This window comes from Podarcis pityusensis (genome assembly GCF_964106645.2).
Source record: "Podarcis pityusensis genome assembly, chromosome: 3".
NCBI classification, from domain to species: domain Eukaryota; kingdom Metazoa; phylum Chordata; class Lepidosauria; order Squamata; family Lacertidae; genus Podarcis; species Podarcis pityusensis.
The window spans coordinates 107,785,177-107,890,167 of NC_138026.1; the positions used below are offsets into that span (position 1 = coordinate 107,785,177).

Here is a 104,991-nt window from a genome sequence, read left to right on the forward strand (position 1 = left end):
ACCAGGTTGGCAGAGAGGCTGATCCACACCAGGAGACCTGATGACATATTTGTGCATCAAAGAGCCTCATGTCCTTGGTTTTAGGGCCTACCGTTTATTTCAAGATGACTTTTTGTGAATAGAAATTACATGTGCAACTCTCTATGAAGATTCATTTCCTCTAGTCCGCGATGATCATAGTAACCTTGACACTGAATATGTTTTGTCGTTCTCATCTGTAATATTGTTCAAGCCCCTTGTGGTCATTGCTCTTCAGAAGGGAACCTGGGTTAGATGTGGATCCTTAATTATTTAATATTGATTTTTTAAAAATGCAAATATATTGAAGAAAAAAGGGGGAAGGGAGAAAAGGGGGAAACAAGGGTAAAAAGACCAATAGTCACCTTCTTAGCAGATGCCGTAACTCTCCAACAGTTTGATTTCCTCCCCAAAGGGTGCAATCTTCAATTGCCTCCCAAGACAGATGGATGCCAAACCTAAATCCATCTTATTATACACACACAGATCAACATATGCTGTCCTAATAGGTACCCAGGCAAAGTTTAAAAAGTACATACAAATACAACAAGGGCATTAAGGTCCTCTTCTAAATTACATTCTTGGTGACTTCAAGGGTGCTGATTTTTGCTTCCTCCTCTCCCAGACCCTGAGAGCAGTATTGGCAAATGGATTTTTGATTCTCCTCTAAGCCAAAGGTGTCAGTCTGCAGAATGGCAAAACTCTCAACTGCAAGGGACTTTGCCCTAGTTCCGTAGATGTTCCAAATGACTTCTAAACTACAGTACCTCTTAGGCTCTGCGTCAACTGCTTGATCTGGCAAGAGTTGTCAGACAACTGAAGATTTGGAGCCTCCAAGCCCTCCTCTGCCTTATTCCCGGACAGCATGTCTCTGTGAATTTCCCTCCTTATATAAAACTATTTAAGAACTTCTGCCAGCTGGCAGCGGGCTCTTTTCCCACCCAAATCGGTAGTGCTTGATGCTTTTATGACTACTGCTCCAACAAGCAGTTAGATGTGCCTTGCAGGGAGATTTTAATTCCCATAGATTTTTAATTTCCAGTTTCCTATTTTCCATCAGAACTGTTGCATAAGAAGAAGAAGAGGGTTTTGCCTCCCCCAAGCGGACTTTCTAGTCAATTGCATCTAGGAGCTGAACTGTAGTGTTTTGATTCATTGTAAGCTGTTTTATCTTCTTTGTTTGAAATAATGAAAAAACTTTAAAGGCAAATAAAACCCCAATCTCTATTTTTAAAAAACGACATGTTTCCCCCACAGACGGTTTTTATAATTAAATTTTTTTAGTTAAGCACTGGTGTTTAGAAAAAGATAATGGAAAAGCTTATTATGTCAAAGAAGATAAAGGAAAAGCTTATTAAATATATGTGTATATATATTCAATCTTTTATTAGGAAGTTAAAATAACAATCTAGTAAGGAATATGAAGTAAAATAAATTTAAAAAGAAAGAAAGGAAAAGGGGGGAGGACCAAACAAACCAGGTTTCAAAGCCATTAACTCATAAAATGTTTGTTTGATAAATATGTATACCACTTGATGGGGGGTGGGGGAACCCTCAAAGGGATTTACAAAAAGGTAAACCAGAAAATCAGAAACAAACAATGCAATACATAAAGTACATTCTCAACAGGCCCACAATGAATTAGACGTTACAACAGGAAACGTTACTCGATGCAGAAAGAGTACAAAACCAATGTTATTAATAACAAATAAAGCCATATTTCATCAGGATTGCCTTTCCTGTGATTGGCCTGTCATACAAGCAACAAATGGCTGCCAGATGGGGAGGTGATGCTCCTTCAAAGACTAGTATCCCATGCCTTGCTCAACTGGTATATTATCATATCATAACATATATTTATTTTTATTTATGAATCGCTTTACACAAGGCATCCCAAAATGGTTTACAATACAACAAAAACCATACAAGTAACAACTGCACATAGACATAAGATAGATTTCTCAACACCACCTACATAAAATCAATTCAGATTTAGCACAAATACCAACTAGGATAAAGGTCTCCACTTGGAAGATTGTGCAAATAAATATATTATGAAAGGCACACAAAAACCTCTGATCGTCTTTTCTCACAAGAGAACTGGTCTAGCAAGGCCTGCTTCTGGAACTCTGTTACTGGAAAAAATGGGCAGCTTGAAACCCTGATATCTGTTTGCTTTTCTTTTGTATTATTATTATTATTTTCTATCATCTATCTATTAGGTGTGCCAACGTGAATAAAATAGGGGGGCAGGTAAGCCCCACCCCACATAATCATAAGACACAGCACATACACACCATTTGAATGGCAATGTCCATTAACTTGGGGGGGCTGCCCCCCCATATTTTATTGGGATAGCCGAAGGGACCTTGTCCCCTAGGAATTGGCTCCTATGCTATCTATCTACATCTGCTCCATATGAGGAGATCTCTAGGCAGCTCACAAATACATTGTTTATATTTAGTTTATTATAGTTTTGATATTTACAAATGAGAAACTGTTGGAAAATCCATTGCAGAAGATCCCAGGTCTGACCATAGACATGTAAAAGCAAACTAGGCAATTGTGGCCTTTCTTCTCCAGATATCCAAAAGGAAAATAAACGCACTGAGGAGCTGCTCCGTAGATGGCTCTAGATGAGGCACATCAAGGACAATAACATGACGGTTAGGAACAGGAGCTACATTCGTTCTCCCCTATCAGAGGCAGTGTGCCTCCAAACACCAGTCGCTTGGAATCAGTAGGGAAAGTTCTGCCACACATGGTTCCTGCTCAAGGGGTTTGCAGTGGCATCTAGTTGGTGACCATGAGAACATGATTCTGGACTAGATGAACCTTTGGGGTGGTCCAGCAGAGCTCGACTTGTTCTTCTTTTTCCAGACCAAGTGTCCTTTGTTCATCTTTCCGCTAGATGGCAACCTCTTATTTAAGATGATTCAGAGTGTGTGGTTCTCTTTTTTTACTCCAGCCTTACGTCAGGGATAAGTGAATGTCCTCAGCCATTGTGCAGTGCATCGTACTGTCCGGCCTGCCAGCCACCAAGTACAGACTTTTGCCCCTGCTCAACCAGGCTGGTAGTCAACCCAGGGAGTGGAGAGTCAGTTGAGTAATTTTGGAAGAAGTCCATGAGTGACAAGTTGCTGAGATGTGAAAGACAAAGCCCAGGGTCAGGTGCTTTGCTGGGGCAGGTAGTAGGTACCCCTGTGGCATCTTGAGGTCATTTGAGCCCTACTGAACCGGTGGCTGCAATACCACCTTCTGTTGAGTCTGAGCAATGGTTCATCTAGTTCAGCCTTGTCTACACTGGCAACAACTCCTCATGGTTTCAGTTGTAGGACATTCCCAGTCCTACCTAAGACTCCTTCCACATTACACAGGTCTCTCTTCAAAGGCAGAAATGTGATTATTCAGTCCTAAGTTACATTGACTGGTTGAACACAGAGGAATAGAGGGAGGAACCAGCTGGGGAACCACCAAGGGAAGAAGGCTCGGAGCCAGGGAGTGGTGGTGGGAGAACAATGAGTGTTCAGAGGGAGAAGACTGGGAGGAGAAGGTATCGGAAGCTAAAGAAGCAACAGGACTTAGAGAGCTGGGAGAGTCTGTGGCAGAAGGAAGTCCAGAATCAGAGGCAGAAGCTGAAGCAGGGGAGGGAGGAGAGGAAGATCAAGAGGCAGAGATGAGACAGGCTGGTGAAGACTCGTGGGTTTCTCCCCCTCCTGCTGCGACAGGATCCCCTCCCCCTCAGGCTCCCAGAACCAGGAGAGGAGCAAAGACAGGTTGCATGGAGGCTCAGGCTCCAATTGTTTGGGGAAAGCCCTAGAGAGGAGGAGACACAGATGGCTGCGGGGAGGCAGGGACCTTTAGTCTCGACAACTGCTTTCATGGTGTAAGACCTATGGGGAATGAGCCGCTGTCCTCATTAGGCCTGACCCTCAGCCAAGTCTGTGTAGATAGTGCTTTTGACAATAAATAGTTAACTCCAGTTTTGAACTGCGTGTGGTTTACTGGCTGGCTCACTCTGACACTAAAGGCCTTTGCTCACCCAACGCTTCAAGCAGCTCATTTGTTGAATGGTTGTATTTGTTTCTCAGTTAAGACAAGAGGGGGGAACTTTTTCCAGGCCAATGGCTGCATTCCCTCCTACAGGGTCTGCATGCCAGTGGTGGGTGAGACCAGAAGCAAAAGTGGATGGAGTCATTTCCAGCACACAGCCCCCCCCGCTGTACCTTTGTCTCTTAGCATCTGCCTAGGTAATCTCACCTCCCACCTGCCACCCCAAAGCAGGCAGTGCCACCCACTTTGGGAGCCACTAAAGCAATGATGGTGAACGTGCACCTCCTGGCAAATAGAAGAGGAAGAAATGGAGGCAATGAGAGATTTTACTTTCTTGGGCTCCATGATCACTGCAGATGGTGACAGCAGCCACGAAATTAAAAGACACCTGCTTCTTGGGAGAAAAGCAATGACAAACCTAGGCAGCATCTTAAAAAGCAGAGACATCACCCTGCCAACAAAGGTCCGTATAGTTAAAGCTATGGTTTTTCCAGTAGTGATGTATGGAAGTGAGAGCTGGACCATAAAGAAGGCTGATCGCTGAAGAATTGATGCTTTTGAATTATGGTGCTGGAGGAGACTCTTGAGAGTCCCATGGAATGCAAGAAGATCAAACCTATCCATTCTTAAGGAAATCAGCCCTGAGTGCTCACTGGAAGGACCGATCCTGAAGCTGAAGCTCCAATACTTTGGCCACCTCATGAGAAGGAAGAGAAGACTCCCTGGAAAAGACCCTGATGTTGGGAAAGATGGAGGGCACAAGGAGAAGAGGACGACAGAGGACAAGATGGTTGGACAGTGTTCTTGAAGCTACCAGCATGAGTTTGACCAAACTGCGGGAGGCAGTGGAAGACAGAAGTGCCTGGTGTGCTCTGGTCCATGGGGTCACGAAGAGTCGGACATGACTAAATGACTAAACAACAACAACATGTTGCTGGACTTCCATCAACCGCAGCCTGTATGTCTGATGGTGAGGGATGATGAGAGTTTGAGTCCAACAGTTGGAGAGCCACTGGTTCCCCATCCCTGATCTAAAACTCCCTCAGAAGGATGCTGTGTTGTGCCAAAGCAGCGTCAGCGTCACAGCGATTTCAAAGGTTCTGTGACTTAGTACTGTATTCCTAAAGCTCGTGTCAACACCGAAATACACATTTTTTCCCAGCTAATGTTCAGAAGGGAGTTGTATAATTTCCTTTTTCCCGCCCCACTTTTTTTTTTTTTTTTTTTTTTGAGTGAGGCAGCAATTCTCATTCATAAAAAGAGCAATTTGCCTTTGATGATACTCTTCCAGCGTTCTCTACAGGTTAATTACATGCTGATCAGGGGGAAATGTTTTGCTTACATCCTGCGTCTTCCATGCTCTTCATTCCCGGCTACAAATCATAGGGCCACGATTACTGTCTGAATCAGAATCCACAGCACAGAGTTCTGCATTGCCTCCATGCACACAGTATGCACAGCCAGTGGAGTAGTGTGAGGAGGGCCACATGGGCAGTTGCCTTGGCACAAAATCCATCGCTTCCATCGCTGGGCTCCATTAAAACAGCTTTGCCATGTGAACCAGGAACTGACCTCTTCGGACAACAGATCAACTCTTCTTCTTTTCTTATCTCGGTGGCTGCAATCTCCTGGGTGATGCGGAATCCATTAGGCAGTTGAATGCACATGCGTACTCCGTCCATTTCCCTCCCTCCCACACACATGGCTCCGGACACTGGCAACCCACGCTACGCCACTGTGTATAGTGACGCCAGGCAAGGCGTAAGTGTAAGTGTAAGTGGTCAGAGGACATTGCCTGCATGCGGCCATATGAGACTGAGTGTCTCCCCTGAGTGTGGTATAGACAACGATGGCTCTGCTCTGCCTCCACGGTCGAAGGTAGCTATGCTTCTGAATACCTGTTGCTGGAAACCACAGCAGGGGGGAAAGCTGTTGTGCTTGGGTCTTGCTTATGGGTTTCATAGAGGCATCTGGTTGGCCACTGTAAGAACAGGATGCTGGACTAGACGGGCCATTAGAGTAATCCAGCAGGCCCTTCTTATGTTCTTAGATGGATTCTGGAAGTGTAATGTTGGAATTGCCTGGCTGATACATACGGTGTGGGCATATTTGGCCGGATTCAGCAGGTTTGTCTTACATTATAATGCTCTTAGCAGCTGCTGCTTCTTGCTGCTGTTACTGGGAGATCCAGAGTGTTAGAGCAACACAGGGCAGACAAAAGCGCAACAGCCAGGGGTGAGGGGCCAGTGGCATCCCACGTACTGTTGTACTTCAACCCCAGCATGGCCAATGATCAGAGAGGGTGGGCATTGTCATTCAGTGTGTTGTCCAAAGGGCACCAGGTGTCCCCTCCCTGACATAGGGGAAGGCTGAAGACATGGAAGACAACTGCAGTTACTTCCCCTTACTGCAGGTTTCCTCCAGGTGTTTTAGACTAGCGCTGTCACCAGCCCCAGACAGCATGGGTGGCCAATGGCCAGGGATGATGGGAGAGAGAATCCAAAACTCTGGAGAGCACCACGTTGCGGGGGAGGGGGTGTATTAAAGCATATGTCGCCCCTCCTCTTCTTCATGGAGTGTTCTGTTCTGACATTCCCAAGTGGCCTAACCTGTGCAGCCACACCTTGCCTCTCCAGAACAAACTTCGGAAGGCCCTAGTCCTGCGAAGCTCTACTGGTCCCAGGGCCTGGCTCCTGCACAGACCATGACACCTAACTAGAATAGGAGAATGCAGAGCTGGTGCAAAAACAACTTGGAAACGACTCTGCAGACTGCCCATTGTCAGTTCTCCTTCACCAGAGCTCCCCTTGGCAACCTGAGACCAGAGAGATATAGCCCTATGCTCTGTGCTCCCCCATCTACCTGTCTCCCTGTGCAGGGCTTCTATACTGCCAGCAGTTTGCAACTCAGCCAGGATGAGACTCCCTCCCAGCCAGCCACCGTATTAATTTGATCAGACGAAGTAAGAAAGGTACTCGAAAGAAGAGCAAAAAATGTTTTTGTTTTTTAAAGGTGGGGAAGGCGGGAGAACTGGCAAAAATCCCGCAAAAAACCCACAGCACAAAAGACCTGGATTTCAGACCACCCCCTGAAGTCCATGTCTTTGTCATAATTTCCTCTGATGTCATAAATTCCTCTGTCCAGATTATTTGAGGCTCTATATGATGTGAACCATTTTTCACCGTCAAAAAAGGCCACCTTGTAATTCCCTATTTGCATTGACAATGCAACAAAAGGCCAAGAAGTCTAGTCGGGGAACTCCTGGTAACCTAAGAACCTACCCCCCCCAAAACCCTCATTGATATCCTAGCACATCTAGGCATAAATCTAGAACCTAGACCTTTTCGTTTCTGTGCCGTTAGCTTGGATTGCAGCTCATTAGCTATCTTGGTGGCAATGTTTGCAAACTTCCGCAAGCTTATTTAAGCATCTATGCATCCATATGTTTTTTAATACATTTTTAAAAATGCATTGAGGGGGGTTGAGGGATTGGGTGGGGGGAGAGAATGCGTTCCTAACAATATGTTTCTAAATCTATTTGTATCAAGGTTCAGCAGCAAAACAAAACCCATACATAAATAGTAGCAAACCTTCAGCATCTTGTTGTCATGACAATGGCCTACTTATAGTGCATTAAGCTGATTCAGGTCTTTTACCACCTCGCTGTTCACAAATTATGGTCGCTGATGTGAACGAAACCAGCTGGAAGACAACAGCAAGTCACAAATTATTTTGCCACCTGACATGGGCACCCTCGCTGGAGAAAGCTCCCCCTGTAGAAAATACTGCAATGCACTTTGTTTCCTGTTGATGTTGTGGTTTTAAATCGGCAGCAGTGGCATAAAGTACAAAGCAGTAATAGACAAGAGTCCTCAATCTGCTGCTTCTTGGGAAGCCAACTTGGATGGAGGATAGAACTGACCACTGGGATTAAAAACATATATTTTTCCCCCTAAATGGAATACAAGTTAGTGCAGCTCTGGGAATTTTTCAGAGCAGGGGTGATCCTTGTCATCTGCTGAAGCACCAGATTAGTTGATGGATGGACCCTCCTGGCTCTGGCAAGTGAATGAGGAGATAACAAGGCTTTCAAGTTTTACGATTGCGCATGATGTATATCTTTTATATTCCTGTTGTCTTTGTCCATGGAGTTTTCTTGGCAGGGATACTGGAGTGGATTGCTGGTTCCTGCTCCAGGTGGATCACATTTGGTCAAAACTCTCCACTATGACCTGTCCATCTTGGGTGGCCCTGCATGGCATAGCTCATAGCTTCTCTGAGTTATTCAAGCCCCTTCGCCACAGCAAGGCAGTGATCCATGAAGGGGATTAAAAATTAAAAGATGCCTGCTTCTTGGGAGGAAAGCAATGACAAACCTTGACAGCATCTTAAAAAGCAGAGACATCACCTGTCCGTATAGTTAAAGCTATGGTTTTCCTAGTAGTGATGTATGGGAGTGAGAGCTGGACCATAAAGAAGGCTGGTCACCGAAGAATTGATGCTTTTGAATTATGGTGCTGGAGGAGACTCTTGAGAGTCCCATGGACTGCAAGAAGATCAAACCTATCCATTCTGAAGGAAATCAGCCCTGAGTGCTCACTGGAAGGACAGATCCTGAAGCTGAGGCTCCAATATTTTGGCCACCTCATGAGAAGAGAAGACTCCCTGGAAAAGACCCTGATGTTGGAAAAGATGGAGGGCACAAGGAGAAGGGGACGACAGAGGACGAGATGGTTGGACAGTGTTCTCGAAGCTACCAGCATGAGTTTGACCGAACTGCGGGAGGCAGTGGAAGACAGGAGTGACTGGCGTGCTCTGGTCCATGGGGTCACAAAGCGTCGGACACAACTAAACAACTAAACAACAACAACAAATGATGTACATTCTGGGGCTGTCAGCTGATCCTAATAACTTGCGTGTTGTGCTAAGCACTTCTATTTTTTGATGCACGCCTTGCAGTGTTGGAGAAGCAAAGCTCATCAGCAAAGATAGAACAGGAAATGGAGGTCGCACTCTTGGGGTGGGGGCAACGGGACTAGAGCAGGAGCAGTCAACATGGCTCCTGTTTATGTATGTATGTGTGTGTGTATGTATGTATGTATGTATGCAGTGCCCTTCAGATGTTGGACTACAACTCCCATCAGCCCCAGTCAGCATGGGGATTGGTCGGAGATGATGGTAGCTTAGAGCATTTTAAATATAAGCAGAAAGTGCTACGGGCTCTTGCTAGTGATGACACTAAAGTCCATATTTAATTTACTAGAAATATAAATTTGTCCAGCTCGTAGTACTTGGCTGCATTGTGAATTGAGCACCAATACAAAACGCCTCCCTATTTTGGAGTTTCCAGCTTTCTCTCATCCAGCGCCCCCCCCCCCAGCTGGAACTTGTCAGGTGGGCACCATCGCCATTCCAAGAGAATAAGGGAGGTGTTCATGGTGAGTTTCTTTTTTCTAGAAAAATAGCCACTCTGGTTCGCCAGAAGTGGCTTAGTCATGCTGGCCACATGACCCGGAAGCTGTATGCCGGCTCCCTCGGCCAATAAAGTAAGATGAGCGCTGCAATCCCAGAGACGTCCGCGACTGGACCTAATGGTCAGGGGTCCCTTTACCTTTACCATCAACAGCAGAGTTCTCACTGAAGGCCTCTCTGTTCCTCTTTGACCGGCACCATAAAAACTGCAATGGCTGCACTCTGGGTACCAATGACTGTGGGAAATACTGTTAGCTATTTGTGATAAAATAGATGCCTTACACAAGACTTGAAGAGAAATCTTTACTTGGCAGGTTGCAAGAGTTGAAGAACAAGTATTATTCACACACACACACACACACACACACACACACTCTTTGTTTCTCTCCCTTGAGCCCAAGAGAGGGTTTAGTCCTTTTTTCTTTTCAAAACTCCTTCATAGCAGTGCCTAAGTTATTAATCTGTCTGCTTGAAGTCACCACACTCTCACATTCTCAGTCAAACAATCAACTAACAGAATACCCTGCCAACAGCCACCTCCTTTCCTCAATACCATTTATTCTTTGTGAAATAAATTTACACTGCAAATACAATACAAATGCTAACAAATCTAGTTTCTCAGGAACCCTGGATGTGGCTGTCGGGCACCTCAGAAACTTCACATTGCAGGACCACTGGTGGACCCCATCATGTTGTGGGAATGCAACAGAATTTCAGAAGTGGACTTTAAAAGAGAGGGATTGAGAATGATGTTTTGATCTGATCTTTTTAATTAGCTGCAGTGCCTCTCCCTACTCTTCCTAGCTTGGCCTAGCAGAATGGTGAAGGCATGAAGGAAGGAGGCAGAGGTGTTTAGAATCAGGCGGAGGAAGTCGATGCATCCGGAGAAGCCGTATTAGATTGCTGGCTGCTTCCCGGAATGCAGTTTTCCCCTCCCACCCCTTAGAGACCCCTTCCTTGGGCTTTCCTGTGCCTGATCATCTCTGCTATACTCTCTGCTTTCTTTCAGTAAATAGTAAATGGAAGCCATTAAAGGCAAGGCAAGGCGAGGAGGGAGGGGAGGGGGGAAAATCAATGCACTCAGCTGAATGGCACTTAACTCAATGATTTCGGGCTTACCAGTAAAAGCTCATTTTATGGAAAGCATTTTGAAGTTCTTGTCTCCGATTGCAGGAATATTGAATTACTGTAGTTTCTGTATTATCTCAGCAATGCCATAGTATGTTGTTGCTTTGGGTTGCTCATATTGATTTTCAATTGTAGTTTTGTCTTGTTTTTTGTTTTTTTAAAAATAAGAATGTAAAAAGAGTCTCCTTGATCAGGCCAGTGGCCCATCTAGCCCAGTGTCCTCTTCCCATAGATGACATCCAGATGCCTGTGGGAAACCTTCAAGGAGGACCCAGGCACAATATCCCTCTCCCCTCTTGTGGTTCTATGTTGTGAACTGCCCTGAGATCTACCAGTGTAGGGAGGTATACAGATTTTAACAACAATGAAATATACTCTGAGTCGAGAGTGGATTTCATGCTCTTTATTCAGCTCACAGTGGTGAGGAGGAATGGAAGTTCCCCCAGAATGTCTGCTTTATATACAATGGGCCCACGTGATTGGCTAATTCCGGGATTCACCTTTAGGCCAATCTGGTTGCGGATTCACTTCCACCTGGAGCTGGATTGGGTGGCTCCTGTGGACCAATCAGACTGCTGCATTCTGGACCCTATTGTTCTAGGACCAATCAGACTGCTGCATTCTGAATCCTATTGTTCTAGGACCAATCAGACTGCTGCCTTTTGGATCCTATTCAACTCAGTACATAACAAACAGCAACAACAATTTATTATTTATACCCCACCCATCTGGCTGGGTTTCCCCAGCCACTCTGGGCAGCTTCCAACAAAATATTAAAATACAATAGTTGGTCAAACATTAAAGGCTTCCCTAAACATGGCTGCCTTCAAATGTCTTCTAAAAGTCTGGTAGTTGTTTTTCTCTTTGACACCTGGTGGGAGGGCGTTCCACAGGGCGGGTCCCACTACTGAGAAGGCCCTCTGCCTGGTTCCCTGTAACCTGACCTCGCAGCGAGGGAACTGCCAGAAGGCCCTCAGAGCTGGACCTCAGTGTCCGGGCAGAACGATGGGGGTGGAGACGCTCCTTCAGATATACTGGACTGAGGCTGTTTAGGGCTTTAAAGGTCAGCACCAACACTTTGAATAGTGTAGGTCTTTCAAGACTGGTGTTATGTGGTCTCGGCAGCCGCTCCCAGTCACCAGTCTAGCTGCCGCATTCTGGATTAGTTGTAGTTTCCAGGTCACCTTCAAAGGTAGCCCCACAGAGAGCGCATTGCAGTAGTCCAAGCAAGAGATAACTAGAGCATGCACCACTCTGGCAAGGCAGCTGGGGTCTCAGCCTGCATCCCAGATGGAGCTGGTAAACAGCTGCCCTGGACACAGAATTGACCTGTGCCTCCATGGACAGCTGCGAGTTCAAAATGACTCGCAGGCTGCGCACCTGCTCCTTCAGGGGCACAGTTACTCCATCCAGGACCAGGGAGTCCTCCACACCTGCCCACCTCCTGTCCCCCAAAAACAGTACTTCTGTCTTGTCAGGATTCAACCTCAATCTGTTAGCTGCCATCCATCCATCTATCCATCCTCCAACAACAACAACAACGGCAACTGGTATTCAGAAGCATTACTGCCTCCAACCACTGCAGTTGGTCACAAAAAGAAGAAACTTCTGTGGCATTCAAATTCTGTGGCAGAGCTTCCCAAACTTTTCATGTTGGTGACACACTTTTTAGACCGGCATCATTTTGCAACGCAGTAATTCAGTTTTACTAACAAACTGGAAGTTAAACGAACCCCTTTCCAGCCCCAGGGGGAGTGGGGGGGGGGAGCGTTCGCAAGACACAACCCACACACTGCAGCCAACACACGAACGTTTCGTGACACACAGTCTGGAAAGCTCTGGTCTATGGAATTTGAATTATAGCACCAGAAAATACAATAAGAAATAAAAGAAGCAATAAAATGCAATGAAAAACTACACATAATCTAGCACTGGGCATCACGATGGCTGCAACAGGATAAATATGAATGAATGAATGAATGAATGAATGAAATGTTCCGTCAAGACCCTCCACAATTTTCACGGGGCCCATGGAAGCGGAGAAGAAAGTTTGGGTACCCATGCTATACAGTCATACCTCGAGTTGAATGTGCTTCGGGTTGAGCGCGTTCGAGTTGTGCTCCACGGCAACCCGGAAGTAACAGAGTGTGTTACTTCTGGGTTTCGCCGCTCGCGCATGCGCAGACGCTCAAAATAACATCACACGCATGCGCGGAAGTGGCAAAACGCGACCTGCACACACGCAGACGTGCCGTCACAGCTTATGTTGCATTCGGGATGCGAACGGGGCTCCAGAACGGATCCCGTTCGCATCCCGAGGTACCACTGTAATTTATTTTATTTCATGAAATGTATAGACCACTTGACTGTAAAAAAAAGAGAGAAAAGGAAAAAAGAGAAAACCCTCTCCAAGCAGTTTAGAGTAAGTCCCACTGAGTTCAAGTAATTGTAGCGATGTCATAGTTCCTCTGCCACAGATCTGCTTTAGCAGTTTTGAACTGCTGGGTGCCCCCCCTCCAGTGAATGGGGTTGCTTCTCACTTGCCAGAGTCGAGTTCTGGGTTCTACAGTGGTCACCCTCCCCATGGATTTTGCCAGGCTGGCAGATGGCAAATTACCATAAATGGGATAGGGACTGCGGGGAAGGCTGAGAGCATAGCCAGGCATAACTAAACAGCAGCATCTGCAACTGAGCAAGCAGGGTCTTTTATCGCTTCGCCCGATTCTGACACTTTTGACGGTGCTGTTGCTTGGAGCAGATGGTCAGCGCGGCATCGTTACAAGGAAGTGTGTTTGGCCCTTATGCCCTTGGTCTAGGTGGAATTTCCTAGGCCCGTGACTTTCAGTGGCTCTTCTAAGCAAACTTGCTGAGCACTGCTTGCTGCCTTGAACCAAGGATACCAACTGATCACAGCGGAAGAAGGAAACAAGCAATGTCTCTGGCCACTGGCCAAACAGCAAGAGGCAAACCTATTCCCCCCTTCTCTGTTGTTGTTGTTTTAAGCAGGACACTTTAGCTCAACCTTCTCCACTCTGGTCTCCCTTCAGATGTTGTTGGATTCCTCAGCCCCAGCCACGATGGCCGATGGGGAATGGGTGATGGGAGCTGTAGACCACAATACCTGGTTGCCCCCAGATGGTAGAAGGCTGCTTTAGATTAATAGGCAGCTTTTGCTCCTGGCTCTGTGCCCCGGACCACAAACCAAACAATTCCAGACCTTCCAGGTATCCCTATTTTCCAGGGACAGTCCCAGATTTACAGAAGCCATTCTGGTTTCTGATCTGATCCTGGAATGTCCCACTTTCCCTTAGGACGTCCCTATTTTCATCAGAGAAATGTTGAAGGCTATGGAGTTATGTGACCCTCGAGCCAAGGAGATAAGTAACTCTACAACGTTCAGAAGACATCTGAAGGCAGCCCTATAGAGGGAATTTTTTTAAAAAAACTTAATGTTTTATTATGTTTTTATATACAGTGGTACCTCTGGATACGAAGGGGATCTGTTCCGGAGCCCCGTTTGCATCTAGAAGCAAACGTAACTAGTGACGGCACGTCTGCGCACGCACGCGTCACTTTTTGCCACTTCTGCGCATGTGCGTGATGTCATTTTGAGCATCTGCACATGCGCAAGCGGTAAAACCCAGAAGTAACGCGCTCCGTTACTTCCGGGTTGCCGCGGAGCGCAACTCGAACACGCTCAACCCAAAGCACATTCAACTCAAGGTATGACTGTATGTTGGAAGCTGCCCAGAGTGGCTGTGGCAACCAAGTCATATGGGTGGGGTATAAATAAAATAGGACATTTTTTATTGGAGAAATGTTGGAGGGTATGCAATTCCATTCCAGGCCTGTTTGCTGACAGTCCTTCATAATAGAGCACTGTCTTCTGCAAGTAGGACAGACTATCACACTAACTGAATGTATGGACAAGCTAAGAAGTCGCTAAAGACTCCTCCAAAATCTCAGCAGTCATGGAATAATAAGGGAATGGGATAGTTCTCATAGTGGGTGGGTGGAAGATCCACAGTGATCTGTACTGGGACTGGTGCCTTTTAATGTATTCATATTTGACCTGGAAGCATGCAGCTGGTCAAATTCACCAAATTATTGTGAGGCACTCCAGAAGGATCTCTCTAAACTGGGTGAAAGGGCATTGAAAGTTTAAAGTCACTGGGGCAAAGAATATATACACCAATAAAATATGTGAGGGAGTTAAAGGTAAAGGACCCCTGACAGTAAGTCCAGTCGCGAATGACTCGGGTTGCGGTGCTCATCTCGCTTTACTGGCCAAGGGAGCTGACGTTTGTCCGCAGAGTTTTTCTGGGTCATGTGGCCAGCATGACTAAGCCGTTCTGGCGAAACCAGAGCAACGCACAGAAATGCCGTTTACCTTCCTGCTGGAGCTGTACCTATTTATCTACTTGCACTTTGATGTGCTTTCAAACTGCTAGGTTGGCAGGAGCTGGGACCGAGCAACGGGAGCTCACCCCGTCGCGGGGATTCGAACTGCCAACCTTCCGATTGGCAGGCCCTAGGCTCAGTGGTTTAGACCACAGCGCCATCCACGTTAGGCCCCTGCAAAGTTGATGGGAATTGCCATTCAAATCATGTCCATGCCCTGCATCATGTGATTGATTGTGGAGGGGGTTTCCTTGGGTCCCCACCCCCAATATTCTATTCAATTTGGTACCCATGGTGCTGGCTGAATGGGCGGCAGCTGTAAACAAGGCAAAATCCACTGATAGAGTATAAGACTCTTGATCTCAGAGTTGCGGGTTCAAGTCCCACGTTGGGCAAAAGATTGGACTAGATGGTCCTCGTGTACAGTTCTATGATTCTACGTACGAGGAAACTGACTTTACTGCAGTGCCCCAGTTAGACCTGCAGCAATCCCTCGTCACAGGAATCAGGATGGGCTTACCACACCCCTCAACGTGGACGCAAACATTCTCTGCATCATTGCAGTGGTGCACATCTTGCAGAATTAGGCAGCGTTTCATCTCCATTTGGCCCTTGCAGAGATGCTTACACTAAGCAGTAAAGAAAGCCAAGGCTGGATCTGATGAAACTGCCAGTAAAGCTGTGCGTGCTCAAAACTTCGTAATAATAGGCCAAAAAAATTGTATCACACACACACACACACACACACACACACACACACAGACATATACAGTACAGTGGTACCTCGGGTTACATACGCTTCAGGTTACAGACTCCGCCAACCCAGAAATATTACCTTGGGTTAAGAACTTTGCTTCAGGATGAGAACAGAAATTGTGCTCCAGCGGCGCAGCGGCAGCAGGAGGCCCCATTAGCTAAAGTGGTGTTTCAGGTTAAGAACAGTTTCAGTTTAAGAACAGACCTCCGGAACGAATTAAGTACTTAACCCGAGGTACCACTGTACATACATTTATACACACACTTCCAGCTCATTACAATTCCGTCTCACTTTTGTGCTTTAAAATCAAATCCCGCTGTGCTACTCCTTCCTTTCTGCCTCCCTCTCCACCCAAACTTGCTGTGATTTATTTATTTATTTAAAGCAAACAATGGGAAGGGACGAGGCCAAATGGCTGTCCTGGGCACAAAAAGCGAATTGTCTCAAAACAACGGATCTTTCAGTCCCCCCTGGGAGGCGAAGCACCATGACAGCAGCATGAATGTACAAAAGAGCTTCCTGTTAAGGCCGTGCCGCTGAAGTGCTCAAATTCGAACGACTTTCGCTGGTTGGGGGTGCGTGTTTGCAGAAAGAACATCTACAAAAGACTTCCAGTGTCTTTATGTAAATTTGCACAGGCTCTTGACTTCTGGAAAGTTGTTGGGGTTGCACCATAGAACTTGACGGAGTGTGCAGCAACAAGAACAAAGTTTTTCTCTTGTGTGTGCGTTGAATTTTGGACCTTGGAAAGCAGTTGCCATGTATTGTCTTCCACTTTCTGATTGTGAGCTCGGCCTTCGACTGGGGACTTCGGTTATTTTTGGATTTTTGCCTTGGCTTAGAGAGGCCGCAACCATGGGGGAAGGAGCATGGTCGGCGAGCTAAAAATAAATGCGGGATGGAATACTGCTGAATTGCAATAGCAGCTGTAAGATGCTGGGAGCAATTGTGCCCTTGGACAATGCAGGCAGAAGGAGAAGAGACACTTTCCACCTGTGCTGTGTGATCCTGGCGTTCTGCAGAGAAACTGGTACAAGGTGTGAAATGCAGAACAACTCAGGATGTCAGATTGCACAGAGAGGGGGGGGGGAGAGGGAGGCCTTATCTCTTAAAGATCTGAGATGGGAGGATGGGTGGCAATAGCCTTGCCACTTCCATCCCCTCCAAAAGGACATCTGTCTCTCCCAGAGCAAACGTGCTCAAGGAGCAAACAGGGCACAGGATTGTGCCTAAATCTGACACACTACCCCAGAGATGTCTTGGACTAGAAAACAGCCTGGGGTGGGGGGAACAGCCTCATTTCCTTATGCCCAAATCACCACCCTCTATCACTTCCTGCTAATTTGGTTTGGTTCCCCGTGTAGACAGTATAATAAATCAATTTCCCTTACACCTTTGCTCTTTCTCTTTGCTGGAATGCCTTCCTTGTTTTGTGTTATACAATGGCAGGGATGGGATTTCCCCTGCGTGCAAAGACGAGCTAGGGGTGGTGGGGGGTGGGACAAGACCAATAGTGGGTCCAACATGTGCTGTAGAGGGAAGTGAGGAGCTGATGGGGCTCATCAACCTGGGAAGGAAAACTCTGATCCTAAACCTCTGCTGCCTTGGGGGGTATTTTCAGGAGACAGAAAAGGCTAAGGAGTAAACCCTAAACAAATTTTGAGCGGAGTCTCTATGACAGTTGGACAGTGCCTTGCAACTCCTAAAGCCAAGCTGGTGCCAAATGTATTCCTCTGCTTTCCCTTGATCCACATTAGTGAGGCCGAGAGGGCAGCCCAGTGCCAGATTTACGTATAAGCTAAACAAGCTATAGCTTAGGGCCCCACTTTTTTGGGGCCCCCAAAAAACTTTAAAGGGAAAAAACTGGATGTACATTTCCAAAATACAGTCATACCTCAGGTTAAAGTAGTTTCAGGTTGAGCATTTTCAGGTTGCATTCCGCAGCGACCTGGAAGTAACGGAATGGGTTACTTCCAGGTTTTGCTGCTCGTGCATGCGCTCAAAATGACACCACATGCATGTGCAGAAGCGGTGAATCGCGACCCACGCACATTCGCAGACGTGGGTTGCGTTCTGCTCAGGATGCGAACGGGGCTCCAGAACGGATCCCGTTCACATCCAGAGGTACCGCTGTATAAGATAAAAAACAAATAAAATAAAACCTACATACAGCAACAGTGTTTTGTGTTGTATAGTCTCCTATGGTGTAAGTAATGCTAGCCTACTCCATAAACTATCACTGGTTAGATACCTATTAGTTCCATAAATTACCATATAGCATATATTCAACACAAAAAACAGCGACAATTTGTTGTTGACAAAGGACAGTTGAACATATAAAGGGCCCCATTACCTTCAGCAGCTTAGGGCCTCATCAAACCTAAATCCGGCCCGGGGGGGGGGGGTCATGTCATCTGGGCAGCCCAGGACCTCCATATGCACCGCACTGCCCAGGCTTGCACCCCGGGGAAGTCACTTTGGTGCTGCTCACACAGCGGTTTGATTTCACCCCCAGAGGCATCCTTGAGACAGAAGGATAGCAACAACTGAGCATTTCAAGGTTCATTCATGTACTTACACAGCACATTTCACTTGGTACCAGTGCCTTGGCTAGGGGGTGGCAAAGTGGGCCCCCCACAAAATTGTCTTAAAAATATGTCCAAAAATAAAAATATTGATTATTGACTCATAAGAAAAGGTTTTTAATAGAGGGTGAATTGCATGGGTGGAGGGGGAGTTGGGTTGGAGGAGAGGCGAAAAAAAGAGCTAATTTGGGGGCGAAAAAGAGCTAGGGGGCGAAATCGGGACGGTTCTGTCAGGGGCACAAGATCACCCAGCTACGGCTTTACATGGCACTGCTAGTGTAATAAGTGGGACTAGCCACTCAGTGTTGGAGTGTGGAGTGATCCCGTCAGCCAGCCCTGTTTTCTTCTCCCTTCCATTCTGTCCCCCCTCTTGGCTTTCCATCTAAAAGGTAAAGGTAAAGGACCCCTGGAGGGTTAAGTTCAGTCAAAGGCAACTATGGGGTTGCAGCACACATTTTGCTATCAGGCCGAGGGAGCCAACGTTTGTCCACGGACAGGTTTCTGGGTCATGTGGCCAGCATGACTAATCCGCTTCTGGCACAACAAAACGCAGTGAAAAGTGCCAGAGTGCATGGAAACACCGTTTACCTTCCCGCTGCAGTGGTACCTATTTATCTACTTGCACTGGCATGCTTTTGAACTGCTAGGTTGGCAGAAGCTGGGACAGAGCAATGGGAGCTCACCCCATTGCAGGGATTTGAACTGCCGACCTTCCGATTGGCAAGCCCAAGAAGCTCAGTGATTTAGACCACAGCGCCACCTGTGTCCCTTTCCATTTACAACCATCCCTGAGAGACATTTAGCATTCTGTGTCCACAGAAATTCTCAGTTTGCATTGCACTGCTGGTGGTGGTGGAGTGTCCCTCTTTGGCTTTTTTCCCTAAAGGAACAAGCTGCAAACTTTGGGGTTCCTCTGATCATGCTTATATCTCCTCTTTATTTCTCAGTAGTCTGTTTTGACTCCATGGTCAACATATCCCAGCACCTGTTTTCACAGTTAGTATTTATCTTGCTGATGAAGAATTTGTACTATTAGTTACAGCAATCATTTTTTACTTTATTGATTTAAAGCTGCAAGGACTCATATAATATAAGTTCACTGGTGCTTCTTAATTAAAGCCAAAACAGCTAATTAGCCAATGTTTAGTCATTGCTGAAAAGTGAAATATTTGGAAACTGAAAAAAAGAATTTGTATTGTGAAACACACACAATCTGCACTGGTGCTGAAATATTTTTCAGATACTTGTAAGACACTACTTCAGAGATGAAAATTTGGAATGCTTCTATTAACCGGATGCCAAAGAACTTACTTTGCATGTGAAAATAAGCAATATAATTAGGAATTATGGCTAGGCTGACAAATATATTTTCCAAGAAGCACCCTTGTTATGCAACAAACTTTATTAATAGCAAAGGCACACACAACATTTTATTCTAGAATCAGTAGAGACTGAGTATAGTGGTATCTCAGTTTTCAAACAGCTTAGTTCCTGAACAACTTGGAATTCGAACACTGCAAACCCGGAAGTCAGTGTTCCGGTTTGCGAACTTTGCTTCAAAAGCAGAACGTACTCCTGAGCTTCCATTTTCACTGTTGCACTGCTTATTAGTGCCTCCCCCCCCATTGTAATCAAAGCCTTCCATTTCCAATTTCAGTGTTCTGAGGTGATATTTGGAGCTTATATTTGGTACTTATGTTTTTGCTATTTTTTTGCGTTTTTGTTTGTGTGGCTTTTCCGTTTTTGTGAGTGTGACTTGTTATTCGTTTTATGACTGACTGACTGACTGACTGATTGATTGTGTGATTGCGGAAATGGATAAAAGTCCCCCTTCCAAACAATGACTATCATCAGTGCAGGTAAGATTTTTTCCCCCAAAAAATTATAATCTATTATACTGTCTTATTTATTTTATATTACAGTACATTGATTATTGCTTTCATTTTATGGATCAATGGTCTTGTTAGATAGCAAAATTCATGTTCAATTGCTATTTTAGGGGTTGTTTCTAAAAGTCTGGAACAGATTAATCCATTTTGCATTACTTTCTATGGGAAAGTGTGCCTTGGTTTTGGAACGCTTTGGTTTTGGAATGGACTTCTGGAACGGATTAAGTTTGAGAACCAAGGTACCACTGTACTAGTGGGGGGTTTTCTACGTAGTCCGCAAATGATCTAGATGTACTGCATATTTTTTGCCACTGAGAAAGCACTTATGGAGAAACTGGTTTCATTCCAAAAATAAAAGCTCATCGCAGATCGATTTTACATTAACCCCTCGTGTGTCCGTTTGAAAATGAGTGGAGGAGGTCCCAGTAATGGGGGCTGGGGTGTATCTACACCTGCCCCATGATGTTGTGGGTGATGTATGTCAAGATCACAATAATCCCTTCCTTCTTCCTTCACCTGTGCAGGGTTCCACAGTTACTGTACACTGTGTCAACATCTTCACTGAGCTATCCACTACAACCCCAAGGTCTTGTTCCTGGTCACTCACCACCAGTTCTGGTCTGGTGAGCATATATGTGAAATCAACTTTATTTTTTTATTTTTGCCCCAACGCATATCATTTTGCTTACATTTCAAGGCATTTGCCATTTTGCTGCCCATGCACACAGTTTGGAGAGATGCTTTCGGAAATCTGTGCTGTTCATTTCTTCTTTCAACTCCCTTCAACAATTTGGAATCACTGAACCTGGCTACCTTACAGCTCACCTCTAACACTAGGTAAAAGGACCCCTGACCATTAGGTCCAGTCGTGGCCGACTCTAGGGTTGCGGCGCTCATCTCGCTTTATTGGCCGAGGGAGCTGGCGTACGGCTTCCAGGTCATGTGGCCAGCATGACTAAGCCGCTTCTGGCAAACCAGAGCAGCGCACAGAAATGCCGTTTACTTTCCCGCCGGAGTGGTACCTACCGTATTTATCTTCTTGCACTTTGACGTGCTTTCGAACTGCTAGGTTGGCAGGAGCAGGGACCGAGCAATGGGAGCTCACCCTGTCGCGGGGATTCGAACCATCGACCTTCTGATCGGCAAGTCCTAGGCTCTGTGGCTTAACCCACAGCGCCACCCGCGTCCCCTCTAACACTAGGTAAAGGGACCCCTGACCATTAGGTCCAGTCGTGGCCGACTCTGGGGTTGCGGCGCTCATCTCGCTTTATTGGCCGAGGGAGCCAGCGTACAGTTTCTGGGTCATGTGGCCAGCATGACTAAGCTGCTTCTGGCGAACCAGAGCAGCACACTAGCTAGCAGAGTGCTAAACAGTGACAGTTCATAAAAAGGAAGGCTGCCGTGTGTGTCAACTCCTCACCTGAATCTCAAGAACACATTGCGCAAGAAGCTCATTGACTAGATGCACCAGAGAGATCTGAGAATCGAAACCCACAACTCCCAGAGGTAAGGCAGCTCCGTTCCCCAGCAGCAATGGTTATGAGTTATTAGAGACCCTCCCTTTGTGACTCACAGCACCAGCATGTAACCCCCTGGTGTTTCATCCTCCACTGTCTTCCAACGGTTTGATGTGCTAATGGATTGTTACAAGCTACCTTAATTATCTGAAATGACTAGATGATACCCATTGCCAATCAAGCAGTGCTTGCCTGAATGCTTGCTCAGGCTATGGCAAGTTCCTGCCTTTTCATTTTTTGCCTGAAGAACAGATTTTTGAGACAAGGCTGTTTCTGCAAGTGGCTCCAATGCTAGAGCAGCTACGTTAGCAATGATAACTGCAACTTCTGACAGCAGATGAGACCACTGCTGACAGAATGGTACTGGATAAAATTCATGTTGTCAATGCTACTACAGTGGTACCTCCGGTTAAGAACTTAATTCGTTCTGGAGGTCTGTTCTTAACCTGAAACTGTTCTTAACCTGAAGCACCACTTTGGCTAATGGGGCCTCCCGCTGCCACCGCACCAAAATTTCTGTTCTAATCCTGAAGCAAAGTTCTTAACCTGAGGTACTATTTCTGGGTTAGCGGAGTCTGTAACCTGAAGCATCTGTAACCTGAAGCGTCTGTAACCCAAGGTACCACTGTACTGAGCTGCAAATTTATTTTATGACTAAAGTCTCACTGTGGAATTTCTCCCCAATGGGGGGGGGGAACCCACTGTACAAGGCGGCTCTGAGTACGGGACCCTCACACATCCTTTTCTGTATAGGAGTCAAATCAGCCAGCAAGTGTGTTGAATAAAGGGGGGATAACTGAAGCAAGAGAACTCGCAGCATTCCTAAATAGAGTTGTGTTCTGGCTTCTGCTGCACCGCCGGAGCATGATTTCTGTTTTCATCCTGAAGCAAAGTTCTTAAACCAAGGTAATATTTCTGGGTTAGCGGAGTCTGTAACCTGAAGCATATGTAACCTGAAGCGTATGTAACCCGAGGTACCACTGTACATAAATCCCTGAAAGGGAGTGGGTGGCACTGTGGTCTAAACCACGGAGCCTCTTGGGCTTGCCATTCGGAAGGTTGGTGGTTCGAGTCCGTGTGACGGGGTGAGCTCCCGTTGCTCTGTCCCAGTTCCTGCCAACCTAGCAGTTTGAAAGCATACCAATGCAAGTAAATAAATAGGTACCGCTGTGGTGGGAAGGTAAACAGCGTTTCTGTGCACTCTGGTTTCCATCATGGTGTCCTCTTGCACCAAAAGCGGTTTAGTCATGCTGGCCACATGACCCGGAAAGCTGTCTGTGGACAAACACCAGCTCCTTTGGCCTGAAAATGAGATGAGCGTTGCAACCCCATAGTCCCCTTTCGCTGGACTTAACCATTCAGGGGTCCTTTACCTTTGCCGTAAATCCTTGAAAAACATAGGACCAGCCCACCTGAAGGACCACCTTTCTCCACACCTTCCTGCCAATTCTTGGACATCTGCTGCAGAAGCATTCCTAAGTGTCCCAAATCCATTTGGCATCCACAATAAATGTGACATTTAGCGTAGAAGCACCTGTATGGCGGGATTCATTGCATCTGCCCATTAGTGTGGCATTTTCTGTCTGGTTTTAGACTCCATCTTAAAACGTTTTCATTTACACAAGCTTGCCCTGCCACGTGATGCAGTTTTACATTTTTGTGATGTTTGCCTGGTTTATGCTTTTATCTTTGATTTTATTGCCTTATGTTGGTTTCATTACTGACACAGCTTTGAGAACATTTCCCCCTTTATTTAGCAGGATAGAAATTGATGTATAAAATAAATAAACAGAACCTTGAGGAGCATTCCCCAGTCTGGTGGCCTTCAGATGTTCTGAACACCAACTCCCACAAGCTGATAGCCAGAGATGAATGATGGTGTAGTCCAAAAAATCTGGAAGGCACCGGGATGGGGAAGCCTGATCTTGAGTATTCAAAAACATTTGAGTTTATTCATTCCTGTGACCCAACAATTTTCTGTGCTATCACAACATGTAACCCTGGAAAAGCTGATCATCTCATGATGAAGACAGATGAAACTTCTTCCTCTCCTCCATCTTCAAATTTAAGAGTGCTAGATGTTATTTTGATAACGCTTCTCTCAGCCATTAAACACAGTTCCTTTTACAGTCTTTCGCAAGCTCTGATAAACCAGGGTTTTTGTTTGTTTGTTTCTTAGTTTTGTATACCACCCTTCATCCAAAGTTCTCAGGGCGGTTCACAGCATACTGTGAACTGTGTTGAAAACTCTATAGTCCTGGCAAGGGCGTATTGGCTAGCACCCGTATCATCTTCCTCAGAACACTTTCCCACTAGGAAAGCAGGTTTATGTTGCTGGCTTTTTTAAAGTGAGGTGTACGATAAAGGAGCCTCTTGCTATTATATAGTTTAAGTCACACAGCCCACCTGACACACAAGGGTGGGAGCGAGACTCCCTTATTGATCCTGTGCTTGACTTGCCAACAAGTACTTTTGTGCCACCAGCTGCTCTGGTTGAAGACCCTGCTGAGACTGCTAAATTATGCTATATGTCTGTCTCCAGCCCTTACTCTCCGGGGAAGAGGGAGAAAACACAAACAAGTAAACTGATGGAGTGGTTAACACCCCACCCCACCCCCAATTTGCTCCATGAATCCCTTGTCTCGGTTCCCTTTGCTGGGCAAAATGCAAAGAATTAGACCAGCTCAGATTAGTGCAGACACGTTCATTATAGAAAGAAAGTATTAATTCTATTCACACCAATTACTGTGTTGCAGAGAGCAGCTGTGAGCAATGAATAGTTTGTGTTTATCCAACATATACAAAGGGAGATTATCTAAATGGGAGCTCTGCCCACATTTTGCTCCCCCTTTACAGTGGTAAAAAGGTTTACAGGAGGACATGCCCCCCTCTGTCTTCCTTTAGCTAAGGGCCAGTAGACCTCCCGCTGCCTGGGAAGGATATAACTGGAGGACTGGCGGCCCCTGGAATCTCACAATTAAAAGTGTGTCTAAATGTTTTGTGTTGTTTTTACGAGATTCAGCGGGTGCAAGCCGTGCATTCACAGCCTGTGCTGTGTCCCCTGGCTGTCTTCGTGGCAGACTGCTCTGTTCCCAGAGCAAAGCAAGGGAGTGGTCCAGCCAAGCCAGAGACCTGACAACTACAGCACTGATGAGCAAAGCGGTCCAAGGAATGTTACCACAGGCTAACCAGGAGCTGTTACACCAGCAGCTGGCATACAAGAACTCTTTCTTTTTGTAGACAACCTGGGGCCCTTCCAGACTGCTGTTTTATGGCACATAAATAGCACATTTGAAGTGGCTCACCTATACATAATCTTACTTTCTCTAGGGTTGCCATTCGTCCAGGATTTCCTGGACATAGCTGGGATTCGGCCGCCAGGAACAACACCTAGGCGGAAAACACTTGTCCAGGAAAATCTGGACATATGGCAACCCATGTCAGAAGTATAGTTTTTGGTGAATTTCCTTAAAAATAGTTCAAAAACGTCAATATTTATTTATTTATTTGAGATTTTGCAAAAAAAAAGTCAACAACTAAGAAAAACTTTTGTGTCCGCATTTTCACTTTTTGAAATATGGCAAGCCTAACTTTTTCATTTTATCACATCTGCAATGAATTCCAAATATTCCCATGTTCTTGGCTTCATACTTCAGCTGTGCCCATTCCATTATTCCATCTCCAATTCCCCCTGCCTGAGCGCAAGTTAGTTGTGCTGTGTTGTCACGTCGCCGTTCTTTCATTTGTACACTTCTCAGGTTTTTCTGTTTCCTGTGCCAAAGAAACACCCCATGCTATTCTGTGAAGAAACTGCAGGAAGGCCAGCTTACGACATCAATAGGAAGCACATGGGAGTTGCGCAACGCTGCAAGCATCTCCCCCCCTCCCTGCACAGGTAAGTTAGTTGCACTACGATGGCACGGCACCATCATGGCACTGCTTGATGGACGAGCGGCTTCCACAGATACATAGTCTCCAGGATATTGCGCAGGGATATGGGTTAATGCATATATGACTAGGCCTCCCAGCCACTCTGACCTCCATTTTCAAAGGATTCCAGAACTGGACCAGGAAGTTCTACAGAATTCCAGTTTGAGAAACCTGATTCTGGATTTTGCAAGAAAGATCCACAAACAATTAAAGGCCAATATTTGGTTTCTTGCTTTGTGTACCTTCCTGAAAAACGCACGCCTTCAGAAACACCACATTCCTTTAGCTTCAGCCGCCAACATGATACTTCGTATCCTGCTGTGTATTTATTGAGTTGCATGATTTATATCCCACACCTTGACTATAAATGCATGCTCCTAGAGTGGCTAACAGAATAGGAAGGAACAAAAAAGTACAATATAATAAGAGGAATATAATATAATGCATATTAATGAAGCAAATTAAAACAACTAAAGGAGAAATCAGATGCTGTTAGACTCCAAATTCCATCAGCCACAGCCATTATACACAATGATCAGGGATGATGGGACCCGTTGTCCATCGTATGGATGGTCACAAACTCCACATCCCTGGCTTAAATGAAGTCTCCAAGTGCTGGGGGGTGGCATTCCAACCCATGGGTGCCTGGAGACTCTGCCGAGGAACAAATTATACATTTAAATCACAGCTGAAGCACACTTTTCTCCTCAAAGAATTCTGGGCACTGTAGCTTGTTGAGGGTTGCTGTGAATGGTCCTCTGACTGTGAGTGGTAAATTCCATTGCCCTGAATTCTTTGAAAGAATGTGCTTTAAAGTTATAGTGTGTAACAGGCACCTCCAAACTCAGCCCTCCAGATGTTTTGGAACTATAACTTCTATCATCAGGATCAGTGGTCAGGGATTATGGGAATTGTAGTCCCAAAACATCTGGAGCACCGAGTTTGGGGGTGCCTGGTGTATAAGCAGCCTCTGATGAGCTGATGAAGGCAGCCTAGCCAAAGGTTGGAGGGGGGATGGAGATAGTGGAGATATAGCAGTGTGGAGATCATGACTGCACCTACTTGTCTGATGAATTCTTCCATGTTGCTCTGCCAGAATCTGTTAGGTTTGAGCCCCCAGTTGTTTTCACCAAGTAGAAGGATTTTTGCAATGCAGTTAGCAACTCTGATGCAATCATAAATCAAGAGGCTGCCTGTAAGATATACAAAACATGTGGCCTCTAAATGATCTGGGACCAGCCCATCTGAAGGACCACCTCCTCACACCTCTGTATATCTGTGTGTTCATGTCTACACCTGAGGCCTCGCCCTCATTTGGCACCTGGCTCAGCTGTTGCTTAGCAATGAAATGCATGTTTTTGCAGGCCTTTGTGGCAAGTTAATAGCCTACTGCTATATATAAATAATATTTCTCATGTGCCAGGGTGGTGGTGTTTTTTCCACGCTGCCGTTTCGTTTTGCACATTTTTATAACCAATTTAAGTCAGTTTGTTATTTATTGAGTATGTTTGTATGCTTCCTTCGGGGTGCTTTGGGACGACTTTGGGGTGTGCAATATGATAAATTAATAACTAAGCCGATCATGCGCCAGGTGGTTTTTCTGATTTTAGACCACCTTGCATTGTATCCTTTGAACCAGTCAATGCAACCCAAAATAATGAGAGTCTTGCAGAGGAGAAGATGCTCACTACCTGTCCATTATACACTATTTTCAGACACAGGAGGAACTGCAGGGAGTCTGGGATCTTACAATAGTGGCATGACCCCCCAAAATGAGAGAGAAAACTGGTTTCTATTCTCCATCACCTGCTATAGCTAGAACTCTCTCATATAATCTCACCATACTACTGCCGTGTTTAAAAAAACCACAGTAATTTTTGTGCATTTTTCCTCTGGCAGAAAATTACTTACACACCCATCAGCTTTGAAACGGGACACCCTTTTTTTTCCTCTAAAAGGCAGGTATCTTGAAAGCGCAATCAAATAATTTCTCAACAACTGATAAAATACCAAGTCATCAGACTCGGAGCACGATTGTTTAAAGTGCAGCAGACGCACACAGTAATACAATATGAACATAACCAGAAAACAAATAGGACATGCTTTTAATGGAGTCCTTCATTATCTGGCGGTCGCCTTTAATGGAGCAAACAGCGTGTGTCATTTCTGTTATCTTACCGTAGACAGTTTGCACACACTGTAAAAATTGCTCTCCATTCTCTGGCTGAAAAGATCAGTGTTTCTAAAAGGTGCCGGGGAGGGGAGGTCATGCTGATTTATTGGCAATTAAACCTGAAGGATCTCTATACCCTCTTCAAAACAAAGCCTATCTGGGTAATTCAGCCGGGGAGACCGCAGAGCAGGCTGCCCCTCCTGTCATGAGCCCACCTTTTCTGTTTGGGCTCAGCAAAAACAACTGCCTTGGCCTTACTGAAAATGTCCTGGCCTGTGCAGGTTCTAGCTGCAGTTGCTATAGAAACCAGCTTCCAGGGAACCCTTTCCACAGCAACTAGAGGAAACCCTGCGGGTTTGCAGCGGAACCAGAGCACTGAATTCTGGGAAAGTGTTTCCGTTCATGAGGGCTGCTGGCCAAGTCTGTTGGTCCCCAACCTTTGCTCCACATAAGTAGAGAGCAGACCCTAGAGAGTGTGGCGTAGTGGCTAGAGGGTCGGACCTGGGAGATCAGGGTTCAAATCCTCACTCAGCCACAAAGCTCACTGCATTGATGATGTTGGGCCAGTCAATGGTCTCTTGGGGTGGTGTTCAAAAGCAGACCCATGGAAATGAATGGAAATGACTACAGGCAGTCCATTAACTTCAATGGATCTGTTCTGAGTAAAGATTAGTCGAATACCATCCCTTGCCTACACACTGTTGTTGTGAGGGAAAGTTCGAGAGTTCTATCCAAATGTGATTTTGGTTTTAAATGCAGCGTAAGGTAGTCTCTGTGGGAGTATATTGTATTTAATTATGGGGTATCAGAGTTTTTAGGGGGTTAACCAGGCTGGGATAACTGGGATAGCAGGCTTGTTGGTTTTTGAATGTCTGATGTAGATTTTTTCAATTTCGTTGTTCTGTATGGGACAATAACTGTTATGTACTGAAGTTCTCACCCTGGGCCAGCAGGGGGATACTGTAGATAGTTATGCAAATGAAGGATCGAAAAGTGACGTTCAGTGATTGGATAGTTTTGTATGCAAATGAAGGATCGAAAAGTGACGTTCAGTGATTGGATAGTTTTAGAAAATGGCAACAGTTGCATTGTTCTGGAGCTCTATATAAGCAGGCTGACTGAGCTCCTCAGCCTAGTTCTGTTCTGGCATCTGAATAAAGAAGAGCTGTTTAAAGAATCGCTGTGTCGTCTGACATGTTCACCCACAACTTAACAATAACAATAAAGATTATCGTATTGCATCGAGGTGGAGAGCCACATGTGGCACTTTGAGCAACTTGGGAGATACAGAATAATAAACAATTCAAATCTTGAGGTACTCTCTTTATTTTTTTAAATTTTATTTATTAAAATTGTATACCGCTCTATACTTGCAGGTCTCAGGGCAGTTACAACATAAAAAAAACAACCACAATATAAAAACACAACATGCAGAGGTGACGGCCATTTCAGCACAATTTCAGGTCCAGGGAAATCAAAATGGCTTCCGGTCACTTGGTTAGTCCACAGCTGAGGCCAAGGAAAGGTATCGGCAAAGTGAGCCTTGCCAAAAAGCTGTGACCCCTTGTAGCTGCCTATGAGGTGCTGGGTGCTGATACCAGGCCGGTCTGCCCTTCCCAGTCTTCTAACAGATGTGACCCCCCCGATCAACATCTGGGAACATCTGTGGTGTGCATGTGGAGGTGAACTCTCCCTACGCACCATGGTCCCAATCCAAGGCTGCTAGTTAAATTTTAAAAACTAGGCTTCTTAGTGGCAATCACACAATTCATGTCAAATCTAATTGGACCTAGGACCATAAGGTTTCCAGCTCAGCCCTCCGAGTCTCTGACAGGTCTTCTCTCCCCATAGAATAATAATAATAATAATAATAATAATAATAATAATTTTTTATTTATACCCCGCCCATCTGGCTGGGTTTCCCCAGCCACCCTGGGTGGCTCGCATATTAAAAATATTAAAAACACAATACAGCATTAAACATTAAAAACTTCCCTAAATAAGTTGCCTGTGTAGTATCTCATTAAGTCAGGACAGGGAATGTGTTGCCCTCCAGATAATGCATCATAGAATCGCAGAATTGTAAGTTGGAAGGGACCCCGAGGGTCATCTAGTCCAACCCCTGCAACGCATGGAATCTCAACAGAAGCATCCGTGACAGATGGCCATCCAACCTTTGCTTAAAAACCTCGAAGGAAGGAGAGTCCACAACCTCCTAAGGGAGTCCGTTCCACTGTCAAGCAACTCTTACCATCAGAAAGTTCTTCCTGATGTTTAATTGGAATCTCCTTTCCCGTAACTTGAATCCATTGGTCCTAGACTCTGGAGCGGGAGAAAACAAGCTTGCTCCCTCTTCCATGGGACAGCCCTTGAGATATTTGAAGATGGCTATCATATCTCCTCTCTAAACCCAACTCCAGTGCTATTTCTCGGGGTGGGGTGGGGTACTCAAGGGTACACCGTATCATCACTTTCCCCCAAAATGTTAAATTTGTGGCACTTACTGTAACAACTTCATGGTGAGTATCAGCACCATTTTTCCTTAAAAAAGTGGGGGGGGGGGGATGCACTGCCCAACTTCCTCAACCATTCCTCATAAGGCCTGGTTTCCAGACCCTTGATCATCTTGGTCACCCTCCTCTGCCACATGGCAGCCTGTCAATATCCTCCTTAAACTGTGGTGCCCAGAACTGGATGTAATATTCCAGGTGTGGTCTGATCAGAGACATCACCTTGCCAACAAAGGTCGGTATAGTTAAAGCTATGGTTTTCCCCAGTAGTGATGTATGGAAGTGAGAGTTGGACCATAAATAAGGCTTATCGCTGAAGAATTGATGCTTTTGAATTATGGTGTTGGAGGAGACTCTTGAGAGTCCCATGGACTGCAAGAAGATCAAACCTCCCCATTCTTTAGGAAATCAGCCCTGAGTGCTCACTGGAAGGACAGATCCTGAAGCTGAGGCTCCAATACTTGGCCACCTCATGAGAAGAGAAGACTCCCTGGAAAAGACCCTGATGTTGGGAAAGATTGAGGGCACAAGGAGAAGGGGACGACAGAGGACGAGATGGCTGGACAGTGTTCTCGAAGCTACCAGCATGAGTTTGACCAAACTGCGGGAGGCAGTGGAAGACAGAAGTTCCTGGTGTGCTCTTGTCCATGGGGTTACGAAGAGTCGGACACGACTAAACGACTAAACAACAACAACGACCTCCCTTGATCTGGACCAGGGGTCGGCAAAGTTCTTGTGGCTTAGGCCAGTTCACGGTCCCACAGATGCTGTGGTGGGCCGGAGTGCGTGCGCACACACGTTATTTTTGGCGTGGAGGAGTGCGCAGCTTTCCATTGGCTGCAGGAGCTTCCTGCAGCCAATGGGAAGCCACACAGCGTCACGGAAGGCGGTCCCTGCTCTGCTCCACACTGGTTTAGTGCGATGCACGGGAGCCGACCGAGCGGGCGGCGGGGGTCCAGTTAAACAACCCCTATGGGCCGCTCGTGGCTCATGGGCCTTAGGTTGCTAACCCCAGATCTAGACTGTATACTTCTGTTGATATAGCATTAACCTTTTTTGCTGCTGCATCACACTGTTGACTCATGTAATCCAACAATGTCTGAAGAGCCACTGGTTCCCAAGCCTTGTGATAAAGTTAAAAATACAGTTCAGGCACAATTTGATTGCCTGGAAAAGAGCCTTCCCCCCTCTAGACAACATATTGGGCAAGATTACTTATCAGAGCTGTTTCTTCCTGACTTGACGGACTGTACCAAATTGCTGCAATGTTTAGATGTGAATGCTCTCCCCCAAATCCCGTATCATGCAGCAGAACTCTTCAGTGTAAACACAGCACACAGAACACTGTGCTGAACAAATACCAAAGTTCTTGGCCAGAGGAGCTTATAAAGCTAAAACTATCAGGATACAAGATGTGGGACAACGCAAAACAAACAGCTGAGCAGTCTGGCTTTACAAACAGAAACCTTATGGGGTTTTTGTCACTGTCCTCGACCCATAAAATCATGGTTAATTTACTTAAAATTCAGGAAATAAAATCTAAGCAACACCTACATTGCAGATAAATCACCTGCGTTCCTGCTGCTGAAGTCTTTAGATCTGTTATTCCAATTTAAAAATTATGACCCAGGTTTAAACATTCTTAAGGCAGTACATTTCAAAAGTCCATAAAAGACATCCATTATTTCATGACTTTCCCAGGCCCATATAATCTGGGGTAGACGTTATGGTTTATAGGTTTTTAAACTTAAAGGATTACCGTATTTTTTGCTCTATAACACGCACCCGACCATAACACGCACATAGTTTTTAGAGGAGGAAAATCCGTAGGCATGCCACCCGTAGGCATTCCCTCCATAACACACACAGACATTTCCCCTTACTTTTAGGAGGAAAAAAGTGAGTGTTATGGTGCAAAAAATACGGTATATCAAATATTAGACGTACTTAGGAACAGGTCCTTTGAAATCAAAATAACTCACATAAATCCACTGATTTCAGTGGATCTACTGTGCATATGACTAATAACCCAGTGTGTTTCTGATTTCACGATAAAGTGACATATTCTATTATGAATAATGAAGCCATAAGAAAGACCTCCCGCAGCTCTCCAAAAGTAATATACACATGTGGATATGAATTTGGAGCCAGTTTCACCACCACACAAGAGACAAGATGCTTTATAAAAAGTAAACAGTGGCTTACTTCTTTGGCAAGAAGCCCAACTGAAAAACTATAGTAAAACCCAGTTGTAGTTGTTGTTTTCTCTCATGTGCACCCTCCTTTGTTCATGGATGTTGTTTCTAGGTGCAAAAAGTGCATTGACACCAAGACTCCCTGGGCCATCTTGAGTATGAATTGTAAGTCAAACTTGTCTGGAACCTGGTTTTGTCACTTAGGCCTCACTTTCAAAATCTTATTTTTACTGAAGCTATAACAACGATTGCATACTATTGCCAGCACACTAAGGCCTGCTGGGATTGTTCAGATCACCAAGGTACTTAGCGCAGTAATACCCTGCCACCGTAAACATGACCAGTCACCCATAGCTAAGAAAATATCCAAGTACAGTGGTACCTCGGTTTAAGAACAGTCCGGTTTAAGAACAATTTGGTTTACAAACTCTGCAAAACTGGAAATAGTGTGCTGGTTTGAGAACTTTACCTTGGTCTAAGAATGGAATCCAAATGGTGGAAGGGCACCGGCGGAGGGGGGCCTCATTAGGGAAAGCGAGCCTCGGTTTAAGAAGGGTTTCAGTTTAAGAACGGACTTCCGGAACGGGTTAAGTTCATAAACTGAGGTACCACTGAATCTCAAATTAAACTCTGGTGGAACACCTACTATTTCTGGTGTTCCCTTGGACTTATGATACCTTCTCTCTGTTATCTGTGCGGATTTAAATCCATCAGTTTAAGGAGACTACTTGATGCACTCGATAAACTTCTCTTTTCAGCCATGAAAAGTTCATGCCATAACCCAATTTGACGGTTTTTAGGATGCCACTGCAGATTCTTTGGCTGCCACTGTAAACACATTTATATGGAAATAAGTCCCACTGAGATCAGAAGGCTGTACTTCTGAGCAAATATTTAGGAGTGCACCTGCAACTTTAGCATGCTTGTGGCCTTCCCAGAGGCATCTAGTTGTTCACTGGAGAAAACAGGAGGCTGGATTAGATGGGCATTTGGTCTGCTCTGGCTTGTCTCTTCCATTCCTAGGATGGTTAACAGGAGTTGGCCCCCATCCCTTCAGGGCACATTGTGATCTGAGAGTTTATGAGGATGGAACTCAATGGCGTTTCTCCTTTTCCCATCTGTGTAAGAGATGTGTATGCCATATATTTGGGGACATGGTACCAGTGATATATCACTGCAGGTTACCTGAGGGTTCATCTGATAAAACTCTTCTTGCAAGATGTATAAGAGAGACGTAAACAACATACCCTTGAATTAAAGAAAGAAGCAATGGTGGTTATCAAGTCTTGCAGGCGTGTAGCTAATTTTAGACCCAGCAACATAATGGACTTACAGGGCTCACCCCATTCAACGGTTTATAGCGGCTTATACATTCCTGCTTTGTTAGATATTATTATTATTATTATTATTAAACAAGGTTGGCAACCCAGATTTTCTACATACATATAAAAAGGAAATAATGTGAGCACTCCCGATTTCACATTTTAAACTCACTTAAATCATAGCACCACAATGACTCCAGGAATAAAATGGAGCTTGCTTCTGCTGCCCTGATACTAGCTCAGTTGGCACAGCATGAGATCTTGGGGTTGTGGGTTTTGAACCCCATGCTGGGCAAAATATTCCTGCGTTGCAGAGGGTTGGATTAGATGACCCTTGTGGCCCTTTCCAACTTTAAAATTCTATTATCAAAATAAGCACGAATTTATTGTAAAAAAGGCTGGCATCCGTCTGTCTCGGGAGATGATGAGTGCACCTTTGTGGGTGAGGTCAAGCTGCTGGACGGTTGCTGCGCCTGCTGTGGCAATCACGTAATTTTAAAAGTAAAAATAACACAGTAACACGAGCATCATAACCATGTGCAGTGGTACCTCAGGTTTAAGTACTTAATTCATTCCAGAGGTCTGTTCTTAACCTGAAACTGTTCTTAACCTGAAGCACCACTTTAGCTAATGGGGCCTCCTGCTGCTGCCGCGCCGCCGGAGCAGGATTTCTGTTCTCATCCTGAAGCAAAGTTCTTAACCCGAGGTACTATTTCTGGGTTAGCGGAGTCTGTAACCTGAAGCGTATGTAACCCGAGGTACCACAGTATATGCTATGCTAGCCTGGTCTGCTAGCCAATGACTATAATTTGTTTATTTTTAAAAGTAGAAATAAATGATGCTTTGTCACCCTGGGTGGGTTCCAGCCAGCCATCTGTCTACCACCCGTTTCATGAACAGAACTTTGGGGGAAATTACAGTATACGGCTCGCCCTATGTCTGCAACCCCACGCACCCTCACCTAGGCTATGGGCAGAATGCAATCTGCTGCTAAGCAAGCGTGCAGGCCCTCTGGATGCGGAGCGGCAAGCGTCTAGAGACCATTCAGGAAGCGTCGTCGCAAATTTAAATAGTTGGGCCAGCTCAGTCAGTACAGCATGAGATTCTTCCTCTCAAGGGTTGTGGGTTCGAGCCCCACGTTGCACAAAAGATCCCTGCATTGCAGGGGGTTGGACTCGATGACCCTTCCAACTCTACGGTTCTGCAACCATCTCCGCATTTGAACCTGGCACCGTATCCCTCCTTTGTGCCACCCAGCTCGCCAGCCACGTGCTTCTCCTCCTCCTCCGATGCCCGGGCAGACTCCACGGGCGACCACCGTCCCTTTAACCTATTTGGCCGCCAACTGCCTGGACACTGAGGTCCAGCGCCGAGGGCCTTCTGGCAGTTCCCTCGCTGCAAGAAGCCAAGTTACAGGGAACCAGGCAGAGGGCCTTCTCGGTAGTGGCACCCGCCCTGTGGAACGCCTTCCCACCAGATGTCAAAGAGAAAAATAACTACCAAACTTTTAGAAGATATCTGAAAGCAGCCCTGTTTAGGCAAGCTTTTAATGTTTAATAGGTTATTGTACTTTAGTGTTTTGTTGGAAGCCGCCCAGAGTGGCTGGGGAAACCCAGCCAGATGGGCGGGGTATAAATAATAAATTACACTGGTCAACAACAAATTTGTTGTCTGCGTTTTTTTTAGTTGATTTAGGACAAATCTGATGCGCTGAATCCAAAAATCACATTGGTTTTGCTCAATCAGGTCAAGTTTTTGAGCTATGGCCATATGTCGGTTTTTTTACATTTTTGTTCACATGTATGCTTGTGTGGAGCATTTTAGAAGAAGCTGGTGAGGGTAAAATGCCATGTCGAATAATTGTTTTGATTGGAAATGATTATTTTAATGACAAGAAGTATTCAGGTCCAATAGTTCTGGGTGATTATGTCGAAAAGGGATCAGTTTGAAGTCATAAAACCTCAAAATCTTCCATAAATTGGTGCACAAGTTTCATAAGGCATGTTTACCATGCTTATTTTGGTATTAAACTTGGTGACCAGGATAAAGCTCGGGTGCCACACATGGTGTGTAAGGCATGCACCGAGACTCTACGTGGGTGGACCAATGGCAAGAGGAGTCTGAACTTTGGAATTCCCATGGTTTGGAGGGAGCCGACAAACCATGTCACTGACTGCTACTTCTGCGCTGTTGATGTGACTGGGATCAACAGAAAGAACCGGAGCAGCCTCAAGTATCCTGATCTTCAATCAGCACGTTGTCCTGTAGCTCATTGTGATGAAATTCCAGTGCCTATCTTCAGAGAACTTCCTGACATTAGTGACGAAGATGCCTCCAGTGTTGAAGGACATGAAGAATAATAATAATAATAATAATAATAATAAATTTTATTTATATCCCGCCCTCCCCAGCCGAAGCCGGGCTCAGGGCGGCTAACAACACTAAAATAATGCAACATTATAAAAACATCAAAGAATTAATTAAAATCAAAATTGATGGCAACCATAAACTAAAGTATTGTAAAGATTGCCAAAGGAGGGAGTCAGGCTGCGCCCTGACCAAAGGCCTGGTGGAACAGCTCTGTCTTGCAGGCCCTGCGGAAAGATGTCAAGTCCTGGAGGGCCCTTGTCTCTTGTGACAGAGCGTTCCACCAGGTTGGAGCCGCAGCCGAAAAAGCCCTGGCTCTAGTTGAGGCCAGCCTAACCTCTCTGAGGCCTGGGACCTTCAAGATGTTTTTATTTGAGGACCGTAAGTTCCTCTGTGGGGCATACCAGGAGAGGCGGTCCCGTAGATACGAGGGTCCTAGGCCGTATAGGGCTTTGAAGGTTAAAACCAGCACCTTAAACCTGATCCTGTACTCCACCGGGAGCCAGTGCAGCTGGTATAGCACCGGATGAATGTGATCCCGCAGCGAAGACCCCGTAAGGAGTCTCGCTGCGGCATTCTGCACCCGCTGGAGTTTCTGGGTCAGTCTCAGGGGCAGCCCCACGTAGAGCGAGTTACAATAATCCAGTCTGGAGGTGACCGTCGCGTGGATCACAGTGGCTAGGTCAGGGCGAGAGAGGTAAGGAGCCAACTGCTTAGCTTGGCGGAGAAGTGGTTCTTGAAGATGATGCTCCACATCCATTTTCCCAAAAGGAGTTGAATGATCTAGTTCGCGACCTCAGCTTGTCAAAGGACTCTGCCGAACTGTTGAAGGGAAAAAACCTCCTCTCTGACAGTGCTCGCATCAGCTTCTTCCGCAACAGGCATCAAGAGTACCTCCGTTTTTTCTCAGAAGAGAAGGACTTGGTGTACTGTGCAGATATTGCGCAGCTTCTGCTCAAGCTTGGAGTGCCACAGTACGAACCCAAAGATTGGAGACTGTTCATTGACAGCAGCAAGCGATCACTGAAATGTGTTCTGCTACACAACGGCAACCAGTTTGCCTCTATACCCCTGGCTCACTCGAGTACACTGAAGGAGAACTATGAAGCGGTGAAGTATGTGCTGGAGAAAATTGGTTATGATCAGCATAAGTGGTTTATTTGTGTTGACCTGAAGATGGTGAACTTTTTGTTGGGACAACAGTCTGGCTTCACCAAGTACCCATGTTTTCTGTGCATGTGGGAAAGTAGGGACCGTGCTCAGCATTACACGAAGGACTGGCCTGTGCGGGAGGAATTGGTGCCTTGCAAAGAAAGGAACGTCATCAACGACCCTCTGGTGGACAGAGACAGAATACTCTTCCCACCACTGCGCATCAAGCTCGGCTTAATCAAACAGTTCACCAAGGCTCTGGACAAGGATGGTGACTGCTTCACTTACTTGTGCCAGGCGTTTCCAGGATTGACCATGGAGAAGTTGAAAGCTGGCATCTTTGACGGTCCTCAGATCCGTCAGCTCATCAGAGATCCAGAGTTCGGAAAGTCAATGAACGAAGTGGAACTGGAAGCGTGGAAGGCATTTATTCTGGTAGTGAAGAACTTTCTTGGCAACAATAAGGCCAGAAACTACGCAGAACTTGTCAACAACATGCTGACTGCTTTCAGAAACCTGGGCTGCAACATGAGCGTCAAGATGCACTACCTATTTTCACATATGGACCAGTTTCCTGAGAACCTGGGTTCAATGAGTGATGAGCAGGGGGAGAGATTCCATCAGGACATAAAAGAGATTGGAGACCAGGTATCAGGGTATTTGGGACGCAGTCATGATGGCTGATTACTGTTGGACTCTGAAGAGAGACCTCCCTGCCGCTGAGCATTCCAGGAGTTCCAAGAAACGGAAGTTCAAGCCCTGAAGTTTGAAAAATGGTGAAGCAACATGCAATTTACGTGTACTTACCTTTATCAAGGTACCTTGCCAACAAAGGTCCGTATAGTAAAAGCTATGGTTTTCCCAGTAGTGATGTATGGAAGTGAAAGCTGGACCATAAAGAAGGCTGATCGCTGAAGAATTGATGCTTTTGAATTATGGTGCTGGAGGAGACTCTTGAGAGTCCCATGGACTGCAAGAAGATCAAACCTCTCCATTCTGAAGGAAATCAGCCCTGAGTGCTCACTGGAAGGACAGATCGTGAAGCTGAGGCTCCAATACTTTGGCCACCTGATGAGAAGAGAAGACTCCCTGGAAAAGACCCTGATGTTGGGAAAGATGTTGGCACAAGGAGAAGGGGACGACAGAGGACGAGATGGTTGGACAGTGTTCTCGAAGCTACCAGAATGAGTTTGACCAAACTGCGGGAGGCAGTGGAAGACAGAAGTGCCTGGCGTTCTCTGGTCCATGGGGTCACGAAGAGTTGGACACGACTAAACGACTAAACAACAACAACACCTTTATCAATGCCCACCATTCAGTTTAGAGTAATCAATGTTTCTATCAGGTAATCAATATATGTTGATGGAAAAACATTTTTTCTCTTAAAAACATATTTAGGATGATATGTGTTGACAAAAATCGGCTGATAATGCCACAAAAATGTAATCGATTTTGTCACAAGATCTGATTTTTTTCAAATCAACATAGCACAAAAACCTGACCTGATGGAGAGAAACGGATGCCATTTCCTGATTCAGCAGGGCAAAAATACTCTAAATCATTTGTAGAAATCTAGACAACATTCAAAAAGTAAAAAATTGTTGCCCAGTGTTATTATTAATATTATTAGTCAAGCCAGCGCGCGTGGGAACTTCGAAGGCTAAAAGCCCCAAACCCTTCCTCCCCACCCCCTTTTTTGCAGCCAGCTCCCGCGTGCCACGTGCCCCGCGCGCACCAGCGACAACCCCTGCCCTCCGAACACCCCACCCTCCCTAACTTCGCGCCGGCCCACCCCTTCCGCTTGCAATGGACTCGGCCGCTTTGCCGAGGGGGCGGTGCCACCGCCGCGAGGGGAGGGGAAAAGGGGGCCGGTTGCGCGCCCGGAGGCTGTGCAGGCGGGCGGGCGGAGCGAGAGGAGGAGCCGTCGGCGGCCGGGGCGCCTTGTTGCTATGGGGAGACGGCGAGGGAGGGGGCGGCGTCGCCGCTGCTGCTGCTGCGCAGGGCAAGGGAAGCCAGAGGCAGCGGCGGCGGCAGCAGCAGCTGCTGATTCCTGACACATTTCCCCCCCTCGCTGCCATATTGCTGCCCCCTCCCCCTTTGCGCGAGCTTCATGCGTACAGTGAGTCGGAACCTCTCCTTTATTAACTATCTGGGGTCGAGGGATGCGGGTGGGGTGGGGAGCTGGGGGGTGGCTAAGAGATACATACGCCTCTCTTCTTAAATTTAGTCTTTCCAACCCCTGGGTTTCTCTCCCCCCCTTCCGATTTCTTTTTCTACTTCCAGCTTTTTAATTCTCACTTGTCTTCCCCTCCCGATTTCAGCAGCGTCTACTTCCAGTTGTGTTTTGCTGGTGTTTTTCTGTTTTCATTCTCTCCCTCCCTTGACGTCTGGTGTGTGTTTGTGCACCGCGGAGGCTTAAATTGTGCTGTGTGTATTGTGTACACACACACACACAAACATATTGTGGGTAAATGTGCGCGCGCCCGCGCCTCCAGCTGAGTTCCCTTTGGCTTCAAGATATATGGCGCGGTTGGGATCTAGGGCGGCTGGGGATCGGAGGAAAGGTGAGGAGGTTTGAGTTGGTGTCAGAACTGGGGTACGCGTGTCTTTCTCTAGGTTGTGCCTGCAAGTTGGTGTGTGTGTGAACAGACATTCGTGTTCCGGGGTCAGGGGTGTGTGACTTGGAGAAGGGAAGATAAATGCTCGAAACTGGAGAGGAAGACACTGGAGAGGAGAACGAGGGATTTTCTTGTGGGTGGTGAAAAAGGGTTTCTGCCCAAGCCAGTCGTGTGTGTGAATGTATAAAAAGCTTGACTGCCAGATCTGGGTCTGACCTGTTTATGTGGGGCGTTGGGAGGAGTGAATGGAACAAGAAGGTTGGATGCAGCCAAAGCTCTCTCTCTGTCGGACCTGAGTCTCTAAATACGCCCCTCGAGAGATAGGTGGACTTAGTGGGACCCAAATCTGATTTATTTTTTAACCTACCTACTGACCACTTTAGAGCTGTGTGTTCTGATATAATGTGCTCCTCCTTCAATGAAGTGGTCCGGGCTCCCTTGGGCGGTGGAGAGACGAAGGTGGCATCTGGGGCAGGCAGGCAAGGGTGGCGTTTCACTGGAGGGGCTCCGATCTCCTCCCCCACCAGTCCCCCCTTTCCTCTGACCCTTGTCCCTCTTCCTGCCCTAGACTCTTGCCTAGACACCCCCCCCCCTTTAACCAGGTAGCTTTGCCGTTGTGCACGCGCCTTTTCGCCTCCTTTTGGACTTCGCTTCATCCACAAGCGCTGCTTGTGCGGTTCCAGCAGGCCCCCCTAAATACGATGCGTGCGCGCTTGGGCTTTTGCTAAGACGTTTGTGTGCCCTTTGGCTGTCCGTATTCTTTTAATAAATCTTCCCCGCTTCCGGGTGAGAGTGACTGGCTCGATCTTTCTTTCCGTCGTCACGAAGTTGGAAGGGAACAAGGCATCCCGCGTGCGCGCACAAAAAAAGTTCACCTGCTTTGGAAGTTTTTCAAATTGCAGCTAAGTGAATTCTTTCCTTCTCTCCGTACTCCGTAGAAAAGAAAGAGAAAGAGACTTTTCTCCCGGCTTGCTCCGTCCCTCCCTCCTCCAGCCTCCCCCATTTTGGTTCAGGATTGTGACAGCCACGTGGCTGGCAAAGCCTCTCGCCGGGGAAAGGCGGCCACGGGGTCACCCGGGCGGCTCCGCGAGCGTGTGGGTGGCTGCGCGTTAGCAGCCCGGCACAAAGCCCGGCGCAAAGTCTGCAACGCCGCCGCCCCCTCCTCCTCTTGCATGCGAGCGTAAGAAAAGGTGCCCCCCTCTGCGCTTTAGTCCTGCCTCCCATCTCTCCCCCCCCCGCTCCTGCTTAGAAAATGCAAACTCTGCGGACGCTGAATGCAAGCGCAAGAGATTGAAGCCAACGGAGAAAAGACAACCCCCCCCCACCAACCTCTGAAAAAACTTGGACCCTTTTGTATGGGATCGATCAAGCCGCACTAAATAACATTAACCTCCTCCTCCTCCTCCCGTTCTGTAACTGGCACAATTGGGACTACACTCCCCGCCCCCCAACGCCTAAATATATGCAGGCATAGAGAGAATAGAGGGACAGCACGCAGAGAATTTTAAACACACTTCAGTATGTGTCAGACCCCCCCCCCCATATGCATGCTCTGTGAAAGGGTTGGGGAGGTAACAATCAGCACTCTTCTCCTTTTTTCTTTCCCTTAGTTAACAGCCCTAAATGTGCGCTAGGGAACTCGTGGTTTGCAGAAATCCTGTGCAATGCTTCCTGCAAATGAGAATAAGTTGCATTGCTTTGAGGGGGAGGGTGCTGGTTCTGTTGCTCCTCCCACTGGGTTTTTAACTTCGGTGGACATGTGTGTGTATTTTTTAAAGGTATTTGTTAACGTTACAAATTATATCTTGGTGGTGTTGGTTGTTTTTTTTGGCCGTGGCTAATTTCACCTTTTGGTTGGATGGTTGTAAACTGCTTCGAGGGTCATACACCCACGGGAAAGTGGCTGAGATATTTTAATAAATGGGAGGGTTGTGAGAAAACCCTGTAGAAAACATGAAATGCATTTGTGGTGCTCTTTGTTTTGTTCTAATGTATCACAAGGGCAACAAGTGGCCTTTTAAAATATTTCCTTTCTCTGTTTATTTTCTGCGGAGTCACGCTCAGGTGAAAAATTACTTTTTCACCCTTTACAAATAAGGGAATTTGTGCTTAGGGGTAGTGTTTCTATAGGTCAGCCTTTCTCCACCTGGTCTCTTCCAGATGTTTTGGACAACCAGGAGAGCAACCCAGACATTTGAGGGGCTGTCTTGGCCTTGGGGTCTCTTCCAACTCTACAGTTCTATTATTCTAAGTCATGGGTAGGCAAACTAAGGCCCGGGGGCTGGATCCAGCCCAGTCGCCTTCTAAATCCGGCCCACAGACGGTCCGGGAATCAGCATGTTTTTATATGAGTAGAATGTGTCCTTTTATTTAAAATGTATCCCTGAGTTATTTGTGGGGCATAGGAATTCGTTCATTTCCCCCCCCAAAATATAGTCCAGCTCCCCAAAAGGTCTGAGGGACAGTGGACTGGCCCCTTGCTGAAAAAGTTTGCTGACCCTTGTTCTAAGTTCTGTGGGACCTGACTCCCAGGTAAATGTGTGTTTAGGGTTGCAGCTGAAATTAAGCTCCTTCAGCTCCCACTGATTTTAGTAGGGGAGAGTTCAAGAGGCTAAACTTCCCCAATGAAATTGGTGGGATGCAAAATCAGTTCCAAACTGGCTCATGCCTATGGTGCATGATGCTGATTTTTTTTAAAATTTAAATTTCTTAACAACATAAGAAGTACCTGCTGGATCAGGCCAACATCCCACCTAGTCCAGCATCCTGTTCTCACAGTGGCCAACCAGATACCTGGAGGAAACGCACAAGCAGGAACCAAGCACAAGAGCACTTTCCTTCAGCTGGAATTCAGAAACATGCTGCCTCTGACCACAGAAGCAGAACATAGACACTGTGGCTGGTAGACATTGATAGCCCTTTCCTCCAAAATCCTCTTTTAAAGCCATCCAGTTCTATTACCTGTCCCAGCTTCTTTGGATGTCCATGACTTCCTAGTGTTATGAGAGTGGGAGAAGATATTTTCTCTATCCACTTTCTTAAAGGTAAAGGGACCCCTGACCATTAGGTCCAGTCATGACCGATTCTGGGGTTGCGGCGCTCATGTCACTTTATTGGCCGAGGGAGCTGGCATACAGCTTCCGGGTCATGTGGCCAGCATGACTAAGCCGCTTCTGGCGAACCAGAGCAGCACATGGAAACGCAGTTTACCTACCCGCCGGAGCGGTACCTATTTATCTACATGCACTTTGTGCTTTCGAACTGCTAGGTTGGCAGGAGCAGGGACCAAACAACAGGAGCTCACCCCGTTGTGGGGATTCGAACCGCCAACCTTCTGATCAGCAAGTCCTAGGCTCTGCGGTTTAACCCACAGCGCCACCCGCGTCCCCTTATCCACTTTCTTAGTGCCACAAACTTTTCTATGCTTCCATCCTGGCTCCTCTTACTCGTCTTTCCCTTGAACTCAAGAGGCTGCTGTCCCTTGACCCTTTTGCTTGCCCTTTTCTCAGCCTTTTCCAACTCCTTTTTGAGGTGAGGCGACCAGAACTGTACACTCTACTCCAAATGCGGTTCAGCCATAGATTTGTGTAATAATAGCATTATAGTAACAGTGGTTTTATTTTCCTTTCCTAATGATCCCTAGTACACTGGGCCGACATTTTCATCAAGCTGTCCTCTATGATCTCAAGGTCCTGTTTTTTGGTCAGCCATTGCCAATTCATAACCCCATGAGCATATATGTGCAATTAAGATGTTTCCCCCCGGACACGCATCACTTTACACTTCTTTACACTGAATTGCATTCACCTTTTTGCTGCTCTTTCACTCAGTTTGGAGAGATGCCTTTTGAGCTCTTCCCAATCTCTTTTTGTTTTCCATCAACTCATATAATCAACGAACTTGGCCACCTCATTGCTCGGGCCTAATTCTAGATGGTTTATGAACAAGTTATCAAACATAGGTCCCAATACTGATTCTTGGGGGACTCTACTTTCTTAGGGCTGCCATATGTCTGGGAATTGGGCAGGAAAATGGCGTCCGAGTGGATTTTCGGCAAATTGGGAAACCCAGACGTATGGCGGGTGTGTGTGTGTTAATATATATATTTTAAATCATTCAATAAAAAGGCCAACAACTTGCAGCAAAATCAAAACAAATAATAATAATAATAATCAACTCCTTTGTCCGGATTTTCGCTTTTGGGAATATGGCAACCCTAACTTTCTACATCCTTCCATTAGGAGAGCTGTCCATTTATTCCTACTCTCTTGTTATATAACTAGTTTTTGATCCACTAGAGAAGAGGACCTCTTTTCTTATCCCGTGACTCCTGCTCGGGTGTTTCTGGTGAGATACTCCATTGAAAGCTTTTCGAGCATCCAAGTGCACTTGGGTGGGTGGAAACTGGGGGGGGGGGCGATATCTCTCGCCGATATCTCCCGCCCCCACCTCTTCCCAGCGGAGAAGCCAGTACTGTCTTCACAAAAGTTTAAAGGCAGCTTGTTAAGCTTCTGACACCTTCTTGACTTCCAGTCCTGCCCACCACAAGAGAGAAGATGTGCTTTTAACGAGCTCTTGATTTCATTCCCACCTGCAAATAGAAGATGTGAGTCTCCACCAGGTGGTCTTCAAATGAGGATTCTCCCTTTGTAAAAGTGGCCATGATCCCTGCCAGCAAGTGCAAGAGGAGATGTTTCCCTTTTCCTTCCTGGTCAAGAAAGTGTCCATCTTGGTTGTGATCTTGCGGAGTGGGTTGGGGACCAATAGGGAGCAAAGATAATGTCAGCGCATGCAGATTGAGATACGAACGCAAAGTCAGCTTCTCCATTGTAGCCATCAATTAGTTTATGGTACTGAATAAGCAGCAAGCAGCACAAATGGCTCAAGCAGAAATGATTTCGTGGCTCAGATAGGCACATGCAGATCTGGTTCTAGCAAAGCGTTGTGCCTCCTCTCCTCTATGCCACGGGGTCCCAAACTGTGATCCGTGAGCTTCAGTCAGGTTCCATGTAGTTGATGCAAAACCCGTGAGGGGCAAGCAAGGGTCACAGTGCTGGGTTTTCGCCTATTTACGCTGCAGTTCTAGACATGTCTTCTCAGAAGTAGACCCCTTTGAATTACATGAGACTTGCTCCCAGATAAATGGGAGCAGGCTTGCCTTTTGTATTGTCATTTCTTTCTTCCCCAAAGGCAAATCGATATTTGGGCCTTCAGGACTTTGGTCAAGTGTGGGTCGCAAGTTGTGACTGATAGCTGTGTCCGCGAAATATGTGTTGCCTGGCAAAAGCCATTATGGCGAACCATCTTCAGGCATCTTTTTCCCATTGTTCCATAACTTTACAAACTCTTTCTCTTAAGTACCGTATATACTCGAGTATAAGCCAACCCAAATATAAGCCAAGGCACCTGATTTTATCACAAAAAACTGGGAAAACTCATTGACTCAAATATAAGCCGGTTCACCACACCACAAACCTCCTGGTGGGCCGGAGTGCACATGGCAGAGGGGGCTTCTCTCTCCCCCCATTAAAAATGTGCTGAAAAAGTCGGCTTATACACGAGTATATATGGTATATAAAATGTCTGAAATGAGGAGCAGGAATAGCTGTATTGTCGCAATGCAAAACTAGCTGTGTGTATCTTGTGGCAAAAATGACTTGTACAGGATATCCTTTTTTTAAAGCAGCTAGAATTCAGAGCATGGGAAGTGCTATACCAAAAGTCTTACCACGTGACCTTGCGTCAGAACTCCTTCTCTCTCAGCTTCATGTTGTCTGATCTTGCCGCTCAGTCTAGACAGAAAAGGTAAACTAGCAGGCAGCTTCCTCAGTGCATTGGATGCATGTGAATTATATTATTCTGGTCTACTTACATTGTTGCGTTGAGCACCTTGATAGGATCTTCTGCCTTTCCACAGCCAACCTTATCTTTCCCTGCAGGGGTAATAGTATTTTACTGGCAAAATGATGGTGTTTTCCTTCCAGGCCGCAGGCAGAACTGTTACATGAGGTTATAAAGGGTCAATATATTGATTGAACTGGGATAAAAAAGTGCTTCCGAGTCTCTAGATGATAGCATCCTTTTTTTTTTTAGTATTTGGGGGAGGCTGTCCGGTTTTCTCAGTACAGCACTTCTACCAATTTTGCGATGTTAGAAACTCATATGTATATAAGCTAAGTGACAAATGGCTCATTAAATCAGGATTGCAGTCATCAAAACGGAATGCCTAGTTCGAAAGTCGTCTTTTTCAATACGACTTTGTGGTTCCTGAAATTCATTCTGATTGTGCAGATGAAATATAATTGATATAATGTGGTATTATTGTGTGAAAACAGTCAAGATCCAGGGATCCCCAAGGATGCAACTCCAGATGGTGGAGATGTCAGGCGTCATCCTGGCACCCAAGCATCTTCACCTGGTTGCAAGTGGCTCATAGCCAGGTGCAAAATGCGCCTGGCGCCTGGCTAATTTCGAACGCTGCTCTTTTGCATCATGGGGCTTGTGTTGAACAGGGGCTGGGGAAACTTGTGTCCCTCTAGCGGGTTTTGGAGTCCAATTTCCAGCTGCCACAACCAGTTTGGCTAACAGAGTGGATGTGGGTTGAAGTTCAGCAGCACCGGAAGGCCCCACCGATTCCTCATCCCTATAATAGTAGCTTTTGTCTCATTAAGGGATTATTCAATAATACTTCAGTTTCATGCTCTTCATACACCCAGGAATGCCCTTGTCACTGGAGATAAATAGTAGGAAGAATTAGAAAAAAGTGCACGCTCTTAAAACCAGGCATAGGCAAACTTGGCCCTCCAGATGTTTTGGGACTACAACTCCCATCATCCCTAGCTAACAGGACCAGGGGTCAGGGATGATGGGAATTGTAGTCCCAAAACATCTGGAGGGCCAAGTTTGCCTATGCTTGCTTAAAACATTTTGTGGGGGCAACAATATATTTTGATAGGGGGCTAGAGCAACAAAATTTGCAGTGTAGGTGACATCCTAGTTTAGGGGGGAAAGCAAGGAAGAGGGGACTTGCTAAAGGTGTATAAAATTATGCAAGAAAGCCAATAGAGTAGTTCCCTCCCCCCTCGTTATTATACTAGAACTCATTGTCATGAGCCCCGTGGAGACGGACTTGGTGAGTGGTCAGATGTGGAAAGAGAAAGAACTGGAGGAGTTTGATCCAGGAGAGGGGTCCAAGGGAGTGGGAAGTGGCCATTGTCAGAAGATACCAACCCTACAGTGGGGCCTGGTGGATTGGGTGCCTTGCCCAGGCATCATGTCTCAGCTGGTCAATGTGGTACCGGCCCCTGCTACTACAGGGTCACCCTCCCCAAGAGGTACAGTACAATGAATCTGACAATGAGCTGGTTTGAACTATCTTCACAGGCTCAGCCCACTTGGAAGAGGGCTTGCTTGCTCAGTCCTGAGCCTTGGGATGACAATGTCACATGATGGTGCTCTTCAAAAGGAGAGTCCAGGGGGTGTGCCGAATGTTGGGTCAGCATCATAACTTCTTCCGAGCCATGTGCTCTACAGCTCTGCCATGTTTCCTGACTTGGTAACCTGTAACCTGTTTGGGCTCTGGAGCGAATTTTGGAATTTTGGATGGGGTTTGTTCAGATTCATGGGAGATAAAGCTGTCAGTGGCTACCAGCAACAGTGGCTGTGTTCTAACTCTGTTGTTGGAGTTGGTATGCTGAATGGACTAAAGTGGTTTTGAGAATTATTATTTTTAAAAAACTGATACGGTAAATATTCCCTTTTAGGAATTACGAATTTGATAAAATTGATGCAGGAGCAGGAGTTAAGGAGGAGTAAAAGTTGTTACACATGTTGTGTCTGTCAAAAGACACTGGTGTGCTGTGAATTTGCCTTTTCTTTTGATGGTATTTGCAAATTTACTTAATAAATTAATGCATATTTTTAAAACAACGATATAATAAAAAGGGTGTGGGGGAGAACTGACCAGATTGGAACTTAGACTTCCTACTGATCCATAAAATTTATTTACACCACTTATTTTATTTTTAAAAACCTCTCAAAGCATCTTACAAAAAAGGCTTGAATGACAAAACTATCTGTAAAAAAAACAGTTAAAAGCAGCTATTTAAAACGGTTTAAAATCTGCTGTTGCCTTATTGCTGTGTTAATTATTCTTTTAAATAAGATAAAAAACAGATTAAAGCAGATGTTTTTAAATTCCAGATTCCTCTGGGGTCTCCTCAGTCCCAACTCAATGGGATACAACCACACCAAGCCTCTCTGGGGCTGGATAGATACGAGTTGTAGGAAGCTACTGCTGTAGCTGTTTAAATAGTGCTTAAAAGCCCTAAAATGACTTAGGTCCCAAATATGAAATGCCACCTCCTTTCCTCAGGCCTTCTTGGATGTTAAACTCATCAGAGTGGTTCCTCTTGGTAGATCTGTTGCCTTCAGAAATTTGGGAGGTAGCAGGCAGAAAGCAGGCCTCTGTGGCATCGTTTGGCATATTCTTTGTATGGCATATTCTTTGTACAGTGGTACCTCAGGTTAACAACTTAATTCGTTCCGAAGGTCCGTTCTTAACCTGAAACTGTTCTTAACCTGAAGCACCACTTTAGCTAATGGGGCCTCCTGCTGTTGCTGCGTCGCCGGAGCACGATTTCTGTTCTTATCCTGAAGCAAAGTTCTTAACCTGAAGCACTATTTCTGGGTTAGCGGAGTGTGTAACCTGAAGCGTATGTAACCCGAAGCGTATGTAACCCGAGGTACCACTGTATTCATCATACGGCGGAAGGTACCCTTCTTCTTCCTCTGACTTTGGGCATCTGAGATAGATACATCTTAAGACCCACCTTATTCTCTTGATCGCAACCTGTTTTAACATTTTAAAACATGTGTTCCAAATGGTTGTAACCTGTCTGAAGAATCCATGGTGAGAGGGAAGGCAGGTAAGAAATCTCAATTATTGTTATAAAAAATATATCTCCAGAAATAATGTCGGAATGCTCTGCGCCATGATTTGCTCTCTCCCAACCCCTCATTCCTGCGTGTTAAATATAGTGGACTTCAGCTCTTCAAGTAGCCATTTCCTGCAGCAGTAAATTAAGAAAACAAACACACCCATGCAGAACCATTTCAGCTATGGTGACAGTGGTGCCCTTCATTGTAATCCTAACCTGGTTTCTCGAGGAAGGCGTGAAGCCTCTGCTTCTTTACTTACGCGAATCCACCTGAGTAAAATTTTAAAGGAGCCCATGTAAACGGGAATAGCCTGGCTAAAATAAGCCTGCCTTGTGCTGCTTATTTTTATTTGCATTTGGAGCTCTCCCAGTTATGGGTGGCCCGGAGGGCGCAGTAGTAACAGATTAACAAGCACAAATATATATTTACAGTTCTATTAACATCTAGATTAAAAACATAAATATCAAAAACCCCAGCCTTCTGTCAGCTGAACCTTTCTCCGTATAGAAAAGCCTTGCAGTCTTCCAAAAGGTGTAGATATATATATATATGTTTTGAAAATTTTAGAGGTCTGAGAGAAAGGGCGAAGTAGGGAATTTGGGAGCTGCACTTCCATATAGAAATTTTTCTGCCCCTGGAAAGGCAGAGAGGGTTCTTGTTTCTGGGACTAGGCTTCTCTCTGCCAAACTTCTTGTTGTTTTTTAATGGATCATTGAAGAAAATGATACCCTACTTATCCCCAGTGTTTGAAATTCCCTGGCACATTTTGCTACTGGCACGGGTCCAATTGCGACTATGTGGAGATTTCTGGGCACCAGGTTGGCGACTGATGTCTCCATCGAGCCAGCAGACTTGTGCATAGCAAAAGACACACATCTTGTTCTTCTGCACTGCTGAGTGAATCATGGACCCCTTGCTGGGCATCTCAGTCCTCCATGCATCATATCAAGGAAAATAAGTGTAGGGCTGAGTACAGGTATTTCTGACTGTGCTGCAGCCTTTCTGCAGGCTACCCAAGCAGAACTCACAGACCACAGTTTGAAAACCTCTGCCTTTGGTCCATTTCCATTTCCGTGGTGTGGGTTTCTCTTTCTTGCAAATTGTTTTATGAGCGAGCTACAGCCAAGCAATGTAGTTGAGATCATAGAATCACAGAATTGTAGTATTGTCTAGCTCAAGCCCCTGACGAATAGACATTCTGTTGTGGTGACCGTAACCCAGGTTTGAGGTGCTATTTGGTGCTTGGCTTACATATCTGCATTTCCAACACGGCTTCTCCCCCAACACGGCTTCTCCCCCAGCCATGCACCTGTTGCACCATGAAATTGTACGATCCCAGGCAACCATCACCAAATGACTTCTCCGCAGGTATAGATTGGCTCTTAAGCAGTGCTAGAAACTCCTATATATAATATAATCGCCAAATGGCACCTTAAACCCAAGGTGATGGTCGCCACCATGGAATGTCTAGGCCAGGGTTTTCAGCAGGTCCACCGTCCTTCAGACCATGTGGTGCGTCGGACTATATTTTGAAAAAAATAAACGAACGAATTCCTATGCCCCACAAATAACCCAGAGATGCATTTTAAATAAAAGGACACATTCTACTCATGTAAAAACACGCTGATTCCTGGACCGTCCGCGGGCCGGATTTAGAAGGTGATTGGGCCAGATCCGGCCCCCTGGCCTTAGTTTGCCTACCCATGGTCTAGGCACTTTTTAGCACTGGGATTCATTATTACTATTATTCATTTCATTTCTATACCGCATTGTATTTTAAAGAGCAAACCTCAAAGCATTGAAACGTCGAATAACACCATCCAGAATAAAACAAATTCAAGCTTCGAGGAAAATATTACAGATCCTTCTCCAAGGGGCATTTTGCTTTCCCCTGGCGTCCAAAGATCTCCATGTGGATGAAATTGGGCTTGCACCAGCCGTAAAACACGGCTGGCTAATTTCTGTCACTGTTCTTGATAGGGATGTATGTTCCACAGTGTGTGGGAAGCCGCTGTGACTATCCGAGTGCCCATCTACATGCGCCCTTGCAGTTTGAACATGAAAGTGTGGTTGGAATTGGAGATAAGGCGCAAGGACAGAAAGGATCTCTTTGTACAGCTCCAAGCTTGAAGCATGCACAGACGGTGAATGGCAATTCTATATGGAGTTTGCCCAGGTAGTTAAATTAAAAAGTTGATCCCGGCTACAGGCATTGCCAGTTCCCAAGCCCCCCACCTCCTTTGCGGCTTTCCAACCGGTGAGCAGGTTTACAAATGTATGGATTGCAACACAGATGATTTCCTATTAGATATTGAGCTGCATAATCCAGACTCGCCCACCATCCCTCCCTCCCAAAAAAGCCCCCCTCTCCCGAAAACCATGGCAATCCAGGGTGGCTTCACTCGTTCAACCACCCCGCCAGAAGTAGTAGCAGACAGATGGTTCTCAACAATGGGAAAATCCAGTTGGTTTCCCTTAGGAAAATGCTTGAGAACAATAATGCTTAAGGGGATAAAGGCAGATTAATTAATAGAGGCATTGTTGGTGCCTGTGTTCGGTTGCTCCTATTTGCGCTCTAATTATGCGATAGATGTGCTCTTTTATGGAGAGGTCTAGCACACAGCGTGGATAAAGCGCCCCTTCCATCGTAACAGTATCTATCAAAAGAAAGGAATTGGGCTTAAGTCTTGCTTCCATTTTTAGACCAACAGCAAGCTAAACGTGTAATCTGCAGAGCAACCCTATGCATATCTGTTCATAATATAAATTCCCTGATTGCCATAGTAGTGTTTGTTTTACTTTGGCACAATCTTCCCTTTAATTTGGTGTGAGTACTGTCTTCGATATCCAGTGTGTATTGTACAATAGTATCCTCGGTAGCCCGATTTATACTGGCACTAAACCATGGTTTAGTGTTGCAAGAGCAAGCCAAAGTGAACCCCAGACTTGAACTCTCCCTCCTCTTCTTCTGGCACAGACATGAGGACAAGATAGAAAATTTCTGCTTCTGTTTCACATAAACCGCAGTTTGACGTCCAATCCTAAACTGATTAAGTATAAGCATGGTTAGTTGAAACAAAGCCAACTTCCTAAACTATAGTTTGGCTTGTTTCAACAAACCATACTTAAGATTAATCACAGGTTGTCAGGTTCAGGTGGCATGGCAGGCTGTGGTTAATCCAAAAAGGAACCAAAAGTTTTCAACCTCCTCTTCATGGCTACATTGGAGGGGGAAGTGTGCCAATCTGAAGCTAACTTGGAGATATCCTCACAATCCAAGCCAACACACTGTGTTGGGTAAAAGTGTACCTTTTTCCCCCCTTCCTCGGAGGCAGTTGTGAAGAAAAACAGGTTTGCATGTTTCCATTGTGGCTGATTTGAACTAGAGAAAAACCAGATGTGAAGGATGTCAGTTTGCTAATGCTCTTAACAGCATCCTCACACTTCCACTCTGGAATCCCCAGAGCAGTTTTGCAATTGTGTTTTAATTCTGGGGGAAGTACTGGTGGAATACAATGAAGCATGGACATATATAAACATACACGTGCTACATATATATATATACAGCCATGCCTCGTGTTGCGTTCCCCTCTTCTTACGGACTTTCAGCTTACGAACATGGCAAACCCGGAAGTGTTTACTTCTGTGTTCCCTGCATGCGCAGAAGTGATCTGCGTGCTTCACACATGTGCAGAAATGCTTGATTGCACCCGCACATGCGTGGAAGAGGCGCTCTAGTTGCGGACTTTTTGGGTGCGAATGGCACCCCGAAATGAATTAAGTCCGCAACTAGAGGTACTACTGTGTGTCTGTCTATCTATCTATCTATCTATCTATCTATCTATCTATCTCCACTACCTGATGCTGAAATTCAAGTTGCAAAGCTGGGCATACATAGTTGATTGATTTATAAAAGGATTTCTATATGCTGCTACAGTGGTACCTCGGGTTACAGACGCTTCAGGTTACAGACTCTGCTAACCCAGAAATAGTACCTTGGGTTAAGAACTTTGCTTCAGGATGAGAACAGAAATCACGTGGCGGTGGCGTGGCGGCAGTGGGAGGCCCCATTAGCTAAAGTCGTGCTTCAGGTTAAGAACAGTTTCAGGTTAAGAACGGACCTCTGGAACGAATTCAGTTCTTAACCAGAGGTACCACTGTATTCTGGTGGAGTACCCAAGCATAGTGCACCACATGATTATAACAATATTACATTAAAAACCAAATTAAAATATACAGGGGGAAAGTCGGAAAATTCACCCAGTAAACAGAGAGTAAATGTGATCCACAATCTACAGCTGTCTGGATGAGCAGAAACTTTTTATATTACTGGTGGATCCACCATGCTCAGGGTGCCTGCCAGATCTCTGTGGGAGGACTTTCTAAGTCAACAGCAGAGCCTGAAACTTGGCTCAGTAGCAAATTGGCAACTGGGGAAGCTCCTTCAGGAGGGGCGATAGGGTAGACCAGTAAGCAGCATTCTGCACCAGTTGCGGCTCCCAAACAGCCTAGGTGAAGCCCAACACAAAGTGCATCACAGCAGTCTTATCTTGACACTGTGAACATGTGATATCAATCCAGGAACGGTCATCATTGATGTACCAGCCACAGTTGGTAAAAGATGCCTCTAGGTGCTGCAGCTACCTGGAACATGATGTCTTCAAGAGCATCCCCAAGCAACTCACCTATTATTTGGGCGATGGACTGGCTCTTAAAATCTTATGTCTGTCATCAGTGCAGCCAGAGAGAAGGCAGGTGGTTTGTTCTATGAACACTACAGCTGCATGCACGTTCTCATCTAGCGGGGATGAGACTGCTAAGGGATGTGCCAGCTTGCCTTAACTATGACCAAGAGGCAGGTTTCTTCTCCCCCCTCCTTTTTTATCCCCGAGGAGAACATAATGCTCCAGTTGTCTTGGATACACGGCGGTGTATGTAGCATTGTAATCAAATATAGGCCGTCTGTAGTTGCATTTTGGGATTTAAATCTGACCTCTGATCTCAACAGCAGCTCTGGTGAGATGGGCAGCGTAATGTAGCACATGTGTGGAAGTTGCTGAGAACAAAGGGAAAGGGAGAGAAGGAACAAAGGTAACTCTTTTTTGCTCCTCGCCTCTTGGATTTTCCTTGAACATATGCTTTAAATGGATGAGTGTTTCAGGGGCCTGATGGCGGAGCCAAACAAATCTCTCTCTCCTGTTTGTTGGTCTGCCTCGATTGGAGCGTTTAGACGTTGGAATGAAATTCGGTGCGTCGCGTTCAGGTGGGGAGTCTGCGTTTGAGTTTAGGAGCCGTCCCAACAGGCTACACCCATTGTCAAATCGGAAGCGGAAATTATGTGTTTGGTTGGGATGGGGAAATCTGGCCATTTTGGTTTCTTCCACTCTCTCTCTCTCCCCCCCCCCCCCGATCTTAACTTCAGTTCTTCACATTTCCCCATCCGTTTGCATTAAAAAATATTTTCATCAGCATTATAATACAGATTTCTCCTGATACACACGTGTGTATGCAACTTTGCCTAATATACACGTTTTGTGGAGCAATTTCCCCTAAATTTCAGGTCTTGCTTTCACTAATATGTGCCTTTTATTGGACACCTTACTCCAGCGCATGCATTTTTGTACACATTACTCCTCCAGAGAACTGTCTTGCAAAATTCGAAGAATTGTGAGTTTTGAAGGATGGATGTGCTTCAGTTTTTCTTGTGTTGTTTCAGAAGCATGAGTAGGCACATTTATCTTTACATGAGAACTGAAACATATTTCTCTCCTCACCTCTAGCACACAGGTGTTGTAATGAGATCTGTGCCAAATGTCAGACTGAGATTCTGTGTTCCAGGTTCGGACACCAGCTGAATCTCCACACCTGGTTTATAGGTTGTGACGCTTGGGGAAGAAAATAAAGATTCAGAATGCCTTGTTGTGAAATACCAGAAGACCTTTGGATGATGATTGTGATTTAGTAGCGTAAGAATTTTGTGATACTAAAGCCTTTAAAAAAAATAATACTGCAATCCTGTTTGCCCAACTGCTTTAAAGGAAATTTAGAGAAGTTCCTGGAAGAAAAGTCTGTTTTGAAAGTGTTGTATTCCACCGAATTATACTTTTGAGTCGACCCATTGAAAAGAATGGAGCAAACGCAATCATGTTCATGAATTGAGTGGGTCTACTCTTAAGTACGTCTGTTGGTAATATCACTCAGGAAAGATTGTCTCGCAGGAAAGATTGTCTCACATACCCAACAGTGTTAGAAATTAGACAGTTGCCAGGCATGTTTTGCACGGGTCCAGTTGCAACCATGTGGAGATCTCTGGGTGTAAAATGCCCCTTAGAGAAGGATCTGAAATATTTTCCCTTGAAGCTTGAATTTGTTTTACAGTGGTACCTCGCAAGACGAATGCCTCGCAAGACGGAAAACTCGCAAAACGAAAGGGTTTTTGGTTTTTTGAGTTGCTTCGCAAGACGATTTTCCCTATGGGCTTGCTTCGCAAGACGGAAACGCCTTGCAAGTTTGTTTCCTTTTTCTTAAAACCGTTAATACAGTTGCGACTTGACTTCGAGGAGCAACTCATATCACGCGGTGTGGTAGCCTTTTTTGAGGCTTTTGAAGACTTTGGTGATTTTTGAAGCTTTTCCAAAACTTTTCCGACACCGTGCTTCGCAAGACGAAAAAAACCGCAAGACGAAAAAACTCGCGGAACGAATTAATTTCGTCTTGCGAGGCACCACTGTATTCTGGGTTGTTCTATTTGATGTTTTAATGTGTTGAGATTTGTTCTATAAAATATAAAGCGGCATAGAAGTGAAATGAATAATAATACTAACAAACTTCATTGTGGAGGAAAAAGGCGCCTAGACATTCCATTGTGGCAACCGTAACCTAGGTTTAATGAGCCATTTGGCGATTAGATTAGATCTCTTGTGTTTCTGACACTGATATCCAATCCATCACTGTGCTCTGCAGGTGAGGGTTTCCTGGAGATACCACCTAACATGAACATAGGAAGAGCCTGCAGGATCCGGCCAATGACCCATCTAGTCCAGCATCCCATTCTCACAGTGGCCGGGCAAGATACCTGTGGAAAACTCATAAGCAAGATTTGAGCACAAGAGCTCTCTGCTCCTGTGATTTTGAGCCACTGGTACTCAGAAGCAGGGGACACGGGGATGCGCATGTCCAACTATGACACAGAGGTTGAATGCTGTTCAGCAGTGTAAAATAGTCGTGTCTGTTTTTACGCAGACTTCCTCTCTCTTTTGCCCAGGAGGCAAAACAGGTTTTATGGGATGTCAGATCGTAATGACAAGTCTGGGAATAACGCTCCTGCACCTCCTGATTCCCTGCCCCCACCTACACTCTCATGCAGGTACACACCCTGAAGAGCATTGCAACATAATGCACTCTGGTATTAAATGCCAAAGGTTTAAGTTCTGGCATAATGAGGCCGCAGTCCAGCCGTTCAGAGGCCGATTGGAACGTGCAGTGCTGAACAAGCAGGAAGCCAGAACACAACTCTATTTAGGAATGCTGCGAGTTCTCTTGCTCAGTTATCCCCTCTTTATCCAACACGCTTGCTGACTGATTTTACTCCTATAAAGAGAAGGATGTGTGAGGGTCCTCAGAGCAGTCTTGTGTAGTGGGAATTTTTTTTTTCCATTGGGGAGAAATTCCACAGTGAGATTTTATTCATAAAATAAATTTGCTGCTCAGTAAACGGGTTTGATATCTGCCCGCCTGGGCAGTTCCAAACACCTGACTTCAGGTTACTTCCCCTAGCAAGCATGCACAAATACATGATAAATCTCTTGGAGTGTGCTAAAAATTAGTACATTAACAGTTTTTCTTTTCATAATAATAATAGCAACAACTATTATTATTAATTTATTATTTATACCCTGCCCATCTGGCTGGGTTTCCGCAGCCACTATATCTATATAAGGAAAGGACTTGATCTACCTCTCTCAACCTGATATCTCAGAGGGATCATGCTGGTTGGGGCTGACAGGAGTTTTAATCCGACAACATCTGGAGGGTACTGGCTTCGGGAAGGCAGGGCTAGGTAGGCACGTCATCTTGCCCATTCTAAATTAGCTTCATGTGATCCTATGGTTTAGCTTGGGAATGTGACACAGAAGCTCACATTCTTTCCCAAGTGCTCTAGCCACAGTTTGCCATGTTGTCCTACCAGGAAAGGTATTGTCAGTACCAACTCACGTCATGGTTTGAGACAGGTTTGCAAACCATAGTATGGAGGTTCGTGCCAACTAATTTAGCCAGTCTCCAAACTAGGGTTTGTCAACCCTCTTCAGACCCTGGTCTAGTGTTTAATGGCCTTGCATCATGGGAATGAGTTGGGAAGCCACACTTGTGGGGCAGAATGTACAAAGGCTGTTGAGAAAATTGGAATAAGATGTTTTAACTGGGCTGCTGTTTCTTAATCTCAGTGTATCTGCCTCCCTCCACCGCCGCCCAAATCTGCAGTATGTGTTTCTGAATTGTGTGTGAAATACTCTTAATGTTTAACAAGATTCTATGCAAGTCCTTAACAATATATGGGGGTGATGATGTTGTGCCATGTGTTATTTCTGGATGTTTGGGACAATGGGTTGTCCCCAAAGTGTCCCTTTTATGAATGGACGGGCTCCTCCTGCTCATGGAGGAACTGAGTTCTAATGCAAGCTCCTGCTCGAGAAAGTAGGGGAATGCTATTTCCACCCATTCATACTGCAGCCCACCCCCCTATGCTTTTCAGGCAGTTCTCTCAATCCTATGGAGAAGCAATTGTGAGTTGCACAGCCTCCATTCTGCATGGCAAAGAGTTGTGGGTTATGGGTGGTTTTGGGAAAGTTGACTGTACCCTCAGCTCGGTTCCCCATCTTTAAAAAAAATGAAATAAAAGTAAACATCAATGTACCTCTCAGGTTTTCAGTTTTGTTTTGTGGATGCCCAAGATATAAGGCATGTAAAGGCATTGCGTACTCTGTTTGCGTATCAGCTGCCTGTTAGCCAGGTCTGAAGAAATCGCTTTGCCATTGCTATAGAAACCTTGCCTTGATTAGATGTCATAACTCTGTTTGATTCACACTGATATGGCTGTGGGTTCCCACTGTGAAATGAAGACAGGTTTCTTTTTATATATGCACAGAGAATATAAATTCTGCTTCTTTATAGCTTACCAAATGCTTAAGTGGTTTTTGATGCAGAATTTAATTAAAGTAGTTGCAGGAAATAGTAAAAAAAAAAGTATCTTTTTTTTTCTATGAGTATATGTGTTTGGACCATAATCTGCAAGTTTAACACATTGGTGGTAAACCTTTTTATGAAATATTTTAATTTAGAGAGAGCTTGTATATCAGGGAGCTTATATCTCTCCAGGGAGCAGCAATCTGTCCTCCTGCCTACGGAACAATTCGGTGTAGGCAAGCCAAGTCATCCTTGATGGGTCTGAACAATATTGAAGGTTCAGCTTTATTTGGGCCTTGCTAGCTGACATTTTTAATGCAGTAATTGCCTGGTTGTTACTTTGTGGTTGCTAGCGATCCAACCATCTTTCTTGGAGGCATCTTCCGACTTCAGGACATGAGGAATACTGGAAGTGGAGAGAATTTCTCTTGCAACAGAGAAACTTCATTTTCATGGCAGCGTGTGTCTAAATGTTATCCATTCCCAAATCTTTAGCATTGGTGGATGCTGCACATAATTGTGGTTCCACAAGCACCGTTGGTGACTGTCAGGGAACTGCCATCGGAAGGAAGGGAAGTGAAAGGGCTCACACAGGTTGGGAGAGACTCAGCAGCTGAAGAGGGAACCAGTAGGGGGAGAGGAGCTGAGCTGAGGGAAAGGGAGCTGGAGGGATGGCTCAGAGACACTTCCAGCGAAAACAGTGGGGAGGTTTCAGGACCTCCTGTAGGGACACCCACTCCTCGCCGGAAACTGTCACGCAGAGAGTCCAGAAGACGTGTTTCCGTTAAGGAGCTTTTATGTTGGAAGCGATTCCGAAAGCAACCACTGTCGGAATCTGCCAGCGACTGACGGAGCCATGTTTAAGGGGCTCCGTTACAGACAGAGGTTTGCAAACTTGACCAAACTCTGAGGGACTAGGATTTTACACACAAGCAGCTCATCGTCCCATCACAGCATTCCGACAGTCTTCGTGAGCAGCTTGTGCAGGAGAAGGCATCATGAGCAACCCAGCCGGAACCGGAGAAGCAGGAGCTGGAGCGGGTCCAAGCCTGGAAGAAAGGTACCGGGTGTTGGAGGTCCAGCTAGCGCTGCAGACGGCGAGGCTTGAGGAGAGGAGGGCTCAGGATGCAGACAAAAAGGGGAAAGACACCCAGCTCGTCAGAAAGGTACCAGGATTGGTGCAGAAGTTTGGGGGGGAGCCCAAAGACTATCATGGCTTTCGGACAGAGATGCAATATGCCCTCAATCTGCAGTTTGATGAATTCCCTGACGAGGAATCACGAGTGGCTTTCGTGATTGGGCATCTTGAAAAGGGGGCGAGAGACTGGGTTAGACCCCTGATGGCAGCGAATAGTGACGTCCTAAAGGACACGATGAAGTTCTTTCGCGCCATGGATCTGATGTTTTCCAGCGATATTGAACAGGGAGTGGTCCGCAGACAGTTAATGGCTTGCAAACAGGGGAGCCGATCTGTCCGTGAGTACTGGACTGAGTTCACCATGTTGATCCATAAATTGGGGTGGGATCTATCGGCGGAACCCATTCAAATGCTCTTTGAAGAAGGGCTTTCTTCGGCTGTGAAAGACGAACTTTCCCGGGCGCCCAGGGCGGAGTCTATGGACCAGCTGACCAAATCAGCGCTGACCATAGGAGCGCGCCAGGAGGCGAGAGCATTGGAGAGGCGGGAAGGGAAGGGGGAACGTTGGAAGGAGTTCCGCATTCCAGACATTCCAGAGCCAACTTTCCCGCCGGCAGAGCCGATGGAAATCGGAACAGCGCGCGCGCGCGCAGTTTCAAAGCCCAGTGAGGGGGGAAAGAAGGAGGGAAAAGGCGCCCGGAAATGCTATCTCTGCCAACAGCCAGGTCACTTTGCCAGAGTCTGCCCCCAGAGGAAGGAATGGCAAGGGATGGTAGGAGCTGTGGAGGGAAGAGAGGAAGAAATACCGAAGCAAGTAAAAGCCAACGCCTGGCTGCCACCGTCGGGGCACAGCAGCCAGGCCAAAGAGCAGTGAAAGTGCCCACGCCAGAACCTCCTAAACCCGCCCTAGTGATAGAAGTGGCGCTAGAGCTGCCAAACGGACACCCTCTAAAGATAAAGGCGCTGTTGGACTCAGGCAGCTCCTGCAATTTCATGAGCAAAGAGTTTGCAGCTGAACACCAGATACAGACGATCCCTTTAAGCAACCCCCTGCAGGTGACCACGATCGATGGCAGGGAGCTGTTGGGAGGAGAAGTCAGCTTGCAGACCGTCCCAATGATAATGAAGGTGGCAAGGCACACCGAACTGATAGCGTTTAATGTGGCCACCTTGGGAGGAGCTCCCATTATATTGGGGATGAGCTGGCTAGCGTTACATGATCCGCTGGTGGGCTGGCATCAGAGAGTGGTTTCTTTTGGTTCAGCACATTGCTTAGAACACTGCAAAGAGGGAAAGGGTTTGGCAGGGGCCCAAGCCACCCTAGCAGGGACTGAAGTAACGGAGAACGTGAAGGTACCACGACAATACGCAGATCTCCGCGACGTCTTCAGCGAAAGGGAAGCTGACCAACTACCCCCGCATAGACCCTTTGACTGTCAAATAAATTTACTCCCTGGGGCACAGCTCCCTGTAGGCAAGCTGTACGCCATGTCAGACAGAGAGATGCAGGAGCTAAGAGAGTTCATTGACAAGAACCTGAAGAGAGGGTTCATCAGAGAGTCCAGGGCGGTGGGGGGCAGCCCAGTGTTTTTTGTGGATAAAAAAAACACGAACAAGCCGAGGCTTGTGTGTGACTTCAGGGCCTTAAATGCAGTGTCAGAACCAGTGGCTTTCCCTATGCCCAGGATTGACGACATTTTGACAAGGGTCAGGAAGGGAAAGATTTTTACTAAACTGGACCTAAGGGGGGCGTACAACCTGATACGAATAAGGAAGGGGGATGAATGGAAAACCACCATGTTCACCCCTTTGGGGGCATTTGAATATTTAGTTATGCCCTTCGGCCTACAAGGAGGCTCCGCGTGCTTTCAATCGTTTATGAACCATGTCCTGGGGCCTTTGCTTTACAAGAATTGTGTGGCCTTCTTAGACGACGTGTTGGTGTATTCTGAGAATGAGGAGCAGCATGTGAGAGACGTCAGAGAAGTGTTGAGCAGGCTGCAAGCCAACCAGCTGTGGGTGAAACTGGAGAAGTGTCAGTTTCATACCAAGGAGGTGGAATTCCTGGGGTATCGCCTGTCAGACAAGGGATTGGCCATGGATCCCGGCAAGGTCCAGGCGGTGCTGGAATGGAAAACACCCAAAACAAGGAAGGATGTGCAGAGGTTCCTAGGATTTGGGAACTTCTATCGTAAGTTCATCCGAAACTTTGCCCACCTGACGGCGCCCATTACGGACTGTCTCAGCAGTAAGAAGAAGTTCGTTTGGACTGAGGAGGCGGAGCGAGCATTTGAGGAACTAAAAAGGGCCTTCGCCTCGGAACAACAACTCCTGCATGTGGATTTACAAAAACCGATGAGAGTGGAAACTGACGCATCAGACAGAGCTATTGGGGCGGTGCTTCTGCAGCCAGGGAAGGAGGAGTCAGAGTGGAGACCGTGTGCTTTTTTTTCGCGAAAGCTGAACAAATCCGAGAGGAACTACACGGTGTATGACCGAGAACTACTAGCCATTCATGAGGCGTTCCGAAGATGGAGGCACCTGCTAATTGGCGCACAACATAAGGTGCAAGTGTGCACTGACCACAAGAACCTAGAGTATTGGAGGACGGCACGAGTGCTCAACCAACGGCAAGTGAGATGGGCCCAGGAGTTCTCCAAATTTAACTTTGAGATTTGTTACGTGCCAGGCCCAGAGAACATTAGGGCGGACGCTCTCTCACGCAAACCTGAATATTTGGAGGGGGAGGGAGCACCCGAAGAGAGACATGTCATTCCAGAGGACCGCTGGGTGTGTGGGGCGGCATTGGTGGGACAAAGAGAACTGGTAGAGGAAACAGAGAATGATGAATACGCCCAGAATAAGCTCAGAGGTCTTAGGGGTGAGGGAGAGGAACCAGGGGGTTTCGAGGAAAGAAATGGAGCTTTGTATTACAAAGGGGCACTGTATATCCCTGAAGGAGACTTAAGGGGGAGGGTACTCAAGCAGTTGCACGACAGCCCCACGGCGGGGCATTTTGGACAACACAAAACCATGTGGTTGGTCACCAGGGAATTTTGGTGGCCTAAGGTGAGGGAAGATGTACGGGAGTATGTAAGAGGGTGTGAGCAATGCCAGCGAGCCAAAGGGGAGAGGCGGGCACCGGCGGGGCTATTAGAACCCTTACCAACCCCAGAACGACCTTGGGAGGCAGTGTCGATAGATTTTATGACTGATCTGCCGAAGTCCAAGGGGAAAACAGCCATCATGGTGGTGGTAGACCTACTAACAAAGATGTGCCACTTTGTAGCCTGCTCGCATGCAGTCACGGCGGAAGAGACAGCGAAGTTATTTGTAGAACACATTTTTAGGTTGCACGGGGTGCCATTGAGGGTGGTCTCAGACCGAGGAAAACAATTTACTTCCAGGTTCTGGAGGAAGCTCATGAGCTTACTGCAGGTGGAGGTCAACTTTTCGACTGCCCGGCACCCTGAAACCAACGGGCAGGCGGAAAGAGCAAACGGGGTCCTCCAGCAATACCTGAGGTGTTATGTCAATGACAGAGAGAATGACTGGGTAGAAAAGTTGGCGCTGGCGGAATTTGCCTACAACAATGCCGAGAATGTGTCCACAGGGATGAGCCCCTTCTTGGCTAATTATGGGTGTCATCCCAGGGCTTTCCCAGGGGGAGAAGGGGAGAGATGGGGTGTCCCGGCAGCCGAGCATTTTGTAGAAGAAATGGAAGCAATCCATCGTCAGCTCCAACTCAACTTAGAAAGGGCGAAGGAAGAATACAAGAGGCAGGCAGACAAGAACCGAAGGGAAGGTGAAACCATAAGGGTGGGAGATAGGGTGTGGCTGTCAACCCAAGGGTTGCCGTTCAAAGGAGGTTGTAAGAAATTAAGACCCAGGAGATTGGGTCCCTTTGAGGTCATTCAACAGGTCAACCCAGTGGCTTTCAGGCTCCGGTTACCCAACCACATGAAACTGCACCCAGTATTTCACAGGTCGTTACTGTCACCGTATGAGGGGGGACGAGAAGGGATGGCCACTCGGGGACCGGTCATAGAAGAAAGGGAATGCAGCAGCCATGTGGCAGAAATCCTCGACGCCAGATGGAAGGGGGATCAGGTGGAGTATTTGGTAGCGTGGGAAGGAGAACCGGAGTCAGAAAACACTTGGGTAATGGCAGAAGATATCAATGACGAGGTATTGATAGAAACGTTCCATCAAAGGTTCCCAAGGAAACCTCAGCCTGTGGAGAGGTTCCGGAGGGAATACTTTGGGACCACCGATGAGGAGGAGGAGTTGGAAGGATTCTCGGAATCGGAAGGGGAAGGGGAGATGGACTCTGAGGAGGAGGAGTACTTCGAGACCAGGAACCGCAACAGGTGGAGAGAAGTGTTCGGGACATCGGAAGATGAAGGAAGTTCATTCCGGGGTTTTGCCTCCTCACCGCCCGTAGAGGAGGGGGCGAGAGGGGATGAAGGGGGCCCTGGAGGGGAGGTGGATGTCAGGGAACTGCCATCGGAAGGAAGGGAAGTGAAAGGGCTCACACAGGTTGGGAGAGACTCAGCAGCTGAAGAGGGAACCAGTAGGGGGAGAGGAGCTGAGCTGAGGGAAAGGGAGCTGGAGGGATGGCTCAGAGACACTTCCAGCGAAAACAGTGGGGAGGTTTCAGGACCTCCTGTAGGGACACCCACTCCTCGCCGGAAACTGTCATGCAGAGAGTCCAGAAGACGTGTTTCCGTTAAGGAGCTTTTATGTTGGAAGCGATTCCGAAAGCAACCACTGTCGGAATCTGCCAGCGACTGACGGAGCCATGTTTAAGGGGCTCCGTTACAGACAGAGGTTTGCAAACTTGACCAAACTCTGAGGGACTAGGATTTTACACACAAGCAGCTCATCGTCCCATCACAGTGACTGATGACCCTCCACCTCAAACTACAAAGCTTCTTGGCCTGTTGAGTTTTAAGTGTGTGTAAGTGTGTGTGTGTGTTTTGATGTTTTCAATTGTTAATCATATTTTTATCTGTTTTAATACTTAAGTGGTTAATTTGAAGCAGAAGTCGTTATAGTGGATTATTCACCTGCAAGCGCTAAACGGCTCTGGATATTTGTGTGCCTGTGACGTCATGGATGCTGACGTCATGGATGCTATCTAGTCAGTGCCTTCCACTGCTAGGTGAATGCTTCTTCCTCCTCCATTTCATTTCCAACCGTACTTCAGATTTGTAGGAGTTTTTCTTTCTCAGAGCTTGAATACATAGCAAAGAAAGCGAGAGCTCTTGGAATTTTGCCCTTCTCTTTCTTTTATTAAAATAAAGCGCAACCCATGATGTCCATCTTTACCTGCCAATGCCCCCCAAAATTGCATTTCCTTCAGAAATGGCAGGCCAGCCAATACCACACTTTCTATATATTCCTGCCTTCCAATGAGCTCAAAAGAGCTCACATTGAGCTTTTGCCATGAAAATGCCCCCCAGTGGGAAATGGCATCTCTGATTCAGCCACACCGCCAAAGGGGGATGGTTAAGAGCAACCCACGGTTTTAATACTGTTTATGAGAGCAACAGTTTACGACGCATCGTATCAAATATTAATACGAGGGACAGAAAGGATGGCAAAGGACTTGTTCCTCATAGTGGCGCCGGCAGACAAATGAATACACAGTTGCCAATAAGCGAGTTGAGGGTGGGTGGGTGGAAAGGAGCCGAGCAAAGATGGCCCAAACAGTATCGCCTTCTATGCCTTCTATGCACCGCAATAATAAAAAAATATTAAAATTCAGGTTGGCAGTTTATTACGCACTTTAATTCTCCAAAAAACATGGAGCTGTCCTCTCAGGAAAAGGCCCGTAGCTCAGTGCTCTCTGCACACAGGAGGTTCTGGATTCAAGACTCCTCCCTGAAACCTTGGTGTCAGGGCCGGAATCAGGTGTAGGTCAGCAACAAAGCAATGCATCACTCCAGGCCAGTGGAGTTATCTCTTTGTTCAAGGGAGCAACCCACAGCTCTGGCCTAGTGGTCTCAGCAACTCTTCCCAGGAGGTCTTGTCCCGATGAAACAGTTGCGAGGACTGAAGGTCTCCGCCTTCCCGGTAGCCACTAGGCCTCCACCTCTCCAGGGCCTTTCCCACGCAGTCTCAGGCCGTGTCTGCACACAGTGATCCTCTGCTCTGCCTACTTAATTTCTCTCCATGTTATGGGAAAACAGGTAGAGGGGAGCTGCTCAAAGAAGGAGACTCCCTGGATTCTTCAGCAGCCTGTGTCCACTCTGCCTCTTGGCCAGCCTCCTCTCCAGCCTCCGAGGTGGAGTCTGAACTGCTCTCTGCCACGGCCTCTTCCTGCTCACTAAACCCTGTTGCCTCTTCAGCTTCCGACACCACCTCCTCCCAGCCTGCTCTCTCTTCTCCCTCTGACCACTCGTGGTCACACAATCCCCTGGCTCTGAGCCTTTTTCCCATGAATGTTCCCTGACTGGTGCCTTCACCCAGCCAGTCCATGGCACTTGGAGACCAGTTGCCAGTTACTTTCAACTAGGGTTGAGGAACCCAACTCAGCCTGAGGACCGTATTCTGTTCTGGGCAGCCTTCTGGGGACCGCATAGCAGTGGTCGGGTGAATTAGACGCAAAAATGGGCAGAGGATGGGATGAAATTTTCTACCTTGTACAGTGGGCTAGTTTCTGTGCATCCTATCAGATCCTTCTCTGTCCTCCAAGCAAGAGGCCTCATAAGAGATCAAGGACATGTTCCAGCCCAGGTAGAAAGGAGGCTACAAAACAGGGTTAGCGTGACCATGGGAGAGTCCTGAGGGCCAGATGGAGAGGCCAAGAGGGCCGCAATCCACCCCTGGGCCTGAGGTTCTCTCCCAGACCCCTGGTGCTGCTGTACATAATACGCAGCTGGGCGGACCAATAGTTCCGTTCATCTATAAGGCAGCTTTCTGCTTCAAACCATGATGGCTATACTCTGTTCTCCACTGTATGTTTCTGAATGCCAGTTGCTGGAAACCACAGGAGAGCAGAGATAACGCCAAGGTTGCAGGTTTGATCCCCATATGGGGACAGGGGCATTGCGGGTGGTTGGACTATATGATCCTCAGGGTCGCCGCCAATTCTCTGATTCTATTAATTCCTGTGCTTGGATCCTGTGTTCAAAATGCTGGACCAGGTGGGCCTCTGGCCTGATCCAGCAGCCTCTCCTTACGCTTCTATAAAAGCTTTTTCCCGTGTCTCTAGGCCAACAAGATTAAATGGGTCCAGTAACTGGAATGACTCCGGACAAGAAAGCTGAAACGCCGGGGGCAGAGAAATCCGCGGGGCTGCGGCACATCCAAAGAATGGGGAGCTTGCCGGAGGCAGTGGATGCGGCTCGGCCGAAGGCCACGGCCGTGGATAGCGAACTGGCCGACGATGAGCTCACAAACTTGAACTGGCTTCACGAAAGCACGAACCTACTAACAAACTTCAGCCTCGGAAGTGAGGGTCTTCCGGTGGTTAGCCCCCTGTACGACATCGAGGGCGACAGTGTGCCATCCTACCCTTCTTCCTGCTATTCCAACCCCGAGAAGAAATCTGCCACATCAAAGCCCCCCTATTCCTTTAGTCTCCTCATCTATATGGCGATAGAGCATTCGCCCAACAAGAGCTTGCCAGTGAAAGAAATCTACAGCTGGATCCTGGAGCGCTTCCCGTATTTTGCCACGGCCCCCACTGGCTGGAAGAACTCGGTCCGGCATAATCTTTCCTTGAACAAGTGTTTCCGGAAGGTGGAGAGAAGCCACGGCAAGGTGAGAACTGGGCGCTTATTGCTCTTCCTTTTGTTGATTTTTAAACAAAAACAAAAACCATAACCAGTTTGCTTTGCTTGTTGGTTTAAGGGGAAAGATGGTGGAACTTCCTTTGATTCAGATGTTTTGTTGGAACACACAGACGCAAACCATGTCTTTGTTGCCCTACACTTTTGAGAGGGAGTAGCCCTGTTCAGTTCCCTGCAGTCAAACCAAGAAAGGGTATTTTGACGCTGTCCAAAAAGACTGACACTTTCCTTCCAGGGGAATGCGGCCCCATCCTGACCAGGCCTTCTTCCCACCTCCTGGGCTGGAGAACATGGAACATGTAACACCTCTGTCTTTTCAGAATACGGTTTCAGTTTGTTGCTCCACATCCGGTCCACCCATCAGTTCCTACAGGCACCCATCTAGCACCCTAGCCACCTAGGACTAGGCTGATGTCAGCAGGTTCCTGGAATCCTCTTTGTTGTGTGACCTTGTCGGGTCATCTTAGTTTTCTTGGGAGCCTGGATGAGAGCTAGGAGGCTGAGAGGCACTGGGTAGGGAGATGCTTCAGAATCTCAGTATTTATTAGCAACGTGCAACAATAGTTTTATTTGGTCTGTTTTTGCAACTGTTTTTTTTTTTAGTTTGCCATGGTAAAATTGAAAACAAATTGGTAGAATTGAAAACAAATTGGGCTTCCACCTAACTTTGCCCGCCTCTCCAGAGCTTGTAGCTGCAGTATTGGGAGCAAAACTGAGGCTCGTCTTGCTCCCCAGAAGCAGATGGTGTCTTTCTAGCACAGCCTTCCTCAGTATGGAGCCCTCTCAATGTCTCTGGGCTACAACCCCCATCATTCCTGATCATTGGCCGTGCTGGCTGGGGGCTGGTCAGAGCTGGAGCACAATAGCATCGAGTTGGAGAAGAGTGTTGTCGTAGATAGGGCATGTGGAGGACTTCTGCTAGGTGTCCTTGTTTCAAGGAAGGATCTTGCAGTTTAGGGGAAGAAAAAGAAACACCACTTTGGAAGAGTTTGTTGGCTTACGGAGACCCTCGTAGGTCTGTCCATGGATGGGCAAGAGCATCATGCAAGGAAGATAACTTACCTGCAGCCAGTGTTCGAAGCTCCCATTGTTCTAGGTGCAATTTGCGACATGGAATTTCATTAGCACGAGCCTGTGCTGGGCCCGGCGGTAACCAGAGAACCGCGGCCCAGGTCTGGTCCAGAATCCATAGGCTCCGCTAGGAGACAGTCCGACAGGGTCAAGGCAGGACACAAGGCAGGAAACCAGGCAAGGACAGGTACAGGATCTCAGGCAGGGTCTGGCATACAGCAGTATTGCTCCCGCAACCTGGGGCGGGGGTCCGACAGCCTTTTATCTTTGTCAGGGTAATGGCCGGTCCTGATCCCCTGGCGACTCACCTCCCTGTTTCACCCAAAGGCAAGCACTCCTCCTGTGACAACTCAGGTCCCTCCTTCTCTCAGACCTTAGTCTCTGCATCTCGGGAGACGTCGGTGGGTTACTAGACCCAGGGGCCGCCTCAGCCTCCCCTGACCCAACCGGTAGTGGAGCAGCTGTAAGTGATTGCCCAGCTGAAGGTTACAAGGTAATCCCCACATCTGGATCCAGGGCAGGCTCAGGCCCCTGACTTGGCTCAGCTGGTGCTTGCTGCAGGGGAACCAGTGCAGACTGGAACTCTTCAGGGTCAGGCCCCAGACTTGGTTCAGATGATGCCTGAGGCAAAGGATCCGGTGCAGACTGAGACCCCTTTGGTTCCGAGTCTGAGCCCGAGTCCCAGGCCATCCCAGAGCCGTTTCTGAGCTCTGCAGCTAAGATTTCAGATTAAAACTGCAGAGTGGAAGGAAAGGAGGACCTTTTTCTGCCTTCCCACTTTCAGCTACTCTCTGGAGACTGGAGAAGAGATCCTCTTAAGAATATTAGGGGGGGGGGTGGGCAGGGGAAGGACTAAACCCTTTGAAAAATGAACATAATGTTTTAGATGCAGTTCATCCATTTTCAGCACTGTATTCTTGTTGTTAAAGGAAGCGTGCCTAGACATTCCATTGTTGCGCCCATAACCTAGGATGAAGGTGCCATTTATCTCCTAGCTCTCATATCTCAGTGTCTAACACTGCCCGCGACAGAAGAGTTTGGATTTGATAGCCCGCTTTATCACTCCCCTTCAGGAGTCTCAAAGCGGCTAACAATCTCCTTTCCCTTCCTCCCCCACAACAAACACTCTGTGAGGTGAGTGGGGCTGAGAGACTTCAAAGAAGCATAACTAGCCCAAGGTCACCCAGCAGCTGCATGTGGAGGAGCGGAGACGCGAACCCGGTTCCCCAGATTACGAGACCACCGCTCTTAACCACTACACCTCACAGGTAGCAGGATACAAGGGACTGTCTCCAGTAAATTGAGATCATTGGAACGGGTGCCGTCAATGTCTGCATCTGTGTATTGGTAACCAAGGGAGTGGACAGGCACCCTCTTCCTCCCTTTCTGAACACTGATGACTCAGTAATAATTACACGCGAGCGTAAGACATGCCGCAGAAGTTAATATCGGTGCCCTGCTTGCCCACTCTTGTTGCTTTCCTTGCTTTGGTACCTGCCCAGGTGACTCAGGCTTTTGCCAGCTTTTTTGGGTGTACCTTTCAGAGCCTGTCCGCCCTGGGGAAGGATGTGGTTATTTCAGAACAGCTGGAAATTGCATGTTGCGTCAGCCCCGCTTCCTAAAGTGGAAGAGATTAGTTATTTGAAAGTTGTGCTGTTTGCGGGGGGGGGGGGGGTAGAGACAGCTTAGCGTGTGAAGTATGGGCTCAAATAGCAGCCTGGTTTGTGTTGCCATGGCAGCATTTCCTCTTGCTTGGCTGGCTTGCGAGAGGCTGCCGCCGCCACGATGCCGAGGTTGTGTTCCTGCTGATCCGGTGGTGTGCCATTTGCTGGGGGTGGGGGCGGGCAGGAGGGGGGGGAGGGAGGAACCTCTCTTTCCTCCGTCTTTTCTCTTTTTTTAAGCTCAGGCACGAAGGCACGTACAAGGCACACGTGTGTGCGTGTTGATGCAACCCGAACTCAGGAGTATCAAAAGGGAAGAACACTGCCGCTTTCTAAGTTGCTCTGCAAAACCGGTTTTGGAGTTCCTCACAGAGGATCTGCTTATGCAATGGAAACAGGATACGTGCGCAGATCAGATCTGCTGAAATAACACAACTCGGCTTTGTTATATAGCCAGGGTAGCTGTCTGGAGCAGGGCGTGTTTCTCACCTGAGGGCCGTGCTTCCGCTAAATTGGACCCAGTTTTCAGGTCAAACGTAACTGCAGATAGAAAGATGCCTTCTACTAACCAGGCCATTGGTCTGCCTAGCTCAGTATTGTCTACCTCTTTAGTATTTAAGGCAGGAGTTCCCTCTGTATGCTATAGATTGAGCATATGCCCTATCAGTGTGGCTGGGGCAACCCAGTCAGATAGTAGGGTATTATTATTATTATTATTATTATTATTATTATTATTATTACCACCACTGGCCCATTGCTCTCTCATGCAGAAAGAAGTGTGGACATAGGGGTGCAAAAGTGGCCAAGATCTGAACTTAAAAGCAAGCCTATTTATTGCTCCCTCTCCTTCCCCTGCTACTCTTGGAGCTGGTGAGAACTGCTATTGGCTTCCAGGTTAAAAATTTCCAAGCCTGTCTTTGCATGTTTGGAACTATGATTTGTAAAAGACCAGTAGTAAATAGTGCAAGTGATGCAAAACCTGCTTATTTTGCTTTCCCATGGAGTGGAGGCAGGGTATGACAGATGTTCAAGAAATGCTCACTTTAAGGAAAAGAAAGTTGGTTTTATTTTCTGTTTTTGGCAATGTGAAGATGCTAGGGGTGAGTCAGGAACTTCCCAATCCAGTGTGTTTCTGCAGTTCATCTTATTTAGCTAGCTGACGTGTGCAGCCTGCCTGCCTTGTTCAAAATCATAGACTTTTTAGAAGCTGAAGGGTCCTTGGAGTTCATCTTGTCAACATGAAGGTTTTCTCCCTGTTTATATTCTCATCACCGCTACAAAAATGTCTGCTCGGACAAAGCATCACATTTTGGGATTGGGATCGCAGCTTCTGCAAAGTCAGCTTCCCTTGTAACACACAGGTGTTACCTTCAAGACAAAGGCTGCTATTTCCAAGCGTATTTAGAAATAACGGCCACTGAAAGTAGACTGACTTATTTCTGGTAACCTAGGCAAGGAGCTGCCCTGCGAGATCCTTTATAGCAGGGGTAGCGAGCCTACTCCAACTCCCATCAGCATGGCCAATAGTTAGCAATTGTGGGAGCTGCGGTCCAGCAACAAATAGCTGAGTTCTAAGAAGTACATTCAGGGGAGTGATTTCAGCTTCACCTCTGGTGATGATGAACTCAAGTGACTGGCCAGGATGATCGGATAAAGCTATAATACTTTCAGGAGATGAAGTTGCCTTCCATACCAAGTAGGATGGGGTCTTAGGTGGTAGCCTTTTGTAGCCAGCCACCTAAAACCTGAATACCCCAGGGTCTGAACCTGGGATCTTCCACAAGCAAGCCATATTATCTGCCACTGATCCCAAGGTAGGCAACCTGGTGCTCACCAGGTCCTGAAACTCCCATTGCATAGTACGGATGCTGGCCAGTGTTGGGTAGTGGTTACAGGGTTAGACTAGGACCTTGTAGACTAGGGTTCAAATTCATGGAGATCACTAGATGGCCCTAGGCCCCAGTCACTGCCTCCCAGCCTAACTGAGCACATGGGGTTGTTGCAGGGATTATTTTTTAAAAAGAACATTTTTAAATTAGCGTTCCAAACTTTATAAATTCTTTTAAACAACTATCAGAACATGTATCTCATATTAGCTGACTTCCCACCCTTCTGTTGTGTTCTTTTCGTACCTTAGAAAGCTGCTATATTACTTATATTTTAGCCATTACCTATGTTAATCATAAATGATTAAACTACCACTATCAGCTGCTACACTTTAAATCCTGCATAACCATGATATTTTTTTGAAAATATTTCCGTTCTTCAATAATTTTTTCTTCATTCTGTTCTTTAATTATCACAGTTAAGTCTAGCCAACTCAGTGTATTCAATCATCTTTGTTCACCATTCTTCTTTCGTTGGGACTTCATCTTTTTCCATTTTTAAAGGTTGTTTCGGGATTTAAAGGAGGTGTGGAAGCACCATGGACACCACTTTGAGCTCCCTGGAGAAGAAATTTGGGATGCAGATGCAGTTAATTAAATAAATAAGAGCTGCCTCGAGCACCCAGAAGAAAGATCGAGATGCAAATGGAACGAATGGTTGTTATTTTGAAACAGGCTCCGTTAATTCGTTGCCTGAAGAGAAAGAAGCTCATAGCACCCTTTTCCACACGGCCTTTCCAAATGAGATACCATTAGAAATGCAAGCAAACCTGCTATTAAGAAATTACGCTATTAATTGTATCCATTACTGCTTTCAACACTTCTTAGTTTTTCAGCGATGGTTTGCTTCCAGCAGGCGCTTTGAAGCAGAATGGTTGAGTTACACACGTAAACCCCTCTCCTTCTCCTTCTTCTCCTTCTTTGATCACTCATAGCTGAGTAAAACTGTCTTCCATTAACAGTGAGTCCGTATGTGATTGTGGAGGCCAATTCTGGATCCACACATCCTTCCACAGTGGGGACATAGGTTTCCGGGCAGGATTTGATCACGGCGTGGATTTGCCAAGTGTGCCTTCCTCTTAGCACGTTTCTCCGTTTCATCCTGAGTTTGAGGATCTTCAAAGCCCATGACACCTTTGGCAAAGGCTGTTCTCCAACTGGAGCACTCGCAGGCCAGGGTTTCCCAATTGTCGGTGTTTATACTACATTTTTTAAGATTTGCCTTGAGAGAGTCTTTAAACCTCTTTCGTTGACCACCAGCATTCCGCTTTCCATTTTTAAGTTCGGGATAGAGTAGTTGCTCTACCCCTGTGTAAAAAGAAGGAGGAGGCTGCCTCAGGCAAGCCAAAAATGTCTATCTTGCGGCCTTGAACATCATCACGGGGATTAAAGCTTGGTTCAGATATTTGTTCGGTTCCTGAATCGTCATACGAAAAGCCCCGCTCAGTCAGGCCAAAGGCCCATCTCATCCAGCATCCTGTTCTCACAGTGGCCAACCAGATGCCTATGGGAAACCCACAAGCAAGACCTGGGGCAACAGCCATCTCCCCACTTCTGATGCCCAGCAATTGTGTTCAGAGGCACAATCCCCCAGCAGTGGTGGGAGGAACACAGCCATATTGGCTAGAGGCCATTGATAGCCTTAGCTTCCATGAGTTTCTCTGATCCTCTTTAAAGTCACCCATAACTACCATTGTTTTACGTAGCGGGGGGAAATACCCCCTGGTATTTTTCTGGTACACACAGAATGTGTCATGTCTCTTGGGGAAAGGGGTGGATTTGAAAGTGGAGGGCGAGGAATGGAATGGAGTATCCCTGCTGGAACTCTGAACCAGGAGCACTGCACGCTGCAACACATCGTTGCAGACCCCACCTATAAGCAGCAAACCAGCCAGAACAACTTCCGGCAAAACCAGCATTTGGGCCACTGCCTCCCTGTGGACTTGCCATATTTTTGCCTGATTTTAGGTTGTCTGGGAACAAGGGCAGGGCAAGGCTTTCTCCGTGTACTGAAGCCCACCCATGGAAAAGTTCAGCAGGCCTGTTGCTTTCTATTTAGGGTGTCTGTTAAGAACATGGTGTTCTAACAAGGGTTTGTGGGAGTGTGTGTGTGAGAGAGAAGGCAGATTCTATGCCAAACCTATCAGATAATTTCTTTTAGAGCCTGCTGTTACAGAAGTTAGAATTGTCGTTTATCCTGGCTTCGGGGCAGCGGAGCTCCTGCCCATGGTGGGCAGGACCAGGTGCAAAAGCAAGTGCAGCAACGGATGCCCGTTTTCTCATCGTGACGCAGGCTAGTTTCTACACCTTCTCTGTTCTCAATCCTGGAGAGCAAGAGGCTTTCATAGACTTGTAGATTTGGAAGGGACCCCATGGGTCATCTACTCCAACCCCTTGCAATGCAAGGATCTCAGCAAGAGCATCCATGACAGATGGCTGGCCAACCTCTGTTCAAGGCCACATTCCAGCCAGTCAAAAGCTTTTGAAGAGGGTGCAAAGCAGCTCTGGCGAGGGCGGTGGTTGGAGGAGGTATGTGATTTGGGGAGGGTGCTGAGGGCCTGGTGGAGAGATCTGGAGAGCTTGAGGTTCCCTAGGTGTAGACAGCACTGATGTAGAGGGACCAGCTGCCTAGCTTGGCGTGAGGTAGCGTTGTGGTTCCTCTGTTGCTGTAAAATCGAACTGTATTCAAAACAGTCGTGTTTCTTAGGGTTTGAATCAGGATTGCTGATGGTTTCATGCCTTGATACTGTGGCAGGCGTTGAGTAGGATGTTTGGGATGTCATGAAACATGAGGTTTTCCATCGATCTGCTGAGAGAGATGTTCTCTCAGCTGGCAGCTTGACCCTTCTCCTCCCGCTTTTCAACTTGCTTCCTGGATCTGATGGGAAAGTGTTTGGGGTAGGGGGCTGGGGATGGAGTTTGCAAACAAACACTTATTTCCCAACATCTGGTGCTGTGCAGATGTTGTTGGGACTGCAGCTTTCCTCAGACCCCACCAGCATAGCCAGAAAAACACCTGGAGGGCAGCACCTGTCCCTGTGCCTTTCTGAAGGACTGTCCCTGTCCCAAGGAACTGTGTAAGGTTGATAATTTTTTCCCCCTCCGGTGTGGTGGGTGCCAGGCAGAAGCTGTTGGAAAAACCCGTCTTAAGTGCTTGGAAGTGAGTGGCCGCCATGTTTTAAAAAGGTTAACCTGTGCATTGGCCCCATTAAGTACATAGGATGGTTGTGATGTTGCAGGAGATTTGGTAGAATCTTGGTGTGTGAATGGCAGCCTTGCTCAACCTGGCACCCTCTAGACATTGCTGGACTATGACCCCCTAGCAATGTTAGAAATTAGACAGGTGACCAGGCGCATTTTGCTACTGGCGCAGGTCCAGTTGCTCCCATGTGGAGATCTCTGGATGCCAGGTTGCTGACTGGCATCTCCATCTGGCTGGAGCAGGTAAGAGGAAGAGCTTATTTATTGCATTTATTGTTGTTGTTATTGTTTAGTCGTTTAGTCGTTTCCAACTCTTCGTGACCCCATGGACCAGAGCACACCAGGCACTTCTGTCTTCCACTGCCTCCCGCAGTTTGGTCAAACTCATGCTGGTAGCTTCGAGAACACAGTCCAACCATCTCGTCCTCTGTTGTCCCCTTCTCCTTGCGCCCTCAATCTTTCCCAACATCAGGGTCTTTTCCAGGGAGTCTTCTCTTCTCATGAGGTGGCCAAAGTATTGGAGCCTCAGCTTCAGGATCTGTCCTTCCAGTGAGCACTCAGGGCTGATTTCCTTCAGAATGGATAGGTTTGATCTTCTTGCAGTCCATGGGACTCTCAAGAGTCTCCTCCAGCACCATAATTCAAAAGCATCAATTCTTCGGCGATCAATTGCATTTATAGTCCACGTTTTTTCCAAGGAGTACGATTCACACACAGCCCTCCTCAGTTAATCCCTACAACAACCCTGTGAGGCAGGTTAAGAGGCTGCGACTGGCCCAAGGTCACCTGATGAGCTTCATGACTGAGTGGGGATTTGATCTCTCAGGTCCTAGCCCAGGCATAGGCAAACTCCGACCCTCCAGATATTTGGGACGACAACTCCCATCATCCCTGACCACTGGTCCTGTTAACTAGGGATGATGGGAATTATAGTCCCAAACATCTGGAGGGCCGGAGCTTGCCTAGGCCTGTCCTAGTCTGACATTCCAACCACTACGCCACACTGACTTCCTAGAGTCCTTCTGCTATGGGGCAGCTCTATAAATTAAGTAGGTAAGTAAATATGGGGAAAGGAAAATGTCACCTAGAGAAGGATCTGAAATGTTTTGAAGTTTGTATTTGTTTTATTCTGGATTGTATTATTTGATGTTTTAATGTGTTGTAAACTGCTTTGAGATTTTTTTTCTTTAAAATATAAAGCGGCATAGAAATGATATACCTGTATATACTCGAGTATAAGCCAAGCCGAATATAAGCCGAGGCACCTAATTTTACCACAAAAAACTGGGAAAACTTATTGACTTGAGTATAAGCCGGTTCACCACACCACAAACCTCGTGGTGGGCCGGAGTGTGTGTGTGCGCACATGTGCACACGGCAGAGGGGGCTTCTCTCTCCCCCCCAGCCCCTCGCATCCTCCTGCCTTCCTAGGGTGCTGCCAAGAGGCAGAGGCTGGTGGTGGCAGCGACGGAGGAAGAACAAGCAGCCCAAAATTGCTGCTTTTAGGCTGCCTGTTTCTCCTCCGCCGACAGCGGCAAAGGTGGAGGAGGAGGAAGGAGCAGCCCGAAAGGGACCCTCACTCGAGTATAAGCCGAGGGGGGCTTTTTCAGCATAAAAAATGTGCTGGAAAATTCGGCTTACACACGAGTATATATGGTATATATATAAAATTGCAAATTCCACAGGAAAAAAGATGCCTAGACATTCCATTGTGGCAACCGTAACCCACGTTTCAAGGTGCCATTTGTTGATTAGCTGAGATACCTGAGTTTCTAACACTGCCTCCTAGCTGGGGCTGATGGGAGTTGTGGTCCTGAACATTGGGAGGCCCCCTTGGTTGAGGAAGCTTGATGTACAGAATGGTGCACATACTTTGAAGTGCAATTTGTCAGGCTTGGGGTGCAAATCTGTCTCAGCAGCCTCCAGCCTGCCGTGAGCATATTTCATCTACGACCCAGAGTCTCCCAAGTACCAAAATTGGCAGTTCATCATCACACGTTTGCAAACTGGATATGCTGCTGCCTGAGGACCGTTTCCCCGCAGGAGGTATCCTGGAATGAGTCGGTTGTGGAAGTGGTGGTTCTGTCCTCTGACACGGCTTACACAAAATGGGAGAAGTCCTTCGTAATAAGCACGGGTGCTTTTGTTGTTTCCTAGGTGAATGGAAAAGGTTCTTTGTGGTGTGTGGACCCAGAATATAAACCGAACCTAATACAAGCCCTGAAGAAGCAGCCTTTCCCCTCTGCCTTTTTTTATACCCCACCAGCATCACCACTGAGGTAGGACTCTTGTTGCTCTAAACACAGGGCAATCTGGGACGGGTGGTTGGTGGAATGCAGATTTCCGTCTAGATCAGTGTTGTCCGCAGGCGGTGATACATTTTTTTGAAAAAAATAGAACATTAGTTTTGGTTTGGGTGAGTCTAGAAGAAAGAGTCAGCCATAGCTTAGTGTTGCGAAGGTCCTAGGTTCATCTCCAGACTCCCACACCCTTCTCCAAACATTGTAGCCCTGCAAAGCCATTGCCAGCCAAGATCAGGCAACGGTGGGATGACTCTGAGTAGGAGCAGAGGAGAAATTCGATTCAGCTCTCATTGAACGGCGAACTTGCACAGTCTGCCCTTTGTGAAACAAGGCATGAAGCGAAACACAGCCACCCTTCAAAATTTGCAAAATTCTGTGAATTTTGCAGTGCATTTCTCCAGGCAAGCAGAGCCATAGAATTGTAGAGTGGGAAGGGACCCTGAGGGTCATTTAGTCCAACCCCCTGCGAGACAGGAGTATCAACTTAAATAGATGACCATCCAACCTCTGTAATGTGTACAAAAATGCTTATACTGGGGTAAAGCGTGTCTGCAGGAATATGAACGTATTGATGGGAAGAGTGTCCAAGCACACATATTAGAGGAAATAGTTTTTTTAAAAAGTGTATATCAGGCAAAAATTATATTAAAAAAAAATATGGGAGAAACGTTGCACTGAAACACTGATGAATTTTCATGAGGACGCTTCTTTTTTTTAAAAAAAAGTGCAAACTGATTTGAACATATGAAGAACTGAGTTTAGGACTAGAAAAAATGAGAAACACACAGAGAGAAAATAAGACTTAGCCATCGCTCAGTCTAAGACAGATTCACCTGTTGACCACCTTCTTTAGATTATCCTTGCTATTCTGCTTGAATATAGGAAGCATCTTTTTAAAAAAACAACGGCAACAGCTGAATGTTTGTGTTAGCTGAGAGACTCTTACTGGAATCTATATCCCAGTGGAACGTCTTGATTAAATGTTATGGGCAGTTTGCATTTGATATCCCTTCTCTGATAGAAAGCATACAGGAGCAGAATGGGTGGGAAGCCATTTTTGGCAATTCCTTCTCCTCCCCCCACCCTCTGCAGCTCATCCCCTCCCGGTCAGCTCTGAAGGCTCACCACAAAACCTAAAACTAAGGAACTGAGAACAAATTATAAAGATCAAGAGTAGCCAACATGGTGGTCTTCAGATGTTGCTGAATTGCACCTTCCATCATCCCTGACCAACAGGGCACATTGGCCAGAGTTGGTGGGAGCTGGAGACTATCAACACCTGAAGACCTCCATGTTGGCTGCCTCTGATAAAGAGATCGTATAGATTTTAACTAGGTTTGCTTCCAAGTAAGTGTTTTGAAGATTATAGTTGCAAGCTAAAATTAATTTTCTGATCGCATTTGGGTTATGCAGAACTTGTTTTTTTTCGCATGGGGGAGATTGGGGGTATTTATGCTCCCAGTTTAGAAGATGAGCCAACTGTGTCTGACAGAAAGCAAATGAACTTGTGGTGGGAGAAAATGGAGCTCATAGCTGGCTCTTAGCCCAGGTCACAACCACCAGCCTACGGTAGAAACAGTTTGCCCGTTGCAAACACAGGAATGCCTTTCAGCCAAGGCTGCCCCTCGATGACGTGCAGTGAGGAGAAATCCATTCCAGCAACGAATCCAACGGAGAAAATATCAATTGGTGTTTTACGCAAAACTGACGCTCTGCCCAATTAACGAAAGAGTTAGATGCGCTCTAAAAATCGACAGAACTAATCAACTTTAGGAGAAATCTTTAACCTGACCAAGATGGAAAGGCCTTCCTGGCAAAGCGCCAAGGCTGAAATGAAATTTTGGGAGTCCCTTAACAACAAAAAGTCGAGCCTGTATCCATGTCTGGCATGAACTGAAAAACAGCTGACGTGCTTTGCTTTTGTTTTTCTTTCTGCCAGAAGCATTGCATATGTAGGAGCACAGAGATCGGAGCTTGGTAGCTCCCAAGGGTGGCTGGACCCTTTGGGATTGGAAGAGTGGAAGGCAGGGAGGACAACAGTCGCTTGAGCAGAGCCTCCCGCTGACTGGTTGCAAGTAGACTGAAGTTGGTGGGCCACAGGTGTTAAACGCTGACAAGATCTCACTCCTCTTTGCAGTTGTGCTGCAGCTTTCTGCACTAACTGCAGATTCCGGATCAGGCACAAGGGAGGGCCCACAGAGAGCGCATTGCATTAATCCAGCCTTGAAGTAACCTATGCATGAGCGACTGTGGCCAGGCTTTCCACTCAAACATGGCTGCAGGACTGCAGCCTCTGTTTTGAATGTGAATGGTAGTGTCATAACTAGAAGATGTCTTGCCAGTTTTTGTTTGGATATTCCAGGGCCCAAGACAGACTTCCTGTTACAGACAGAATGTCAGATGGGGATGGAGGAGAAACTCGATTCAGTTCGCATGTGAAACAGTTCGCATATGTAACTTGTAGCTTTTTAAATAAGACAACAATCCGAAACATGGCCATGCTTCAAAATTGGTGCTTCTCTGAATTTTGCAAGGCCAAACAGTGTTTACAAAAATGCACAGGCTGGGCTAAAAATGAAAACAACATACAAAAGATGCATTACCTGGAGGAAAATTGCTTTGCAAAAATGTGTATGTTAGTGGTAAAATTGCATATGAAAAGGTTTGTGTTAGGAGAAATTTGCCCTAAAAATGTGGATGAATTTTCACAAGGACTTTAAAAAGAAAATTCTACACTGCTGTAGAAACATGGGGAACTGAAATTGGCAGATTTGCTGTTCTGTCGTGTCAAACTGCTGCCCTTCTTTGGGTTAACAAATACTGCTCCTGAGGAGACGAGGTCCTTTTAAAATCATCAGGGCAGCTAAAAGTTCTGCAGTGTTGTCCCTGAGGTAGATTATGTGCACCACTGCAGGAAGGACGCATGACTTCCAGTCCCCTTTTCCCAAAATAGACCAGAGCGCAGTAGAAATTGTCGCCAGGAGGGCTCCTGTTAACAGATGCTTGTTTCAGACTTTATTCTCCAACTCACTTAGGGAAAATCATCTTTAAAGTAACACACACACACACACACAGAGAGAGAGAGAGCGCGCATTCTTTACAAAGATGGCTTAAAAAAATATGTGGTGGTGTTTGGCTTGAGAACACTTCCCACACACTTTAGAACAGGATTTGCAAGGCCTGTGCTGGAGCTCAGTGTTCGCGGCCCTGGAGTAAAGCCAAATCTAGAGACTGGGGTTTAAAGCAAGACAGGAAGAAATGCCAAGGGAAACTGTGTTTCTGAGAAAGAAACGGCAGGGCACGAGGACGCAGGATCAGGATAAAAAGCACAAAACGGTTGCTCATTAACAGAGGTTCTAGTCCTCAGGATTATGGAAACCTGAAGGTGGAATCCAGAAACGTAGTCAGTTGCCTTAGACCAGTTCAAACTATTTGCCCAAGTAGCCCAGTATTATCTCACTGGAAGTGGCACTTCATGATCTTAGACAGAAGTTTTTTCGCATCACCTGTAACAGGAGATGCCAGGTTTGGAACCCCAGACATTCTGCAGCCAGAGTATTGCCCATCACTGAACTCTGTCCCCAATGGGTGCAGAAACGTTTTGGTCTGGTGGGCCAGATCTTTATATCTCAACACCCCACCAGCTAACTCTGACAGGTGGGCAGAACAACTCACTTGTCAATCATCTGATATCATAATGATATCAGGTGCTCAACAGGTCCCACCAAGTGGGATTGAAGTCCCTGTGCACTAGTTGATGGGCAGGAGGCTTGATCCTGTTTTCTACACCAACTGTGCCTCTGCCTGCCCCACACATATAGGGCATCAGGTGTGCTACAGCTGGGTGTGGTTTGGGGGAAATGGTCTGACAGGCCAAATGGGGACTGTTTCACATATTCCACACTGGCCAGCCAGGGTTTTTAATCAAGTGTCTTCTCAAAGGGATTTGCAGTCAATCTCCTGATGAGCAAGCAATTATGATAGAGGTGTGTTTTCAGACACCTCTGTCTTGCTCACACTGTCAGTGTTTAGATATAAGCTCCCTTCCACAACTCATTAGTTTCACGTCTTTGAAAAGTAAGTCTGAATAAGCTCTCAGTCTGTGGCAAGCTGTCAAATGTGCCAGTGGGTTTAGATGCAGTCCTTTTATTTCTGTTTTCTTGAGTTCAGTAGCAAAAATGCCAGTTGCGGATATAATATAATAGGCAAGCTTAGCAGTTTTTGACTTTGTTAACTAAATGCCCGCAAAAGAAACCTGTTCGATTAGATCACTTTCCTGGGACATCAGAAAATGTTCAGAGGCAAGGTGCCCTAGGGATTTGCATAGGGAAACCTCCCAGCTCAATCTTCTCCAGAAAACCCACATCACAGATTAGGTCAGCTCTGTAATACACCAGGTTTAAGACTCACACCAGGCCAGCAGTCCTTGTTGACATCACTTCTGGTACAGGAGAGATCCTGCCATTTTGAAATCATTGAAGGTGCAAATATGGCTAGACTAAGTGAATTCTGTCTTGGTTCAGCACAGTCTCTAAACCTTCTTTCTCCTCTCTTCCAGTGGTTCACCTTCTCCTCACTACTTAACCTCAGTTTTGAAACAGAATCAGGGTCGATCTATCAAAGGTAAGATGTGCTATCCATTGTCCATCTTTTAGCTCTCCTTTGGGTGGCTTTATAAACTCAGTCTGTGGCCTGGTATAGATGTTGTGGCCAAATTATGGTTTGGTCATCATGAACAACAAATTCCTTCCTGGCTTGGGGATTTGAGCACATGAGGGGAGGCAGGAATGCACAAACCCAAAGGCTGTTTACAATGGCTAAACTATAATTTGGCCACAACATTTGTACTGGATCACAAATCATGCAACTTGTGGCCACCACAAACGTATCAGTTTGCATCCCAAACCATGGTTTAAACCTGTAGATGTGGTTTAGTTGCAGCATCTGAACTCGGCTTGCTTGTTTCCAGGAGTTCTGTTAAAGGTCTTCTGTCTTGAGATTTTCCATTCCAGTTTCTCGGACCAGTCTAAGGCCTCATCTGCATTATCTATTTTAAAGCAGCTCTTTACAACTTCCAACAGTCATCTCTTCCCCCAAAGCATCCTGGGAAGTGTAGTTTGTGGAGGATGTCTGTTCCTGTGAGAGCCCTATTCCTATCACAGAGCTACAATTCTCAGAGTGGTTTAACAATTAATCCCTCTTTCCTGGGAACTCTGGGAAATGTAGTTCTGTGAGGAGAATAAGGATCTCCTAACAACTCCCAATCCCCACAACAAAGTAGAGTACCTGGAATTCTTTGGGGGAAGCCATGACTGCTTAGAGTGGTTCGGTACTGTTTTGAATACATAGTGCAGATGGGGCCTTAAAGCACCAATTTCATCTGAACTTTAGTCTCGATTCCATCTTCTTTTTTAACAGCTGCATTTGCAATCAGGACTCCTCTAAATCTTAAATTGTTTTTTTCCATTTATCATTTAGATGTTTTTCAGCATCTCAACTTGTCTTCCCTTTTCGCCTTCTCGATTCTCACCCCTCCCTGCTAGCCCTAGCACTTTATTTTGCTTCAGTGATTGTCTGGCTATTCCTTCCAACTTTGTAATTGATTAAGCACTTGGAGGAGATTGGGGCGCTGAACAAGATCTGTGTTCATCCATTTTTAAATTGGTTGTTGCAACGATGTGATCTAGAGAACCAGGGTGGTTGGTACCTATCAGCATGAATGTGGGGGAATCCAGTGTGTGTCAGCTGTGGAAAAGGCACACTAGGGATCTTTAGGAATGGGACTGAAAATTAAAGTGCTGTTACCACAGTAGCATCAAAGAAATCTATGGTGCAACCACATTTGGAATAATGTGTGCAGTTCTGGTCGCCTCACCTCAAAAAGGACATTGTAAAGCTTGAGAAGTTTCAGGAAAAGGCACCAGAAATGATCCAAGGGGATCGAGCAACTGCCCTATCAGGGAAGGCCACAACTTTTAGACCTTTAGCTTAGAGGTGTGTTAAGAAGGGACGTGGTGCTGGTATATAAAATGATTCATGCTCTGGAGAAAAAAGATTTTCTCCCTCATAACGCTAGAACACATGGGCATCCAATGATGTTGAATGTTGGAAGATTCAGGACAGACAAAGAAAATAGTTTTTCTTGCAGTGCGTAGTTAAAGGAGAGAATTTGCTGCCACAGGACGCAGTGATAGCTTTAAATGAGGATTACACAAATGCATGGAGGATAAATCTAACAACAACAACAATAACAACAACATTATTTGTGCCCTGCCCATCTGATTGGGTTGCCCCAGGCACTCTGGGTGGCTTCCCATATATAAAAAATCAGGAAAATTAAACATTAAAAAGCTTCCCTATATAGGGGAAGAATAGAATCATAGAATTGTAGAGTTGGAAGGGACCCCAAGGGTCATCTAGTCCAACCCCCTGCAATGCAGGAATGTCAGCTAAAGCATCTGTGACAGATGGCCACCCAACCTCTGCCTAAAAACCTCCAAGGAAGGAGAATCCACCACTTCACAAGAGAGTCCGTTCCACTATCAAACAGCTCTTACTGTCAGAAAGCTCTTCCTGATGTTTAGTCAGAATTTCCTTTCCTGCAACCTGAAGCCACTGGTTCGAGTCCTGTCCTCCAGAGCAGGAGAAGACATAGCCGGCCGGTATGGCTATGTTTCACTGCCTCCCCTGTCAGAGGCAGTATGCTGGGAATCACAAGCAGGAATTGGAGGCTTCCCATGGGCATGTGGTTGGCCAATATGAGGACAAGATGCTGCACTGGGTGGGCAGGCAGGGCTTGGCAATTGCTTGGCTCTGAAGCTCACTAGGTATCCTTGGTCAAGACACTTACCTCACTTCTTATCCTAAACCATGGGTAGGCAGGCTAAGGCCTGGGGGCCGGATCCGGCCAAATCGCCTTCTAAATCTGACCCGCGGACAGTCCGGGAATCAGTGTGTTTTTACATGAGTAGAATGTATGCTTTTATTTAAAATGCACCTCTGAGTTATTTGTGGGGCATAGGAATTCGTTTATTCCCCCCCCCCCATATAGTTCAGCCCCCCCCCCAAGGTCTGAGAGACAGTGGACCGGCCCCCTGCCGAAAAAGTTTGCTGATCCCTGTCCTAAACTAAGCGTGCTTTTAAAAGCATAGTCATGTTTCACTCCTCTAGATGAAACCTAATGGAAGGCAATTTCCTTTTTCTTTTCCAGACTCTGATATTGATGCTGCTACTGCCATGATGCTCTTGAATACTTCCATTGAAGAAGGCATTTTAGATTGTAAGTAAAAATAAGTTTTTGCTGCCTTTCTGTTTTTCAGTGCTGCTGCTGTATTAAATCCCTTTTCAAATGCAAAATTTTAGTTAGAGCGGTTGATGGTTTCTTAGAAAACACTTGAGGCCATTTATTTCTGGTTTGTTTGTTTTAAAAAGCCCTCCTTTAGAATATTGATTTGCGACATGAAATGAAATAATGTACACCCTGTTTGCTTGGTAGAAAGTCCCGTTGTGTCCAGTTGGACTTACTTGCAGGTAAATGTCTTTAGGATTACAGCACAAGCTAAATCTTACTTTGAAACAGTACCGCATCTTGGAATACGTATATGGCTTATTTATTTGTAAATGTAATTTTAAATACTGACAGCTCATATTAAACCATTAATGTTAAACTAACGCGGGTGGTGCTGTGAGTTAAACCACAGAGCCTAGGACTTGCCGATCAGAAGGTCGGCGGTTCGAATCCCCGCGACGGGGAGAGCTCCTATTGTTCAGTCTCAGCTCCTGTCAACCTAGCAGTTCGAAAGGACATCAAAGTGCAAGTAGATAAATAGGTACCGCTCTGGCGGGAAGGTAAACGGCATTTCCATGCACTGCTCTGGTTCACCAGAAGCGGCTTAGTCATGCTGGCCACATGACCCAGAAGCTGTACACCGGCTCCCTCAGCCAATAAAGCGAGATGAGCGCCGCAACCCCAGAGTCGGTCACGACTGGACCTAATGGTCAGGGGTCCCTTTACCTTTAAGACAGTTTTAACGAAGCAGTTGGTTACTCTATTCAAATCCTTTACCCAAATTACGCTTTTATTCCCTCCAACCCAACCCCCCCATTCAGCCTCATCTACACTATAACTCGGGATTCTGCTAGAAGCCTCTTTTCCAACCCTTTGCTAAGCTTTTGTCCTGCAGCAATGCCCTGGAAATATTCCCTGTAATACTCCTCCTATCTGTCACCGTTCAAAGATGTTCTTCACTTCTCCCCTTGGCACTGCAGACAGGCCTTTTCTCCCTGCCTTTTCAGCCTAGGGTGGCTAGTTGAAGTAGGCCCAGCAAGTCTTTGGTCACTGTGCCTCTCCTCCTCCCTCTCAGGTCTTCCTCCCCAATCCTCTCCTTCAGCTTCTTTCTTCTTCTGGCTCTCTGCTGACCAGTGCCGGGCTATATATACACTCCTCTGGCCCAACCCCAGCCAATTATGCGGTGTAACTGAAAATTCTAAACCTGCACCCACCAATCAAATGACGCACGCCTTCTATCCTTCATTTGCATTCTGAGAATTCGAATGCCAACCCTTCCTCACAGCTGTCAGTTAAGGCCCTGTTCAGCCACAGTTAAACCAACTGTTGCCGGACCACACAGAAAACTTCCCACATAAATGTACGTTCCGAATCAAATGTTGGGAATGCCTTACACAATGCATGGGATTTCTCAACAACAGGGTCCAATAAATTCTGAAGGGCACCGTGGTGACTATTATTAATCTATTTATTAAATTTGCTTACCTCCCTTCATCTGTAGATATCGGAGAGGTTCGTGACATAAAAATACATAACCACAAATCAATAAGCCACCCCCCACTCTTGCCTTAGACTGTTCCAAGTGCACCAGTATTTATTATTTTTAATGATTTTATTGATACATCATGACAGCAACAACAAAACAGAAGAGAAAACAATACACGCACGCGCACGCGCGCGCACACACACACACACACACACACAGAGCAATAAAAAGATATTAGAAATTATATAATGACAATAAAAGTAACTAAATTTATTTATTATATCAGTTTGTTATGGGACGGGGGTGGCACTGTGGTCTAAACCACTGAGCCTCTGGGCTTGCCGATCAGAAGGTCGGCGGTTCGAATCCCCACGACGGGGTGAGCTCCCGTTGCTCGGTCCCAGCTCCTGCCAACCTAGCAGTTTGAAAGCACATCAAAGTGCAAGTCGATAAATAGGTACCGCTCCAGCGGGAAGGTAAACAGCGTTTCCGTGCACTGCTCTGGTTTTGCCAGAAGCGGCTTAGTCATGCTGGCCACATGACCCGGAAAAACTGTCTGCGGACAAACATCGGCTCCCTTGGCCAGTAAAGGTAGATGAGTGCTGCAACCCCAGAGTCATCTGCTACTGGACTTAACTGCCAGGGTTCCTTTACCTTTCTATATCTGTTTTTTAAACTTACAGTGTGTCCTTCCTTCGAAAGCAGCCCAGGGCACCAAACACATCTGTAATAAAAACACAATTAGAAATAAAGTGAAGACATATTTAAAGAAGGTTTGTGGCATCTAAAAAAACAGATAGTAACAAAATCATGTGTCTGGACAGGCCCGCCAAAACAGAAAACTTTTCAGCAGGGGTCTAAATCAGTGTTTCCCAAAGTGAGTGGCCCTGCTCCCCCCCCCCCCCCGGGGTGGCAGGATTGCCTGGGGGCACTACGGGGTCACAGAGGAGGCGGCAGGGGGACACTGGAGGTGTAAATAACTATCAGACTTTGGAAAGCTGGTATCACTGGATCAAATTCATCCAATTTAAAAAAATAACCACTGCACATAGTTTTAACTGCATTTTGGATAAATGTGGCATTAATGGTTACTGTTTTGAATTTTATCGTGCTATTATTTTCCTTCGTGGTTCATGGAAACTGCTATTCTGAATAATGCTTTTTGTAGGGTATGGGGCAATAGGGATGAGTTAATGGAGTTAAGTGGCCTGGAAATCTTTGGGAACCTCAGGTCTAAAAGATGGTGCTTGCCGAACGCTGGTATTGGAAACCTGACCCCTTTAATAGAATCATACAATTGTGGAGTTGGAAGGGTCATCTAGTCCAAACCCCCTGCAATGCAGGAATCTCAACTAAAGCATCCATGACAGATGGTCATCCAGTCTCTATTTAAAAACCTCCAAAGAAGGAGAGTCCACCACCTCTCGTGGGAGTCCGTTCCACTGATGAAAGGCTCTTACTGTCAGACAGTTTTTCCTGATGTTTAGTCGGAATCTCCTTTCTTGTCGCTTGAAGTGGTTGGTTCGAGTTCTACCCTCCAGAGCAGGGGAAAACAAGCTTGCTCCCTCTGCCATGGGAAAGCCCTTAAGATATTTGAAGGTGGCTTTCGTTATCTCCTCTCAGTCTCCTCTTTTCCAGGCTAAACATAGCCAGCTGCTGAAAAGCCCGCCCAAAACATCTGGAGGGCATCAGGGTGGGGTGGGGTGGGGTGGGGAGGCACTGATCCCTCCCACTTCTGACAAGACTCTTTATTTTCCTCAGGTAAGAAGCCGCAGCCTCTCAAGCCGTCCAAGAAAAGGAATTACGTTAGCACGTTCCAAAGCCACGGCAAGGCAAGTTCCGGGGGGAGCGATTTCCCCGTCCCCAACATTGACCCCAACGAGGACCACAACTACAGCGCCAGCAGCGTGGCCTCGCAGCGCTGCGTGTCGCCCTCGAGTGTGTCTTCCCTGTCGTCCGTTGACGAGGTCTACGAGTTTGTCTCCGAGGCCAGCCGGGTGGGGAGCGAGGGCAGCGAAGGGTTCCACAGCGAGGTGGACACGGATGGAGACGACCGCGAAGAGGACGATGACGACGACCCCCTGGCCGATAGTGGCTACACCTCGCAGCCGTGCCTCGCCGCCTCAGACAAGGCCCAGCCTCGCAAGAAAGCCCTGGAGGAGCTCTGCCTAGAAATCGACGAGGAACTGAAAGAGGCGGCCGGGTCTCTGCTTCATCTAGCCGGGATTAGCCCCTGTCTAGGCTCCCTCATAAGTACTGCAAAGACCCATAGCCAGAAACGAAGGAGAAGGAACGACGTCACAGCCTGAGAAGTGTGTTTGGGGACGGGGCGGGGGGGGGGAGAAGATACGTCTATCAATAGAGATAAATGCATATTTTATTTTTTAGCGTGGCAATACTCCTCTACTTTTTACCCTTCACAAGGGAGATCAAAGCCATAAAAGGACTTTTTGTTCATGTATTTTTATTTTCACAGATTATAGTTTTGCAATTTGTTTCTTTTTTCTAATTGCAAAAGCGGTGGTTTTGAAGCATTGAAGAGCGGATTACAATTGTGCAAAACAGGTGGGGCGGGGGCAAACCAACCAACCAACCAAACAAACAAACCAACACAGCAGTTCCTTCCCCCTGATAATTTTAGCAAAGTTGAATATTTGAGTTTATTGGAGGAGTGGGTGCCATTATCTCCGTCATCTCATACCTTGTACGTCTCTTTGGGTTTGGAACCTGGGGGCTTCATTTGACCTGTCTGAGTTCATAGGGCTCTGCGCAGAGAACAGGGCAGCCAACCAAATGTTGGGAGCTAAACTGCAGCTCCCTTCTGCCCTCCCCATTGGCTGTGCTGGCAGGGGTTGATGGGAGTTGTAGTCCAACAGCATCTAGAGGGCCACACATGCCCCATTTCCTCCAATGGGAGTGAAGAATTGTGCCTTGCTTCCTGGCGCGCCTGTTCCGCAGCGAGGCCTGGTGTTTGTATGTTATGGCGCATAAAGTCCAATGTGTAGCCGGTCTTTCTCTAATTTTTAGGGCAGAGGGTGGAGTGGATGCAGTGCCTGCATTGAACTCTACACATGTAGTTCTCAGCCTGCATAATTTTTGGCCCTCAAAGATCAGTCGGTGGCGATCAAGCGGGAAAAGGCTACATGGACTGTCTCCTGTTCCAGATTGACATGCAATTCACAAATCCCAGGTGGGACTGAAAGTGGAGGGAGGTGCATTGGGAGCAGGAGAATAAGCAGGCGCAATCCTGCCCCCTCTCTCTGTGCCCACGGGCTCCTACCTCTGTCGGTTCTAGACCAGGGGTAGCCAACATGGTGCTCTTCCAGTTTTAGACTACATCTTCCACCCTTCTTGATCAATGTCCATGCTGGTTGGGGCTGATGGGACTTGGGAGTCCAGCAAGAACGGAAGGGCATGGAGTTGACTATCCCTGAGCTGGTTCTGACACCTTCACGTGTTCAGATTTAAGTATTTGCAAACGCAGGATAAGGTCTACCAGCTTTCAGCTTGGCTTCCGTTGTTGCGTAATTGTCTCATGTGCAAGTTGAGGGTCTGGAATAACCTGAATACTAGACAACTGCCATCGTGGGCCAGTTACCGATTGACTGATGTCTGCAATAACACAGGGAGGGTGTTGGGAATGCAACATGTAAACGTGGATGTTTTTGAGACTCTTGAAGGGTTTATCTCCACTCTTATCCTCACCTTCCTTGGAACAGCACAAAGTAAGGAGCTGGTTCCTTTTCTTTTCTTTCTTTCTTTCTTTCTTTCTTTCTTTCTTTCTTTCTTTCTTTCTTATAGTTATTATATTTTAGATCTTCAGTGCACACTTTATTAGCAAACCCAATGTTCTTTTGGTCTCGATATCCAGACTGAGTGAAAAATGTTGACTGCTAAAATTGTAAATGACTGTTGCACAGAGAACTTGTAGTTACTTGTTCAGGTGAAGCATAATGAAATGGGTTTCTTTTGTTTTAAGGTTACGGTGGTTGATACTGGCCTACTTCTCACTGAGGAGAAAAGCTTGTTCTGGACTGGACCATTTTAGGCTACAGGTGAGGGCACACACAATTGATTACTGTTCTGCGTGAAGCAGAAAACCTCAAATAGAAAACTAGGTGTCCAGGGGAAAGACTCTAGCCTGGCTTTCTTCCTGACATCGAGTTCTTTTAAATGTAAAAATCATTCAAATCGCGGTGCAGCTTTACACTGTGTGAGCCCCCACCTGCAGTCAGAAGCAGAACCGTGCAAACAGAGCTGGCAGCCTCAATGAGGACTAGGTTCTTGAATGCATTCTTACTCCACTTGGAAAACCGGCCTTTTTTTCTTCTCTTCTACTGTGTGCTTCAGTTTTGCACTGTATTAACCTAGCATCCCTCAAGAAGACAGTATATAATACGCAGCCTTAAAGGGCACCGTTTTCTAAACGTGTGCGCGCGCAGAGTCACGCTCCCTCCTTAAGACTCTGAGAGGAGCGTAGGAAATGCCTGCGGTTGATGGTTAGCCGTCCGTCCCATCTTCCTTGGGGAGCAGTGACCGTTAGAATTCTGACTCCTGTTAAAATCAGCGGGAATTTTGCCATGGTTCGTGCAGCCAGAACGGCACCTTTCTTTTTATCCGTTATCACAGCAATAATATCCCCTGCCTTGTCAAGTGTCAAGGAAGCCCAAGAGCTCTGTGCTTGCTCTTCCGCCAACACAGTATTCTAGCACGTGCTTAAAATGTAACGTGGGAATGGTAAAGATGTGCCTGTGAAGCCCTGAGTGCAGGCTAACTCCAGGTGATGATCCAGAGACCTTCCATCTTCCAACACAGCCCTTTCTGTGCTATGACGTATGCCTCGTGCATGGACTTCCATGGGAAACCTTTGTGTATTTTACCATTCCCATGCACCATAACACAGGATGTTTGTGTCCTCCTGGGTCTTCTGTGGTGGCTGCTGTGTTGTTTGGCTGCTGTTAGGCAGCTGGAGGCGTCGTTGCCTGAATGGTGCGGCCAGTCTGCCATCCAGGGGGCAGATGTGTAGTCCAGTCTAGACCTTTTGCTGTTCCTGGCACTTGTAATGATGAGTTTTGGAGATGGAGGGAAGGACCCACATGTATCACCGAGGGGAGTGGGATGGATCCTGCACCCATGTCCTGTTGGGAAATGGCCCTGACTGGAGTGAAATGGTAGCCTGGGAAATGGATTGTCACAGTGCCACTAGAAAGATCTCCCATGTCAGTCCCGTCTGAGTCTCTCCAGGGAGGCACAGCCAAGCTCTTACCCCACTTCTGTTCCTTTCGGTGGATGCTTGTGCAGGAAACATTTCCACAAAGTGCGCCCTGTGGTTCTGAGAACCCCTTGAGCATTCTTTTGCAACAATCAAAGCATTAGCGTAGCTCATTCTGCCTGGCATGGAGGGTCAGCTTGAAGTGCCACTTTTTAATTTCTTTCCCGTGTTTCCGAGTGTTGAGCAGTCACGAGCGGCTGGTTAAGCAAACCTCGCCTCCCCATTAGCAAAATGCTTCCAGGTTGGCAGAGAACGAAGGCGGGAAGCTAAACTTGTATTAATGGCGCAGAGCTTCTCTGGCTCCTTGGTGACTAAGCCAGAGGTGGTCAAGAGTTCTGATTTCACTGCCTCTTCATGAACGCAAGCCGCCTTATACACTCTGCCAGCTTAATAATTCTTGAAACTATTCTGCGGACACCCCCGCCCCATCCCTCACGCCTTCTATATGTCTTGGGCTACCAGTTCCATTGCTGATGACCATTGGCCATATTGGGTGTGCTGATGGGAACTGGAGCTCAGCAAGATCCAGAAAGCATCCCATTGGCTACCCTTGCTGTGGAGTTTCAATGCCTTGGGCTGGGATCCAGTGAACCCAAACCAGGCTTTCTCCCAGCTCTGGACCTTGACGTGGTTTGCTGGATCCCAACTACTCTCAACTGCATAATCTGGTCAAGAGATTCTCCCAGTGTAGGCCTTACGTTTGCAAGGATTTATGTAGCATTCCACCCCCTCCTGGAATTTCAGAGGAAATCTTTCGTTCAAATGGTAGTAAACTGTAAATGGCTCTTGCTCTGTAATCATGTTGCTAGTTTCTAGACAAAAAAAGTCTCTAATGCATGGGTGTTTGCACGCTCTCACCTGTTTGTACACCACTTTCTCTGATGTAAAAGTCTATAAACGCCAATGGTGCCCATCGTGTATGTTGCCTGCTGCTTCTCTTCTCCCCAGAGGTTCTGATGGATTGGCCAAAACAATCTTCTTGCTGAAAAGCGCCTCTAGAGCCGTTTCCTGTGTCACTGTTTTGCTTCCCAGAACTTCACGGCAACAAGTCAAACATGGGAAGGGTTTACAAGTGGGTCTACCTGCAAGTCAGACATGATGCTATGTGATTTATTTCTTTAAAAGTTTATAGGTTTTAAAAAGAAATTGAATACTCTCAAAGGACATCTTTAAGAAGTCCACTAGAACAAAAGAAAACAGAAGCCTGGCTTGGTAAGCCTCTGGTGGGGTAGTCAACATGGTGATCTCTAGGTGTTTAAAACCACAGCTCACATCATACCTGGCTATTGGCCAGACATTTAGAGGGTACCACATTGACTGCGCACAGCCCATGGGTTAAAATCCTTTAAATTTAAAAGTGTTCTTATTTGCTGTACAAAAAGGGTGTTCAGTGGCCCTCTTTGTGCAGGCTGTTCTTAAGGTTGTGGTGCCACGACCGAAAAGGCTCTGCTCTAAGTTTCGCTAGATCTCACCTCCGTAAAACAACACCCAGAGTGGAATCCTGCCTGCTGGTCTTGGGGTGGTTTATATGGGGGGAGGTCTTCCCCCAGATACGCTGAGCCAAGGCTGCTTGAAGACTCTGACTGCCATGTTTTCAAGGGCGCCCACAGGTCGTTTTGAATATTGGCTGTTGAAGATTTTAACAGAATGGAAACTAAAACCATTGGGAGCAGTTGAACAATACCCACAAAACTACTATTGTAGCAGCTTGGTGATCAGTTTGTGTGTCATTAGGTGGGATTAATTTGCAAAATATTTTTCACTCAATAGAAACTACCGAAGCTGTAGATTTGGCAGAAATGCAGAGAAAGAAAGGGGCCAATAGATGCTCATGTCTGAACTTGCGAATGACTCTAGACGGACACCCTTCCCATGTCATGGCTTTTGCCACAGGTGTGACTTGTGAGCCCACCTCCTTAAGTGAAAAAACGATGTCCTACTAAGTGGTCTTGAGCACCTGCCGCATGGGGGTTGAATGTGAACTCATTGCAAATGGACAAGCTTGTAAATTAAGTGCAAATGCACATCTTTAAATTCCTGTATGTCGTATGTGCTGAAAAGAGGTGTCCCTCCCATTAACATTCGTCCAAAATAAGTGTTCAATAACTTATGTGGTGTGGAATTTGTTTTTGTACTAATACAGATAACGATAGGGCTGGATTTTATTTATTTTTTAAATAATAAAAAGGACGTGTTTCTTTCATTCTTGTGTATCTTTTGAAAGCTGGCAAGAACTAATCTCAGTTCCGGCTAAAATTGACCAGATTTCCAAATGAGCCTCCTTTCCCTCTAGAACTTGTTGGATCAGTCTTGTTGTCTTACACCTGACCTGTTCTGTCCGCCACCTTGCTCTTCTTCCCTTAACCCCTGCCTCCCTGCCTGCCAGAAATTGTCCCCCCTGCGTCCTCCCTCTTTATTAGTGAAGTATCTAGTGTCACTTTTGTGCCGGGAAATGTGCTGTACTTGTTAGCCGTTTCATTAATTAGCTTTTCTTAATTTTCCACGGACAAAGGCGGAGCAATAACATGGGAACATGTCCCCATGGCACGGGAACAAAAGTAGGAGGAACAAAACCTCCGCTGTGAGTCCGAATTAAAGGGCTGAAACTAGTGGCAGTGTAATGACGTCGTCGTCTGGTGCTTGGGATCTGATGGGATGAATTTGGATGACCCTGTATGCCATTAACCGTGTTTTACTGCGGTCAAGCAGTGGACTAGTGCAGGCTCCCCAATTTTCTTCCTCCGTGCTTACTGTGTGGTATCTGAACTGGTGCTTAGGGTTTGTTTCTCTCCAAACAAACCATTGCCTGAAGCCGAGGTCTGCTCTTGTCTTCCTGATTGAAGGGAAGTTCCCAACACCTGATAGCGTCTTGTTTGGGAGTATGCAACCATGGGCGCTGGTGCAGACGCCATGGGATGCCAAGGCCCAGGGTTGCCTGAGCCTAGTGGAAGAGGGTAGCAGCAAGGAACTGGGTCTGTCCCAGCACTCTGCTCACTCACAGTAAGCCATGGTGCGCCTGAATGCTGCCCCTGGAAGGATGGAATTCTGCATTCCATCACTTCAACCAGTGTCATCCAACCTGCAGATGGGAAGTAGTGGGGTTTTTTTTTGTTTAGTTCACGTTAAAACCATCACCACTCCCTGCATGTAGAAAGTCAGCACCTTAGAGAGAGGTTTCGTACAACCCTCTTCCTGATAATGCTATGCGCACGAATCTTTTTTCATTTGGGGGGTTGGTTGAAAAAAAATATCACAGACACACAACTCCCGAATTTTGAATGGCTTTGTCTGGAGTTTTACATACTTATTAGAACAATTTGGAGACTGCATGGTAACAGGTGAAGAGTTGATCCTTTTCCCTAATCTGCCATCCTGGGGCAAACATGTGGTGTGAGCAAGTATTTGCTCCCCAATTTTTCAGCATTGGCGGGTCCGTGAACCCTGTCTGCCTGCTACTGTAGTTCGGATTATGTTCTTTTCCTTCGTGGGCTGTCAACCTGTGTGTCTTCCTATGGCAAGACTCCACGCAGACTTCTGTTCCAGCAAACGGAGAAAAGTTTCCAGCATTTCTCTATCTCAGCCCTTCCCCATCTCACTTTTCTGTGGCAAAGTCCTTTATTTCTTTGCATCTGGTTAGCTCTGGCGTAGCAGGGAAATACCCGATGATGTCTGGCGTTTCTGTTTCCCTTCCTTGAAAATTTGCTCCTTCCCTGCAGGTCTGGGACTTTGACCCTCTGCTGTTCCCAACAACACAGGTTAGGATGGCCACAAGGCAGAAGCAAACATTGGTAGAGAAGTATTAACGCAGGTCCCTCGCTCATGATAGTGGCAGGTTGCATACCTGTGCGTTTGGAAGTGCTGCTGACTTTGCTAGCCAGGGCATGAAACTAAGGGCAGTTGTTCTCTAAATGCACCTTGAAAGGATGTTAATGCCTTTTTAATTGTTCAGTGGTGCTTCTCCTTCCTCTTCCTTATTTGGCCTTTCCTGCCTATTAAAAGGCGCCGGTTTGCATACTGCCAACTGCAGAGTGCCTCTGCACCTACTTTTTCTCTTCCAAGAATAGCTGAGTCCCAGGTTGCACCTGGATTTACAAGCCTTCTTTTTGCCAACACGACATGCCCTTTTAATATAAATGTTTTGAATGAGAATTGGTTGGTGACTTCAGAAGAAGTAATGTGGAGCAGTCCTCCTTAGGCTATACCGCTTTAGAGTGCAGATGTGTGTGTGTGTGTGTGTGTGTGTGTGTGAATCTGGCACATAGAAAACAAGCTCGTCTGTGAGAAGGCTAGGCTAGAACCTTTATCCTTGACATGTGAGCCTTCTGCTTGCAGGGAGTTTGTGCAGAGGTCATTAATAAATCCTGCCACCCCCGCCCCTTATGCTCTGCAGTGCAATTCCTGGATGACTGTGCCATATACTATTTTCTGTCCATGTAGCTCAGCTTTTAATTACCCTTCATTATTTTTATTGTTGCTATTATTATTATTGTTGTTGTTGTTGTTATTGCTCAGTTCTTAATACAGGCTAATCTAGACCTATCAAGTCAAAAGGATGAACGAAACCTTTTTTTTTGTTGTTGCCACTATAAGGGTAGGAGCAGGTAGATCTCGTGGTTCAGCAATTGCAGGATCTCTTTGGAGAAAAGAGCTGCTACCCCTTGGGGACGCGAAAGCGTTGACAGTGACAGTGGCAGTATTCATGAAGATATACGTTGATGGTGTGTTAGGCTGTTTGTGTGAAAGGAGTCTCCCAATTTCAGTTTCTCCCATGCAATGTGTGGGACCACCCACCCTTCTGTTGAACTCCACTGCCTTGTTGCCACTGGTCAGGAAATTTGAGTGGCATAATGATTTGGGGGTGAGGAGGAGCTGCCCTATGCATTGTAGGGAGAGAAACAGAGGACACAGGCAATGCCATTGGCCGTAGCAATTCCGTGCCAAGTGTTCAAGTATAGTTCTGATGTTTGTGAGGTTTTGAGGGTTTCGGGTTCCTTTTTTTTGCTCTTTCCTTCATGCTTTTTAAACTTTGTAAATGAGTTGAAATCAGCAGCAGCAGGGGGGAGATGTTAAACGTAGCTTCCTCAAGCGCTAAAGATTGCCCTGGAGAGGTTTCTGGAAGAGGGTCGCCCCTACTTGAGATAACAACTGCCGGCTGTGCTGTGCAAATCTTTAGCTCTTTCATATTCCAGTGCTTAAATTATAGCTTCCAGGAGAATTGCAGGCAATCCTTTCTAGAGAAAAAAAAAGCCCAACTTTTTGAACTTGTATGGTTTTTGCAGCTTCTTTGTTGGGCTAAATCAAGCGCTTTGGTTAAAGCAAAGGATGCCCCGCCATGCTAATAATGGTGTAGTCAAAATATTTATTGAAAAAGAAGAGTAGAGTATTTTTTAAAATATTGTACCTGCCATTTATTGGGGGGGAAATCGCATTCTCCACAACTTAACTGCCAGTGCCAATAAAAGGTCTGTTTTTAGAAATGTACATTTTCCCCCAGACTTAAAGTGCATAATTTAAAAAGTATTATGTTGCCATCTTACAGTGATATATGAAACCATTTACAATTGCCAATTCATTGTAACTATTATTTATTGAAGAGGTGGAAATTGTACGAATGCTTTCGGATCAAAGTAACTGGAGTTCTTTCTAATGATCCCCGTTTGCCTGTTTTCTTAGAATTTACTTAGAATAAAACTCTGCCAGTAGATAAAAACACCGTTCTAACCCCTTTATACCTTGAGCCCAGTTGAGTAGCTTGCCTGGTTTAAAGACAATTTTACAGATATTTTAGTTTTTGTATGCTAACCTCTATTAATTGAAATGTTTATGGAGTTTATTTTTACCAAAGAGATGCAATTCATTATGATAAAAGTATTTCAAAATAAACTTTGTTTTATAACATTCTTGAGTGATGTATTTTGTGGGTGACATTACAAGAGAACAAGGGAGGTGTTCATGGTGAGTTCCGGCACCTCTTTTTCTAGTTAAAATAGCACTGCGGATAGACAAGATTGCAGAGATTTAGACTTTTGAAGACTCGTTCCTGTAAATTCAATTACAGTTATCCAGCATATTTGACACTTCGCTGCTCGTTTTGATTTACAGTCGTACCTTGGTTGATGAACACCTTGCGACTCGAACATTTTGGCTCCCGAATGCCGCAAACCCGGAAGTGATTGTTCCAGTTTGCGAACGTTCTTTGGAACCCGAACGTCCTCTGCGGCTTCCGATTGGCTGCAGGATCTTCCTGCAGCCAATTGGAAGCTGCGCCTTGGTTTCCGAACGTTTTGGAAGTCGAATGGACTTCTGGAACGGATTCCGTTTGACTTCCAAGGTACCACTGTATTGGGCCATGGTGGGGGAGTGGTGGAGAGAGGATTCCTCTCCACATGAAATGTTTTGCTGCGGGTGGGTGCACAAGGCTGCCACTTTGCTGAAGCTAAGCAAGCTTAGGTCTGGTCAATGCCAGCACTGGGAGTCCTGGGAACCACAGAATCATAGGATCGTAGAGATGGAAGAGGCCCCAAGCGTCATCTAGTCCAACCACCTGCAATGCAGGAGGTTTCTGCTTTGGGCACATACATGCTTGCTTTGGGTTCCAGGATGGATGGAAGGAAGGCAGGATAGAAATTTAAGTGAGGGAGCAATGAACTAAGGGGAACCCCTTGCCTGTCCACTGTATATCAGGCAGAGGCTCAGAGAAAATTCTGTTTCCCATGCACCTCTACCTAATTCTCTTTTTCGTTGGAACCCTTTGCTCTCAGTTCTTGAAACCTCTCAGGAAAGGGGCAGCCATCTGCTTAACTTCAAGGAAGCATGTGAGCTGGTATGCTTGCTGATGCCATTGGGATCGAGGCTGAAACCACTGCTGCTGATGGTATCTCAAGGAACAGGCAGCTCCCTGCCCTTCAATAGTCTTGCAATTTGCTTGCCCCAGAACAGTACAATTCTAGTGTAAAGGTTCAGTCACACACGGAGGTACGCCAAGGACAGGATTCTCTCCCTTCTGCCCCTCTCTGCCCCTCTATGTTTCTGGGGGGCTGAGGGCTGCCCAAGAGGAGGAGTTGTAGAGTTGGGAATGATCCCAAGGGTAATCCAGTCCAACCCCTTGCAATGCAGGAATCTCAATGCGTGGTCCCCCCTCCAATTTGAAACCCTACCAGACCCTGCTTAGCTTTGCAAACGAGCCAGCAGTTTTATTGCTGCATCATTAGGTAGTTGTTCCCCCTTAGAGCAGAAGTGGGGGGTCATTTTTTTTCAGCCAGAGCACCACATTCCATCGTAAGTATACTTCCAAGGTCTGTATGCTGGGAATCGGAGGCAAACATGGGAGAAGGAAGTGAACAAGAAGAGATGTAACTCTCAACATCTGCACAGCAGGCTACCTTTTAGCCCTGCAAAAGTCAAGAGGTGTCTAGTAAGAACACAAGAGCTTTCTGGATCAGGCCAATGATTCATCTGGTGCAGGATCCTGCTCTCAGAGTGGCCAACTAGATACCCTTGGAAATCCTGCAAGCAAGACCCAAGCACACTAACACTCCCCCCATGGTTTGTTTTTGAGTACGTTTCCGAGCACAATTCAAAGTGTTGTTGCTGACCTTTAAAGCCCTAAATGGCCTCGGTCCAGTATATCTGAAAGAGCGTCTCCACCCCCATCGTTCTACCCGGACACTGAGGTCCAGTGCGGAGGGCCTTCTGGTGGTTCCCTCACTGCGAGAAGCCAAGTTACAGGGAACCAGGCAGAGGGCCTTCTTGGTAGTGGCGCCCGCCCTGTGGAACACCCTCCCACCAGATGTCCAAGAGAACAACAACTACCAGACTTTTAGAAGACATCTGAAGGCAGCCCTGTTTAGGGAAGCTTTTAATGTTTGATGTATTACTGTATTTTAATATTTTGTTGGAGGCCGCCCAGAGTGGCTGGGGAGGCCAAGCCAGATGGGCGGGGTATAAATAATAAATTATTATTATTATTTGCAGCAACTGAATTTCAGGAAGAGACTGCCTCACATAGGCATCATGGCTAGTGGCCACTGAAAGCCGTATCCTCCATTAGTTTCTCCAATGTGTGTGTGCTGAAACCAGGGCCGGCCCACCCATGAGGTGGTCTGGGGCAGTCACATCAGGCAGCGGAATCCTTAAGGACAGTGCCCCTGTGAGCACTCCACCAACCTGTCAGAGAAGCAAGGAGAAGCCGATGGGGTGGCCATTTCCAGTGAGATCTTGCTGAGCTCTTGTGAGCGCTTTCTGCTGCTGCTGCTTCTCCTCACATCTCTGGAGTCAATCCAGGTAAATAAGGCTTGGGATGAGGAGAGGCAGCGCCATTTTGCCTGGTGGGGTCTATGGCTTGCAGAAGCCCTTTGTACTTCTGGCCAGAGAGAGAAGCTTGGAGGACTATCTGTGGGTCCCAGGCCTGAGCCTTTCCTCCTTTGCCCTGGAGAAACTGCCTTAGGAAGCCACAAGGTCCTTCTTTGGGAATTTCCCTTGGAACTGGTTTCAAAAGTAGTTGCCTTTCTTTGTAAAAGACAATTTTTGGAGCTCTTGTCAAGCGGTATGATGTCATCTCCACCCAATCATAACCTGCTTTGTGTGAGCAGAAGGTTGACTCTCTAGGGGAAGTACCCCGTGAATGACAGTAGCATCCCATGCTGCAGTTGCTAGGCAACTGAGCCAGCTTTCGGCAAGACCTAATTTTAAAGGGTTTAACTCTAGAAGAGCCAGGATTCATCGTACCTAGAGTGGTTTCTGGGCTGTTTGTGGATATGTTGTTGTTGTTGTTTAAGAAATGGTTTCGGGGAGGATTAGAACATTTGCTCTGTATTTAAGTAACGTACACTAGAGAAATATTTACCCTTACATTGGGAGGGCTGGGAAGTCAGGCTGAAATCACTGTTGCATACGTGCCCTGGCAAATTCAGTATGGAGACACATTTCCGCCTTCTACAATGTCCTTGTCAGTGAAGACTTGGCAGAGGTCAGATCTGCTCCCCAAAGGGGAGTGATATACTTTTCTGAATAAGAGATAAAGGCAGCCATTAACAGACCCTCCAAGTGCCTCTATTTTCCAGGGACAGTCCTGGATTCATAGAAACCGTCCTGGAATGTCCGGCTTTTCCTTATGACATCCCTGTTTTCATCGGAGAAATGTTGGAGGGCAATGAATTATCTGACCCCTGAGCCATCTGAAGGCAGCACTGCATAGGGAAGTTTTTTTAAATGTTTAATGCTTTGTTATGTATTTATATATACTGGAAGCTGCCCAGGCTGGGTGGAGCAAGCCAGTTAGATGGGTGGGGTATAAATAGCACAACAAGAACAACAACAACTATTATTATTATTATTTGTTGTTGTTGTTTGTTGTTGAATAGGACTTCCCTATTTTCACTGGAGAAATGTTGGAGCGTATGCTTTGCTTATATGCAAGCAAGCAAATGGTTGTGCTTGCAGATCCCATTGGAATAGTAGCTACAAAAAGTCCTGCTGGTGGAGACCAGAGTGTGTCAAGCAAGATGCAGCTTTTGCTAGGCCTGATTTTAATATGTGGTACTAGGGAACAGCAACTGGGGCACCAGCACTCTGGCAGAGCCTATCCCTGATGCCAACTAAGGTGCCCATAAAGTTTTGAGGTTATCCAATCAGTGCCAGGCCCAGGTACTGACTGCCACTTTTAAGTGACCCACAATGTCCTGGACTGAACCTACTTCAGGGCATAGTGAGAAATGAAACGTAGACTCCCAGCTACTTGGCCCGTATCAGGAATAAAGGGAGATGCCTTAAACCAAGTTATTACAGGATCTGAAAACCATACACATGTACAATAAACTGGAGTCGTCAAATGCCTCTCCCTCTCTATTTTAAAATGATGCAATGTGGTTTATTTGGCCCCAGTATCATATTAGTAAAGTGCTTTTTGCAAGTATGGAGGATTAAAATAAGCTTAGGATAGAAGTGCAGAACAGAGGGTTATATTTGCCTTACACGGGATCTTGCTGTGGCAACATCAGCAGCCCATAATGCTTCGCTAGCATCACAATATTTTATGGAATTTAAGTGTAACCAAGCACACACCTGTCTGTACATTCTGCTCTCCCCCTCATGCCTGGTTTCTAAGTACAGTAAAGAAAAATTTCCTTCTAAGTACAGTAAAGAATAACTGGGTTTGGAGATTTAAAAGGCACTGCCCCTACAAGAGAGATTTGTCAAGACTGTCATGGGAAAGCATGTACATTTTGCTGCTCAGCCTTACTGTTGCTATGATAACAGAAACAAAACAGCCGTTTGGAGCATTGCAGCATCGGTTTCTGTGGGGCTGGGTTCAGCTGGAGCTGCTGGCTTTGGATGACTCACAATGGCCGTTTCCCAACAATTTCTGGTTCTCTCCCCACACCCTCCCCAGTTCACAGAAAACTGTAGTGAAAGTCTCAGAACCTGTAAACGAACATTACTGGACAGAAGGAAGAACTTTATTACATGGTGCATTAACTTGTGATGTTTGCGGTCATATAATTTGGTGACGGACCCAAGCTAGGATGGGTTAAAAAAAAAAAAATTAAGGATAGGTCATGATAAACCTTGAACCTTCACTTTACAGAATCAAGGTAGCACTGAGTACTAGATTCCAGATACAACCTACAGTCATACCTTGGTTTTCGAACGGCCTAGTTCTCAAACGTTTTGGCTCCCAAACACCGCAAAGATGGAAGTGACTGTTCCGGTTTGGGAACTATTTTTGGAAGCCGAACATTCCTGCAGCCAATCAGAAGCCGCTCTTTGGGTTTCAAACATTTTGGAAGTTGAATGGACTTCCGGAATGGATTCCATTTGACTTCCAAGGTAGAACTGTACAGGCTATGACCATAAGCTTCAACCCCTTCTTGTGAGTTTCCAGAGATATTGGGGAATTTTTGTTTTGGTTATTGTTTCATTTATGAATCGCTTCCTGCCAATTCAATACATCGCTCAGCCCTGGGTGATACATAATGTATGGGGAACTGACCCTTGCTCTGATGCAGCAAGAACTCTGTAAGCTGCTCTGTGAACCTTTTTCAGATGACGAGGGGTGTTTAGAAATACTTCAAGTAAATAGGTAATAAAAGGTTTTCTTCCTTGCAAAGTGGGTCCTGGGTCCAAACTGAGATCACACTGGGGAACCATCCTCCCTTTCCCTATTTGGGGCCCATCCAGACACAGAGCACTCAACACACCTGATATTTACTTTTTAAAAGCCATTCACACAATTGCTAATTGTATGAGTGGTGACTTGTCTAGTTTCGGCCTAAGTCACATAACCAACTTTAGTTGAATTGGGAGCTTCTGTTTTATTTCTAAAAGTACTGTACAGAAAAGCGGAGCTTACGTTCCAATCACAGACAAAAAGCTCCCCCTAGTGAACTTCAAGATAAAGAGCAAATTGGGTTATTCACAGGGAATGTGTAAAACGTTAATTGGGTTTCGGTATCCAGAGAAGTGACTTAAATCTTCAAAAACTTTTGTAGGCACAGCTCAAAATTAAACAGGCACCTCTGGAATCTCTGTCAAAGTTTAAGCCTTTTCTACCTGTAACAACAGCTACAAATTGCCATCATGACCTGGACTTAGTTGATGCATGCATTTTCTCATGATATTTTTCTGTGCTATCTGGGTTTACACCACTGTTGCTCCTACCACATACTCTGTCTCCATACCATTGTTGTACTTGGCATTCTGCTGGAGTAGTGAGGCTTCTAAGTTAGGCAATAAAATAGTAGTGCAGCACAGATGTCAGCACTGAAATTATATTCAAATGAAACAGCCACCACCAAACAGGATTAAAAGATCTAAAGTCCCGAGCAACTGAAAAGATTTTCACCTGGTGCCAAAAAGGCATCAAGCGCAATGCCACGCAAGCCTTCCTGGGGGAATCATTAGGAACTTGGGGTGTCACATCCGAAAATGACTGTCCCAGGGTACCACCCACCTCACTTCCAATGACAGGTAACTGCACGGCAGGTATTAGCACCTGGTACCCTTGGGCAGGTCATTGGGCCTTGGCAGTCCCCACTAATTCTGGGCCTGTTTGCCACAGCCTTTGTTGTCTGCCAATTGCAGGGTGGTCAGTGGGAGACCACCCATATCAGAAGAGCCTTCCTGGTCCTGGATGCAGCCAAAGGACTACCTGGTCCAGCATCCTGGTTTTCTCACAGTGGCCAAGCAGATAACCACTGTGGGAAGCCTGAAAGCAGAGCCAGTGTGGTGTAATGGTCAGAGCAGTGGTGCACCACACTTGTTGTGCAAAGAGGATGGCCAGTGTGGCAGGAAGATTCAAGGACAATCAAAGAAATATTTAAACATTTAAGTGTAGTGTAGTATAGTATTTTATTATTATTTGCAGAATATATTTTCTGAAAAAATTAAAGGTCAGAAGAGAAAGGCTTATTTGCATAGGTCTAATTTGAGTGTTTTGATTAGACCTACTATAAATAAGATTACCCAGCGAAAGCAAGCTCACTCATTGAGTTTGTACACATAGTTAAAGTACATAAGTAACAAGGCTCATTTGTATCTTGGGAATGATTCATTTTCTTTTGTTTTATACTTTCTGGTTGCCCCATTATCATATTAAAAAGTAGTTGTCTACGTTATAAATCAGTCACTGCTAGGAGTTTTATTTTTGTTTTCCAATGTATTTCTTATCAATTAAAAATTCAGTGTGGAGTGAGCAAATTCTTATTCTGAAAATGTGGTCCAGGGCAAAAAGCTTGAGAACCACTGAGTTGGCATTGGGACTATGAACTGAGAGACCAGGATTCGAATCCCCACTTGGCCATGAAACTCATTGGGTATGCCCTGCGGAGGACCTTAAGGTCCATAAATAACAACACTTTGGAGGTCCCGAGCCTCAAGAAGGTTAGACTGGTTTCAACTAGGGCCAGGGCCTTTTCAGCACTGGTCCCGATTTGGTGGAACACTCTGTCACAAGAGACCAGGGCCCTGTGGGATTTGACATCTTTCTGCAGGACCTGTTCCGCCTGGCCTTCGGCTTGGACTCACTCTGACCCCTTATATGGGATTTGGTATATAAATTTTCCCTTGGCTTTTTTGCTGGCCCATGTAGGACCAGCATGGATAGCTGCCTCGGGTTAATATCTGATGTTTCCTCCCTTTATGGTCTTGATTTATGGGCTACTACTAAAATGAGGCTGCATTTTAAGCTGAATTTTAAGCCGTATTTTAATTAACTGTTTTCCCCCCTCTATTACGTTTTATGGTAATTTATATTTGGTGTTAGCTGCCCTGAGCCCAGCCCTGGCTGAGTACAAATAAAAAATTATTATTATTGTTATTATCATCTTAGGCCAGCCACCAACACAACCTACCTTACAAGGTTGTTGGAAGGGATCCCAAGGGTCATCACCTTATACACCACCTTGAGCTTTTTTTGGAAGAAATGGTAGTATGTAAATGTTTTAAATAAGAATAGTAGCCCTGCCGTTCTCAGCAACTGGCATTCAGAGGTACGCTGCTGCCTCAAACATAGCAGGGAGAATAGTGGGTAGGCACTGGCGACCTTCACCTCACTGCATTTGCCTCATCTGCCCAAAATGTTATCCATCACTTTGGCGAGGGCCACCCAAACCACATTGTCTTCAATAATGCTGTGCTCAGGAGTGAAGACTCCTAAAGCGCCTGGATAGCCCAGTTGG

General features: G+C 46.3%; 2 protein-coding genes and 1 long non-coding RNA gene across 6 annotated transcripts in view; 2 read left to right on the forward strand and 1 right to left on the reverse strand.

Moving 5' to 3' along the window:
* The window catches only part of LOC308474656 (uncharacterized protein), an 18,742-nt gene extending 17,268 nt beyond the window's left edge, over positions 1-1,474 (forward strand). The window contains exon 6 of the transcript XR_013984789.1: positions 644-1,474. The gene's annotated coding sequence lies outside the window, so the exon portion shown is untranslated. The remainder of the gene's footprint in view (positions 1-643) is intronic.
* Positions 1,475-25,308: 23,834 nt separating this feature from the next.
* On the reverse strand, positions 25,309-46,245 carry LOC308474702. Of its 3 annotated transcripts, none has more exons than XR_013984868.1 (3): positions 45,960-46,245; positions 26,813-26,943; positions 25,309-25,591 (listed from the first exon to the last, which is right to left on the reverse strand). It is a non-coding gene; the product is annotated as an uncharacterized lncRNA (long non-coding RNA). The 3 variants fall into 3 exon arrangements; XR_013984869.1 differs by lacking the exon at positions 45,960-46,245 and adding an exon at positions 28,139-28,709; XR_013984870.1 differs by lacking the exon at positions 45,960-46,245 and adding an exon at positions 27,929-28,119.
* Positions 39,407-92,433, forward strand: FOXN2 (forkhead box N2). 2 transcript variants are annotated; one of them, XM_081001094.1, is made up of 6 exons: positions 39,407-39,588; positions 66,568-67,118; positions 77,124-77,245; positions 81,828-81,892; positions 84,480-84,548; positions 87,805-92,433. In XM_081001094.1, the coding sequence occupies exons 2-6, from the start codon at positions 66,582-66,584 to the stop codon at positions 88,350-88,352; spliced, it is 1,341 nt and encodes a 446-aa protein (XP_080857220.1). In that variant the 5' UTR covers positions 39,407-39,588; positions 66,568-66,581; the 3' UTR covers positions 88,353-92,433. The 2 variants fall into 2 exon arrangements, with proteins under 2 accessions (XP_080857220.1, XP_080857221.1); XM_081001095.1 differs by lacking the exon at positions 39,407-39,588 and adding an exon at positions 50,299-50,395.
* Positions 92,434-104,991: the final 12,558 nt, after the last annotated feature.

Coding starts and splice junctions, on each gene's coding strand:
- FOXN2 (XM_081001094.1), top strand. CDS start 66,582: ATGGGTCCAGTAACTGGAATGACTCCGGACAAGAAAGCTGAAACGCCG. Junction 67,119..77,123: donor TGGAGAGAAGCCACGGCAAG/GTGAGAACTGGG, acceptor GTTGTTTCCTAG/GTGAATGGAAAAGGTTCTTT. Junction 84,549..87,804: donor TGAAGAAGGCATTTTAGATT/GTAAGTAAAAAT, acceptor TATTTTCCTCAG/GTAAGAAGCCGCAGCCTCTC.